The 131,405-nt window shown below is 45.3% G+C and overlaps 20 protein-coding genes, 1 long non-coding RNA gene and 3 other non-coding genes across 28 annotated transcripts; 13 read left to right on the top strand and 11 right to left on the bottom strand.

Annotated features, from left to right (window-relative positions):
• Window positions 1–1,889: 1,889 nt before the first annotated feature.
• On the top strand, window positions 1,890–8,427 carry LOC4336042 (ABC transporter B family member 19). The gene is made up of 10 exons (XM_015778043.3): window positions 1,890–2,380; window positions 2,497–2,551; window positions 2,639–2,814; window positions 2,906–3,106; window positions 3,535–3,794; window positions 3,893–4,209; window positions 4,295–4,518; window positions 4,698–5,523; window positions 5,598–5,839; window positions 7,013–8,427. The coding sequence occupies exons 1-10, from the start codon at window positions 2,111–2,113 to the stop codon at window positions 8,219–8,221; spliced, it is 3,780 nt and encodes a 1,259-aa protein (XP_015633529.1). The 5' UTR covers window positions 1,890–2,110; the 3' UTR covers window positions 8,222–8,427.
• Window positions 8,428–10,661: 2,234 nt separating this feature from the next.
• LOC4336041 (pectinesterase/pectinesterase inhibitor) lies at window positions 10,662–12,799 on the top strand. Its single transcript, XM_015779672.2, has one exon. It carries the CDS (start codon window positions 10,764–10,766, stop codon window positions 12,468–12,470), a length of 1,707 nt encoding a protein of 568 aa, XP_015635158.1. The 5' UTR covers window positions 10,662–10,763; the 3' UTR covers window positions 12,471–12,799.
• A 291-nt stretch (window positions 12,800–13,090) lies between these two features.
• Window positions 13,091–14,646, top strand: LOC4336040 (uncharacterized). Its single transcript, XM_015779816.3, has 3 exons — window positions 13,091–13,289; window positions 14,131–14,193; window positions 14,330–14,646. Exons 1-3 carry the CDS (start codon window positions 13,182–13,184, stop codon window positions 14,471–14,473), a joined length of 315 nt encoding a protein of 104 aa, XP_015635302.1. The 5' UTR covers window positions 13,091–13,181; the 3' UTR covers window positions 14,474–14,646.
• A 2,879-nt stretch (window positions 14,647–17,525) lies between these two features.
• Window positions 17,526–20,983, bottom strand: LOC4336039 (uncharacterized). Its single transcript, XM_015778757.3, has 5 exons — window positions 20,345–20,983; window positions 20,200–20,249; window positions 18,647–18,770; window positions 18,454–18,561; window positions 17,526–18,365 (listed from the first exon to the last, which is right to left on the bottom strand). The coding sequence occupies exons 1-5, from the start codon at window positions 20,754–20,756 to the stop codon at window positions 17,743–17,745; spliced, it is 1,317 nt and encodes a 438-aa protein (XP_015634243.1). The 5' UTR covers window positions 20,757–20,983; the 3' UTR covers window positions 17,526–17,742.
• A 3,541-nt stretch (window positions 20,984–24,524) lies between these two features.
• LOC4336037 (uncharacterized) lies at window positions 24,525–29,402 on the bottom strand. The gene is made up of 5 exons (XM_015781427.3): window positions 29,058–29,402; window positions 28,895–28,944; window positions 27,675–27,798; window positions 27,474–27,581; window positions 24,525–25,307 (listed from the first exon to the last, which is right to left on the bottom strand). Exons 1-5 carry the CDS (start codon window positions 29,251–29,253, stop codon window positions 24,643–24,645), a joined length of 1,143 nt encoding a protein of 380 aa, XP_015636913.2. The 5' UTR covers window positions 29,254–29,402; the 3' UTR covers window positions 24,525–24,642.
• On the top strand, window positions 25,577–26,661 carry LOC4336038 (uncharacterized). The gene is made up of 2 exons (XR_010740689.1): window positions 25,577–25,917; window positions 26,335–26,661. It is a non-coding gene; the product is annotated as an uncharacterized protein (transcript).
• Window positions 29,403–30,416: 1,014 nt separating the features above from the next.
• LOC4336036 (uncharacterized) lies at window positions 30,417–36,745 on the bottom strand. 2 transcript variants are annotated; one of them, XM_015780797.3, is made up of 2 exons: window positions 36,286–36,745; window positions 30,417–32,860 (listed from the first exon to the last, which is right to left on the bottom strand). In XM_015780797.3, exon 2 carries the CDS (start codon window positions 32,542–32,544, stop codon window positions 30,649–30,651), a length of 1,896 nt encoding a protein of 631 aa, XP_015636283.1. In that variant the 5' UTR covers window positions 32,545–32,860; window positions 36,286–36,745; the 3' UTR covers window positions 30,417–30,648. The 2 variants fall into 2 exon arrangements, with proteins under 2 accessions (XP_015636283.1, XP_066165527.1); XM_066309430.1 differs by lacking the exon at window positions 36,286–36,745 and adding an exon at window positions 34,936–35,135.
• A 4,595-nt stretch (window positions 36,746–41,340) lies between these two features.
• Window positions 41,341–42,573, bottom strand: LOC136355937 (uncharacterized). Of its 2 annotated transcripts, none has more exons than XR_010740527.1 (2): window positions 42,346–42,502; window positions 41,341–42,175 (listed from the first exon to the last, which is right to left on the bottom strand). It is a non-coding gene; the product is annotated as an uncharacterized lncRNA (long non-coding RNA). The 2 variants fall into 2 exon arrangements; XR_010740526.1 differs by having other exon boundaries at window positions 41,383–42,099; window positions 42,346–42,573.
• An 8,046-nt stretch (window positions 42,574–50,619) lies between these two features.
• LOC4336035 (LRR receptor kinase SERK2-like) lies at window positions 50,620–55,752 on the top strand. The gene is made up of 11 exons (XM_015781011.3): window positions 50,620–50,901; window positions 52,132–52,264; window positions 52,357–52,428; window positions 52,639–52,782; window positions 52,906–52,977; window positions 53,093–53,164; window positions 53,246–53,358; window positions 53,478–53,606; window positions 53,687–54,028; window positions 54,358–54,752; window positions 55,112–55,752. Exons 1-11 carry the CDS (start codon window positions 50,799–50,801, stop codon window positions 55,421–55,423), a joined length of 1,887 nt encoding a protein of 628 aa, XP_015636497.2. The 5' UTR covers window positions 50,620–50,798; the 3' UTR covers window positions 55,424–55,752.
• A 408-nt stretch (window positions 55,753–56,160) lies between these two features.
• LOC9271431 (protein EPIDERMAL PATTERNING FACTOR 2) lies at window positions 56,161–57,249 on the bottom strand. Of its 2 annotated transcripts, none has more exons than XM_026024828.2 (2): window positions 57,040–57,249; window positions 56,161–56,802 (listed from the first exon to the last, which is right to left on the bottom strand). In XM_026024828.2, exons 1-2 carry the CDS (start codon window positions 57,122–57,124, stop codon window positions 56,450–56,452), a joined length of 438 nt encoding a protein of 145 aa, XP_025880613.1. In that variant the 5' UTR covers window positions 57,125–57,249; the 3' UTR covers window positions 56,161–56,449. The 2 variants fall into 2 exon arrangements, with proteins under 2 accessions (XP_025880613.1, XP_025880614.1); XM_026024829.2 differs by having other exon boundaries at window positions 56,161–56,799.
• Window positions 57,250–58,638: 1,389 nt separating this feature from the next.
• TRNAW-CCA (transfer RNA tryptophan (anticodon CCA)) lies at window positions 58,639–58,710 on the top strand. The gene has a single exon. It is a non-coding gene; the product is annotated as a tRNA-Trp (tRNA).
• Window positions 58,711–62,250: 3,540 nt separating this feature from the next.
• Window positions 62,251–67,435, top strand: LOC4336033 (glutathione hydrolase 1). The gene is made up of 7 exons (XM_015778310.3): window positions 62,251–62,309; window positions 62,462–62,802; window positions 65,344–65,859; window positions 66,040–66,275; window positions 66,410–66,674; window positions 66,811–66,948; window positions 67,059–67,435. Exons 1-7 carry the CDS (start codon window positions 62,303–62,305, stop codon window positions 67,278–67,280), a joined length of 1,725 nt encoding a protein of 574 aa, XP_015633796.1. The 5' UTR covers window positions 62,251–62,302; the 3' UTR covers window positions 67,281–67,435.
• A 4,100-nt stretch (window positions 67,436–71,535) lies between these two features.
• LOC4336031 (WAT1-related protein At4g01440) lies at window positions 71,536–74,174 on the bottom strand. 2 transcript variants are annotated; one of them, XM_066309299.1, is made up of 6 exons: window positions 73,883–74,174; window positions 73,490–73,552; window positions 73,226–73,342; window positions 72,436–72,874; window positions 72,028–72,183; window positions 71,536–71,933 (listed from the first exon to the last, which is right to left on the bottom strand). In XM_066309299.1, exons 1-6 carry the CDS (start codon window positions 74,062–74,064, stop codon window positions 71,874–71,876), a joined length of 1,017 nt encoding a protein of 338 aa, XP_066165396.1. In that variant the 5' UTR covers window positions 74,065–74,174; the 3' UTR covers window positions 71,536–71,873. The 2 variants fall into 2 exon arrangements, with proteins under 2 accessions (XP_066165396.1, XP_015635233.1); XM_015779747.3 differs by having other exon boundaries at window positions 72,032–72,183.
• An 8,673-nt stretch (window positions 74,175–82,847) lies between these two features.
• LOC4336030 (short-chain dehydrogenase PC-15-like) lies at window positions 82,848–85,408 on the top strand. Its single transcript, XM_015781326.3, has 3 exons — window positions 82,848–83,299; window positions 84,347–84,506; window positions 84,846–85,408. Exons 1-3 carry the CDS (start codon window positions 82,909–82,911, stop codon window positions 85,180–85,182), a joined length of 888 nt encoding a protein of 295 aa, XP_015636812.2. The 5' UTR covers window positions 82,848–82,908; the 3' UTR covers window positions 85,183–85,408.
• Window positions 85,409–86,097: 689 nt separating this feature from the next.
• Window positions 86,098–87,346, top strand: LOC4336028 (chlorophyll a-b binding protein CP24, chloroplastic). The gene is made up of 2 exons (XM_015781325.3): window positions 86,098–86,368; window positions 86,479–87,346. The coding sequence occupies exons 1-2, from the start codon at window positions 86,160–86,162 to the stop codon at window positions 87,026–87,028; spliced, it is 759 nt and encodes a 252-aa protein (XP_015636811.1). The 5' UTR covers window positions 86,098–86,159; the 3' UTR covers window positions 87,029–87,346.
• Window positions 87,347–87,764: 418 nt separating this feature from the next.
• LOC107278750 (ETHYLENE INSENSITIVE 3-like 5 protein) lies at window positions 87,765–89,368 on the bottom strand. The gene has a single exon (XM_015779901.3). The coding sequence runs from the start codon at window positions 89,312–89,314 to the stop codon at window positions 87,905–87,907; it is 1,410 nt and encodes a 469-aa protein (XP_015635387.2). The 5' UTR covers window positions 89,315–89,368; the 3' UTR covers window positions 87,765–87,904.
• A 3,589-nt stretch (window positions 89,369–92,957) lies between these two features.
• On the bottom strand, window positions 92,958–93,928 carry LOC4336027 (PLAT domain-containing protein 3). The gene is made up of 2 exons (XM_015778136.3): window positions 93,800–93,928; window positions 92,958–93,708 (listed from the first exon to the last, which is right to left on the bottom strand). The coding sequence occupies exons 1-2, from the start codon at window positions 93,845–93,847 to the stop codon at window positions 93,175–93,177; spliced, it is 582 nt and encodes a 193-aa protein (XP_015633622.1). The 5' UTR covers window positions 93,848–93,928; the 3' UTR covers window positions 92,958–93,174.
• A 2,736-nt stretch (window positions 93,929–96,664) lies between these two features.
• Window positions 96,665–101,079, bottom strand: LOC107277705 (PLAT domain-containing protein 1). Its single transcript, XM_015779366.2, has 2 exons — window positions 100,934–101,079; window positions 96,665–100,847 (listed from the first exon to the last, which is right to left on the bottom strand). The coding sequence occupies exons 1-2, from the start codon at window positions 100,991–100,993 to the stop codon at window positions 100,335–100,337; spliced, it is 573 nt and encodes a 190-aa protein (XP_015634852.1). The 5' UTR covers window positions 100,994–101,079; the 3' UTR covers window positions 96,665–100,334.
• Window positions 101,080–101,370: 291 nt separating this feature from the next.
• On the bottom strand, window positions 101,371–102,247 carry LOC4336026 (PLAT domain-containing protein 3). The gene is made up of 2 exons (XM_015777959.3): window positions 102,128–102,247; window positions 101,371–102,046 (listed from the first exon to the last, which is right to left on the bottom strand). The coding sequence occupies exons 1-2, from the start codon at window positions 102,176–102,178 to the stop codon at window positions 101,543–101,545; spliced, it is 555 nt and encodes a 184-aa protein (XP_015633445.1). The 5' UTR covers window positions 102,179–102,247; the 3' UTR covers window positions 101,371–101,542.
• An 8,853-nt stretch (window positions 102,248–111,100) lies between these two features.
• LOC4336024 (endoplasmic reticulum-Golgi intermediate compartment protein 3) lies at window positions 111,101–116,542 on the top strand. Its single transcript, NM_001419384.1, has 13 exons — window positions 111,101–111,410; window positions 112,261–112,334; window positions 112,625–112,708; window positions 112,821–112,901; window positions 113,247–113,327; window positions 113,977–114,069; window positions 114,201–114,380; window positions 114,499–114,566; window positions 114,698–114,749; window positions 114,878–114,931; window positions 115,051–115,143; window positions 115,342–115,408; window positions 115,790–116,542. Exons 1-13 carry the CDS (start codon window positions 111,269–111,271, stop codon window positions 115,879–115,881), a joined length of 1,161 nt encoding a protein of 386 aa, NP_001406313.1. The 5' UTR covers window positions 111,101–111,268; the 3' UTR covers window positions 115,882–116,542.
• A 698-nt stretch (window positions 116,543–117,240) lies between these two features.
• Window positions 117,241–120,966, top strand: LOC4336023 (lipoyl synthase, mitochondrial-like). Its single transcript, NM_001419385.1, has 4 exons — window positions 117,241–117,793; window positions 118,539–118,750; window positions 118,865–119,244; window positions 120,115–120,966. Exons 1-4 carry the CDS (start codon window positions 117,351–117,353, stop codon window positions 120,226–120,228), a joined length of 1,149 nt encoding a protein of 382 aa, NP_001406314.1. The 5' UTR covers window positions 117,241–117,350; the 3' UTR covers window positions 120,229–120,966.
• An 850-nt stretch (window positions 120,967–121,816) lies between these two features.
• On the top strand, window positions 121,817–122,686 carry LOC4336022 (uncharacterized). Its single transcript, XM_015779065.2, has one exon. The coding sequence runs from the start codon at window positions 121,895–121,897 to the stop codon at window positions 122,570–122,572; it is 678 nt and encodes a 225-aa protein (XP_015634551.1). The 5' UTR covers window positions 121,817–121,894; the 3' UTR covers window positions 122,573–122,686.
• Window positions 122,687–124,485: 1,799 nt separating this feature from the next.
• LOC4336021 (uncharacterized) lies at window positions 124,486–127,986 on the top strand. The gene is made up of 5 exons (XM_015778457.3): window positions 124,486–124,710; window positions 124,848–124,921; window positions 126,015–126,144; window positions 126,531–126,842; window positions 127,458–127,986. Exons 1-5 carry the CDS (start codon window positions 124,582–124,584, stop codon window positions 127,728–127,730), a joined length of 918 nt encoding a protein of 305 aa, XP_015633943.1. The 5' UTR covers window positions 124,486–124,581; the 3' UTR covers window positions 127,731–127,986.
• A 304-nt stretch (window positions 127,987–128,290) lies between these two features.
• TRNAR-ACG (transfer RNA arginine (anticodon ACG)) lies at window positions 128,291–128,363 on the bottom strand. The gene has a single exon. It is a non-coding gene; the product is annotated as a tRNA-Arg (tRNA).
• Window positions 128,364–131,405: the final 3,042 nt, after the last annotated feature.

The following is a 131,405-nucleotide window of genomic DNA, read 5'->3' as shown; positions in this document are numbered from 1 at the left end:
CTGTGAGCAGTACATGTCGACGGGTTGACTAGAATTTTCTATCCACCTCGAGTTTACTGGGAGCATAAAAATATGGAGATGCAGTCGACTTATTGCTTCGATAAAAATATCGAGTAGTTTATGCATAATGCCTTGTTATCTTCAAACAAGCTTATCAATCATGTTATAATTTGAAATGTGAGTCTGTGAGTTGGAATATAAAGACCGAATATATGACGTTATACAGTTATACACCAATTTTTGTCGCCATGTTCCATTTTTTTTCCAAGCTCAAATGATGTCCAATAGCTCATTGATAAGGTTCGGAATTTTCTTCTTGATTGTTATATAGTACAAGGGCATCAGTAGGAGTATTTAGTATTTTGGCGGGAGAGCTAGCATATCAATTTAGAACAGCATTAACCGAAACTGTTTCTGTCTCAGGCCGATGCACATGAATAAAAATCCTTTGCCGCACTCTCGAAGCTGTTGCCCACGCCTGCGGGTCCCACCTTCTCTGCGCTCCCAAGGCGTGGTCCCCAGTTCCTGCCAAGGGGTAGCGGGTAACTTTTCGGTGGGTGCGGTCTCAGACTGGGGCTCTTGTGTTTTTTACCTCCAGTAAATAACATTTCTATTTTTTTTTGAGAAAATTGCATCCTGGGCCACTTTTATTGACCATTGTTACATGTTGGACTAGAGGTAGAACATTCTTTTCAGTTTGAACCAGAAATCTTTGCAAAAATTTTCATATTGAACTAGTCTTGTTCTTCCTCTAGATCTCCCCCTCTTCTCTTCTCTTCCCTCTTTTGGTTCAAGCTCACCACACTTTCTCAGGTTCCATCTACGTGCTTGACCTACGTCAGCGCCTGAGCTTGAGTGTGTGGTAGTCTCCGTCTTAAGCTCAACACGGCACACGGCAGAGCTCCAGCTTAAGCTCAAGCACATAGCCAATGAATCACGGTGGCACGGTGGGAAATTCTAACACCATATATTATCACTCCACACTTATACTCCACCAACTAGTCAATAGGTCACATTCTAGCCCAAGTTTATCCATGGCAGCACTAGCTTAATTGGAGCTAGGGCACTTAATCAAGGTTGCATATTAAATCTTGAGCACGAATGAATGTGGCAGGGGCAGCGAAGGCTGACTGGCTGAGTAGAGCTCGAGCATGACTGTACTGGTGAAGCTTGAGCTCTATCTCTACTAAAACCAACTAGCCAGGTATGTGAATCTCAAACTGAAGGTAGAGAGAGTGAGAAAGCAGAGCTGGAAGAAGAACACTAGGTCCTAAGTGTAACATATTGTAAAAATTACTAGCCTAAAGTGAAAATAATAGCTTGTTCCTAGTCCAAGCTGCGAACATAGTAAAGAAAGCCAGTCCAATATGCAATTAACTATTTTTTTTTTCAACCCAAGTCCAGTAGTAGTATACTGCAATCGAAAGGGGAGAAAAGTAAAATCGATCGCAAAACCCGTGTCACGGTGTCATGTACATTCACGGAATACGCTGGCGTGTAGTCGTACACGTACCATTACCATACATGGCTGCTAGACCCTACACACGTACTGTACGTCCAGCGGTTGTACTGTACGTTGCGCTCGTCTCACTCGCGCGTAACGTATACGATCAGGAGTTCTGACATGCGAGCCCCACCGTCCAGTGGCAGCCACAAATACAAAAACCTTCGCAGCCCTCCCGTGCGGCGTACGGTCACCGAAAATCACCGCACTGAAAACTGCATCGGACCCCTGCTTAGCCGTGCGGCCCGTGCGGCGTCAATGGCGTGGCGCACGGCGTAGCCTAGGCTCACATCCGGTGACCTGATCCTCTCCGTCTCCAACTCCTATGCTTCCCTCTCCCCGAGAAATGCAGTTTGGTTAAGCACACCCAACCAAAATAATCCGCAGTTGCGCTGCTTGCGTTGCGCACACTGGAATAGCCGCTCTCTCAGTATAAGACGAGGAGGGAGCAGCCGGAGCGCGAGAGGGAGAGAAGCGGCGGCTTGGGAGAGGCTGCGTTTGGGTGAGCTGAGAGATCCAATGCCAAGGCCGTGAGGTGATCCTGTGGCTCGGGAGAGGGGGAGAGGAAGAGAGAGCGAGAGAGAGAGGTGAGCGTGCGTGGCGGCGATGGCGGATGAGTCAGGGAGCTGCGGCGGCGGCGGCGGTGGCGGAGGGGGATGCGAGGCGGTGAAGAAGAGGGTGGACCAGAGCGTGGCGTTCCATGAGCTGTTCGGGTTCGCGGACCCGCTCGACTGGCTGCTCATGGCGGCCGGGAGCGCCGGGGCGGTGGTGCACGGCGCCGCCATGCCGGTGTTCTTCCTCCTCTTCGGCGAGCTCATCAATGGCTTCGGCAAGAACCAGCACAGCCTCCGCCGGATGACCGACGAGGTGTCCAAGGCACGTATCCTGCGTCCCATGTCCCGCTGCTTGATAGCTCTCGTCTTTCCTCCTGTGCCATTCCGTGCTCTCGCCATTGACGCTTAATCCCGTGGCCTTTTGTTTGCTCGTTCCAGTACTCGCTCTACTTCGTCTACCTGGGCCTCGTGGTGTGCGCCTCGTCTTACCTTGGTGGGTTTCCCCTGCTGCTCGCGCGTTCTTGCCGGTGATGTCGTTAATGTGGCCGGCCTCACTCACCGCGTGTGTCCTTGTGTGCAGAGATCGCTTGCTGGATGTACACCGGGGAGCGCCAGGTGGGCGCGCTGCGGCGGCGATACCTGGAGGCCGTGCTGCGGCAGGACGTGGGGTTCTTCGACACCGACGCGCGCACCGGCGACGTCGTCTTCAGCGTCTCCACGGACACCCTCCTTGTCCAGGACGCCATCGGCGAGAAGGTGACCAGCTTCTTAAACTCGTCGCTCTCTTGGGCTCCGGCCACCTCCCGGGCGTGGCCAATGACCTGATTGGGACGGTTCGTCGGTGCAGGTCGGCAACTTCATCCACTACCTATCGACGTTCCTGGCGGGTCTCGTCGTCGGGTTCGTCTCCGCCTGGCGGCTCGCGCTGCTCAGCATCGCCGTCATCCCGGGCATCGCCTTCGCCGGCGGGCTGTACGCCTACACGCTCACCGGCCTCACGTCCAAGAGCCGGGACTCCTACGCCAACGCCGGAATCATAGCCGAGCAGGTAGCATCACTCTCATCCTACTGTTTCTGGATACCCATTTTCATTCAGGGAAACCAAGATGCCTCACAAGGCGTGGGGAAGAGGAGCAGTGGGCTCTAGCGGTCTAGCCCCGTAGCCCGTGCCGGTCAAAGTGTAGCACATGCTATCAAAATGATGCCATTTTGTATTCCTTTTAGCTTCTTATTAGATCCAATCAACCTTTTGGATAAGATGATTTCTTGTTTGATGTCGTTTTGCCCTTTTCTTGATGAGTGATTAACATGGTACCTCCTCAAGAACAGGAAAAATAGAGGTTTCTTGATAGATAGGTCTCGTTACCCATGTACTTTTTTCAATGTCAACCATAAATGTAGGATAAAATGATATCTTTCTCCTTTATTGTGCAAATATGCGAGTAATTTTGATGATCAAGTGTGACTGTTGAACAGGCGATTGCCCAAGTCAGGACAGTGTATTCCTATGTGGGGGAGTCCAAGGCCCTCAACTCGTACTCGGAGGCGATTCAGAACACATTGAAGCTGGGGTACAAAGCAGGGATGGCCAAGGGTCTTGGCATTGGCTGCACTTACGGTATCGCCTGCATGTCCTGGGCGCTGGTGTTCTGGTACGCAGGAGTGTTCATCCGGAATGGCCAGACCGATGGTGGAAAGGCATTCACCGCGATTTTCTCTGCAATTGTCGGCGGCCTGTGAGTACTGAACTTTCATTTTCTGTACAATTCTGTACCTTTAATGTTTCCGATAAAAATATATGATTGATATGTGTATGTGGATCTGATGATTTCAGGAGTTTGGGACAATCGTTCTCGAATCTAGGCGCTTTCAGTAAAGGAAAGATTGCCGGATACAAGCTGTTGGAGGTGATAAGGCAGAGGCCGACAATTGTTCAGGACCCAGCAGATGGAAGGTGCCTGGATGAAGTCCATGGCAACATAGAGTTTAAGGAAGTGGCCTTTAGTTATCCGTCCCGTCCGGATGTCATGATATTCCGTGACTTTTCCCTCTTCTTTCCTGCCGGTAAAACTGCAGCTGTTGTTGGAGGTAGTGGGTCTGGAAAGAGTACAGTTGTGGCTCTGATTGAAAGATTTTACGATCCTAATCAGGGTAAGCAGATGAAATCCACACGGCACACCTGATGTTGATTGTTATCCCAACCATTTGGTTAATTGCTGATTGCTATTTTTTGCAGGTCAAGTTTTGCTGGACAATGTGGACATCAAGACACTACAATTGAAGTGGCTGAGAGATCAGATTGGTTTGGTGAATCAAGAACCTGCACTCTTTGCTACCACCATTCTTGAAAATATTCTTTACGGCAAGCCTGATGCCACAATGGCTGAGGTTGAGGCTGCGGCTACATCTGCCAATGCCCATAGCTTCATTGCTCTTCTTCCTAATGGCTATAACACTCAGGTGGGTTCTTTGTCTGTTGGTATGCCAATGATATTTGTACTACTTAAAGACCGATATTTTGGTTAGCAGTACAATTTTCTTCTGGTTTGGCTAACTATTGCATTACTATATTGATCTTGCAACTTTGCATATACAAATTTGCTCCATCCAATGATTAATCCACTATATTTATAACACAGGTCGGGGAGAGAGGACTTCAACTCTCTGGCGGTCAGAAGCAACGTATTGCCATTGCTCGTGCAATGCTAAAGAACCCGAAGATCCTTCTCTTAGATGAGGCGACTAGTGCACTTGATGCTGGTTCGGAGAATATTGTTCAAGAAGCCCTTGACCGCCTGATGGTCGGTAGGACAACTGTCGTGGTCGCGCATAGGCTGTCAACTATACGGTGCGTTGACATGATTGCTGTGATCCAGCAAGGGCAGGTTGTTGAGACCGGTACCCATGACGAGCTCCTTGCGAAAGGAAGCTCAGGAGCTTATGCTGCTCTCATTAGATTCCAGGAGATGGCCAGAAACCGTGACTTCCGTGGCCCATCCACCCGCAAGTCCCGGTCATCCCGCTTGAGCAATTCGCTGTCCACTCGGTCATTGAGCCTTAGGTCGGGGAGCTTGAGGAACTTGAGCTACTCATACAGCACTGGTGCAGATGGCCGTATTGAAATGGTTTCCAATGCCGACAATGACCGGAAGTACCCAGCACCTAAGGGTTATTTTTTCAAACTCCTTAAGCTAAATGCACCCGAGTGGCCCTATACCATACTGGGAGCCATCGGGTCCATCCTATCTGGCTTCATCGGCCCTACATTTGCTATTGTGATGAGCAACATGATTGAAGTGTTCTATTTCCGGGACCCGAATGCAATGGAGAGGAAGACTAGGGAGTATGTGTTTATCTACATTGGAACTGGGTTATATGCGGTTGTCGCGTACCTCGTTCAACATTACTTCTTCAGCATCATGGGCGAAAATCTGACCACCAGGGTGCGGAGGATGATGCTTGCTGGTATGAATCGATAGGTTGCTCTTAAACTGTTCAAATTTCACCAGTTGCATTGTTTGATCAGAGACTATTTTCAGCTATCTTGAGGAATGATGTGGGGTGGTTTGATCAAGAGGAGAACAATTCAAGCCTCGTGGCGGCACGCCTTTCCACAGACGCAGCCGATGTGAAGTCGGCCATAGCGGAACGGATATCAGTCATCCTGCAGAACATGACCTCACTTCTCGTGTCCTTCGTTGTGGGCTTCATCATCGAATGGCGGGTGGCCGTCCTCATTCTTGTCACCTTCCCTCTCCTTGTCCTTGCCAACTTTGCCCAGGTAAAACAACTCTCAACTCACAATATTTTCGTTAACATGGAGGTGTCATTCTATTATGTGCCTTTTACGTTCTAACCTGGATTAGACAACGTGCTAGGAATCTTTGGTGGAATAGGAGAATTACCCTTTCACATTAAACCGAATAGTACTTTGCACGACGAACTCACTGAGCTCACTGCACCGTTGCGACGCCGTTTTCGGCGCAGACAACCGTTTGCTGCTCAATTACTCCCTCCGGAGATAGGATGCCAGATTAAATCCATCAGCATTGCTATGGTAGGATCCGTGGCCCATGCCACTGCCACTGCTTCTGCCGCCGCAGCTGCCATAAATTACTGTGCGCGGCATGTGCAACCCTGCCAAGATGCTCCTTGGCCTCCTCTCTGCAAAGGCAAAGCGGCCGTGCTAATCATAGAACTCGGCGTTAACAACGGCAAGTAAAGCTCCAGGACGTGCGCTATTTATCGCAACAGATGCTTGCTTCCTCCGTTCCTCTGATGCCTAATGGCTTTCGTGTTTCTGAGACTGGGAGGAAGCAAAGCAATAGCATGGCCAACTGCCCCAATCTGTCGTCTTTCTTTCCTGCTGCTCATTAGCTGCCCCCAGTGGTAGGGTTGTTTTTGGTTTCTTGCCGCTCGTCCCCCTGGTGGTCCCGTTGTTCGCGACACTGTCTGCATTGCACGGCCGCCTTGTGCACGGGAATCTGGGGCTTCGCAATCCGCAGTGCCGCACATGGCGATCTTGCAGTTGCAGGGCAGGCAGGCAGTGTCGTGTTGCCGTGGTCGCATGGCGTGGCGTACGTTCCGCGAGGACAGTGTCGCCCCAGAATGCCATGCCAAGCCATATATTTTTTGATCGTGTTCCAGCTGCATTGCAGAGCCCCTCATGATTCCTTGCGTGCAATGATGTCCCTCTGGCGATTCGTAAAGGATTGCGTGGTGCATGAACGAACCCCATTCTCTCTGTCACTTGGCCATGGGCTGCAAGCCTGCAAGGTCTTCCGAAAACTGTAACTGCCATCACTGGCGACTTTAACTCGTTGCAATAGGTCACGTGTATTTACGCTTTGCACTGTGAAATGATGGGTACGTGAGGTAGGAGTCTGTCTCTCTGTGCATGACGAACGAGACTGGCCGATACTGTGATGACTGATGACTGCTTGTGTGGTTGCAGCAACTGTCCATGAAGGGCTTCGCCGGCGACACGGCCAAGGCGCACGCCAAGACGAGCATGATCGCCGGGGAGGGCGTCAGCAACATCCGCACCGTGGCTGCGTTCAACGCGCAGGACAAGGTCCTGTCCCTCTTCTGCACCGAGCTGCGCGTCCCGCAGATGCACAGCCTCCGCCGGAGCCAGATCTCCGGCGCGCTCTTCGGCCTGTCGCAGCTGTCGCTGTACGCCTCCGAGGCGCTCATCCTCTGGTACGGCGCGCACCTCGTCCGACACCACGTGTCCACCTTCTCCAAGGTCATCAAGGTCTTCGTCGTGCTCGTCATCACGGCGAACACCGTCGCCGAGACCGTCAGCCTCGCTCCGGAGATCGTGCGTGGCGGCGAGTCCATCCGGTCCGTCTTTGCCATCCTCAACTACAGGACGCGCATTGACCCGGATGAACCGGAAACCGAGCCCGTCGAGTCCGTCCGTGGCGACATCGACTTCCGGCACGTCGACTTCGCCTACCCGTCGCGCCCTGACGTCATGGTCTTCAAGGATTTCAGCCTCAGGATCCGAGCTGGGCAGAGTCAGGCGCTCGTTGGAGCGAGCGGGTCAGGGAAGAGCACCGTCATCGCTCTCATCGAGCGTTTCTACGACCCTCTCGCCGGGAAGGTCATGATCGACGGCAAGGACATCCGGCGGCTGAACGTGAGGTCGCTGCGTCTCAAGATCGGCCTGGTGCAGCAGGAGCCCGTGCTGTTCGCCACCAGCATCTTTGAGAACATCGCCTACGGCAAGGACGGCGCGACGGAGGAGGAGGTGATCGAGGCCGCCAAGGTGGCCAACATGCACGGCTTCGTCAGCGCGCTCCCGGAGGGCTACAAGACCCCCGTCGGCGAGCGCGGGGTGCAGCTCTCGGGCGGGCAGAAGCAGCGGATCGCCATCGCGCGCGCCGTGCTCAAGGACCCCGCCGTGCTCCTCCTCGACGAGGCGACGAGCGCGCTGGACGCGGAGTCCGAGTGCGTGCTGCAGGAGGCGCTCGAGCGGATCATGAAGGGCCGGACCGCGGTGCTGGTGGCGCACCGGCTGTCGACCATCCGCGGCGTCGACTCGATCGCCGTGGTGCAGGACGGGCGCGTCGTCGAGCAGGGCAGCCACGGCGAGCTCGTGTCGCGGCCCGACGGCGCCTACTCGCGGCTGCTGCAGCTGCAGCTACACCACGGCTGATCGTATCAGTTCAGGGCCTAGGTTCCGGGTGTACAGAAGTGGGCGAGGCCAGTAATCGTCATGGTGCTGTGCGGGTGGTCAGATGATGTGCTTGGGTACAACTGTTTTCTTCTTCCTGTAACCGATCAGGATTATGCCGGATGTGTTTTGGCACTAATGGCGGCTCTGGCAATTTTAGATGTTCACAAGAATCCCGGTTTTTTTCCCATGTTTGATTTCCTCGCCACTACAAACTGACGAGAATTGGCAACAACGCTTTGCGTCGATCCGTCCACGGATCAGAGACGAACTACACTAGATGAAGCTAAAACATGAAATCAAGAAGGATAAGCTTCACCTCCAAATACGGGGCAGTTGAGGAGGAGCGGCACCGAGGCCTCGCGCCCTCGCCGATGATTGGGACCCTGTCAGATCTGCGGCCACCGGTCGCCGGCTCGCCGCCGCCATCTCTCTCTGATCTCCAATTGAGCAAGGCAAGTTCAAGGCTTCGAGAGGCTGTGGGCCCGCGGCCGAGGATGAGGACGTGAGGTGATACCTGGGCCTTCATAGATAGTACAGCCCATATGATGTGGCCTGCACCTGTAATTCCATGACTAGACAATCCTGGGCAAAATCTTTTAAAAAGGGAATAAGTCCACATTGACTCCCTTAAAAGTGACCCGAATCTAATACATGACCCTCAACCGCAAAACTGAATAGGACGACTCACCGAACTATTGAAACCAATGCAATTTAACTCCCTATGAAGGGTCGTTTTGACCAATATATACACACTTGACACCCGCCCAGAGACCACTCCTTCACAAGAACATTGGATTTTCACAAGGGTGTTGTACCAAGATCTTGGGACGTCAATTTATATTCCTATTTAGTTGATTTCCATCGTTGCATTGCCCTGGTATAAATGATGCATATTATATCCTAGTTGATTGTAGTGTATCATATATAAATACACAACGCACCCAGCATAACATAATTATTGGTGATTAGTACTCCCTCCATTCCAAAATATAAGGCACAACCACCTTAGACCCAAAGACCAAGAAATAATTATTATCACCTCTTTGTTTGAATAATCCCAACTAATACTATACATGCACCCAATAGAATTAAGCATCTTGATTTAAAAATTAATAATCTAGGTGAGAGAATTTGCTATTAATTGTCATGCATACATGCACGCTTTATATTATGAAACACCTTTAAAAAGTAGTTGCGCCCTATATTTTGAAACGGAGGGAGTAAATGCATTGTATATTTATAAGTAATAATTTTACATATTATTTATTAATGGCATTTAACTTCCTTAAATTGGCCTTATTGTTTTGATGTTTCCTTTATACTATTTTCCATTGTCTTCCCACCTTCCTGTTTACCAATAAATAATTCTTGTATGTTGATTTACTAAAAAAGCTATAGGAAGTTGTGAATTTTAAATTATGAATCATATATGCTATATGCTCAAAATGATTATCTAAAGAGACCGCACTTATTTACTATGAATATTCACATTTGACAACTCACATACTTTTTAAAGAAATCCATCCAAATGATTAAGTAGCTTAACAAAATAGAGGATTAGAAGGGGAACGATTTTCACTATTACGTGAGAAGAGAACGGAAGAGGAGAGAAGAGTTTGGATCTGAGAGAATTGAGGAAAAATGAACCTATCTTGCTTTGCCCATCTGAAAATTCAGGACTTGAGGACAACTACGGTGGGCACCAGCACTGGTGCGGCGACACGATGGAGGAAGGCGCGAGCTGCTGGTGGAGTTGGCGGTGGATTAGAGCAGCAGTGGTGGTAGATGACAACGATGGCATTGGTGGCGACGGCGGATTTGGGCAAGCGATAGCACCGGTGGTGGAAGTGGATGACGATGGCTGATGGATTTGGGCGAGAAATAGATAGCGATGGTGCTGATGGTGAATCTAACCGAGCGATGGAGATATCGTTAGCTGGGGATTAATTGACGTGCATGTTTAGGAGTAGTGACCTTCTCCTTTTTTACTGCCCTATGTTTGGATGGGATACTAAATGGTCACCTTTCTTGAGTATACAAAAGTTACCTCTTCATCTTCTCTAAGGTAACCTCTTTACTTTTTTAGAGAATTCAGGGGCCAGCTAATATACTTGATTTTCTTCCCTCGTAGAGCATTCACGGGATATAGTACACTGTATCTCCTTGGACACGTGGCAGTTTTTGGAGAGGGCTTTGCCTAATTTCTAGGACGCCACGCGACCCAACAGGATGCAAGATCTTAGTCCCTGAATTAGGTCTTTAAGATTTCCTTGTTAGAAAAGAGCCTGACAATGGTCAATTGCAAAACAAAGATAACAATGCATTGACCAGGCCAAAGACCAGAAATAGACACTGCTCTTCTGTACGTCAAATGATAACCACAGAACACGATAGACCACAACAACGGTCAAACCATCCACGCCCGTACGTGCGTAGCCAAACTGCATGCACGGCCATTCTCGAGTCGACCACCCTATAAATTGAGCGTCCCTGCGGTTCCACTCCAACCTTGCGGGCCAAGATGGCGCAGAAGTTTCTCCTCGGGGGCGTGGGCGCGATCCTCGTCGTCGCGGTCGTCGTCGGCGTGGTCGCCACCGTCACCCGCTCCGGCAACAAGGCCGGGGACAACTTCACCGTCCCGGGGGAGGCCAACCTCGCCACCTCCGGCAAGTCCGTCGAGTCCCTGTGCGCGCCCACGCTGTACAAGGAGTCGTGCGAGAAGACGCTCACCACGGCCACCAGTGGCACCGAGAACCCCAAGGAGGTGTTCTCTACCGTCGCCAAGTCGGCGCTCGAGTCGATCAAGTCGGCGGTGGAGAAGTCGAAGGCGATCGGCGAAGCCAAGACGAGCGACAGCATGACGGAGAGCGCGCGCGAGGACTGCAAGGCCCTCCTGGAGGACTCCGTGGACGACCTCAGGGGCATGGTCGAGATGGCCGGCGGCGACGTCAAGGTGCTGTTCAGCCGCTCCGACGACCTCGAGCACTGGCTCACCGGCGTCATGACATTCATGGACACCTGCGCCGACGGGTTCGCCGACGAGAAGCTCAAGGCCGACATGCACAGTGTGCTGCGCAACGCCAGCGAGCTCAGCAGCAACGCGCTCGCCATCACCAACACCCTCGGCGCCATCTTCAAGAAGCTCGACCTCGACATGTTCAAGGGTGAGAATCCCATTCACCGGAGCCTCATCGCGGAGCAGGAAACGGTGGGCGGCTTCCCGTCGTGGATGAAGGCGCCCGACAGGAAGCTGCTCGCCTCCGGCGACCGCAACCGGCCGCAGCCCAACGCGGTGGTGGCCCAGGACGGCAGCGGCCAGTTCAAGACCATCCAGGAGGCCGTGAACAGCATGCCCAAGGGCCACCAGGGCCGGTACGTCATCTACGTGAAGGCCGGCCTGTACGACGAGATCGTCATGGTCCCCAAGGACAAGGTGAACATCTTCATGTACGGCGACGGGCCCAAGCGCAGCCGCGTCACCGGCCGCAAGAGCTTCGCCGACGGCATCACCACCATGAAGACCGCCACCTTCTCCGTCGAGGCGGCCGGGTTCATCTGCAAGAACATGGGGTTCCACAACACCGCCGGCGCGGAGCGGCACCAGGCGGTGGCGCTGCGCATCAACGGCGACCTCGGGGCCTTCTACAACTGCCGGTTCGACGCGTTCCAGGACACCCTGTACGTGCACGCCCGGCGCCAGTTCTTCCGCAACTGCGTCATCTCCGGCACCATCGACTTCATCTTCGGCAACTCCGCCGCCGTCTTCCAGAACTGCCTCATCATCACCCGCCGCCCCATGGACAACCAGCAGAACTCGGTGACGGCGCACGGCCGCACCGACCCCAACATGAAGTCCGGCCTCGTCATCCAGAACTGCCGCCTCGTGCCCGACCAGAAGCTCTTCCCGGACAGGTTCAAGATCCCCTCCTACCTCGGCCGCCCATGGAAGGAGTACTCCCGCCTCGTCATCATGGAGAGCACCATCGCCGACTTCATCAAGCCGGAGGGCTACATGCCATGGAACGGCGAATTCGCGCTCAACACGCTCTACTACGCCGAGTTCAACAACCGCGGCCCCGGCGCCGGCACCAGCAAGCGCGTCAACTGGAAGGGGTTCCGCGTCATCGGCCAGAAGGAGGCCGAGCAGTTCACCGCCGGGCCGTTCGTCGACGGCGGGACCTGGCTCAAGTTCACCGGCACGCCGCACTTCCTCGGCTTCAAGGTCTAAAGACCCTAGCCCCCTACATGGCGTGAAGGGTGGGATCGATGCATGGACGTGTGCATGGGAGATTTGCACGAGAGGATCCGAGGTGACATTCATGCATGCGTACGTTCGTGTGTGTACCAAATATGTGTGATGGCTGAGACGTGCAGGACACCTGATCAGGGTGGGCGTGCTGCATGCGCTGGGGGGCAGGGCTAACATTTGTGCTTTTAACTCTTTCCGGTTTCTTTTTTCTCGAACAGATTTTCTTGGAGAATTTCTTCTGTATAAGTATATGTTGCAAAACGATTGTTGTACAATGGCTTGGTTGGAAAAGCGCTGTTCAAATGTCCCGTTTGTTGCTGGCAATCTTCACCCATCCGTTCATCAGAAACAGTCAAAACTCAAAACAAGCTTCCAAAGCAGGCTAGCTAGCAGTTAGCATTTACACCTCACCCAAGTGGCTAAGTATCATGTGCTCTGGCATTCAACTATCCTCTAATGCGTGACGACGCCCTGGATGCAAGAAAATTACAAACGGCTATGAACACCAGTAGAAATTTCGGCCAACTCACACGACAAGTGTCACACTTCCCAGGATGCATCATCTCCTTGCACCGTCTTGCATCCTCCTACAAAAGGAGGGGCCTCCACCTCAGTGTCCCTCACCGTGTGCTCAGTGTTCATCTTCTCCAAAACTTCAATCAGGTTGTCCCTCTGATCTCCTGAAGAAGAATGGATTCAATCCAGAGGCAGGACTCCTTTGATGACTTGATTAACCTCGCCGACGATGTGGTTGTGGAGGCGCCTACTCTCTCCAGCGAGGAGATGGACCGTGCAAGGGTATATCTATGCTCTGTTTTAGTATGTACTACCTGTAATTTGTAGTTTTTGTGCCGTGCTTCTAGGTTCAGATTTAGCATCTACATATGGTTTGTGTTTGTTCCACCATGTCGATTTCGCGCCTTTTTTCAAACAAGTTTTCGCGCCTTTTCTTTGTTTGAACCCTTTTTTTTTAAAAAAAAAATGAGGCACAATCATTTTGCGTTTTTGTGCTCGTTCAGTTTCTAGTGCGATAGCACATAGCGTATATTTTTTTTCTACTCAAGTTAGATTAGTTGAAGTAATGTTCTTTCACTTTGGAACGGATGATTTTTCCATACTGACGCTGGAATTGAACTGTTCATATGAGAATCCTATAATATTATTGTGTGATTCCTATGCTCGAAAGGGAAACTAATATGTATAATAGTAGTGTTCTTAACCATTATATAGTTCCAATCAATAGGTACTTCAATTTTACACAACATATATGGCAACATAGCAAATCTGAATAAAGGATACAGTAAGCAGATGCCACAAACAACTCAAAGTTACATGGGCCCCAAATTTTATCACAATCTAAATATGGTGTGGGATTTCCAAGTTGGTACTTTGTGATCAATAATAGAGGGATTTTGCCATCCTTGAAGAGATACCAAAAGATACTCCACTTAAGATTGAAAATAAGCTGGACCAAATTAACTGAAAAGAAGTGAATCATATACGAGGATACTTTCCACATTGAGCTTTAGGCCTTGTTCTCCTAGTAGTTTTTTCTTTACCGCGTTTTCAGCAGCAGTATTGATTGCTTGGTATCTTCTGAAGTGCACTTACCACAGTTTGACCCCCCCATCCACTGCAGAGGGAGGCTCTGGAGATACTGAGAAACAACTCCCCTGAAGAGGCTTTCAGGATTTTCACCCAGGTAATAAGCTGTAATCACTCCTACACATCCGTTACTTGCAGATTCCAGGGAGCACTGTCGGCACAGAAATTCTCTCGTAACATATCATAGCAGCACAGCTTCTGACTGCTACCTATCTGATGTTGCACTGTACCAGGGTTTAATAGGGCAGGTGGTTCAGAGCCCTGTGGTGGGCAATGCTACTACTCCTCCTACTACCAATCAGGCCGTGACCGTGAGCGTCCCTCCCAAGGCCGGCGACGGCGAGCCCAAGACCGCACCCCGTCCTCCGAACAACTGACCGAGATCGACTCGCGGCCGGTCGGGTCGAGAAGCCTACCTGCTCCTGCGGTGCGTGCGCCGTCCAGCTCCTCTACCCGCTCTGTGCCTGAGAATAATCGTGTCTAGTGTGCTGAACACCAGCCGTTTCCTTTAGAGAAGTTAAACCATGTTTGCTTGTTTTGGCCGCCCGTATTCCGGTCTCGTGTTCGTCGTGCCTCTCATCTGCCTCCTGCGTATGTGCGGTCACGGAGATAGGTGTACGTTGCGACATTGCTTCGTGCGTTGTGCGGAGAGTTCACGCGCGGTGCGGCGCGGCGGACGGACCACGTACGCGTGCAACGCCTGCGCCTAGGCGTCCGGACGTGAGCGGCGCAGCGGCGGTAGCGGAGGAAGGCCTCGGCGCCCGCTTGGCTCGTCGCGTGACGCGCGTTTTTCTTTTCTTTCTTCGGCTTCGGTTTTCCGTTCGCCGGTTGCCGATCAACCGCGCGCTGCCAAATTCGTGACGAGGCTGGGTCTGTTGCCGCCTTGTCCCTGTCTGAGTGACGGCCTCTTCATCGACAATTTTGGCCGATCGACCGAAGTCTGGGAGGTTGAGAAGGTAAGAGCAGTCATCACAATTGTTCTCACGTTTTTAAGTCCACATAAACTTTTGTACGGAATTTCTCCACTTCATTTACCGATCTCCTAGAATTTTCTCGGAATTCTAGCGTCGTTTTGATCGTGAAACGGATGGGATCAAGGAATAGTGCGGCATACCCCCGGAACGGTACTGCCGCTAGCGTGCCGCATCCCCTCATCCGTCGTGATTTGGGAAGAATTCGGGGTTACATGGGCCGGTTAATGGCCCAATAACGTACAGACATTGGGAGAGGAGCCGCGCGAGAAGGCTATTGCGCGGTCAGTCGCGCGCCCCCCTTTCCCCACGCGCGGACTGGACACGTGTCGCGCGCGGAGAGAGGGCGGCGGACGCGCCAGGCGGCAGAGCGAGTTTTCCGTTTTTTTTCGTGTTTTTCGTTTCTGTTCGGTTTGCTTTTTTTTTTTTTAGTTTTTACGGTACTGTTCAGTTTGGTTTTCCTTTTTTTTCGTTTTCTCTTCTGTTTTCTTTCGGTTTTTTTTAAAGATGTATGAATACAAAGTTTGTATTTGTATGTATATCAAGCTAGTTTATATTCGTATGTATGTAAAGTTTGTATACGCGTATACAAAGATTATATACGCGTATGCAAACTTTGTATACGTGTTGTAATTTCTTTTTTATATATTTTTTAATACATATATATATATAAAGTTTGTATACATCGTATACAAAGTTTATATATATCCTACATAAACTTTGTATATATTGTATATAAACTTTGTATATGTGTAATATTTTTTATGCATTAAAAATATATTCCAAAATATATACATACACGTATATACATATGTATATACATGTGTATATGTAATATATACATAAGTATAGTATTAGTAGGTACATATAAGAGACTAGAGGGGGGACGACTGAACCGCGCGCCCCGCGCGGTCAAAGTTATAGTTGGGCTTGGGCCGGTGGTATCAACGAGTCGATCCCCTCACCTCGATCGTGTCGCCCGCCGCTTGATCGATCGCGCGGTGCAAGAGCGTTTTTTATGCTCCTCTGTGACGACGACGGGCGCAGCGCGGTAGCGTCATGCACGCCTACGCAGCTAGTACGCTTTTGTCCTGGCCCTCCCTGCGCGCGTGCGTGGTCATGGAGTTAGATAGATGTAGTATATCACAGTATATGTCACTTTTTTTTTTCCATGTCACTATGGCGCAGCCCGCAATGTGGAGGTGTCCATACTCCATCGTCCTTGCTTGGCCGTTTGCCGGTGCCACCACCGCGCGCAGCCAAACTTTCTGATGTGAGGTATTGGTTGCCGCGTTGTCCTCTGTCTCTACACGGACACAATGTACAAGCAGAGTCGAGTCGACTGTGCGATTACACAGACAAACGGACTGCGTGTTCGATCTAGCCATCGTACTAACAAAAAGTTATAACTTGTGTTTTTTTGTTCCAAAAAAAAAGTTACATTTTCGTCATGATTTCTATCATAATTTTTTTTCGTAGTGCTTAGAATAGTTTCCCGATGTGGGATACTGCAGCACACCCTGAAACGGTAATGCCGTTGATGTGCTGAGGCTTTTGTTCGCAAAAGATTTCTCGTTTTTATTTTTCACATATACCAGGCCTAAAATTTAGGTTAATTGGATCCATACCATTATAAATGTGATAAATCAGAAAAATGTCACTACCTTTCATGAAATCGGGTAGATGCCATTGTAATTTTTTAAAATTACAACCATGCCACAACTTCACGATTTCCGTCCTCCCTGTCACATTTTTCGTCGTCTCCATCTTCATCTTCTTGTCGTCTTCGTCTCGACAGACAAACCAGCGCCGGAGGAGGAGGGCACGGCGGCGGATGGGGAAGGGGTGGGGCAGGACAGGAGGAGAGCTCCTCGGCGAGGATGGCGGAGAGCGAGACGTGCATTCCACCGCTCATCGGTGCGGGGGTGTTCTTGTCGTCTTCGTCTCAACGGACAAACTGGCGGCGAGCGACGAGAGGACAGGGAGAAGGCGAGGCGGCGCTGGCGAGCGGTGAAAGGATGGGGAGAAGGTGAGGCGGCCATGGCATCTTCTTCCGCCATCGTCGATGAGCTCTTCCACCAGATCTGCGCCCCTCCACGACCATGCTCGCCGGCGACGGCCACACCTGCTCCCGTGCCCCTCCACAACCTCCCTGCGACCATCCTCGCCGACAGCCGCCTCGTCCTCTCGCCGCTCGCCAACGCCTCCTCGTCCTCGCCGCTCGCCCTCTCCCCGTCCTCTCGTCTCCTCGCGCTTGTCGGCGCCGCCTCGCCTTCTCCCCGTGCCAACATGAGAGAGGAGGACGAAAATAGTGATGGGAGTGGCATGGTTCTAATTTTAAAAGTTTTCATTGACACCCAGCTAATAACGCGAATAGTAGTTTTATTTTTCTGATTTGTCACATTTGCAATGGCATGTATCCAATTAATCCTAAAAATTATGCACGTAATTCATTCACTCTCTACGAATACCACGAATGGATTTCTGATAATGTGACGTGTACATATCTGCTCATGAACATGATAGCTTGCCGCAAACATAATTGTTCATGGAGCGCATGCTTGAGAACGACCCCATTCTTCAATTATTTCAACAACACGCCAATAATTATTCGCACAATCTTGAAAAATGGTATACTACAACCACACGATCATCCTGACTGATCAGCTAGAGAGCTAGAAGGAGAACTTGAAGGCCATGTCGTGCCTGTACACCTGGCCGGGCCTGACCGTCATGGAGGGGAACTCCGGGTGGTTCACGGCGTCCACGTACCCCTGCGTCTCCAGGCAGAACCCGCCGTACTGCTGGTACACCTTGCCGCCCTTGCCCTTGATGTTGTTCAGCCAGTTGCCGGTGTACAGCTGCATGGCCGGCTGGTTCGCCCACAGCTCCAGCGCGCGGCCCGACGCGCCGTCCCGCGCCGCGGCCACCTTCCGCATGCCCTCGCCGTCGATCACGTAGTTGATGTCGTACCCGGCGATGCGCCCGCCCATCACCTGCCGGATGCGCGCGCCGATCGGGGTGGGGTGCCGGAAGTCGTAGGGCGTGCCGGCGACGGGCGCGACGACGCCCGACGACGGGAGGAGCTCCTCGTCCAGCGGGGTGTACCGCGACGCCGACAGCTGCAGCGTGTGCCCCAGCACGTCGCCGCGGCCCTGCCCGCCGAGGTTCCAGTACGTGTGCTGCAGGAAGTTCACCGGCGTCGCCTTGTTCAGCGCCGTCGCGTTCATGCGCAGCGCCAGCACGTACGGGCTCGACAGCTGGTACGTCACGTACGCGTCCAGGTCCCCGGGGAAACCTGATCGATAGCCATTCACAAATTAATTTACGACTCCAAATTTCATAAAAGAGAAACTCGATCTTTCATCTGGAATTTCGTTGCACACCTTGCTCTCCGTCGAAGCTGCGGTAGTACAAGGTGATGTACGGCGAGTCGCCGCCGCCGACGTACTCCTTCACCGTCCATATGACTTTGCTGAACCCTCTGTGTCCACCTGAATGTGAGTTCAGTGAATTTAATAATCTGTTGGCCAGGCTGATCTGAGGTCTGAAGGCATGCGTCCATGCACCAATGCATACCGTGAATCGCGTTCCTGCCGTCGTTGATGTACGTGTGATACACCTTCCCGTCGAGAACGAACCGCCCCCTGGCTATCCTCTGCCCGACCCGTCCGGTAACCGGCCCGAAGTAATTAGTGTCGTTCTGGTTGGCATGAGCAAGAAGATCATTACAGATAAAAACAACTTGAATTATTTTGCCATATTTTCGACAGTGATAACGCAAATGTTAATGTCTATTGATTCAGACCGTTCTTCGGTATGGTAAACAAAAGCTGCTTGTGTGTTTGAATGATATTCCAGATGATGAGAAGAAAATGGATAAGGGTAGAACGGAACAGTGATTTGGAGATGCGGACCATCGTTTTCTGGCAAGCTCAAGGTTTTTAGATAAGCATTCTGAAATTTTTGCTGGCTGGCTGAACCTCTGAAGATTAGCTATTTATTTTTTGCTTAGACTCGATTCTATTGAAGGGATGATACTCTGACCACGTCATAGTTGGACTAAGTGACAGTGTGAAACATATGGAAAATGACAATAATAAAAGGGATTTACATCAGCTTTGCATGTTGACAGATGACAAGGGAAGAGTACTGCCAAGGCGATCCCCCCGGTCAAACGATTGTTTTCAGAGGAAATTACGTCATATGGTATTTGTTGTTTTGCCTGTGCTGATGAGCATTGTTTATCTTCTAGTAGTAACTTGGTCACTTGCAGACAAAGAATCATAATTTATTGCATACTGTTTGATACGGAGTATGTTTGTCAGGGTTTGTTCCAATCGTATTTCATTTGTGATTTAAAATTTTCTAAAGAGTAAATTTCACAAAACTACATATACTATGATCAAACTATCACAAAACTATATATTTAACTCGGTGTATCACAAAACTACACATTCAACACCAAATTTATCACAAAACAACATATTTAAAATGAACTATTATAAAACTACATGTTAAGTAACTAAATTATTATAAAACTACAGTTTTAGAACTAATTTAGTCACAGAACAATAATATTTATAGCTCCAGCATAATAATGGTGCTAGGGATTTAAACTCTAAAAGCTGTAGTTTCGTGACAACTTCAATATTAAATATGTAGTTTTGTGATACTTAACCTTAAATCTATAGTTTTGTGATAAATATGGTGCTAAATCTGTAGTTTTGTGGTATAACGCCTTAAATCTATAGTTTTACGATAGTTTAATCAAAATATTTGTAGTTTTGTGAAAATTACTCTTTTCAAAATTCCACCATCTTTTTGTCAGTTATACATCCTTTTTACACCTTTCTCATCACTGTATCTGGAATAAGTTCCAAATGAGTGCAGGGCAAGCAATTTCTTGATCAGACAAGTACTTTTATCTTGTGTATAGTGTACAGGGGAAAAAAAAGGAAATTTAAAGAATATAAGATTCATTCATCCATTCATTAATAGCTGAGGCCTTAACTGTCGAGAACAAGTTTGGGTTTCAATGGACTATGAGAAGAAGGCAAAAGAAGAAGCTGAATGATATTGCCATTTCCTGCCCAAAACATTAAATTTTGGAAGGGGTTTGGTGTTCTTACCACGTACTCAGCAATGGTGTCTAGGCCAAGCACAACATCAGCCAAATTCCCTGCAGAAACACAAGCACTGCAAATTCAGACCAACACACGCAAGTACACAAACGCCATAAAGAAAAAAAGCTCAACAGAGGGGACATGACGGTACCTTTGGAATCAGGGAGGACGACCGACATCATGGTTGCTCCCCAGTTGGTGATCTTCACGGAGAAGTCCCCCTTCCTGAGCACGTACTCGCCGACCGTCTTCCTCGCACCGGCGCCGCCGGCGAGCGCGGAGGCCACCACCACCACCACAAAGCACAGGAACGCGAGAGACAACCGAGCTCCAGCCATTGTGAGCAAAGCGATTCGTCTTGGGCAACTCACAGGACGAGAGGAGAGGGATGCATGCAACTCATTCTCGATGGTCTCCTGATATAGATGTAGATATAGGCGGATACCGGCCGCGATCTCGGACGAGTTTGTTCGAGGCGGGACCGGACCAGCCTGGTTACGGACAGACACCTGCGCTGCGCGCGTGCTAGCGTGTGATCTTTTTGATTGATCTGATCCTTTCATCCGTTTGTGTCCTCAAGTCGCAGCGAAACGGAGCCAGGTACACGGTCCGCTTGCATTGGTCGCAGGTTGTGCATGCTCGATCGGCCGGAATCCGGTGGTCCGCCCGCGAGCGAGTGGGATGACAATTTGTCATTGGGGAAGTTGGCAAGTGTGCTAGTACGTGCGTGGCCACTCTTGAAACTGTGCACAGCTCTTCAAAAAGAAAGGAAAAAAAGAAACTGAAACGGGCCAATGATAAGATTTTGAACTTGTCAGTTGTCACCCACGTGCGCCGTAGGATGCCTGCCGCCGCCGCATCATGCAAAACTATCTCCCACAAGTCAGAACTCAGAACCATCCTTTGGACGTGTTCTTAATAAACGGTTTGAAGGACTTGCTACAAGCAGCTGAAATTTTGGAAAATGTCAATTGATTTTTGGACGGATAGGATGGCTTTAAGATTCGTGCCAAATCTCTCCAAATCTACCTTTCTCTCTTCTTTCTCGTGCCGCCGCCACCACATTCCTCTTCCCCTTTCTCATTGTCTCTCATTCTCTTGTTCCCTATGGCATGTCCACATGTGTATTGATTTACCTTATGTTTTTGTGATATGTTTCCACTTTGTACACATGTTGTGTTGATCGTTGTGTTAGGCTTCATGTTATTTTCATTTTTTCCTGCTATGAGGTGCTTGTGAGAGCGACTCACAACGACCTGGAAGTTCCGAGTGGCTGTCTTGGCTTGGTTGAGAAAGCTGCTAGGAAGTTTCGCCCTATTAAATTTAACCGTTGCGATCGGAGAATTTTAAGAAACACCTATTCGACCACTCCCGCCAAGTGACATCTATGGGCTTTCAACGCTCGCCTCAATAGATCTAACGCCCGTCAACATACTGTCCATGCAGTTTTGGTGACACCTCGTCGCCCGCCTTTGTGTTCCGTCCACAATCAGGTTCCCCTCCACCCCGGCCATCCCTCTAAAACCGCCCTTACCCCCCCCCACCCCCACCCCCGCATTGCCTCGAACTTTGAAAACCTAGTACGTCGGTTCTCTGCTGGAGTTCAAAGGTCACCACCATCGAGGCTCGCCATCACTGTTGCTGGTAAATCCATCTTTTACCTCCCATTCCTCTTCTCCCACCTCCCCCGGTCTAAAAGGTGGAAGACGATAGGCATGCCATTGCATCTTAATCCACAAAAAATCAACGATTGTCTGAAATTTGGGGAAATTTTAGTGCATAGATGAATAGCAAATGTGCAGTTTGAATAGTTAATAATTGAAGCCTTCCAGGATGCTAGTAAATTATAGCTCAATAACGTTCTTTTTTCTAAACAACATGGTAAAATAAAACCATGCAAAAGGTCGAAAGAAAGGAAAATAAGTGCATAATCAACCTCATTATTGATTCATCCGAACACAGGACGTAAGTCCACGACTTCTATAAATAGAAATACTACAAAACGGTATATTGTTCCAAACAAAATAGCTGACGTTATTATGATGTTAGCATGGTATAGTACTTATGAAATATCATGCCTGGTTGTTGACAGAAAACACGTGGCCTGGGAGATCTGCTTAACTCCAGTGCAGGTCAAAGCTCGCCTTCGGGTGTGTTAGCATGCCAGTTGATTTGATCATGTAATCAACAAGAAATAAAAGCAAAGAAATCGCGGTTAAATCTATAAATGATAGCCGATCGGCCAGATGCCGATGACATATCATTTATCTTTGAGCCGATGTCATCTGTGTATCGATCGGCAGTCGTGAATAAGTAAGAAAGAACTAAATCTACTCGATCGGCTGTAGATATTAACGATATATACTCCTTATATCGATATATATTTAAATCAAGTGATTGGGATAGATCGGTCGCCATGCCGAGACAGTATAAATCACTTAGATTGAAACATATATCAATAACAAGACTATATATCTTTATAGCATAGCCGATCAAATAGATCTAGCATGTATCGGCTAATACTCCGATACTTCCCTATATCAGGATATTAAAGCAGGTATAATATATCGAACAGAGGCCTAACATGCTTAGATATAGCAATATCTTGATATAAAGGGCAGATTTAACATATTAATGAAGCATATAGAACAAATATAGTTAAATTAGATACGATCGGCTGAAACTCCGATACTATTCTAATCGGCAACTAGAAGGTAGGCTAGAGATCGATATTCTAAGCACGACTTAATATATCAAACTCAACTGATACATCATTAAGTATGAAAAGAAGAACGACATCTAGACAATCAAGCCGCTAGAAGTTTCATAGAATGGTGGATATCTTATATAATCTAGATCAACGTCAAAATCTAACCTAATCAGTTGCCCTCTGCTAACAGATGTTAGCCGATAATAGGTTAGATGGTGATATTGCTAGAGATTATGTAAGATATATGATAACTCGACGAATTACATAAATAAGATTAGAGTATCATAAAGATGGAAGCACTAATCCTAAGAACACAATCCGTCATAACAAGTTTTACCTCTTGTTGAAGATCGAAACCGATGCAGCTCAACCCGAAAGCAAGAACTCGTCGAAACAAAACTAAAGCAAAAGGGTGGCGATGCGCCGAAATTGTATTGAACGTGTGTGTTGTAAATTACATAGGGCTCGGGGTCTATTTATACCCGAGAATTACAAGACATGCCCATACCGGACACGACTGTTATCTCTAACAAACTCTAAGATACCATAAGTCTTTGCGGCAAACTTTTGCCCTAAACATATCTCTAAGGAAATTACATAAAACATCCTAATTAATAGATACAATTGCCTTCTCAGGACTCTATCCATGCGTGGCAACCATCTTGAAGCACATCTTCTCAACCCGATGTTGTACACCAAGTCGTATTGTTGGAATCGGCTGTATCGGCTTATCTAGCCCGACTCAGACCCAGCCGATACTAATCATAGCCGATCCAGACTCCAGCCGATTCTTGCTCTGTTTCCGAACTCGATCTCCGCCTCTGACTTTGCTTTGATCCAATCTTCTTTCCTGACACAGATGTTACCAAATTTGGTTGTTAACACTGGTATCTACGGTTCCAAATCTGGTACCTACGTGAGATCGAGCATTTGTTTGGATGGTTAGCGACGCCGGTGGGCACATTGCCCACGAGCGTTCGAACCCCAAGTTCGACGCTCGTGCTCACCCGGGTTTTTTCCCCCTCTTTTCCCGGGACTGACTTTGGTTGGTCCCGGTTAGGTATAATGGTACACACGCGCGTGCGCATTCAGTGGTTGCATATTTCCCGTGCACTGAGGCCTAGTGCCTTCAATCTCAATCCTAGTATGTGTTAGGGACGCGCACACGTGTGTATGCGTGTGTTGTGGTGTGTGTTCGTGTGTGTCCTGATTTGTACCCTCCCAAAAAAAAATCTGGTACCTACGTTACCATGCTAAAACATCGATGTCATTATGATATGTAAGTATCAAAGTCTGATATCTATAAGTATTGTGTCTGGTATAACGGTTCATATCTGATACCAATAATACCATATCTGTTATCTACGATACCATACTAACATTGTGTTGAAGTCAGCACACATAACCTATTACGTTGGAATGGTAAGTAGCTAGCCCTCTTCCGTAAAACTTTGGGTATGAGAGAAGTGGCTCTCGTATGGAAAAACTTTTATAAGTCCGCAACTAACCCACCACATTATGGTGCAAGCCGGAAGAATCCCGGGCTTTTCTCTTGCCGCAACTTCTCTATGAGACTGAACTGGCTAGTGAAAAATTCTCGTCTTTTCTTCCCCCATGCGTCTTATTGCAAATCAACGCATATCATATTATTGCACCGACCGACACCGACAATGTCACAACTTACAGCAGATGAAGCGATCGACCAATGACCACATATGATCCATGTATAGTCACCTAAACTAGAACGAGAACTTGTACACCATCTCGTGCTTGTACACCTGTCCGGGCCTCACGATCACCGACGGGAAGTTGGGGTGGTTCACGGCGTCGGGGAACCCCTGCGTCTCCAGGCACAGCGCGCCGTACTGCCCGTACGCCTTCCCGCCCTTCCCCTTCACGTCGGCCGTGAGGAAGTTGCCGGTGTAGAACTGCACCCCGGGCTGGTTCGCCCACAGCTCCAGCGACCGCCCGGACTTGCCGTCCCGGACGACGGCCACCCGCCGCAGCGCGTGCGCGTGCGCGTCGACGTCGTCACCGCCGTCCACGGCGTAGTTGGTGTCGAAGCCGTAGATGGTGGCGCCCGTCTTGCTGAGGCCGCCCGTCACCAGGTGGACGCGCGCGCCCACGGGCGTCGGCGCGCGGAGGTCGTAGGGCGTGCCGGTGACGGGCGCGACCTGGCCCGTCGGGATGAGCTCGGCGTCCACGGGGGTGTACCGCGACGCGAACAGCTGCACCGTGTTACCCAGGATGTCGCCGCTGCCCGTGCCACCGAGGTTCCAGTACGAGTGCTGCGCCAGGTTCACCGGCGTCGCCTTGCCCGCCGCCGTCGCGTTCATGTGCACGCTCAGCACGTACGGGCCGGACAGCTGGTACGTCACGTACACGTCTAGGGCGCCTGGGAATCCTGTTCGACAGAGGCATAATTTTGACCGTTAGGCCCTGTTTGGCACAGCTCCAGCTCCTAACTCCACCTTACCTAGAGCTGGAGTTATGCCAAACGGTTCGGATTCATCCAAAAGAGGAACGGAGCAGTGCAGATCGCTCCAAAAAATTACACTAGCGTGGTGGAGCGGGGAAAACACAACTCCACAGCTCCACTCCCAGCCTGATTACAGCGCTACCCATTACTTTTCGCAAAAATTATAAGCAGAATGCCACCGCCCCTACCCCTTCGTTCCCCACCGCACCGAGCCAGACTAGCGCACATCGCGTTTCTCCTCGAGGCCGCGAAGAGAGAAGGGGGAGGGAGGACTGAGGCAGCGGCGGCGGTAGCAGTGAAGGCACACGGCGCATGGTGGCGGTGGTGGCGGCTGCCTCCTCTCGCACAGCAAGGGCGCCGGGCGGAGGTCTGGGCGGCGCTGGGCGGAGGTCAGGGCAGCGCACGGCGGTTGGATTTGGCGCTGAGACCTCATGGCGGCGGCACTTGGCGGCGGGAGCGGCTCCCCACAGCGAGGAGGCGCACGGCAGGAGCTGGGCGACGCCGGTGGCATAGCAGATCTGGTGCAAGGAGCAAGGTAACCCTAAACCCTGGACTAGCTCCCTCAAACCCTAGACTCTCTCTCCCCCAAATTTCTCCCGATCTGTGTGTATTGCTTGATTTTAGTTTGTATACTTTAACCATATTCTCACTATACTTAGATTTCTAGAAAGAATTGGTCAGAAAAATTTATATGTATGTGGCAAAATATGTATTTGGTAGCATTACAGTTGTTTGTCATTTGTAGATAACATTGCAACTATATTTATTTTTTTTCGGGGGTAGGAAATGACTGTATAAGAATTCAATGGTATGATTCATATAGTGTATGAATGAGAGTTTTATTTTTTGGGTTTCTAAACCAGGCAGTAAGTATTTCAAAATTATGTGTTAAATTGGAAAACAAATGTGCCAAAATAGTTGTTCTAAATCATTTTACAATGACATTGTGCAGGACATACCAGGCTGCACCAAATTTATTAAGACTGGCTTGCAAAATGAAGAGCTACTTGAGAAGATGTTTGAAGATATCCGCAATACCGGTGCTAACCATTGGTCTTTGGGGCAAGGCACCATACCAACAGCCATGGATGCATTTCGTGATTACCTAGCCGGTCGTATTGCAGGTTGATGGACATATATCGTATTTTGTGTTGTTTTGCGGTCTTATGCTCTATCTTTCGATGATAATGGTACTAGTTATTATTACTAAATATATGTCATGCAACAACTTTAATTTTTACTTTATTTTGGAGTACCAATCATATAATGATTGATTGAATGTGTTCCCCCCTCCCTGGCAATGAATGGCAGTGGGTAGCTAGCTCGTTTCTTGTTGTCTTTTAAAAACAACCAAGACAAACAAGGGCCGGGCAGGGCAGTCAGTCCCAATCAATCGATGGTCAAAATGGAAAAGAAATTAATAATCACCGTGCTGAAATTATTAAGGAAATGAAAAAGAAATTAATAATCACCGTGCTGAACTTATTAAGGAAATGAAAAATAAATTAATATTCACCGTGCTGAACTTATTAAGGAAAAGTATCTATTATTAATCCTAAGTCAGCAATGAAAAAACACAAGGGTAGTATTGTCTATCTACCCTCTATCCTCTCTTTCAGGATTTTTGGAGCTGAGCAAGCAAGTTAGCCAAACACTTTCAGACCACCTACAGCTCCTAGTGGAGCTAGCTCCCACTGGAGTTGGAGTTTGGAGTTAGGAGTTGAGAGCTGTAGCTCTACCAAACAGGGCCTTAGTTTGACTCAGTAAATACTACGGAAATGGATTAAAGGGGTTTCAACAAAATTGCATTTCAGGTCTTTTGAAGTTATCTTGTTTGATCCAATCCAAATCCAAGGTCAAGTTCATTGAATTGTCATGTAAAAAAGTCAAAAGCATATTGCATGAAAGTGCAAAGATAGTTCCTCTATTTTAAAATATAGCGATATCTAAATAAGACACGATCTTATACTGCGAATTTGGATAATATGTTCGTGCTTGTAAAAATTATATTGTGTCTAATCCAATACTAAATTGTTGTATTTTGGAAAGGTGAAAGTAGATGATACTTCTGCTGATTTGCATTGACCATACCTTGTTCTCCGTCAAAGCTATGGTAGTACAGTGTGATGTATGGTGCGTCACCTCCACCAACATGCTCCTTCACTGTCCATGTAACATTGCTGAAACCCCTGTGACCACCTTCAGAAAAATGAGATAAAATTAGCTTACTGTTCGTAGAGATGAACCATGCACCATGGATTTCTTGCACCTCGGGAAATTTCTCAAGAATACCGTGAAGTGTGTTTTTGCCATCATTTGGATACAGATGATAAGCTTTTCCATCGAGCACGAACCGCGCCTTGGCAATTCTGTTGGCTACCCGTCCGACGAGCGCTCCAAAGTAAGTAGAAGAATTCTGAACAGCAGAATTCAGAAGGCAAACTGAAGTGAGGTAATTTAGCATTTACCCTTTAAGGTACTTGAATACAGTGAACTCAGAGCTGTCATTTTCTTTGATGGGTTACCCAGCTTGCAATTTTTTTTTTGAACGGAAAGCTTGCAAATGAACTACTATGTAAAAAAGATTAGTTAGAAACTTTTTTGCCCTTCTGAAAGTAGGTAGACTTTGTCAAAAACTCAATTGGTCTGCATAAGATTTTGCTCGTGCTTGTGCTGCTCTGTTCATGTGATTGGATTGTGATTTGGGATAGTATTATATGTAGAGAGAAGTGAAGGTTCAGAAAGAAGAACAGAACAAAGAAAAAAAAAGTATTTATATGGCTATTGCAAAAGTGCGGGACAAGTAATAACTAGGCAACACACCGGCATCACATGGTGAGGTTGTCAGCTGTCTCTCTCTTTCGTGAGACTGATATACTATTTCTTGGGTAACAAACTAACATGGCCACTGGCTTAAAGAAAACTGCATCCATCTAATCCTTTTGTCGATCATATGTTTCTTGCTATTTCTTTTCCTCTTCTCTATGCTTATGCAACTACGCCATAATATTGAATTTTCCTAGACGTGGCAACAGCATCTCTATTTGTGTCAATTGTTTTTTTTTATCTATCTTGGACCTCCATGTTTGAAAACTGACCCCAAACTGAAGGCGACAACAAAGGTCTCGTGAGAGTTTTTTAAAACGTTCAAATAATTGAGAGCATTTTTATGGGATAGTCAATGGCCAATTAAGTTGATCATCCCTGCTTCTCGGGTCCAGAAATGTAGCAGGTGATTAGGTGAAATTGAAACTGGGTGATGAGCAACAGAAAACTAATTTGAGTAAACTGGATGCAGACAGAAGTGCAAAAAAAAAAAACTCAAACACACAAACTATCGCTATGTAATGCTGTTCTACAATCCATATCAAACGACAATGAGGACAGGGAACTATCGCTATGTAATGAGGTTTCACAAGTTGTGTGTAGAAACAGGTAAGTAAACAGTGAAAATATGAGCATATGCACTGCCTTAAAAGAAGAACAGGGACAATGAGGTCAGCAAATCTTACAACATATTCAGCAATGGTGTCATATCCAAGAACAACATCGTCCAATTTCCCTGGCAGAAAACAAGTCTCCAAAGTTTCAGCTCGAAACCCCCATGAAACGAGCAGAGAAATCACGAGGCAAATGAAGCTCTGGTGTCCTTGACGGAGAGAGAGAGAGGCTCACCTCTGGAGTCAGGAAGCACGACGGACATGATGACCGCTCCCCAATTGGTGACCCTGATGGAGAAATCTCCCTTCCTGAGCTCATAGACGCCGACCGTCGTCGCCTTCCTCTCCGCCGCATCGGCACCGCCGGCGGAGGCGGCGGCCACTAGGCACACCGCCGCGAGAAGAAGCAGCAGCGGAGCTGGTCTAGCCATCGCCCAACACTGCTCTCTCTCTCTCTCTCTCTCTCTCTCTCTCTCTCTCTCTCTCTCTCTCTCTCTCTCTCTCTCTCTATCTATCTATCTATCTGCGAGTGAGGAAGACGGAGACAGAAGGGACGCGACAAGCTCTGCCCGGGATGGTTGCTGGCCTTGGCCGGATGGACGGATATGTAATGTAGTCAAAAGCGTAGTAGTAGTAGCAACTAGCAACTTGGGGATGCGATAAGATGGTGACAAAGTTGAAGTGTTCGTGTGTGCTCCCAAGGCGTCTCCGAGAAAATGTCGCGCGCGAGCCGAGCGCGCGGGGCCAGCGCGAGCGATTTGTCCTTGACTCCCGCGCAGCGTGCGCTAGTGTTTTTGCACAGCGATCCGGGGTCCAGCGATCGATTTTGTCCTGGCTCTCACTGCGATGCGATGCGATCCGTGCCCACGCGGCCGGCGTCTTCCGCGGCGAATGGATCGTGCACGATCGATGGTACATGGACGGCGACGGCGTGGTGCACGGCGAATATTCGCTCGCTTGCCCTGTGATCTTAGATGATGAGCTGAATGATTGATGAGTTTGATGACTCGCTCGCTGGTTCAGCATCTGGATGGCTTTTGTGTCGATGTGCCATGTAGTATCATGACCTCGTGTCTACTTTTGCCCACACGGCATGGTGCACGTGCAACTGGTACACACTTTGCCACCGTTTGATGGAATGGAATGGAAGGGAGAAAAAAGTGTAGCCGTATCGTCCTAGCTGCAAAGGGAACGCCTGGGCACCACCAAATGGGCATGGGGGCAATGGCCTTTTTGTTGGAGCAACGTGGCTGTGTAGAGAAATGCAGCGGAAGCACCGAGCACCGTAGTGAGGAGAAAGGTGCGGACCACAACTCCACAAAGGCAGGCCCAAACAAATGGCACGCGGCCCTGGCCCATCATCGACAATGCGACAGACAAAAAAATACAAGCAGGCACGCAGACCCTTCAAGACTTTTAACTCGCCGTTCATCATCCGGACCTGCTTGACAAGGTAGGAGAACTTGAATATCTTAAACTAACCCAAATTAATCTGTAAAAATCCCTACATGCAATGCCCGCTATTCTCTTCTTTTCGAGATTAACAAAGGTCTTAAAGAGTAAGGAACCACAAGCAAGTAATAACACAAACAGGTAAACCAATACACAAATTTTATTGCCAGTTCCTCCGACTGACTAAACTGACATGAGAAGGTGTTCAGGACAATTGCCACGGACATGAATGTACAAATGACTGGACTAAAGCAACCACGGACCATTTATCTAGACAAAGGAAAAAAAGCCAAAGAAGTTCAAATCGGCAAAATAAATTGCCTTGTTTATGTACACAACCAAACTAACAGAATTCGGCAGCCGGAGAAGCAAATTCAGAGCTTATCCATGTCGGCGTTCCTGAAGCTGCCACCGAGGAGTGACAAGAGGCCGCCACCGTGCACCCTTCCCTCCGGAACGGCACAGCCTCCCTCTCTGCCCCCATGCACGGTAGGTTCGGACGACGATGAGGGCATCATAGAGCGAGGCACCAGCACCTGGGGAGGTATCATCATCGCCTGGCTCCTCACCGTGCCGTCGCAGTCCGACGCGGTGCTGATGCCCGACGACGAGTACTCGTTCGTCATGCTGCTCGTGGCAGCGACGGTCACTATGCCGCTGAAAAGGCCTGGCGGGATCATGCCCGCGCCGTTGTTCGCCGCGTCGCGCTCTTGCTGCTTGGCCGCCAAGGTCCCATGCGCGGCGCACAGGCCGCTCCTGCCGCGGGCGAACTTCTCGCAGCCCGTTCCCCAAGTGCACCGCTTGCCGCCGCCGTGGGCTTTGCAGAAGTCCGTGCTCCCCTGGGCGCTCTTGCTGCAGTTGTCGACCTTGCACCTCTTGCCACCACCGTGCTTCACGCAACAGTCCGTGCGGCCACGGGCACTCTTGGTGCAGCCAGCCACCGAACAGCGCTTCCCTCCTCCGTGCGCCACGCAGTACTCAGTGCCACCATGGACGCTCTTTGGGCAGACGCCGCCACCTTCGAACATGCATCGCTTCCCGCCACCGTGTGCTTTGCACAGAGGCGTGCTCCCCTCAGCACCTTTGCTGCAGCCGTCAAAGATACACCGCTTGCCACCGCCATGCCCTTTGCAGTACAATGTGCTGCCTTGAGCCCCCTTACTGCAGTCCGGGAACTGGCACCGGCGGCCACCACCATGAGAAATGCAGAGCCCGGCCTTACCCTCAGCGCTCCGGATGCAACCTTGCACCGTGCATCTCTTACCACCACCGTGCTTGATGCACCGCCCAGACTTACCCCGTGCAGCTTTAGGACAGCCATCATGTTCACAACGACGACCTCCACCGTGAGCGATACAATAATCTGTCTTCCCTTCAGCACTCTTGGTGCAACCAAGCTCCTCGCACCGCCGACCACCGCCATGGGCCTTGCAATAGGCAGTGCTGCTCTCTGCACCTTTATGGCACCCAGGCTTATGGCATCTCTGCCCACCTCCATGGGCAATACACAGCCCTGATGCGCCTCTCGCACCTTTCGAGCATCCCTTGAACCTGCACTTCTTGGGATGCCGGGGATGATTCCTTTGTTCTGATGTGGTTGTTGCCGTGACAACGTCGGAGCTCACACCAAATGAAGTATCTGTCATGGCAGAAGGCTCAGGGCTCAGCTGAAGGTGATGTTGAACGTGCTGAGTGTTATCATTGTCGCTGTGCGTCAGGTCTAGTGAATCCTGGGTTTCTGCTTCGTGGGTCTCATTGACAGCAGAAGAACCGGAGCGTGGAGCAAAGAGTAGGGATGGCATGTAGCCACCGATGCTCCTTACAGAAGGAGATGCTGAGGCTTCATCAACAACAGTAAAAGAATGAACTGTTCCATCTGGTGCTTGCAAAGGTTGAATTGTTTGAGAAACATCCATTTGAAGGCCAAGCCTCAATGTCCCAGGATCGGTGATAGTCAAACCCTGTCCAGATAACGAAGGAGCTTCTTTAAGCTTGTCTACTCCAGTGGGCTGACACTCTGCAGAGTAAAAATTCGGCGTTGGACCCAACCCAAGGACTAACCTGCAACCATCATCTCTAGTTGTGATGCTATCAATGCACTGTATATTTTGATTACCATGGCCATAATTAGCCATTGCAGATCCCAGGCAGTCCATGTGGGGTGTGCTTTTGCCAAGGTTCACCATGTAGCTCTGAGCTGAGGGTTCCATTAACACAAACGGGTTATTCATTGGAGGTTGATTTGGGATATCCACAAAGCTGTTATCCATCACAGCTTGACAATATGACAACGGGGTGAGAGCAAATGACAACTGAATCACTGAATAGCTGAAGAACAGGGAACTGATGATCTTTCAAACACAGATCACAGAATAGACAAAATGGAAGAATATCAGCAGGAGTGTAGTACTGAAGCAACCACCACTGACAAAGCCTGAGGTGTCTGCACGGTCCATGCCTGTCTTGTTTTGGTTGAATTTATGATCCAATGCTACTTGACCTCCACAGCACTAAACAACATCTTTGATAGTTGACATCAAGCATAGGCAGGAGCCTCGAAATGCTTACTGGTTGGGAGGTCCTCAACTGACAAAAGCAAAACAAAATATTAACCAAAATTCAGATGTCAAATATATGTTTGGCGTGACCTTATTAAAACTATTATAATACCATAGACAGGTCACCAAGCCAGTAAAGCAAACCACAATTAGTGTTGTGCAAAGATTAAATAATCAGAAGTGAATACATTTTATTCCATCCATTCAAGTATACATGGCGTGCTTTATTCACACACATGTTCAACTATATAGGGTAACACAGTTTTCGAAGTGATTTTGCACATATTTGCCCATACAAACTCCTTTTAGCAGCACAGCATTGAACACTCCATTGGTTCCTAAGCAACTCTCATTAATCAAGTAGTTGATGGCAACTTAGTCATTTGTGCTGGATTCGGTCTACAAGTGAAAAGGAAAACACACCATATATACTAGAACTGAGAGAGTACAAGGAAACTGCAATTATGAAGTGGTTTCAAGCAAGCAAAAATAGTAGCCGAGATCAATGCAAAACAAACTCCAAACATGTTTGATTGGTAAAGCTACATGTTAAATTATTATTAAGATTATCCTTTTGGGGGCATAAATCATTTAATAATACCTTTAGGTAAAGAAGATTGAAGGGTCAAAGTGAGTAACTAACACGACAAAAGTCTTTCTCCAGAAAGGAGGCAAAAATGTGGAGTCTATTTAATTTGAGCAACAGCATGCACAAGCAACTCCCGTAGCAAGAATTTGCACAGTAGAAATCTCAAAATATTGACAGAACCTATCTGCCCTTTATTATACTCGTAATACCAGCCAACCAGGTGCTACCTTTGCCGCCTTGAGTGAAATAAATGGTTTAACCAAGGCCAAGCAGTGTCAATAACTCAAAATGAGGTGATCGATAAACCAGGAAATCAACCACATTGCAATGCGCAATCTACAAAGGGGAATAGTATGAAGTAATGAACCCTCATCAGTTTACCTAATGAGTACAATAACCAAGATCAGCAGTCATAAATACATGTTATTCTCCATGAAAAGGTAACCAAAAGATTGGATAGAAAACAAGTAACAAATGTCTCTGTTTTTTCTTTCTTAACCAAAAACGACTGTCATACATTTTTGGTCTTCTGCATACGACTGCAAGACCTGTGCCTCTTATTACATATCTAAATACCATAACAATTCAACTTTCCTAAAATCATCCACACATTCTATAACATTCCCAACAGTAAAAAATATTGGATTACACTGAACATATCATTCCTAATACAGGTGCATTTCTGACTGACTAGAAGGGTTCAGACTTAAGCAGTATCAATTTAAAAATAGATGCCTAACAAGTACTGCTCAACAAAGAGCATCCCGAATCTCCCTTTGGAATATTGTATCACGGATTGCTGAGAAGTGCACAAGATCACTACACGCAAAATTTCTAATATCCAAGAATTCCAGTCCAGAACAGTTAGTTCATTCTTGTCCTAATATTTTTTTTTTCTGAACTTCGCCTGATTCTCTCCTAGTCCTAGGTACGGAGTACTATTATTTAGGGTCTCGTGTACTAGCTAACCAGGAAGATAAGTCCATATACTGCAACAATCTATCTATGTACTTAACTAGTTAGATTGAGAGTAAATAGTAAAAGAAAAGAAGACAGGGAAGAGAAAACAGGAAGAAATGGAAGAGGACAGGATTATAGCGCTAATTATCTAAGAATACAGGGTTAAGACTTAAGAGACTCAGAGCCTCAGACCATCACAATTGCAGAACATCCCAAAACAACAAGAACTAAGTATCCCAAAATCAGGAACCTTCTACTCCATCCTGAACCTTCACAGAACCCCACAAAATCCTGCAATTCTCCTACGACAACAAACTAGAATACCATGGCACAGAACAGATCTGATTGTTTCCTGAAAAAAAAAAACTTCCACCAAACCGAACATGGCACACATGAAATTCCCCAATCGGGACACCACGAGGGGCGACCTAAAAGGGGGACTGGGACCAACAAACCCATCCCCGCAAAACCCCTGCAGCCATGACATGCGAAGAGAAAGGGAAGGCAAGGACGTAAACACATAATCGCGGTGAGATGGAGCAGGCTTGAGTCACCTTAGCGCGCGAGAGCGGAGGAGGAGAGGGAGGAGGGGTCTCGCTACGGAGCGGGGCGAGGAGGGCGGGGAGTCGATCGCTGCGGGCGGAGGCGGAGGCGGAGGCGGGGGCGGAGGAGGCGGTGTGTTTTGCTGCCTTTCTGGTGGCTTCCCTAGTGCGCGAGAAGGGGAGAAGTACTGGCCTCCGTGTGGAGTATGTATGGAATGCGGGTGTGCGGAGCGAGGGGGAAAAATCGGTAGGAGGGCTCGTCGCGTGTGCAGGTGGGGCGGGACAGGACGGGACGGGACGGCGGGGTGGGGTGGATGGATGACGGCGGGATTACCTGGCGAGCCTGGCTGGCTGGCAGGCTCCGCTCGGCGGCTGCGCGAGCCAGCCACGCGACCGACCGGCAGCGACCCAGCTGTTTCTTTGCCCTTCTTTTTCTTAATGTTTTTATGTGTTGCCTTGCGTTCTCTTTTTTCCTTTTTGGTTTTGGTTTGTTTTGTATCTGGCCGGATATCATGTGGTGACGAACTAACGATAGGCTTTAGCCTGTGGGTTGGATTCATCCACTCGCCATGATAAGGTGCGTCATCACTCATCATTTGCATATGGATTAGGATGCGTTTGAGAGTTGTTTTTCGCGTACACGCTTCCAAACTGTTAAACGGTGTTTAAAAAAAATTAATAGAAAAATTACTTTAAAAATCACATTAATCTATTTTCAAGTTTAAAATAATTAATACTTAATTAAATACATACTAATAGTTTACCTCTTTTTTTATCTTCTTAATATTTTTTATTTCTCTCTTTCTTAAACAGGAATGATTACATGGGATCTCATCATGGACTACCTTTTACGGAGGTTGAAATCATCCCACATCTTTGCCTCCTCCTCGTGAGTCCGTCACTGTCCTATCCTTATGCCATGCGCTCGCGTCCCGTGCCTTGAGCAGAGGCGCGGGCATCAGTTGGTAGGAAAGAATGGCAACAATGCTAGTAGGAGGTAGTGGCATCAACATCGGTATTAGCGAATGTGACACTAGAAGGCAACGACATAGGCAATGAAGTTGGCCACAGTAGTAGCAACAGGAAGCCGAGGAGAAAGGGAGAAGACGAAAGGAGGTGCTAGCAGCATGCGGCTCGTTGGTCCACCAAGTCGAGGCAATATGTGTCCCCTCTTGCACCTTAATACTAGATAATATATCGAATTTGTTACTCCATGGGTACTGTGGGTACCAACTGGTACCTCAGAGGTACCAAATCTGATACTTGTTGATACCTAGGATAGTACTATGTCCGATAACCGTAGGTATTAGCTATGATACCACAAGTACTACTCGAGAATGATGTGTCGCATGATGTACTTACCACAACACCGACGATGAGCATGACGGCTTCACTGCCACGTAGCCCGCTAATCAAAGCTCCAGATCCAGCCGCTTCGTTGCCCTCCCCCTCTATCACCATCGACAAAGCTTGGGAGGAGGTGCTTGTGCTGGCCTTCTTGACAACCTCCCTTTCCCCCTGGTTGTCCCCTTCCGCCATGGGAGTCAGATATTGTGGATGTCGCCATGCCTCAAGCATGAGACAGAGGAGAAGGCCATGGACCGTCGTAGTCCACTGCCCTCGTCACCGACGTATACTTGGGTCAGATCCGGCATCAAGGAGGCCTAGACCTCCAGATCCGGCGTTTGTCGATGGCCCAGAATGCCTCCATACCTAACCATAGATTGGTGGAGGAAGGAGAAGAGGGGGAGCACGGGAGGGGAACGATAGGAAGAGAGTGGAGGAGAAAAAAGAGGCCAAGGAAGATGAGAGGGCAACGCACCGTGGTGGTGGGCGTTAAGTATCCGCACCCGGATGGAACATCGTTCTATAGATTATCTAAAGTGAAGGGAGAACTTGCTTGTGATTTGGATTTGAGAAAATTCCTTGTATGCCCCTAGAAAGTTACCTAATCCCTTGTATGCCTCTGAAACTTACTTGATCCCTTTCATACCTTTGAAATTTTGATTTGATCCCTTACACGTCTCTACCGTTAGGTTTACTTCATTCCACTCGTTAATTTGGTTGAAAATGTCCATAATACCCTTCAAGTTGTAGGAGCTGGAAATTGAGCGCATGTTTGGCTGTCAACTTGATAAAAGACTGTAATATTCATGAGTGCACACTGTGTGTTTTAGAGACTAAATAATTAGTACATACAATTTTTAACATAAATTTGGAAGAAGAAATTTAATGTGTTTACCTTATAGCATTCAGCATAAATTAAACATAAAATTGGTGGAAGAAATTTAATAGTGTTTTATGAGACTAAATAATTATGACATACAATTTTTAACATGAATTTGGAAGAAGAAATTTAATGTGTTTATCTTTTGTTATAGCACTCAACAGAAATTTAACATAAATTTGGAAGAAGAAATTTAATAGATCTTTTTGGTGATACGAGAAATACCATAAGGAGCATACAAAATTATCAGGAGCATCAATTGACGGGAAGGAAAAAAAACATCTGAAGCATCCATACACCATCAGGGATACACAATTAACAATTTGATTAATTATGGTGCATCCATACACCATCAGCATTAAGCAACCACAGATCCATTGATTTATACATCATGAGCATGACGGCGCGAGAGGGTGGTGGGACGTCGAGAGCTCGTGTATCCAGGTGCCGAGGACGGAATTCGAGCACTGACGGGATGCCGAACCGCCGCTACGACGGGATGCGAAGCCACTGCCGCGCGCGGGATGCAGAGCCGATATTGAGCCACCATCGCCGACTGGATGCAGGAGCCGTTGCATGACGGGATGTGGAGCAACGACGATTTGGAGATTGGAGGTGATAACCTGTGGCATTTTTGTCTTTCTTAAAAAAAACTGATAAGCTAACACACGCCTTCACTCGTATATCTTACGGAAATCTAATGGTAAGGGTATGTAAATGATTAAATCAAAATTTTAGAGGCATACAGGGGATTGAGTAACTCTTCAGGACACAGAAGGAATTTTCTCTTTGAATCTACTGACACTTTGATTGGCTATAACAAAAGATAGAAGATACTTAATTTGTTAATTATGCCAGCATAGTCGGTTTTGTTTTTCAAAATATCAATCATTTCCTTATCTTCGACCTCAGTTTAGCTCATTGGTGCCATCCAAACAAGGAGGCAAATGCTAAACATAAAAGATGGTGTGCCGCGCGGCCGGCCGGCCGGGGAAGGGGGGGACGCTAGATTTGGCAACGATGAACATGGTTCAAGTGGGAAGACTCGCATAAAAGTTCAATTTTAGTCTTGATTGTAGCATAAACATGATAAAGGAAATCGAATTATGGATCGTTGGTTGTCATGCACGATCTAAAACATTGTAGCTTGGCCTAATCGAAAACTGTGTGTGTTCAATGGTAGTAAAAGGAATAGAACAGAGCAGAGTAAGGAAGTGTTTTACATTGATTTCGTTCATAAGTGGATCCAATGGCAAGCAACATCCAAAACCAAAATCGAACTGCTCATATTTTTTTATGACGTGGCCACTATAACTTTGCGAAAAAAAAAGTTTACTTCTTTCATACCCCCTTGTCCTCTTGCACCCCTATAATTTTTTTTCATCCGAAACTTATTTTTTAGAACTTTCCATCCGAAACTCTCCTGATTAATCCAACCTAAGGTTCCGTTCATTTCTCCAATAAGAATTAGATAAAGATAAAGATTTTCATCTCATATTTTTTAAACTGCTAAACGGTGTGTTTTTGTGCGAAAACTTTATATATAAAAGTTACTCTAAAATATCATATTAATCTATTTTTAAGTTAAAACTTAATCAATCATACATTAATACCATATAGTTATACGTAAAAAAAAACTTAATCTTTTATCTTGAGAACCTAAGTGCATGACTCAAATGATCTAAATACGACAAACAGGCTAGAGCAGATCTCAGATCTGCAGCGGCAGTTTGGAGCAGTGACCCCCCATTTCATTTGGCCATTTCCTCCCATCGCTTTCACCGAAAAGCAGGGGGCCCCACGTAGAGCGACGCATGGCCAAGCGATCCGGGAGAGCCGTTTACGTGCACAAGTTGCGCCCGTTTTGGGCCCCGGCCACGTTGGACCATTGCACGCTCGCAACATCCCTCGTGGAGCCCAGAACTTGTTTGGTAGCACAGTGCCTACAAATCCTGGAGCCGTGGGCCACCCACTGTTACTCCTCCTGATTGCTACCACAAGCCGAGCCACTGAAGCCAGCACTGTTCATACGCAGCCTCGGCTCGGCTCGGCTCATCGGCGCGATTCGCTCTCCACCGTCCGTCCCGCGAACCGCACCCGATTCGCCGTGTCCTCCACTTGTCGACATCCCACAGGCCGCCTCCCATTCTCTAGTGGCGTTCACGCGCCCGAGACGCCTCCCCTAGGAAAAAAAAGTAATATCTCCGTCCCAAAATATAAGATGATTGGACACGGTTATTTAAAAAAAATAGATAGAAGTAAGTGGTGGAAGATTGTGATTGGATGAATAGTGAGGGTAGGTGAGAAAAGTAGATGGTGGAGGGTTGTAATGGGAAGAGAATGTTGATGGAGAAATTGTTATATTTTAAGATAAATCCTAAGGGCTAACAGTTGTTATATTTTGGGACGGAGGGAGTAGCAGGGGACACACTCGCTTACATAAAAAAACAAAAGAAAAACACTCTTACCCACGACACGACAGCGCCCACGCTAACCGCCATGTGGGCCCCGCAACCTTTCCCTGCCCCACCCGTCATCCGCCCCACCAGCGGAATCTCGCCTGTACGCTCGGCTCTCGGGGCCCACGCCCCCCGCGCGTCCCGCCGGCCGGCCACGCGTCGCGCCTCCGATTCGCTCGTCCCCTCTGCCAGGTGGGCCCCGCCGTCCTCCGCCCGTTTTGGGCCTGGGCCCAGTACTAGCGTAACCTAGAGCCTTTGCCACCGCATCTGCTGTGCGCGACGACGCGAGGGCGGTGGCGTCTGGTGGCGGCGCGCGGCGGCCGCACTGTCGCGGTGGTGACGCCAGCCGACGCGAGGGCCGCGTGTTTCTCTTCTCTCGCTTGGCGGTGGGGACCAGCAGAGAGACGCGACGCTTTTTTTACTAAGAGCAAGTTTAATAGTATAGCCAACTATTAGCTCTAAATTATCTATAGCTAATGTAATAGCCAATTCATACAATAGTTGCTTATTATACTATTAATATCTGGTCCTACCTGTCATACACACATTACGTTTTAGAATCCGTGCTACAGCTGGCTACAAATCTGTAGCCCGCTGCTTTTTTTCTCTCTATTTAGCTCTTTAAAATATGTTTATAGCATGTTTATAGCTGACTTATAACTTACTATTGTACATGCTCTAAAGGCTAAAGGACGCTGCTGACGTCTCCTCCTCCGTTGGCTTGGCTCCGTGCGTGTACTGGCGATCGACCACGAGAACGACGACGACGAGTTTGGTGGGGGCTCGTCACGCCGAGACAATCAGATTTTCTTCACCGCCTGGTGATGTAATCGCCTTTTAATTAACTTGTGAGCGTGCACGTTTAAAATCCTGAAGGGACCATGTGGATTGCGTCACCGCTGACAACGAAAGGATTTACTAGTGGTAGAGGAGTACAGACAGGAGAAGCTTAGCTTTGATCGTTTGTATTTAAAAAGAGAGAGTAGCAAATGGCACCAAAACATCACCACTAGAAGCCAGATTTGTAAAAGGAAATACACAAATAGTTTTGTTTGGGCAAGAGAACCTTCGGGATCCACACGGTCGAGCCTCAGCTTCAGCTCCTGCGGCGTCCAGATCAGAAATGAGAAATAAATTAAGCACCGATCGAGCCAATAATCGTTTGGCCGATACCAATATTGTACAGCAAATTGGGCCAATAGCATTGGGTCAAACTGGTTTAACTACTGATCGAATCCCATAGATTGGTGCCTGCCTACCGTGGGCTATATAATCCTGTATGCAAATAATTGGTGCAACCTGCTATCTGGTCGCTGAAGTCGTCACTCGTCAGTTACTAGTCGTGTCACTTCAAAAATAAATCAGTTAGGGGTATTTAGATCTAGGGTGTAAAGTTTCAGCGCGTCACATCGGGTATCATGTAGGATGTCTTATGGGGTGTTCGGATACTAATAAAAAAAACTAATTACAGAATCCGTTAGTAAACCGCGGGACAAACATTAAACCTAATTAATCTATCATTAGCACATGTTCACTGTAGCACCACATTGTTAAATCATAGAGCAATTAGGCTTAAAAGATTTGTCTCACAAATTAGTCATAATCTGTGCAATTAGTTATTTTTTAACTTATAGTATTTAATACTTCACGCATGTGTTAAAACATTCGATATGATAGGATATAAAATTTTAAGGTGGAATCTAAACAGCGCCTCACTTTACCGTTTCAAGCAATGACAAATGGCACCATCGTTTACATGTCACAGATTCACCATTACTGTAACGAGGTTGCATCAATCCCTCGGTCCTTCACTAAGCTTGAATCCTTTATTTACATTTCTGAAAACAAATGAAAATCTCCGGGCCAATTTGTCTCCAAAAACGAGCCAGAATATATGAATATACTCCCTCTGTTTCGTTTTATTTGTCGCTATCAGTCCAAACCGAAAACATCCTTTTTATTATTTGACGCTCTAGTTCATCTCTACCTGCTATCCTACGCGAAATTCCATCCTTACCCCTCGCGCCCTCTCCATCCCGCAAGGCCACAACCCAGTCTCCAGTAGCGCTGGCGCGCAGCATGGCGACCTCGGTCTCGCGTGCTCGGCAGGCGTGGCGATGGCGAACATGAGGAGCAGCAGCAGGACGTCGTCGTCGTCGCCGGCGGCGGCGTTGCTGCGGTGGGGGGCGCTGACATCTGCGCCGCGGTGCATGGCGTGCGGCGGGACGAGGCGGGAGGAGTGCCGCCTGTGCACGCGGTAGTCCGACTCCCGGGGTGACCTCCGGGTGCCGGGCGTGCGCCAGCACGCGGCGGGCGCCCTGCCGGAGCTGCGGCAGGTCGGGCACCGGACGTCACGCCCCCGTCCACGCCTCCTCCGCGCCGCCACGGTGACCGGGTCGATCAGAAGCTGTCGCTGTCGCCTCCGCGCCGATGGATTAATCAAACCCCCAGGCTCTCGATCGCCGCCATCCGCCGACATCGAACTCCGAGCTGCGAATTTATTTTGTTGGCAGGTTCAGTGTCCATGGAAGACCAAACAGCTGGCCAATGAAGCTTGCTCAGTTGGCTAAGAAGTTGCAGCAGAGGATGGTGTCAGTCAGTGCTAGTGGACAGAAGGCGGTCACCGCCGATGATTGCTGCTCAGCGGCGGCGGTGGAGGCGGGCTCGCGAAGAGACGGGAGGGAGGTGAGAGAAGGTGTAGGAAGAGGGGAATGAGAAAAGGGAGTATGTGCATACGTGTGTGTGCTCACCGGCGGGGGGAAGCAGGATGCCGGCGCCGCTACCTGTGGGAAGGGGAAGCCGCAGCAAGGGAGGTGGGGAAGAGCGCCGCCGTCCCCGCCGTCGGCCCTGCCGTGGCGCTGGGGATTGGGATGGGGCGCCGCCGCCGCAACGTGTGGAAGAGGAACGAATCGGGGAAGAGGAAGGGCAAAAGGGTAAATTCGCGTGAACCTTAATTTCGCCGAAGTTGTCGGAAACGACAAATAAAAAGAAACGGAGGGAGTATAATGCAGTATGCCCTGCTGGAACTTTTTTCATACAGGGACCATAAAATTATGTAGCAGGACCACATTGCAAAGGAAGGTAGCTACAATGGGCCATATATGGGCTAAAGATGTATGGTTGAAATTTGGGCCGAGATAGACCCTCAACGTAGTGGACTTAAAACGGCCCAATTACCAATTACTCGTGTTGCTCCTGAAAGAATTGAGAGGAGTGCCTCTCGTACCTACATTCTGCTCTGCTGCTAATATTTTTTATTTTTGTGCTCTCTTTTAGATTACATGACACTGACACGACTGAATGGGCCCATATGCCCCAGCAGAAGGTAGGCTAAAGGTGATTCTGTGAAACATGAAACAAACTCCTACTAAAGCTTACGCAGATAAATGTGAACAGCACGAGCACTGAAGTCACGCCCATTGCTCAACCACCGTAGCGACGAAGGTGCTTTTCCTGATTTCTTTGTCATTGCTTATTTGCATTTGACAATGGCCGCAAGGTTTTTTCATGCTTAAAAAGCTTTTAAAAACCTTTCTTTGGCACAAGGGCTCGAGTCATATGTATAATCTACTTTACAAAGCTTAATTAGCCTAACATGATCACCCTCATTTTAACATGGAATTCGCTATTGACCGCCGAAATGACCGGGATAGTTACTTCTATAGATGACATCTTCTCTTCTCTTCGCTGCTTCTGCTTCTGAAGTCGGTGTAGCACCACAGGTCGGGGTAGAGGTAGCAGGCAGCTGCATCGAGTCATGGATCACCAGATTGATGCCGAAACCGTTGCCAGTGATCTCATCAGCGCGTCTCTCCGCCTCTCCAGGCGCAACCTGCTCTGTCGTACTCCCTGTCTCCTGTAATAAGCCATTTTTAGTTATTTTCATTTATCTCGGAATAAGTTTATTTTCAAATAATCATTGTATCGGAGTTCATGAAAGTATGGAGTGGTTGTATTGGGAGTAGCTAAATTAAAGAGTAATTGCATAATAATTTGATAAAATAGGGGTATTTTAATCTTTTTATTTTATATGGATATGTGTGGGATGTGTGAAAAATAAATTTATTTTGGGACGGAGGGAGTATAATGCAGCTGTGTTTCCTCTTCAACGCCTCTTCTAGATAAATTAAGGTCCCGTTTGGTAACTTGAAAGCCTGTTAATCTGTTATAACCATGGGCCAACTTCAAAGCCTGTTATAACTGAGAGGAATATATATTTCAAAGATAACCTAATCCGAAGATTGCTAGATATACCAAAGCTATGGCATCACGCCCTTTTCTTGCAGATTCTTGCAGCAGATAAGAAGAGAAAAAAAAGAAGGTACGCCGGCCAGAAAGCATCAACGGAGGAAAATTTGGTGGATGAGACGGAGTGACAAGTGAGCTGTGAGCAATACATGGAATCTCTCAGGGTTTTTTAAGTGACGGCTGAGTGTGGGGTTGTGGGGGTGGAGATGTGCTTACCACGTGAACAACCCTATATACTTTGACCCAAGGCTGGCAGGCATCTTTCTCGTTACTGTTTTTCATTGTGGGAGTAGAAGCACAACTTCCTTTTCACTGCCAACTCTAGATTGCACCCAAGTGGATTTATCGCAGATGCAAGCTGTTGCAAAAGCACAACTGCTTTACTTTTTTCCCCTTCTATAATTTGAGCAAATAATGCAGCTATCCATTTTCAGATATCCTTCTACATTAGTGTATGGCTGTATTTAGTTCTTTAGGTGTAAAAACTTTGAAGTATACGGACGCACATTTGAAGTATTAAACGTAGAATAATAACAAAACAAATTACAGATTCCGTCCGTAAACTGCGAGACAAATTTATTAAACCTAATTATTCCATTATTAGCAAATGTTTACTGTAGCATCATGTTGTCAAATCATGACGTAATTAGGCTCAAAAGATTCATCTCGCAATTTATGTGCAAACTGTGTAATTGGTTTTTTTCCACATTTAATGCCCCATGCATGTATCCAAATATTTGATGTGACGTTTTTGGCAAAAAAAAAAACTTTGGAATCTAAACACGGCATATGTCTGATAATGTCTAAAACGTACTAGGTACCATGCATGTCCTGTGTTCTAAAAGTGGAACATTTGGAAACAGTTAATATGTGGCAGTATATACAATTGATTCTTTTTACTCTCTCTAGGGCATGTACAATGGTGTTTAATAACGGTCTCTCTTCGTTGTCATGCAAGTAAATTTGGTGACGTGGAAGAAAGAGAGGAAGGAATGAGAAACATCGTTGCTACGTATGACAACGGCTCAGAGTCGACTCTTAGCATTTATTAACATAAAATTTGTTGCATGAAAGTGCAGAAAAGGAAAGAAGTATAATAAAAATTATTTAGTATATTAATGGTTTAGAAATCTCATTGTCTCTACTATTGTAGGAGGATAGTCTCTAGTGATATTAATTAGTATAGAGAGATCATATTAGACTCTATATTTGTACATGCCTTTATAGGCTGGCCTGCTAAATTTTATTAAGGTTGTGTTCTAAAGAAAGGTTGGCCTGGACTAATCATTCATTTATCGTAAGCATGCTTTGCAAACTATTAAACAATGTGTTTCATTTAAAATCTTTCTATATAAAAATTTCTTTTAAAAAAATCAAATAAACTATTTTTACGCTGATGGCTCGTCTCATTTTCTATGTCACCAACTAACTATCCCCAACAGACAGCAGCTGTATCGAACTCAGCCTAAGACACGAAGAATATAAAGTACAATGTGCAGTCCCTATAGTAAGTTGCTAATAGAACACTGTTGTCCCCTCTTTGTTAGGAGTACATGGTATTTTGGCTTATCCCTTAAAATGAAAAGTGATACAGTACTATTCTATATATTCATGGAATATTTGTAAGCAACAGAATCACCAAATGCTAAGCATTTCTATATAACCTTTATTAGGGGGTTATCACACCGAAGCTAGAGGATTGTACGTAGTGGTCTGTGAAGTCGTGTGTGTGATAACTGATACTACCTCCGTCCCATATAAATTGTATTTATAGGTTGTTTAGTATATACTAAGGTTTGAGAAGAAATACTATGATGCTCCTTATTAAATGATGTATAGGTAAGAGAGGAAGGGTAGTTGAGGGTAAAATAAAGAGAAATTTGAATGAGAAATGATTAATGAGACCATTAGTACTCTATTGTGATAATTATTTTAAGATAAATTTAAATTTTCGAAATACAATTATTATGGGACAAATGTAGTACGAGGTAAGATGTTTTCCACTGGGATAACAGGTGACTTATCAGTTGCTAATTTTAAAAAAGATTTTACTACAATACTCCTATCTTTTAAAAAGTTTTGCATTTCCTAACATAACGATTACCAGTACTCCCTAGAGATGATAGATTTATGGAATAGAGATTCTACAAAGATTAAATGGACAAAATTTAAAATTCAGACAAATACTACTACCTCTATACTAAAATATTACTACAACATAGGCCATGTTTAGTTCCTCCTCTTTTTTTTTTATGTATACGGACGCACATGCACATTTTAAGTATTAAGCGTAGACTAATAAGAAAACAAATTGCAGATTCCGCCTATAAACTGTGACACGAATTTATTAAGCCTAATTAATCCATCATTAGCAAATGTTTAATGTAGCACAACATTGTCAAATCATGGCGTAATTAGGCTCAAAAGATTCATATCGCAATTTACATGCAAACTGTGTAATTGGTTTTTTTCGGTCCACATTTAATGCTCAATGCATGTGTTCAAACATTTGATGTGATGGAATTTTTGAAAGTTTGAAGGGAACTAAACACAACCATAGAATAAAATTTTGACAATAAATCCGCAGATTGCAATGTTTTGAGTCTGGAAAAAATACTTTTCTCACTAACTAATACAGCAGATATTTCGGGTGAAGTGCCGCATGTCAGCTTAGGGTGTGTTTAGTTCATATAAAATTGGAAGTTTTGTTGAAATTAGAACGATGTGACGAAAAAATTGAAAGTTTGTGTGTGTAGAAAAAATTTGATGTGATAAAAAAGTTAAAAGTATAAAGAAAAAGTTTAGAAATAAACTCGGCCCTATTGTCATCCCATCCCTCTTTTTCTGCATCCCTCTCCATTTCTAGGCGTACTACTACATTTTTCTTTGTGGAAAAGACATGAAGCTTTTCGAATCCACAGCCACAGTGATGCTATCTCAAAGCTCACCGGGGGGCGGGGCCGCGGGGGCCATAGCCACGGGCTTGGTATAGTACATTTCTGATCCGAAACTCTGAACTCGAGGCGGTGTTTAGTTCTTCAAACTTCCAACTTTTTTATCACATTAAAACTTTCCTACACACATAAACTTTCAACTTTTTCATCACATCGTTCTAATTTCAACCAAACTTTCAATTTTAACGTGAACTAAACACAGTCTGAGTGAACCACATCAACAAGTACGGAACACTTAGACCGAGTTTAGATCTAAACTTTTTCTTAAAACTTTCAACTTTTTCATCACATCAAAACTTTCCTACACACATAGGCTGTGTTTAGATTTAAACTTTGGATCCAAACTTCTAACTTTTTCCATCACATCAACCTGTCATACACATACAACTTTTCAGTCATATCGTACCAATTTCAACCCAAACTTTCAATTTTGGAAGGAACTAAACACAGCCATAAATTTCCAACTTTTCCATCACATCGTTTTAATTTCAACCAAATGTTCAATTTTAGCGTGAACTAGACCCACCCTTACTACAGCTCTAATGGCGCTGGAGACATACGTCACGACTGATCCTAAAACAAACCATCACATCGACGTGCCATTTCGATGGCACCCAGCACCGTTGCCAATTTGTCATTTTCACGAGGTCCTCGACGACGCGTTGAATCTTCCACTGTCTTTGTTAGGGCTAGTAGTATCAGATCTTTTTATATTATCAAAAAAATCAAGTCTTTGTTTCGTTCTTGTACCAAATCTCTCAGCCTAAGAAATATAAGGTTCACTGAAAGTGACATAATGAGCAAATGCAAAGAAGGTAAATTTGTTCCGTAGTATTTCCGTCAGACTTGCGGCTGCCGACTTTTCTCTCTTAACAGAATAAAAATCCGCAAAGAGATACCTATGGGTAACACACAATTGATCCTCTTTTTTCATAGACAATTCACAGTCTACAGTTGAATTGTGCGTCCCCCCCCCTCTCTTACATGCATATGTATTATGAGCTGGCAGTTGAAAGTCAATGCATGGTTGTGATGATAAATTCTAGAAATCTTTTTAGATTAAACTACATGGATGTTAGATGCTTCCTAAACTTTGAAGTTCGTAAACTGTTTCATAGATAGCCCCCGTGGAAACTCTGTTTCAAAGTCTCCTTTGGAGCACAAAAAAAAATTGTACAGCTTTTATAGAGTATATTTTTTAACATACTCTTTTATTTAGAGTGTTGACAAAAACTTTCAAATTCTCTACGCTCACACGAGTCTCGATTAAGAATGAGTATTTCTTATTACAAGGAATGTAACTAGCTTTTCTAACTTCTAAATGATATTGGGCTATGTTCAGCAACACTGCTCTGCAGCTATAACCGGTTGTGCTATACAGTCAGTGTATATATTTTCTTTACCATGCACTATAGCGCTGTTGTGCAGCTGCAGTTTAGCTACACCGAACAAACCCGCGATTTCGAGAAAATTATATATAAAAAAATCATTATCAAACCATTTTAAATACACTTTTAACTTCATAAGATTTTGATCATTCGACTATTCAGCCAAGAAAAAACACATATCCTAAAATACTTCTCGGGAGCGTAATTAATAAACTCTAGGGCCTATTCACTTTAATGCCATTTTCAACCTTACCAAATTTTAGTAAAATTACTAAAAAAATAGCTACATTTAGTTTGTTGCTAAATTTTAGTAACTATATAAGAAATCCTATTAAAATTTTAGCAAATTACTAAAATTTTAGTATTTAGCATCAAAGTAAACAGGCGTATAGTCTTCTGAGTACAACGCATAAGCATTGAAGCAAAAGCAAGTACTACTATCACCACCATCCGATGGGTGGGTCTCAACTCTGTCTTAACCACAACGCCCAAAGAGGCGTAGACCGTGGACGTAGACCAGCACGGTCCACCGTTTTGACCGGAATCCGAGCTGGCACATCACGGGCCCCACCGCTCGTAGAAAAAACAGAAAAAAAAAACGGACGGGACGGGATCCTCTCTCTCATCGTTCGTCGTCCATCCATCCATCCATCCATCCATCCATCCCCTGCGCCCCGCCAGAGCAGCGCACAGGCATCTCAACCCCACCCCCAGCGCGTGCGTGACGACCCGCCACTGGCTCCCCGCCTCCGCCCCCCCCCCCCCAGTGGGCCCGTCCCCCTGACAAGGTGGGGCCCACGTGGCGCAGCAGGTGCGGCAGGGTACGGATGCCGCACCGGATCCCGTCATCACGAGGGGACTTTTTGACTGCGGGATTAGCTGGCCTCCTGACGCGTGGGCCCGGGGACAGTGAAGGCGAGGGTAAGGTACGTGGCTAGTACGTGAACCTGCCGTACTGCACCGCGAGTTTTTGGGATGGCCGTGCCGCTGTGCGTGTACCGGTTTTTGGGATACTTCTACAAACAGGGCACAAAAATGACTGGACTGGGGGGAAGTAAGTACAACCCGTACGAGGTGTGTGCGAGCGCATGACCACTGCTGTGAACTGGAGTGGCAACGTACTGGAGTACTATCACCGTAGGAACGACCATGGTATTGTGTATTAGATTTTTAATATTTAGCCATTCGTGAGATGGAACAAACAGAAATACTGAAGTAGTAGAGCATTTGATTGAAAATAGAGTTTGGCACATCGTGGTAACGCTGTTTTGCTCTCGTTTTAATTATCAGCTCTTGAAAACTTGTGAGCTAGAAAGTTTTTTTTTTAACTCAGGTAGATCTTTATATGTCAATTACTTGTTTAAAAAATATATACTTCAGTTAGTAAAGTAACATAGAAAATATTATGCGTTTTCATTGCTTGGGGTTGTTAGACAGTGGCCCCACCATATGAAAACATGTTAAATATGGCTTGTTTCAAGGTGAGCTGCATTTACTCACTCCATCCCCTAAGCATAAAATTAAGAGTTAATGCTCTATTAATAGCTAATAATTAAGATTGACTCTTAGGTACCATGGAACCATGAACCTAATTTGTATACCTATGTAAAATAAAAAAGCTTATATATAATACTACTATACATATACTAAAATAAAAAGATAGTATTATGCACACGAAACTTTTAACCCTAGCAAAATTATGGTAAATATCATTTAATTCACAATAATTTTTTAATAAAAAGCGCTTTACCAGAGAATCTTTTAAACTTACACCCATGATACATTACAAGTTTGGTTTTCTAAGAGAACAATATAAATTGTTGGTGAGAAATTTGAAAAAACAACAACAGAAACCCCTGGATTCTTTCCATGAATTACAGCATAGAAGAAAAGGCCTAATAATTCATGGACCGAAAAATAATACCAGCGACTCGGCGAGAAGTCGGTAAAAAAGACAAACAAAACGTGAAATTTGACAAGCGAGGGACAGTCCGAGTTCTGACGAAACGGCTGCATTCCTCGAGAGGCCGGAGAATAATTGGGACGGGCGTACGAGGACCGTGTCCACCAAAAAAAACCCCTCCGCATCACGCCCAAGCCAGCGGCTTCCCCATCCCTCCTCTCCTCCAGTCCTCCTGCTACACTTCGATCTCCCACTAACCCCATCACCTCGCCCAGCCCGAACCATTCCCACCCCTCCAAACAGACGATCTCCCGCTGACGCGTGGGCCCCACCTCTCCTCGCCCCCACCTGTCAGTAAAAGTTACGCGGGCGACGCGCGGTAACTCTCGCCGCCACCCCCCGAACAGGTCTCCTTTACCAATGGAACAATTTAGGTTGGAACACACACTGGGTCTCGGCCAAAATTTTAAAAGTCTCGAGCTGAATAAAAACACTGGTAAAAAAAAAAGGAGAGAGAGAGGAGAGACAGGTCGCTTCCTGCTTCCATTGGAGAAGAGGAGAGGAGAGGAGAGGAGACCGAGCCGGCGGCGGCGGCGACGAGGAGAGGGAGCTGATCGGGCGGTCCCCCCCTTTGCCGAGGGGACGCCGGCGGCCTCCGGGTTGGGTCCACTTGGCAGCGGTGAGCGGCGGCGGGGGATGGCGGAGGCGCGGCTGCTGCGGCGGCGGCGGCTGTGCTTGGCGGTGGCGGTCGTGTGGGTGGTGGCGGTGGCCGTGAGCCGGGTCGGCGCCAACACGGAGGGTTAGTGTGATTTTTCATCGAATTCAGCTCCGTTTTTCGGCGGATTACGCCCACCCCTATTTTTGGACTTGCTTTCGGATTCGATGAATCTATTGGTCATCGGGTGATTCCGTTTGGGTACTAGTACATGTTACCTGCTTCTCGGTACATATGGGCGTGGATGGATTGACTCATTTAAGGGGATGGAGCATACGCCCACCGACCTTCCTTTTGTAGACTCGATGGATTATCTAGGCTATAGCTCTTTGTTTTGCTGCCTCTCATGGTGTGTTGTGAATTTGCTCCCAGCAGGGAGATTTGTCCGAGGTAGGAAACGTTTCTTGAGTAAGTTTGGTAGGTGTGATTTGTATGTGCACAGAAATGGGATAGCTTTTTTTTTTAGATAATGGAATAAATCCTGACAGAAATGGGATTGCTAATATCTGGGATGAGTTTGGTGTGCTATTTTGGCCACTCTGAATGAAGAAAATGGAACTGGCTTCCTCATTAGGTTCGAGTATGGAAAGAATATTGCTTGTGAGTTGTGAATCTTCTCTTGTGAAAAGAGATTTTTTTTTTAAAAAAAATCTGAATTACTGACTAGTATAGCTAATTGGTTTCTTACGGTAGGAGTATGTGTTATAGATTGCTCTTCAATAGGTAAGGGCCATCGTTAGTATCAAGTTTAAGCTTTTCCCGAACAGGAAAAAGGGTCATCATCTTTTGTTATCACCTAACCAATTTCACCTCTTTAAAATGCCCCTCAACATGCTTTTCCTGATATATCCTTGGTAGTAACCATGTTCTAAGAAAATTTGGTGATTTTGGCGTTGTGATGTTTATGACACTAGATTGCAAAAGGTGCCTTAGCTATTGTAAGTTCTAGTTAGTGATTATGACTAAGATAAGTGTTCTTTCTAGTTGTTTCTTATGCAATTATTTCAGTCTTTTTAAGCAACTTTATGTGCTATCCTTTTCCACATTTAGGTCTTGTTAATCGCAAGTACCTCTGTAGCATAGATACTAACTAATGTTCAAACACTAATCTTGAGAAAGATTGGGAGTTATGCAGATAGTATTGTAAGAAATGAAAGTACTGTATCTTATACCTTCTTGTACTCAATATATGCTTGCATACTTTAGCCTGAAAAGGCGATTGAATTTGCCAAAATTTTGACGAGAAGCTACTGTCACTATTGTCTACTTCCTTAAATACTATGTTGCTGATGTTGAGGGTATGTTCGATGTCAGGTGATGCCCTATATAGTCTGCGCCAAAGTCTGAAAGATGCTAACAATGTGCTGCAGAGTTGGGATCCCACTCTGGTCAATCCATGCACATGGTTCCATGTAACTTGTAACCCTGACAACAGCGTGATCAGAGTGTAAGTTTTTGACAGAATTATCATTTTTAGGCTTGTCAAAAGTAAGAAATGTGATCATTTTGTGTGTTGACTGATCTATTTTCCTTTCGCAGTGATCTTGGAAATGCACAACTGTCAGGTGCATTGGTTCCCCAGCTTGGGCAGTTGAAAAATCTGCAATATCTGTAAGTTTACACTTCCAGTCTTTGGAGAATTATGTTTTTAGTTACACCATGCAGTAGCGTATCTATTCAAGTTGTCATAATATACTGCATTGAAGCTTGGTTTTCAAAACTCTTGGAATATGGCTTATCCTTGTGGTAAAGATGGTTGTGTTGCCACCTTCTTTCTTGCATTTTTATTGTGAAATTTAATTATGTTGTGACTAATTACAGGGAGCTTTACAGCAACAACATAAGTGGGACAATACCTAATGAACTGGGAAACTTAACTAACTTGGTCAGTTTGGATCTTTACCTGAACAACTTCACTGGTTTTATTCCGGAAACCTTGGGGCAACTCTACAAGCTGCGTTTCCTGTAAGTGTACTCCACTTTTTTTTTATTATGAATAGAATTATAAATTGTGTATATCATTGAAGGCCTTCCTGTTTGAATGATCATAACATAATTCTTTATTTGCATGTCTTCTTGTAAGGATAGTCGTCTTAACAACAACAGTCTTTCTGGTTCAATTCCAAAATCCTTGACCAATATCACTACTCTTCAAGTTCTGTAAGTTCCCTTTCTGCTAATTCATATTTGGTGTCTACCTGTAGAAATTATTGCTTACATGGTAATAGACTTTAAGATGGATACATATTAACAAAATGTCCAATAATTTATGCAGGGATCTCTCAAATAACAATCTCTCAGGAGAGGTTCCGTCTACTGGCTCCTTTTCACTCTTTACCCCTATAAGGTGCTTTTTCTAGATAGAATTTAGGTTCTTAGTGCTTACTACATCTTGTGAGGCTGACAAATGGTTATTTCATTGTCGCAGTTTTGCTAATAATAAAGATCTTTGTGGCCCGGGTACTACAAAACCCTGCCCTGGAGCTCCACCTTTTTCTCCACCACCTCCTTTCAATCCCCCAACACCTACTGTGTCACAAGGTGATTCTCTATAGTTTTAATTCTGTTACATTTGTGATACTGCTTGGGATATGCATATGCATAAATGATGCAGACAGGGGATTTGACATATTCGGGTGGAATTAATTCTATTCCATCAGGTGACTCCAAAACTGGAGCAATTGCTGGAGGTGTTGCTGCAGCTGCTGCATTGCTGTTTGCGGTTCCGGCAATTGGATTTGCATGGTGGCGGCGGCGTAAACCTGAAGAACACTTCTTTGATGTCCCTGGTTGGTATTATAGTTGCATACTGCAGTTCATGATACTTATGTTATCCATTTAAATAATCTATATTCTCCTTTAAATTCAGCTGAGGAGGATCCGGAAGTGCACCTTGGCCAACTTAAGAGATTCTCACTCCGGGAGCTTCAAGTTGCTACTGATAACTTTAGCAATAAGAATATTCTGGGAAGAGGTGGCTTTGGAAAGGTGTACAAAGGTAGACTGGCAGATGGCTCGTTGGTAGCAGTGAAAAGATTAAAAGAAGAACGTACCCCTGGTGGTGAGCTCCAGTTCCAAACAGAAGTTGAAATGATTAGCATGGCGGTGCATAGGAACCTGCTTCGGCTCCGTGGATTTTGCATGACGCCTACAGAACGGTTACTTGTCTATCCCTACATGGCTAATGGGAGTGTCGCATCACGATTGCGAGGTGCCTTAATCTTCCTTACTTTTTCTTAGAGTAAATCCATTAATAGTTTCTTACACGTTTGTTTGCATGCTTAAACATAAATGGCACAGCTATTATGGTTATTGAAATCACTTAAGCACTCTTTTTAATTTCATCTACTCACAGCATATACCTAGTTGTTTCAGTTGACATATCACATTGTTCATTTAAGGTTATGACTAAGACTGTAATAATGAATGGTTGAGTGCATGCCTTCTGCAGAGTCCGGAATAAATATATTCCTTCATCTAAAAATGCACGCCCATAAATTAATTATTTCAGTTTTTGAGTCGTGGTATATGATTTTGTAGAGCGGCAGCCAAATGATCCGCCGCTTGAATGGCAAACAAGAACTCGGATTGCGCTGGGATCTGCCAGAGGATTGTCCTACTTGCACGACCATTGTGATCCCAAGATCATTCATCGTGATGTCAAAGCTGCAAATATTCTGTTGGATGAAGATTTTGAGGCAGTCGTGGGTGACTTTGGACTGGCCAAACTTATGGATTACAAGGACACTCATGTAACCACAGCTGTTCGTGGGACGATCGGACACATTGCTCCTGAGTACCTCTCTACTGGGAAGTCCTCTGAGAAGACTGATGTTTTTGGCTATGGAATCATGCTTCTTGAGCTCATTACAGGACAAAGGGCATTTGATCTTGCTCGTCTTGCAAACGATGATGATGTGATGTTGCTCGATTGGGTAAGTACCACCACATCTTTATATATTGGGGCAACCATGGAAGTTTTGGTTTTGTTTTTCCTTGTGCATGCTAGTTGTCCTCCAGGACACATCTTTCTTAGCTGTGTCTCAGTTCTAGTCCAGGAATTAGAACAAATGGTTGAAATTATTGGACTGTTGGCAGTGATAAAGCGAGCTGGCAGTTCAGTCTCCATGTGTCATCAATTATGGAGATGCACGCCATGACAAATTGGCAGCTAGTTTTTCGCCATTTCTGATACCGAGACATGATCCATCTGCACGCATGACTTAGCAAAATTTTGTACTACTACATTTGGAAACTGACAGGCAAGTAACTAAACTGGTTTTTGTCTTTTCAGGTGAAAGGGCTCCTGAAAGAGAAGAAGGTGGAGATGCTGGTGGACCCGGACCTCCAGAGCGGCTTCGTGGAGCATGAGGTGGAGTCACTCATCCAGGTGGCTCTGCTCTGCACGCAGGGCTCCCCGATGGACCGGCCCAAGATGTCGGAGGTGGTGAGGATGCTGGAGGGCGATGGCCTCGCGGAGCGGTGGGAGGAGTGGCAGAAGGTGGAGGTGGTCCGGCAGGAGGCGGAGCTGGCCCCCCGCCACAACGACTGGATCGTCGACTCGACCTACAATCTCCGGGCAATGGAGCTGTCCGGCCCGAGGTAAAAGAAACGAAAGACAAAATCACAAAGCATCCAACCTTTGCTCGACGGCTTCCTCGCCCTTGTTTGTGTATATGACAGACAGATCGATAGCTGGCAAATCTGGAGGGAAAAATGGTTTACTTGTAACCCTCCCTGGTGCCTCGGTAATTTTCAAGTAGGCTCTGCACTTGGTTGTCGTTAGAAATGCATGGCCGGGCGGAATTGCAACACATTGTTGTGGCGGCTCTGCGTCTGTAATGGCTGAACAACTGATGCCTCTCTCTCTGCTGTATTGTACGTACAACTCTCTCTTTTGACGGTGCTAAACATCCTAGGCAATCTTTTTTGGTCTCCCGGGTCACACCGTGTCCGCCTGTACTTTGTTACTCTTCGTTGAAAAACTATACTGGTAGCAAACTCAACTCTTTATCTGAAAAAAACAAGGTCCATGGCATATGCAACGGCTGATACGGACGAGCTGGTGTATTGAGGTTGCAGGCTGGATCAATGATCATGCAGCCGTGCAGGTTGCCTGTGTGCGCTCTCTCATGGTGTCATGCATGCGAGTGCCAGAGTGCCAGACCATCACCAGAACCGCTACACATAAACAAATCCACTGCTGCCTGACACGGTGTTCAGCCAGCGTCCCGTTTTTTCGGCATTTTCTGCCTCCCGATTAGCCATACAAACCGTTAGTGTTCTGCATCAGAGAACGCCAGAACGGCCTAAATATTAGGCCATACCAACAAAGGAACAAAATGATCGACAAAAGTTCACGCCCAGGTTAATTACGTACTCTACCAAGGACAGCCAAAAGTGCAAAACTATAACTAGCCAAAACAAAAGTGCAAAAGAAAGGGACGAGAGCTAGTGCAGCAAGCGTGCTCGCGTAGATGCTGGCCGGCAGCCTACCTGCCCACACGCGTGCTAGGGCCTAGGAGTACAAAATACAACGCGGCATTAGAAAATCCTCTCTCTACCTATCCACCCATCAACGTGTCGGCGTCGCACGCACGGGCGCACGGCCGCGCGACGCGAACTCGGCTGGCTAGAGGGTGGGCACGCGGAAGAACCTGCCGCGGCACATGCAGCGGTACGCGACGGGGCACGACTCCGCGGCCTCGGCGCACCGGAGGCTCACCATCACGCGCCGGCACGGGGAGCACGGCCCGCACGCGTGCGTGCAGTCCGGCAGCCGCGATCCCGTCGCCGCCTCCGCCGCGTTGCCCATCTCCGTCGTCGTCTCTTCCTCCGGCTGTGCGCCCTGCTGCACCTGGAACGTCGCCGTCTGGCCGCCGGTGCCTCTGTCGTCGTAGGCGGTGGTGGTGCTCCCGTTCGCAGCAGCAGCAGATGGAGCCGTGCCGCCGTTGTGTAGGCCACCGGCTGAACCTTGCACACCTGCTGCATTACGTATACATAAAAACGTAGTACGTACATAATGAACGAAATGTGGGCACAAGTTAAATGCAGGTGATTCAGGCCGTGAAGGGACATGCCACATGATGCATCCGCCGTACGACGTGCCATCTTTACTAGTAGTGCACACTACACAGGAGTAGCACTAAAAGCTTACTACATGAACACGTGTATTCCTAGTCAGATTAGTACGTACTCCAGTGGGAAGCTCTGGTGAATTACCTGGTATCGTCCTGACGCCATCAGCAACGCACGAGCTCATCACGACCACTGCAAACGCTAGCGCCATGGCACTAAACCTCCTCATTGCCGCCGGTGAATCCGTCACTAAAGCACCAACGCGAAGTTGGAGCAGCTAGCTGATCAGCACAAGCACAAGATCGATCGACACGCCAAGCAGAGAGAGCAGTCAGCGACAGTGAGCACGCAAGCAAGGAGAGGCTCAGCGCGAGGCGAACGTATATATGGCCGGCTGCCGACCCGCGAGCGCTCGCCGCGTGCGTGCGAGAACGAGCGCGCGATCATAAATAAACCCCACTGCGGCGGCATGCACGCGCTGGCTCACAGGATCCTCGACGTTGGTGGATCCACCACACGCAGCCCGTGCGCGGCTGCGCGCGCGCGAGGCCCAAAGAGCGGACACGAAGAAGACGACGAGGGAAGGAGGTAGCGATGCGTGTGACGGGCAGCAATGGCGAAGCCCCGCTGCGGCGCCCGGTGCATTATTTATGCAGCGGCGCAGGGAGACGCTGTTGTTATAATTGCGGCACCTCGGAGAGGAGCACCGCACCGGCGAGAGATCAGCTACTACGCACTATACGTCAGAAGAGGCCGACGTGGGGGTTCCCGTGGAGATGCATTACTGTACCTGCCGCTGCTACTGTTTCTGAAGAACTGAAATTCTGATCGCGAGCTCAAAAAAGTTTTGCTGCCTCGTGCTTTCGACGATGTGCAAAACTGCAAGTCTGTAGCTCTAGTCAGACTGCCCCGTCACCGTTCTCATCAATGCGCGCCTGCAAATCCGTTGTTGCAGTTAAGAGATGTACTCCAATAAATGAAGCTCCAAGGTTTTTGCCCATGGATATCAGAATTGGATTGATTGTTCGTGCTTTGCTTCTTCAGTCAGAAGTATTAGCTTCTTCAGTTTAGAATATGGGATATGAACTGAAACTGAAACTTTCTTTGCTTCTAAAAGAACAGAGCCTAGGAGTATTAGCTTTCATGACCTGATCTGACCTCTTTGTGTGATCTTGTCATATGTTTTGGGCCTTTGGCTTTGGTACAATCTATAGGTAGACTGGAGTTTTGTACTCCATCCGGACTGCGTTTTGGAGAAGCAGAGGTACTATCGTCATCATCCTTTGCATGAGATTTGGGTCATGGATGCATGGAGGGTGAGTTTTTGAATGAAGAGGCAGGCATTTCTGGCATTGCCTCCTCTTCAATAATGGGGTTCACTGAAAGGCCGAGGGGAGGCTTGAATGCCTCTGCTATCTGGACAATTGTGCTGCTGAATCCTTATTATGCTGCTTTTTGCAGACCTGAAATCTGCACTTTCATGTAAAGGAGGACGGAAGAACAGTATACAGTTCTCTGAACTTTGTTGGCCCAAAGGTGCAAAATCAGGAAGATTTCACCCCCTCGGTGTGATAGCATGTAACGGTTCACCCAATGAAATATATGTAAGTATGTTTTTCCAGCGAAGAAAGTTTAATAGAGGAAGAGGACGAAATCATGCGGTTTTCCTAAACTTTCAGTTGATGAAGGATTCCTGTGTTCTGTTTTCATTGATTATAAAACTTTTGCGTAATATGTCAAGCCGGATCCGTGGCGCAATGGTAGCGCGTCTGACTCCAGATCAGAAGGTTGCGTGTTCGATTCACGTCGGTTTCAATACCCCGAACCAAGCCGGGATTATTTTTTTCACCTGTGTACATTTATATTTAGGCTACCCATAATTTGTTGATGCCTTTCCATGATAGCAGTTTGTTTGATCTTTTTTTTCCCTGTACAAACCCCAATCCAAATTTGAATTATGTTTTGCCCAGCACAATTTATTTAGTCTATCCACAATTTGTTGTTATCTTTTCATGACAACAATTTGTCGATCATGTTTTGCCGCTGTACAATTTATTTAATGTATCCACAGTCTGTTGTTGATTATTTTTTGCCCTGTACAATATATTTAGGTATCCACAGTTTTTGTTGATATCCGGATTATGTTTTGCCCTATACAATTTATTTAGGATATCCACAAATGTTGATGTCTTTTCATGATAACAACTTTTCATGACAACAATTTGTCAATCATGTTTTGCCGCTGTACAGTGTATTTAGTGTATCCACAATCTGGTGTTAATTATTTTTTGTCCCTGTACAATATATTCAGGGTGTTGACGTCTTTTTATGATAGCAGTTTGTTGATCATTTTATTTTGCCCATGTACAAACCCCTATCCAAATCCGGATTATGTTTTGCCCTGTACAATTTATTTAGGATATCCACAAATGTTGATGTCCTTTCATGATATATATAACTTTTCATGCATGACAACAATTTCTTGATTATTTTTTGCCGCTGTAAAATTTATTTAGTGTATCCACAATATGTTGTTTATTATTTTTTTGCTCCTATACAATCTACGTAAGGATTTGTTGAAGTCTTTTCGACTCATCATCCTCAATTTGTTGATGTGTATGATCGTGGTCAAAACAACCTTTCTTTTGTTGTTGCTTATAGGGTGTGTTTAGTTCACGCTAAAATTAGAAGTTTGGTTGAAATTGAAACGATGTGACGAAAAAGTTAGAAGTTTGTGTGTGCAGAAAAATTTTGATGTGATGAAAAAGTTGGAAGTTTGAAGAAAAAGTTTGTAACTAAACTTGGCCATAGTCATTTTTGTCTCTATCCTTGTTCATGAAAGATGACATAGATCTGATGTGATACGTCCAATCTCTTCCCATCAACTCTTCCCATTTTGGCTGAATTCAAACATATTTTACAAAATTCAGAACTTGTCCCAAATTTTGGAAATAATAGTCATTCATTTTTTTCCAAAAAAATAGTTGATTTTTTTTGTAAATTTTTTTGATTTCTACAATTTGGGACAGCTTTTAAAATTGTACAAAGTGTTTAAAATCAGCCACAAGTTTTTCAAATTTAAATTCGGTAAGGTTCTCCAAGGGTAAAAATCGTCTTTAATGTCATGAATGAATTTTGCCAACTAACTTTAAGCGTGAACCATGTGAGTTGTTGAGGGGAAAAAAAGGTAAGTTCGATTTGCTACTCTTAACCATCGTAAATATCTGATTTATTCCCCTAAACTATAATACCAGTGGCGGTGACCTCCTTCCCACAGGTTCTCCACCTCCAACTCGGTGTAGCCCATGCCATAGATTGTTGTTAGCTTGATGTCGCAACTCTCCTCTCTCTGCCGCCATATCGGCACAATAGTTCTTTACTCAGCAATACATCCTCTCTCTCGAAGGTGACGGACCAGGTGGACGATCCCAACGGCACTATTCCTTAGCGAGCTCAATGATAGGGGACCTATGTGTTCCTCTGCCGCTTGATTGAGAGAGAAATACATAAAGAAACAATAAATAAGGGAATTCCAGCGGAAGAAGAAATGGCACTTGTGTAATTTACTGACTGAATTGACACGTGTGTGTCACGTAGAATAAAAAACCACTCTCAACTAAGTTGAGGTAATTCCAGTGGCAGAGCTAGGCATTTTGTGAACCGCTACCAGACATATTAAACAGTTAAAAAAACAAAAAAAATTATTATAGAAGTGGACTGTTAGTATGCCTGGTCTCCTGCATTGATGCTTAAACGCTGCTTAATTCACATAACTAATTTTTCCGGCATAAAGTGCATGCACAAATAGACGATATCCACCGAACTTGCATGCACGCACCAGCAAGAATCAAGAACCCATCTTGCTCCACTGAAATACATTACTAGATGAGGTGATTAACTGACACTTTGCCAAAAAAGCAGCAAATCAACACACATAAATCACTCGAATCTCAATGGATCGCACGCTGAGCCTAGGCAACTGCCCACCTAGCCGGGCGGTGAATTCATCGCTGGGTAATTCATTCGGTGTAAGAGCTTAGAGGGTGTAAAATATTTGGTATTGGAGTTGAGAGAGGTAATTCATCCTTTTACGAAACTAGTGTTGATGTTTGCTAAGACTACTAGACTACGCTAGTTTTTTCTAAGGAAAATTAATGGTAAAATACATTGTGTTTGACTTTTTAAATCTTGGAGGTGTTACTTTAATCAATAATTTATGGCTAATTTTGCTACAGGACACTTAAATTTTGTGTAATTTGCTAGGATACATCGTAAAAATATTTCATGGCTGAAAGACATCAAGTCTAGTAATTTGCTGAAGGACAGTTTCAACTCAATTGAAGTGAGAAATTCTTCAAAAGGACAAGAATGCCCTAGAGAGTCAAAACCTTTTGAGCTGAGGCTGGAGTGAAGATGAAATACGATGTATGCTAGTGATGTACTTGGGATGATGACAAATTTAGAGTTGCATAATTTCTAAATTTTCACTCTAACGTCATGTTTAAAGCATGTGGTCTTATATACATTCTCGTCTTTCTTAAGAATTTATCTCTTTAATTGAGCCAAAAATGGCCTCTAGCAAAACACCAGTTTTTTAAGGTGTCTCTTAGACATGACACATTTTTCGATGTCTATCAGCAAATTGCACGAATTTTAGGTATTCTGTAGCAAAGTTTGCCATAATTTATACTCTCTTTATCTCAAAACAAGTCTACGTTCGTATATGAATCTGAATATAGCACATGTCCAGATTTATATATAAAAGTGAACTTATCTCATATATGTAGTATTAAAATAACTTTATAAAATACAATACGGTTAGATATTTGGTAAAATATTAGTACATTCTTAAGTACAATATTACATACGCCTGAGTATATACTCCCTCTGTCCAATTTTAAGTGTAACCATGAGTTTTCGTGTTCATCTTTAATCGTGTGTCTTATTTAAAAATTTTTTATAATTAGTATTTTTTGTTGTTACGAGAGGATAAAACATGAACAGTACTGTACTTGTGACTTATGTTTTTAAATGTTTTTTAAAAATTTTTAAATAAGACAGACGATTAAAATTGGACGCGAAAAAACATTGATGCACTAGAAAATAGGACGGATGGAGTAGTGCCGTAGAGATTTGCCGTTGCTTCTAATCTCTTTCGCAACGTGTTAGTGGTCGTACTTAAGGGGGGTGTGTGTGGTTTGCGAGTTGTATAGGTCTTCCATCTAATCGGAGAAAAAAGAAATGTGCCTTTTTTACTATACAACGTCCAATGGTCTGACACTCTTGACTGTGTGACAGTGTGTGCGGCTTCCAGCTCTCTTGGCAAATCCTTCCACCATTCCACGCGATTTTCTCGGCTCGGCAGTCGGCACCCGCCATCTCCCGCGCGGCAGCGCCCCGCCCGCCCATGAACGGTAGTATATGCTCCGTGTTCTCCTCTCCTTCCCTCACTCTCACTCTCGATCGCTAGCCCCCGCGCGCGCGCGCGCGCGGGAGCAACGGATACCAATTCGCCAAGCTTTTTGCTCTTCTTTTTGTTTCTCACTGTGACCACTGTTACCGCCAGCTCGACGCCTTCACAAATGGGCGGCCACCGCGCGGCTGGTGCTCCTCCTCTTAGCCGCTGCTGCGGCGGCGGCGGCGGCGGCGGCGGGGCGCAGGGAGGTGGTGACCTCGCCGCACGGCGCCGTGGCGGCGGACGACGGGCGGTGCTCGAGGATCGGGCGCGACGCGCTCCGCGACGGCGGTAACGCCGTGGACGCCGCCGTCGCCGCGTCGCTCTGCCTCGGCGTCGTCAGCCCGGCGTCCAGCGGGGTCGGCGGCGGCGCCTTCATGCTCGTCCGGCTCGCCGACGGCACCGCCCTCGCGTACGACTCCCGCGAGACCGCCCCCCTCGCCGCCTCCCAGGTCAGCGCGATTCCGATCCTCCCAATCACTCGCGTACGGTAGCGTACAATCCGGTGTAGTCAAAGCCGGCGACTTCACTTACGTTTACGCTATTCAATTACATATGGTTTTCTAGATAATGAGTTCAATCACATGATTCCCGACTGATTACGATGTTCTAACCACTCAACACGATATTTAAATGGTTCTAAACCTTCAGCAATGCTGACTGAACTGAAGAATTTTATGATATCTTATTACTTGGATATATATTTCTCTTTATCTGTCACAACTTATCAGTAAATTAATCAACTCGAGAGCAGTCATTTTCCAATCCTTGTTAAAAAGCACAAGACTTGGCCGAGGTCTCCAGGTCGTCTGATTGATCTGTAGAAAATGCATGGAGTAACAATTAGTCATGCCAAATGTTACTGCTTATGCTACCACTATCCGTACTAGTCCACTAAGCCAGTGGGTAGTTGGTTGATTCACATGGTACTTGTTGCTTCCTGATTTCCTTTTCTTTTCCTCTCTTTTATGAAAAACGAATGCTTCTGGACCTGTTCTATTCTATTCTATCACAACAAATTAAACAGAAAACACAGAAAAGGGCATGAGTTAATTGACTTAGATGCACCCCCCCCCCCCTGATAGCTAGCATAATTGGGGATTTATTAGTCATGTTGCTTCAGTGGCGGATGTGCCATGGAGTGACGGGAAGAACAATGAGCATAACGAGCCATGTGGCTGGAAACATATCCTTGTAGGTGAAGTCTGTACATGCCCTAGTGGTGCCATCTACTATGCCGGTCCTTGTCTTGGTTCGCCTCTCATCCTGTTGAATGTGTCTCACGCTATCGTCCACTAGCCGTCTGCCCCCTACATTTCGCACCATTCATGGCTGGTCCAGCCCGAATTCTGGGAAAGCCAAATGGAATCCGAGTTAGGGATAGCGCCTCATGCAGCGATACAATCACGTCAATATCAGTTCGTGTTGCTTTTGCGAGGGCATGTGCAGCATTGTAGAAGCGAGAAATCTGCCTGCCAGTCGTTGATCAGTGAGAGAAAATACACACCAAGCTGTTAACTGATCAAACACATGCCACGTATTGCCATGTATTTTTCAGAAAACATAATTAGAAAACGAAATTGCTAAATGGCATTTGACGGAAAATCAAGGGGAATTTCTTACAGATTTTGAACCACCTGATTTGCTTGAAGATTCGTGCACCCAAATCCTTCTCCAGCTCCGATGAATCCATCCCCAGTATCAGGGAAACTATTTTAACAGCTCGAGTGGATGTCCACCCGTTTATTGCATGTCATCTAAATGGTTATGAAAAAAATTAAAAAAATATGAATAAGATAGATCAATATGTAATGTATCAATCCACAAACATGCAAGTTAAAATTCAACTTCTACAGATTGTAATAAAAATAACAAACAAAACTCAAATTACTATATGTATATTTACAGTTAAATTTGTTGTTTTTGTTACAACTTGTAGAAGTTGAATTTTAACTTGCATGTTTGTGGAGTGATATATTACATATTGATCTATCTTGCCAATTTTTTTAAAAAATTTTCGTAGCCATTTAGTTGACATGCAATAAACGGGTGGACGTCCACTCGAGCTATTAGAATCCATCCCCCCAGTATCAGCGATGACCCGCGACAAGTTAGGGTTGGATCCTAGGTTGGGATGGGGGTGGGAAGGGGTATGGGGATGGGAGGCAGCGGCCTGCGGCTTGGCGGTTGGTGGTGGACATGTGAGGGTGGCGAGGCACCACCGGCGGCGGCACCGAAGCCGTGGGGATGGAGGAAGGCGATGGGCCAGCTTTGGTGACGGGGCAAAGCAAAGTGAATGCTTAGGAGAGTGGTAGGTGGTGGCAGATTCGGTGGCAGGGAGTCACGAGAGACAGGAAAGATGGCGGATGAGGACACACCTCATCACTACTGGCTTGAGGAGGAGATCGTTTGGGGAGGCCTCACCGAAGCCTTCTGGGCTTCCAGCTAGGTGGCGATGGCAACGAAGGGGGTGGGGTGGAGTTCTAGTCATGTGCGATGGTGGTGGATTGGGAAGAGGGAGGGTTAGGGTTGGGGAGAACGACACGAATCTTAAAGTAATTCAATGGCCTACAATTCGAAAGATTTAGGAGAGTGTTGGTCGCATGGTTTAAGTTAATCTAAATGGGTTTTAATGGTAAGCAGAAGAAAAAATGTTTTATATACTCGCCAAGCCTTGAACTAAGTGTGTCAATTTGAGTATTGAAGTACTACTTAGAAAACAAAGCAGAAAACAAAGCACCACCCTAACTTTTGTTAGGAAATATAAGAGATATCTAGGAGAACCTAATCGTTTAAAATAAAAAAAAATGTTGCTCTAATTTGATCCAAAGAAGACTGGAACCGAAGTGGCAGAAAATTAGGAGGGTATATCCACAAGCAATCAAGTATCCATAGTAAAAAGAATTGTCCTAATTAATTTTCTTTTACTGGTATTATCATGCTCCATTCTAAACAAACAGAGTTAACGCTAGAAATGTCAATTGTGCATTCAGGATATGTATGGTGGCAACGAAACGCTGAAAGCAAGGGGAGCTCTATCCATAGCAGTTCCAGGGGAAATTGCAGGTCTGTATGAGGCATGGAAGCGCCATGGCAAGCTTCCTTGGAAGAGGTTAGTGATGCCAGCAGCAAAGCTTGCCCGTGCATTCAGAGTGTCACCTTATCTGAGGAAGCAGATGGAGGCAACCAGAGATGGAATTCTCCAAAATAAGGGAATAAGTGGAGTGTACACCTCAAATGGAGATATCCTTAATGTTGGAGATGTATGCCGCAACATTAGGCTTGCAAGAACACTGGTGGCTGTCGCGGAGAAAGGGCCGGATGTGTTCTACAAAGGCGCAGTTGGTGATCAGCTGGCGAAGGATATTCAGGAAGTTGGAGGGATCATAACAATGGAAGATCTGAAGAAATACCAAGTTAAGATACGTCGGCCACTTTTAGAGAATGTATTGGGACTGACAGTATTAAGCATGCCTCCTCCTTCAGCTGGTGGTGCTGGGCTAATGCTTGTAAGTTTTCTTTGTACTAAATTTTGTTCACTGTTCTTTGGTAGCTTAAGTTTGTTGATTTCAGGTAGCAAATTTAATTAGTAGAATCAACTCTATCGGATAATAGAACCTTTAAAAAAATCTTAATCTTTTCTGCACTAGTATTATCATTTTATCTTGATACCCTTGCTCAACAAACAGGTTCTGAATATCCTTACTCAGTATGGCCTCCCTGCTGGTTTTTCTGGCTCACTTGGGATCCATCGTCTAATTGAGTCCTTGAAGCATTACTTTGCAATAAGGATGAACCTTGGCGACCCTGAGTTTGTAAATGTTAACGAAGTCGTCTCTGATATGATGTCCCCTAAATTTGCTGCTGACCTGAAGAAAACCATCTATGATAACATGACATTTGACCCTAAACACTATGGTGGCAGGTAAAGCTTCTCTTTTGTGCACAAATATGTCTTCCTTTTCAAGTAGAACTGTCAGCAAAGTCCTATTAAATTCCTGCATATACTAGTATACTACTATTACTGGTGAACTAATTTAGTAATCTGCATTATTACAGGTGGAACATCCTTCAGGACCATGGAACAAGCCACCTGTCCATCGTCGACAGCGAGAGGAACGCCGTTTCGATGACCACCACTGTCAACGCGTACTTTGGATCCCTGATCCTGTCTCCGAGCACAGGCATTTTGCTCAACAACGAGATGGACGACTTCTCCATGCCGGCGAACACGTCGGCCAACTCTCCGCCGCCTGCCCCCGCCAATTTCGTTAGGCCTCTGAAACGGCCTCTCTCCTCGATGACTCCGACGATAATACTCAAGGTGACCACCACCTCGCGCAATGGAAAATAACACGAACTCTCAACTCTGAAGAAAGTTCATTTGAAATGTCTGAAAAGTTCAGTCTTCTGAAGATGGTTTTTTTTGTTCTGATTGGTTTGTGCTTTATCTGTCGTAGGATGGCAATCTGAAGGCTGCGGTTGGAGCTAGTGGTGGGAGCATGATCCCTGCTGGAACCATGGAAGTGCTCCTCAACCATTTCGTCAAGAACATGGACCCGTTGTCCTCTGTCATGGCGCCAAGAGTGTATCACCAGGTGATCTGGGCTTAACGTCTGCCTTTTCTTCTCTTCGTAGAAATTCTTCTTTCTGATGAGCTTTGGTTTGATTCTTGCCATGGCTGTTTGCCCTCTCTGGCTGGCTGCAGCTGATCCCGAACGTGGTCCAGTACGAGAACTGGACGACGGTGACCGGCGACCACTTCGAGCTGGACGCCGCGACGAGAGCCGACCTGCGGAGGAAAGGCCACGTCTTGGAGCCGCTCGCCGGAGGGACCATCAGCCAGCTCGTCGTGGACGACGTCGAGCGCCACGGCGGTCTGACCGCCGTCAGCGACCCCAGGAAAGGCGGCTTCCCGGCCGGCTATTAGACCGGAGTGGCTGAGCTATAGCTGCCTAGCTTTGATGCAGCGATGATTGCTTGCTGCGCCATTCATGGACATATTTGTACACGTCGTTCTGTTCTATGATTCTATCGAATAAATAATACTCCCTCAGCTTATAAAATGTTTTAACTTTGATCAAACTTAAACTGCTTCAAATTTAACTACTCCATCCGTTTTACAATGTAAGTCATTCTATTATTTCCTATATTCATATTGATGCTAATGAATCTAGACATATATACCTATCTAGATTCATTAGTATCAATATGAATGTGAAAAATGCTAGAATGACTTACATTGTGAAACGGAAAAAATAGTTTATAGACAAATATAGAAATATTTATAAACTTGGTCAAACTTGAAGCAGTTTGATTTTGATTAAATTCAGAATATTTTATAACTTAAAACGGATGGAGTAATAACTGCAGTGAATTTTAAATTTTTGTTTGAAATTGTTAGCGATCATCCGTGCAAAATAAGCTACTCCAGTACTGTTTTGTGGACACGTTTGTCACGTGACACGTCACGGTGCGTTTGGGATATTGAGATGGCCCAGATATCCCATGACTACTAAGGCCTGGACTGGACGTGGCTAAGTGGTTGCTCCTAGTCCGTGGCCTGTGGGTTTACGGCCCACTTGAATCAGAATTGGCCTGCGCCGGATTTGGGGTTTGGCACGTACTGTTTTTTTTTCTTTTTTTTAGACACACTACAAACGCAACAAACGCAGACACTCAACTTAAAAAAAATAATAATAAGCAGTAAATACAAGTATTGGTGTTAAGTCTAAGACTTAAACCTAGGTGAACTGATTTCCCCATAAGAAACTTAATCACTTGAGTTATGTTAAATTTACAAACCTCATGCTCATAGCAGGAGGAAGGAAAAAAAATAGCGAATCGTAGGAGATACCACGCGTACATGCATGTGTGCGGCTGTCGTCTGTGAGACTGTGACCCGTGTTGATCATGGTCGGCGGCGGCGGCGGCGGCGTGCCGGCACTGGCAACGTCGAGAGCCACTGTGTCACTGGTCGCCGATCGATGGAAACGCATGGCTAGGACTCATGAGAAAATCAAGTTATCTCCTGTGTTATCTAAAAAAAAAAGAGAAATTCAAGTTTCAAATCCTGCGTAGAAGGAGCAAGGAGGAGGGCACGGACGAGACGAGAGTGAGTGACCGGAGAGCGCCGGCAGGCGATCGATCGGTGTGGAGCGTTACTTCCGAAGAGTGGCAGCTGCTATCACAATCCGTCGATGGTGGCTCAGTTAGGTACACAAGGAAGCACTGATTTGAACATTTCATATACGCATTGTTTCGATCCATGTCGACTCACACCCCACTAATTAATCTATTGCTAGTACAAGCTAGTACTTGACTTCAACAGCTACCAAACATGCCAGTTAATTTACTTGTGACGTATCGCTGGGAAGTTAATTTTTCATCAGTTCTCACGCCGGGTCAAGGCTCTCCCTATCGGTCTCAGCGTGCCTGTGTTGTGTACGTGTCATGGCAACGGGCAATGGAATTCATGCACCAACCCAAAATCGAGAGAGCAAGAGAGTTACACGCCGTTTACCTGCTAGCTAACCAAGACTCCGACTCTTCTATTAGTACCTACACATATGGCAGTGAGACTCTCTCTAGTAATTACAGTAAGACACACTTCTCAGAAAAGAAGTACAGAGCTTGCCCAGAGAGAAAGAGAGAGGTGAAGATGGAATCCATGGTAGCAGGAGACCTCGTACAGGCCTACGTGTTGAAGAAAGCCTGCAAGGAGAAGATGAGGGCCGAAACAAACGCCGGCGAGGCAGCGGCGGCGGCGATGACAGGAAAGAAGACGGCGGTGGGCGGTGGATCGTCCGAAAAGAAGACGGCGCCTGAGGTTAGCAAGGGAGAACGCCGGGGATTCTCTGGGCTGATGATGATGAAGAAGAAGGTGCACCCGAAGTAAGCTAGCAGATCGAACTAGCTAGCTATCTTCAAACCACCACTGATTGCAGATTTGCAGGGCTTGGTCATCACTCGTCAGTGGCACATAGTTGTTGCTAGGTTGTTTTTGCTCTAAATTAAGCCTGTAAAACTGTTCTCGTGTTTCCTTGTTTCGCTCTTAAGGAGTGCAAGTGTATAATTATGGCAATACATGAAGGCATGAACCAGCAAATTTCTTGGTTACTTTGCAAAATGTTGTGGAATGTTTTAGTAATTTTCTCGGAGAAGGAAAATGGGTTTTAAGGGGCTGTTCAAATTGATGTCATTTTTAATCATACCATTTTTTTTCTGACATAGTTGCTAAAAATATCTCTACGTTTAGTTTGTTGCCAAACTTTAGTAAATACATAGAAAATCTTTTGGTAAAATTTTGATAATATTACTAACTTACCAAAATTTTAGCAATATTTATTTTAGTTACAATTTGAATAGACCCTAAAAAATCTTCAACACGGAAGATCCTGACTTCTAAAGAAGGACATATCATTAGTTACAGTTCACAAGCTAACAAAAATTGCAGCGTACGTGCCGGCCATTCAGCAAGCTGCACAAAGCTTACGACAAGCCAAGGGACGGTAACAGCAGCTTACCTAAGTACCTCGTGTTACTTAAAGACACAAAACAAATATTCTAGTACCCTAAACTCCTAATCTCCTTTTCACCTGAGTTCTGGAGGATTTCACGAGCATCAAACTGCATTCTGTATCCGGCCGCTCTTCGTGCTGTGGTATACTGTCCTGTCTGTGTAAGCGGACAAATAGCACTTTGGGCCATAAGTTGGGCTAGCTGTGCCACGCTACTTTATGGGATTCTTTATATTGGGCCTAAGTCTCCTTGCTAAAGAAACTATCCAATTTGATTCCCTCAACTATAGGTTGAGTCTAATTCATATCCCTCACCTGCAAAATCAGGTATAACAACACCTCCAACTATTAAAACAAGTGCAAAATGATTACCTCGATAATATTGATGGTAGTTTTCATTGACGTGACACATTGACATAGTCTTCATCCTACGTGTCAATTTTACAAGAAAAAAAACCATGGGACCACATGTCAGTCACTAGGGAAAAAAATTGCGGTGCCACTTGTTAGCCATTCCTCCTCTCTTCTCTCTCGTCCCATGTAAATGGAGGGGTGATGGCGAGGAGTCATGCAGAAGTAGGCCTCTAAAGCAACGGCGGAGGACAGCAGGTTAACCTAGTCTCAGGATGAGGAGAAGAAGAGCACGATGTGGAGGAGGGAAGAGGAGCAGCATCGCTACGCTCAGTAAGGAGGTGGCCCGCACAAGGAGGAACAACGGTGGCCATCCTCGTCATTGTTGCCAACCTGCCATCATCGCTGCTGGCCTCTTCGTTCTCTTTCCTCGTCAGCCTGTAAGAGAGGAGGGTGTGAAGGTAGAGGAGAGAGGGGAAGAGAGGAAAGAGATGGGGTAGCGCTCACTTACCTAGCCACCGCTAGCCAGCACTGGCAGGAGGAGCGCAACGTGATGATGTTCGCAAGGAGGAGCACGTGCTAACGGCAGCTACTGTCCTCTTGCCTCGAGCCTGGGTGGCCGCCTCTGTGCTATTTTCTTGATTTCGTTGAAGATTTGGTACGAAACATGAATGCCCGATTCATTGATTTGTTGAAGTTTTGGCGTGGTTGCAGATGGCGGTCCTATCCGTGCTAGTGCACGTGAACATGACGATTGTGGGAGAGGAGTGGGTCAGGGTATGTCAGGGTGCTTACAAGCACTGCTTTTAGGTGGCTCCATAGACACGTGCACCTTGCACTACAAACCGACCCGCGTGCAGGCCAGCAATGATGCTCGAGCTCACTGATATTCCATCAGTGTGCTCATGAAAATAGATAGGAGGGTGTCCTTTGTGCGATGTCCCAACCGAATCAATTCAATGGTTAGGGTGGTGACAAGATCTGGGTGAACGACCGATCTACAACTCTCATTTAATCTCCAACATTATCTTTGTGGTTTTCGTCAGCCGCTATGTCAGCGAAATTCGACCGGTATAAATGTTATACGGAGGTACTGTTTTTTTATTTGAGGAAGACAAGAACTATATATATAACTTGCAAGCTATGGGGATAAATAACGGTTGTGTATATTTTTGTCAACTATAGATTAAGCTTATCTTTATCTTTAGGCTGGTAATCTAAGTAAATTTCTTGTTTTCAATTAAGCTATGATTTTATAATACAAATTAATTTAACATGAAATGTTTTTAATAACTAGTTATAGTTTCTTTAAAGTAAAGGACGAAATGATTTTCATTATCAAAAGCAATTCATCTTGACCAACTTCCCTCCTGATATGCATACTCGGGCATATACTATAGGAGGAAGGGAAAAAAAACAGGGCCGGATTTTTTTTACTCCTTTTTTCATGATGCATTTTTCTTTATCCACGATCATCAAGTGCGCGGTGTGCATGCTAATTAGCTACTACTACTAATTATTGTTTCAGTACGTAGTAGTACTAGACAGTTTGCATTTGTACATCATTAGTCGTTTCTTGATCATGGCCGCCGTATTGTTGCCGCAGCGCAGGCACAGCCTCCTTTGCTGGAGAAGACGACGACGAGGCCTCCTTATTCTTTCCCCACAGTACGAAATACAGCCCAATGATTACCAGAGCAGATCCTATCACACTGCATATATGTATATATGCACATGATTAATGCCAATCAATTTATACTAGTAATTAGACATGATCGATCGATGTGATGAGCGTAACTAACGTACGTACATTCCAAGATGGAGTTGCTCATGGAGAACGATGACGTTGATAGCAGCTGCGATGATCTGGATGAGGGGCGTGAACGCCGTCGTGAACACAGGCCCTCTCTGCTCCACGCACCATGACATCGCCAAGAACGCTATTCCTGATCCAACTATCCCCTGCATTTATATTCATATCATACTACAAAACGCTATAATGTTGAATACTATACAGTTTACGTTACTGACATTAGCATGATATCTAGGTATATCATGTGTATATTATGTCTGCTACCTGACGCCAGTAAATCAAGTATTCCGTTGGAAAGTAACGGGTATAGGCTTCCCCTACTCGTCCTCCATTCATATCGATCACAATTACTGTAGCAATTACTACTAACTAATTAAGGTGTATATATCAATTAAACGTACCACAAAGAGCACGGTGATGATCTGAAGCTTCGTTGTTAAGATCCATGGGGATAAGCTAATTCTGTCGACGGCCAACGCGACTGCAGCCATCTGAAGGAAGCTGAGCAGGAACATCAGGGCAGTGCCCGAGTAGAGCGCCGGGTACTTCTTGGCGATCCTCGACTGCAGGATGAACCACAGGGACCAGCAAGCTGAACCGCCCAGCAGCGCCACCGACCCGATCGCCCACCTGTGCGCGCCGCCGCCGCTGCCATGACCGACGACTGCCGCCGTTGCAGAAGAAGAAGATGATGACGATGATGATCGAGCAGCAGCAGGTCCTAGCTTGGTGAGCGATGGACCCTGGTAGAGAGCGAGGATCATCGCTCCGCTGAATCCTAACACTGTGCCTCCCACTTTTGCTATGCCAGCTCCTGTCTTCAGGTCCACTTTCTCCAGCCTGCACTAGTACTAGCTTAGCTTACATCTTTCCGAGGAAGTGATTTCATGCATGCCACCTAAATAGTTATAATTTTTTTAAAAAAATTGTCATCTATATTGCTAATTTTTTTTAAAAAAATTAATATCTATTTTGATGACATGCAAACAACGAAAGGATGTCTCCTTGAGGAATAAAAATCCACATCCCATCTTTCAAATATTTCTTCTTCTTTAGTACTACTCCTAAGTAGTTACTCCCTCCATTCCAAAATATCACTCTGTCCAAATTTATAGTATTAGGATATGTCTCATCCGGTTCTAGATTACTATATTCTAAAACGAGGGAGTAGTTAGGTTGTTAATTGCGTACCCATAAGGCAGTGCTACAATGAAAGTGAAGATGGGAGTCATGTTGATGAAGGCGCAAGCGAATGTTGCTGTGGTGTACTGCAGCCCCAAGAAGAAGAGCCATTGGGTAAGGGACGCTCTGCATGCACCATTTTATTATTATTAATTACTATGTAATTAATCAATTCATTTGTTAGAGAAAAGAATATATATCGATCTTTCAATTCATCAAGTTAAAATTGCTAGCTACTACTAGATATATTATACATATATGAAAATGACTTGCCCGAGCACTGCACTGAAGAAGAGACACACCAAGATTTCAGCCGTAAGCTTTGGTCTTGTCTTCCTGCATGCATATTTGGCACATACGTATCAACCAACTAGTAATTAATACACATATATATGGTACTATACAGCTGCTAGCTAGCAATATATAGTAGTACCAATACTAATCGATTAACGCATATATACGAAATTAAAACCTATCAATTAACTGATATGCATCGGACTAAACGAATAACTGCCATTTATACAAAACACTTATCCTGAGCACACTCAAGGGAACCATAGATAGGTAAGTGAAATCCAATTCATGAAATAATTTAATCCATGGACGGCACCATTGTGGTAAAGGTCGTAATTCAAGTGAATCAAAAAGAATTAAGTGTATATTTACCTCTCCCGGAAGTAGGCGATTGGGGCGAGGAAGAGAGTGGCGATGAGCTGACGGAGCGTGATGAGGACGGTGGAGCGCATCCCCTCGTTGAAGGCCATCTTGGTGAGGGTGTTCATCACCGCGAACACCACCACCACCCCAACCATTGTCAACGTTGGCTTCCAACTATTACAGCTACCCATTAATTCAGGATCTCTTGACCATAATCTTCTTTTTATCTGGCTAGAGCTTAGCTATACCTATCTGCAAATGTATATGTGTGCTTGCTAATGTTGCTTTCGCCTTGCTATATGGCATCAAGCATGCTGCTGGTGGCAACAATTTATATGCATGCCTGGCCTCCAAGTGACAATTTGACAATATTCCGTTCCTTGCTTTACTACATATATCAACATATATCGCGCGGTACGTACGTATTTCTGCATTGCTTTAATTATGTGCACTCAATTAGAAGGATGCCAATAAGATATTATAGTATTAATTAGCCTTACTTTCTTACACCACTCAAGTTGAACAACTTATCATCTTCATGCCCAAAAATATTTTTTTAAGAAAAAGATAGAGGAAGAATTTGTTCATCAGCTTTATATATGCATTTTCTCTTTAAAAAAAAAAGAAAAGAAGAATGAGAAGGTTGGATGCTTGGCTGGCATGGAAAATAGGACAAGGTACGCGTTTAGATTACATAACAAGGAGTAATATATGTATGTCAAAGACAGTAGTAATGATGATGAGATTTTCAGGTATTGTTTGGTGCCACATACTGTAGTATAGTTAGTATTATATATAAATCATATCTTCAGGTTAGTAGTAATGATGATGAGATCTTCAGGTCTGTTCTTTTCTCCTTCCTTATTAGATCGATCATATCTAGCTACCTAGTAGTGATTAATTAATTTGTCGTGCAGTTTTAATTTGATCACAGGGAGAGAGATGCTGGCTGCATATATATATATATATATTTATCAAAGCTGGCAACATGTATAACTTTATAGGGATTAAAAAACATTTTTATTCTGAAAGAAAATGAGATAGATGCTTTAATTTCTTTGGTGCGTCATCCGTTGTTGGTCAGCAAGGTGACTAGGAGGGAAGGGGGAAAAAGGTTAAAGCTGACTTATAGTATATGCCCCAACAAGGAAAAGAATGATCATTAAAAAAACAAACATTAAGATGGAACAAATATATATAGCAATTAAACTATATAAATCAGATACCATGCATAGCTGGGCCTTTCCTCTCAGCTAGAGCATCCGATGCTCCATTGAATACTAGTAGAACATTCAATGCACGTACGCATGAAGGAATTGATCCGATGTGTCATTTTTGCCGGATGGAACACATGGGCTGGCCGGGCGACCAATTTATGTTACTAACAATTAAGTTTTTCTAAGGATGGCACGTCATTGTATAAGGAGATACTAACACAATTATGTTACTTTAGTCTTCTTCAGGGCATCTTAATTAATTACTCTAAATATTATTTTCTTCCGCTGGAATTCTTCCGTTTGCAAGCGAAAGCAACCGTGTCACACGCTGTCACTTCGTACCGGCCATACTCATACTCATATAGTCATATTATAAGCATCACATATGCAGTAATGCTCTTTTTTTATAATGGAATAACATTTTGATATTTGTTTAATGAGTTACTACCCATTATTATAAAGTTTACGCATAAATAAATCCAACGCACACTGACGTGATATTAGTGAAGTAGTGCATTAATATGCTGATTTTTATGCCCCCCCCCCTACGTCATATAATATATGCTAACCGACCAGGCATCATATCAGAAACAGTAAAAATTCAACCTTTGTGTACGTGCGCTGAATATATTATTTCCTCTGCTTTTGCTTGCTCCTTTTATTTTCCAGGAACAATACTGTATGATGCTTCATTAATTAAGCGTATTAATATTCATTTTATTTTATGATACAAGAAAATATAATTGATTTTATTTATATGAAATGAAACTTTGCACGATCGATCCGTCAAAAGATATAGGAAAGGGAGAAAACATTGCACGATGGCCGTGTTTAGATTCAAAATTGTTTTTTCAAACTTCCAATTTTTCCGTCACATCAAATGCTTGGAGCATTAAATATGGACGAAAAAAACCAATTGCACAGTTTACATGTAAATCGCGAGACGAATCTTTTGAGCCTAATTATGCCATGATTTTGATAATATGATGCTACAGTAAATATTTGTTAATGACAGATTAATTAGGCTTAATAAATTGTCTCGCATTTTACAGGCGGAATCTATAATTTATTTTGTTATTAGTCTACGTTTAATACTTCAAATGTGTGTCCGTATACTTTACAATAAATTTAGCACACAAACTAAACATAGCCTATGTAAGATTTCGATCGAAGTGGAAGGTACTGAGATATGCTGGTAGCCGACACTGACAATTAATGGTTTGCAAAGCAAAGGCATTCGATCCTTGACGTTCTATGTCTCTCTTGATCGAGTTAATTCGATAAATTTCAAATCTTTTTTTTCCCTTTTGTATGCGGGCCTTGTAATCATCGTATGAATATTTTTCAATTGTTTGGAATCAAACGATGGATGGATGGAGAGTATATGTACTTCTAGCTAGCCCTTTATTTTAGTTTTCCCCTTAATTTCGCAAAAAAAAAAAAGGCAGAGAAGAGGAAGAAGAACAAGTATATATTCCATTTGTCTAAATATTTAACGTTACGAGGAACATATAATAAAACTTCCAGAACTTTGACATCAATAATTCTCAAATATTCAAGTTCTTTTTAAAAAGTGATATATGTATATTTGGCTTAATATTTTAAACATATTATATTTTATAAAGTTAATAATAAAAAGTAATAGTTGGAGCAATTGAATCTTATTTTAAATTATATATATTTATAATCAAATCATATCTTATACTAAACGTCAAATGTTAGTTAAATACTGCATGCAATTAATCCGTGCGTATATGCATAAGTTAGCTCATATATATATATATATATATATATATATATATATATATATATATATATATATATATATATATATATATATATATATATATATATATATATATATATATATATATATATATATATATATATATATATATATATATATATATATATATATATATATATATATATATATATATATATATATATATATATATAGTGAAAGAGCATGTAGTCTAGTGGTTGTAGTGATCTGAGTAACACCCTGTTTCATAAGTTCAAATCTTTGGCTAAGTTCCATGTTTAATAGGTTAAATTCCTACTCCCTCCATTTCATAATATAAGAGAGATAATTGGTGAATGTGATCACATCCTAGTGTAAGGGAGTAATTTAAAATGGCTGCATAATATATCCGGTTGGATATAAAGGCCGAAAAAAAAAACCCTTCCAAAAAAATAGTTATATATAGGAGGATACTGTATCACTGGAGTATGCACGTACGTATGCAGTGCACTGTTTGACTGACGTACTATAAGGTAGGAGGACTAACGAATATTGATCTTCATCGACCATTCTTCTTATCAGTATTCGTTCGTTCGTTCATTTATTTGTCATCGATGATATGATCCATCCATCATTCCATCTTCAACCGATTCAATTCTCATCTTCCCTTTCACAAAAGAAACCGACCGACAGACAGAGAATAACTAGTCCACGTCTCTGCATAGTGTATACTCCTGCTCCCGTGGATCTGATCTTCTTCCTCAATCGTCAATTCGTCAGCATACTGCTCGCTTACTATATATGACGAATCATTCTGCCCGGGGTTTGATAAAATAAATCTACATCCTATTATTAATTCAAGATCTACAGATTATTAAATTTTAGCATATTTTGTTTTAACAAAAAGTAGCACATTGTGTGTACATTAAAGGAAATTATATCATTTTCTAGATATTTTTTTAATTTCTACATAAATTTATTATAGCTTTTGATCCCACGGTGTCCTTTTTCCTTCCTAAATAGTAGGAAGTTGGTGGTGGGGTTGTAAGATCAAAAAAAAACCGAGCTTACCATAGGGAGGTGAAAAGTGATAACATTAGCAGAAGTCAAATAACCAAACTTCGATAGATAAAAAACTCACCCCAACCTTAAAAACCAAAAGATCAAACTTTGACACTCTAACCGGATCTGTACGGGTGGCTAATCGGGCTTAGAACTGGTTTGACTGAAGTACAATTACTAGTTCGATCGTCAGATTAAAAAGAACCTTACATCACTTGTGTAAAATCTTGTTTTCTCTAAAACCAGCCATTAGATCGAGCTCTAATCTTGACAGGAAACTAAGAGACAAATCTATCGAAGGGTCATGCAAAAGTAATAAACGGTTTAAGAGAAAACATCTCAAAAGCTAGACGTCTCAGAAATTTCATCAAATATGAATAAAACATAAATTTTAAGCAAATTCGAGTCAAGCAAATACCAATGAAACCTTTTAGATCTGATCTATAATATAATAGAAATGTTTCGGGTGGATTAACTTGAACAAAACCATAACAAAACTAAGAATCACAAATTAATGCCAAAAACGAAAAAAATAAAGATTACAAAACCAGAAAAGATCGTTGACGCCTTGTTGATTGAATATGATATTTCTTTTTCAAGTAGTATTCATAAGACGGTCATTGCACCTCTCACGAATTTCTCACATAACCCTAACACAAAGAGTAGTAAACTCTTTAATCTCTCAATTGTGGCTTACCCTCAATGCATAGCCTCCCTTATTCACATCTAATTACAAAATCAAACTAAACTCCAACTCTCTTGAACTTGGACTCCAATCCAAATTCAACTTATCCATACGCACACAATTCCCCTTGTCACCTCCATGTGCATTATTCTCTAGCCTTGGTATCCACATGATCTCCTTGATCTTCTAGAACTCAACTTCTACCAAGTCTAGTCTTGATCCATCATCGGCAATACTCTCGTGACCTCAAGCAACAGCTACACGTTAACAAACAAAGAAACCATATTTGAGCACAAGATCTTCCCCAATTTGACTCACATATATCTCACGTATAGAAACCATCTAAAAGTCATAAACATTTAGCAATCAACATATTCGATAGAATCAACCCAAAACTGATTCATCAGGAGTTTGCCGGTCTAAGTGCTCCCTCCCATGGCAGTCAGATCGCTGGCCCCATGGTGGTGAGACCACTCTTGCCATGAAACTTCGCCAAATTCAACATCACTTCACAAACATCAGCTCAATCACTTTTTTATCACTCTTAATAATTCTTTATCACCAGAATCAAATCAACACCTTAATTTAATAAGGGTGGTGATAAATTCACCACTCACCACCACCGCTACTCTCTTTTAAAAAGAGTTAGAATAGATTACTAATTCTCTGCAGTTGTGATAGTTCAATCCAGTTGACCAACTATAAGATGTTTTTGATTAATTGGGGAGTTTCTTTTCAGAGATCCCAACTAGTATACAAACAATATGAGAAGGGCTACAATGTTTTCCAAAAATAAAAAAAACACAAATCGCAACGCACAAGGGTCAATTACTCTTTTAGACGGTGCCCATATAGAAAGCCCACCGGGCTTGCTTTCAACCGTCATGTGGGCTAATGTTGGATTTAAGTATCAGGCTTTAATGTTTGATGTTAATCACATGGCAAATCGGTGATGCAAGTGTAGCTCAACTGGTTATGTTTTTCTTGTGGTGGAATCAACCCACCTGAGTTTTAGTCCTATACTTAACATCGATGCTCATATTTACATCTAATTATTCTTTCGATGGTAGGTGGCTGTCGGTGACACGGGACCAGGAGTACCATGACTAGAGGCTTGAGGCAGACATAATCGCCCACGTGGCCTGGCACCCTCGGGGGACGTCGGGCCCGAGGGTGACGTGTTCGCCCTCCTCTTAGTCTCCCCAAGGGGGTCGGGCCACTCCCGCCTCGGCCCCGAGGGCCGAAGCGCCCCGACCCCTCGTGGTTTCTCCTCCGCGTGTATGGGTTAGGTGAGCACAGCGGGGCTCACCTAACCGCATTTATTGCGGTTTGGTTGAACCTGTCATGCCGCATGTAACGCAGTGCAGTGCGCTCGTTTATCCGGTCTGTGACAGGTCACAGACCGGTCAGATCGCGGTCAGGTCGCGACAGGCGGTCTGACGCACGCCTCGCCCCATCCCGTCAGGACGAGGGCTTCTAGGCGCTCGTTCCCAGACGGAGCTAGCGTGTTACCTCTTAGAGATGGCACGTTAGTCCCGGTTAGATATATGCCAGGCTTCATTCTAACCATTACAGACAAGATGTTGTGTGAAGAAGGGCAAACATGCATATTGCTAAGCTGACGCGTGGTGGACAAGAATGACCGATTTGTGACCAGTCTGACACTGATCATGTCGTCAGCAGACAGCCACGTTTCCCACGTCGCACCTGCCTCCGGCGGAAGTGGAGGTAGGTATGTGCCGTCCCATCAGAAGATCATTCGGACAGCAATGATACAAATCTCCGTCCATTTATGAAGAGAGGGCAAGTCCAGTTTGGAAAGGGAGAGAGGGTGCATGTGGTATCCCCTTAAGATATAAAAGGAGGACCTTGCCCACTAAGAGAGAGGGACGGGACTCTGGTAGATTGAGAACGGAGAGCAACGGAGACTCTGGTTCATACTTTGTAGCTCCTTCATACACAGATCCACCAAAAACACAGGAGTAGGGTCTTACGCATTTCAGCGGCCCGAACCTGTATACATCGCCTGTGCCTCGTGTGCTCTTTCGACTCTCGCGAACATTGTACACACAGAGAGCTTAGGATTTCACCCTGAGCCCCCGGTCGAACCGGCAAAGGGGGGCCTGCGCGGTCTCCCGGTGAGGAGCCCCGCGCTCCGTCAGTGGCATACCTATTGACAACGAAGTGCCCGTGTGGTGATCGACACCTTCATTAATCTCAAGATATGTTGGTCTAATATTTTAGGGGTGTTAATAGGGATAGGGTGTGCGTGAGTTTTTTCGAGGTGTTCATATGGATATATAATGTGTATATGTGTTCCTATAGGGTGAGTGTGTGCGCATTGTGAGTACTTGTATTTGTACTGTGTTTAAAAAGAATCATATTTTAGAGGTGTTCGTAGGAATAGGATGTGGTGAATCTTTTAGAGGTATTCTTAGCCATATGGTGTACTTGTGTGCCCGTGGTGATGGGCACCTTTGTCGATCTAAAGATATATTGATTCAGTCTGTTGGTAAAATGGGAACTGTAATACCCATTTACCTGGTAAAAGCATTATTATCAAATAAATAGTATGCTCAGAATGTCCTTAAAAATAAAAAAGGAAACCCTAGGGTGGCGTAGCTAGGGGCCCACTCCGGAGGGCCCCAGGCCCACCTAAAATTTCATACATGGGGTTCACTCCGGCTGAGGAGGAATATTGAGTGTATGGCCCAAAACTCTGAGTATCAAAGCAGCTTGGGGCCTAGCTTGGGTCCCAAGCATACCCTAAAGTATATACCTTAAGAATGTAACCTAAGGTCTGCCCGGGGCCCGATCCCATTCCGGGCCCTAGGCTCACCCTAGTCCTCGCAGGTTCTACGGTTCCCGGCAAGAGGAGTGTAAAACATGCAAGACCTATATGCCTTAAGAGGATAAACTATGGTCTGCCTCGGGCCCGGCCAAGTCCTGGGCCTCAGGCTCACCTTAATCCTTACAAGTCACGCATTACTCAAGGAAGAGGGGTGACGGGGCTTGCCAAGCATAAAGGCGTAAACCAAGGTGTGCTTCGGGCCCCGAGCTCAACTTGGACCTTGTATAGCTTGCGTTCCTCTGCTTAGAGGGTTGTCCAAAGGTACAAGACGCACAATCTTAAGATATTCTTCCATCAACAACGCCTTCGAGAAGCTCCTCACGGAATAATTAACCTTCTTTAAGTGCGACAGGGCGCGATCTCAGAAACTTCCAGGAAGTTGGCCGTGCTCCACAGCCAACTATAAGGTAGCACGCCCCGCCATAAATGAAACAGGTTTATGGGGGGATTCCCGACCAGTCTGAGTTGAAAGGACGTAGACAAGACGCCAGAGCTAAGTCACTTTGGACGGTGGCGCCTGGGACACGCGTCGCACATGCCCCATGCCACTTCATTTAGCCAAATAGACAGATAAGTACTGTGGCCTTGTTTCGGGCAAGTCGGGCCTCGTCGAGCCCACCACGCACCACGTGGTGAGCACACTGGCGAAAGCTCAACTATTTCAGACGAAGCCCGGGAGCCCGGGGTAATATGAACTGTAAGACTTGAACGGTTTCTTGGGGCTGCGTTATGACACCGGCTGGCAATGACAAGACGGTTGATGAGACAAGACTAAGAGTAGATTTGTAATAATGTGAGCCCCTCTTTGGACTATAAAAGGAAGGGGACTAGATACAGATGAAGGGTTGGATTCTTCTAGGCCAAATCTATTGCTTTGTAGCCGAAGAAGGCCTCCTTCGTACTTAGTTGATCTAGAGAAAAAGAACGAACACCAACACAGAAGTAAGGTATTACATCTTCGAATGGCCTGAACCTATATAACCTCCTGCCTCCTCCTCGCGGGGTGGTCAGACCCCATGAATCCACCGCGATCGCAGATACCATGAACCGTACGCCGACTAACCCCCTGGCCAAATCTTCACTCAGGGAGAGAGGTCTCCACTCCCCGCTGTCTGAGGGACCACACCCTCCGACACATTCTTTTGAAGGTGTTCATGTAGATATTTAGTGTGCGTGCGTTCATATGAGATGAATGCGTATGCATGTTGTGGGCAATTATTATTTGTCCTGTGCTTAAAAAAAATCATATGGCAGATTGTGTTGCTAGTTCCGTTGAAAACGAGAGACAAAATCATGCTACCAATTTGATTTGTGATCTTCCGATCTGCTTCGCGAATGGCAAACTACTAGTACTCCACTTCAGTACAACCAATCGACGGTTCGGCCATAAATGCCACTGACTTCAGCTGTCCACCATCCAGCCTCCCAAGGTTCTGGATCACATCGTGCCACCGTGCCGGCTCGGCTCACGCGTGGATGGGGAAGACGGCGACCGAAGGGGACAAGGAGGCGGGGCGGGGCGGCGGCGGCGGCGGCGGCGCCCGCCGCCCCGTGGTGCTGGTGACGGGCTGCTCGGAGGGCGGGATCGGGCACGCGATGGCGCGGGCGTTCGCGGCGGCCGGGTGCGCCGTCGTGGCCACGGCGCGGTCGCGCGCCTCCATGCGCGGGCTGGAGGGGGACCCGCGGTACCTGCTGCTGGAGCTCGACGTGCGCTCCGACGAGAGCGCGCGCGCTGCCGTGGCCGACGCCGTCCGGGAGCTCGGCCGCGTCGACGTGCTCGTCAACAACGCCGGGGTCCACCTCGTCGCGCCGCTCGCCGAGGTGCCCATGGAAGAGTTCCAGCAGGTGTTCGACACCAATGTCTATGGTAGGGGTGGAAATTTTTGCTCCCTTTTTTTTCTTCTTTGTTTTAATTGCTGTCTCTCGTGCTTGCTGGTATTTGGTGATTGCGATGTTCTCGAAGAAGACGGGATTTTAGATCCTGCGATCAGGTGGTCCATTAAGTATGATTAGTAGGCAATTAAAATGTTTGTTCTTGTATCTATCGATTGGTTGAGTAGTACAACGGCAGAAAAGTTGCAAATTTAGGATTACTTTGTCAAGACATTTTATCCTGTTAGTGCCAGTACTAATTTAGGAAAAGTATGTAAAATCTTCTGTAGTCACTTGCAGCACTGGATTACTTATAAGTTTGCAACTAGGAACCCTATGTTAGCAAGGAGATGCGTTAATATTTAGTAGATCACACTGAGCTGGTTCTAGTTGTGCACCACAATGAAAATCCAACCAAAAGAATAGCTTGGTGGCATGATATGTTTAGTAACATGGGGTTTCATTGGCGAAATTGCAGTACCAATAGTTGAAAGATGTATTATACACTTGCACACTCTAACACTAGTCAGATCAGTGCTCCCAGGGCACGCTTCCTGTCAGTTGCACAAATTGACAGTCAAAGTGCAGTGACGATGCTGCGATGATGTTGATTGGGAAGCAACTGGAATGTGGAATTGACTCATTCTCTCATTGGATCTGACAAATTATTTTGTCCCATTAAGTGTATGATTCACAATAGCTCTTAAACCAATGTAAAGGTATTTGAAAGGAGCATAGCCTGTTAACCTACAATTAGGCTTTCCACGCTGTTTCATACGCTGATAAATAGTCTTCAACCGGACGTAAATATATGTAATTCCAATGTAAAAATGTATGCTGGTTGAACTGCTGAGTTATTGTTTCATAATGCTAGAATGATGATGGAGGCGCAGGGGGGAATAGTTATCAATTAGGCTTTCCACATTGTTTCATAATGCTTGAATGGTTCATGGCTTCATGCTTGTGCAACAGCTTGTTTGAGATTACTTACATTGGGCCTGCACTTATGAAAATGTCTAAATGACTGTCTTTTCATCTACAGGAGCAATGAGGCTGATTCATGCTGTTATTCCCCAAATGATAGAAAGGGAACAAGGTACAATAGTGAATGTTGGAAGTATAACAGCTTTGGCTCCTGGACCATGGGCTGGTGTATATTCAGCATCAAAAGCCGCTCTTCATGCATTGAGCGATACGCTAAGGTCTGTACATTCAAGGAGCACTCTATACTATGCTGGTATTATTATGCCACATTGTTTTTCTCTCCGTATTACTGCTGGTTTATCACTACTCTGAGAACTTGCTAAATTGTTTGATCGTGCAACAAAATGCTTTTCAACAGAAGCTATAATAAGAAATAAAAATGAATAACGATACAATAGTGTGAGACTATTCGAAATTCCCATTTGTTTGTTTTCCATGTCATCTTCTTGTATATTCAGTTCTTTTCGACTTGCACCGCATGATCTGTGGCTTTTGACGCTGAAATTATTTTTCACTTTTGACACTGTCAGTTGACACGACAGTTTTTATCACTGCAGACTGGAGCTAAAAAGTTTCGGAATTAATGTTATGATTGTTGCACCTGGAGGGACAAAGTCGAATCTGGGAAGTAACTCTACATCCAAGTATGTTCAAATACGTGACTGGAAGTACTACAAAAAATTCGAGGAATCCCTCAGAGCCAGGACTGATGCTTCCCAGGGTCCTGGTTCTACTCCAGCAGAAGACCTCGCAAAAAGGGTTGTTGCTTTGGTTCTTAAGAAGAATCCTCCAGCCTGGTTTGCTTACGGCCAGTTCAGTGCTATTCTAAGCTTGTTGTACTATGCACCACTATGGTTTAGAGATTACTTCTATAAGATTGTCATGAAATGCTAGAACTTCTGATGTCAGTAAGTTCAAAGGACAAAGAGGTTGCCACTCAGATAACCCGCAATACATACTTGCATACAGTTTTACAGGGACCATTCATTCAAGCGAAAAGGCCCCTCCCAGTGTATGCCATCTTTTTTCACCTGTAATAATAGCGGTGCTAGTTTGTTCATGTAGTGCCAAAGGATGGCAATCTGAAATATGTGGCCTGAAGAAACTGGTTTCCTTGCAACCTCCACTGTTGACATGGCCTGCATCTTCCTGTCTCAGGAAATCAAATTTCGACGCGCAAACGGGTCGAACACTTGTGATCTGATTGTTTGAAGTTTGCATTCTACTATGTCTGGCAGCATCTGCTGTAGTTGGGGGGCGTCAAGTGCACACGGTGAAACTGACCAGTTGCGCATCATTGTTCAGATCAGAGCCAAGCTCTGCAAATATCTGACGATACTGCAACAGTTCATTTGGAGAGTGATAATGCTTCTCAGTTTTAAGTGGGAAATGAATTGTTTTGGCAAAATATTACCATGAAATTCTTATTCTTACATTCCAATTGGCCTTAACCTTAACGGCCATTTCCGGCAAATGTATTTTTTTACAACAGTTTTGCGGTAATTTCACGTAAAGAAATCGAGTCCAACATGAAAGAAGAACGCAACTGAACTGGAATACTTGTCAAATCGCTCAGGATTTTACTGCGGGGCGGTCTCACACCAGCGACCCGTCCCCACAAATCACAAGCAGCGTCGTGGGCAGGATATAGTCCACGTGGCGTCCACCTGCGCGGCAAAATCCGATGGCGCGCGCTCCCCATTGGCCGGCGACATATCCACCCTAGCTCCCCGGGGATTTCCCCATCCTGTGGCCGCGGCGCTCCGCGGCGCCACGATTAAATATCAACTCGCCCGCCGTGACCGTCCTGCTCGCTCCCGATCACACCGTCCGCCACCGGAAGAGAGAGCCCCCCTACGACGACGACGACCATGGCGCTCGCCTCCACCTCCGCCACCGCGTCCGCGGCCGTGCTCAAGACGCCCTTCCTCGGGGCGAAGCGCGCGCTCGCCAATGCCGTCGGCGTCGCGGGCGCCAAGCCCGCGCCGCGCCGCGCGCTCGTCGTGTCGGCCAAGAAGTCGTGGATCCCGGCCTTCAAGAGCGACGCCGAGTTCATCAACCCGCCGTGGCTCGATGGCTCGTAAGTTCTTCTTCTCTTTTTTCCTCTTCCTCTTCTTCCTCCTCCTCGCGCCGCCGCATTGTGTTTGGCTGGCTGACAACCCGAGCGCGTCTCGTGTATGGAACGGGCAGGCTCCCCGGTGACTTCGGCTTCGACCCGCTGGGGCTGGGCAAGGACCCGGCGTTCCTCAAGTGGTACAGGGAGGCGGAGCTGATCCACGGGCGGTGGGCGATGGCGGCGGTGCTGGGGATCTTCGTCGGGCAGGCGTGGAGCGGCGTGCCGTGGTTCGAGGCCGGCGCGCAGCCGGAGGCCATCGCGCCCTTCTCCTTCGGCTCCCTCCTCGGGACGCAGCTGCTGCTCATGGGCTGGGTAGAGTCCAAGCGGTGGGTCGACTTCTTCAACCCGGACTCGCAGGCGGTGGAGTGGGCCACGCCGTGGTCGCGCACCGCCGAGAACTTCTCCAACGCCACCGGCGAGCAGGGCTACCCCGGCGGCAAGTTCTTCGACCCGCTCGGCCTCGGCGGCGAGACCAGGGACGGCGTCTACATCCCGGACACCGACAAGCTCGACCGGCTCAAGCTCGCCGAGATCAAGCACGCCCGCCTCGCCATGCTCGCCATGCTCATCTTCTACTTCGAGGCCGGCCAGGGCAAGACGCCGCTCGGCGCCCTCGGCCTATGAGCAATCAACCCCGCTCTCGCTCGCCATGGATCTGACACACAGAGTTGGGTTTCGCTTGCATGCGCGCTTCGTGTTTGATCGCTAGCTGTTGCATCGATCGGGCGCGTGCATGGGCTCGGATCGAACGATTGGAGGTCGGAGGAGCAGTAGCAAAATGTATCTTGTTGTGTTCGTGGCCGCTTTTGGGTTGGGTGGTGTGCGTGAACCAAATGGGGGAATTAATCAAGGAGTTATTTTTTTTTATTTTTCTTCCCAGTGTATGTACCATATGTAATATATATAATTAAGGCTGCAGGATGAGCAAGGATATTTCATTGATCTCATGGTGTTCGTGCCATTCCTTTGTCATGTGCACTCTGTTTGGCCGCTTGCCTGCATGGCGAAATTGCATCAGCTAAAGGCCGCATTGCTACGAAATATCTCATCCGCTCTTCGAGGTTCGAAATGACCATAGTATTTTGTTTCTTCCATTGCGCCGAAGGAAGAAACGTGCTATAGTAGCTCTGGCAAAGATAAGTAGGAGCATATGGTAAGAACTGAAGAATACTCTCTCTGCAAACTGAAGAACTCCAGAGTACCTGCCACTCTTTCTTCAATGGCTGCATTTGCCTTGAAGCAGATACAACATCGATACTGCATTTGGTCGTAACATGAGCTGATTTCAAGTACAGGAGCAGATCACATTCCCAATCTCAACCATTGCAATACCTGCCGGTACCAAACTCCACTCTGCAAATTAGTGCAAACTAGATACCTCTGCTCTGCTTGGAGCTGTCATTTTTTTCAATCCAAAATGGAAGAGAACGAAATTAACTAATTAAACAGGCATAAATAATTAACAAAACTCCACGCCTATCTATATCAGATTATCCGGCACTAATCCGAGCTCGACCCCCAGTGACAGATGGGACTGTCCGGGAAGTCGCTCATGTCCACCACTTGCGCGACACCGAGGAGACCCTCCAGCATGTCGTCGTCGTCGACATGCACGGTCTCCGGAGCGACGCTCCCATCCCCGCCGGCTCCGGCCGCCACGTCCTTCCCCTGCTCGCCGCCGCCGCCGTCGGTGTCGGTCCCCTGCAGGCAGCTGTAGTAGAGCTTCATCAGCTCGTCGATGGAGCTGCGGTCCGCCTCCGGGACGACGTCGATGTCCGCCGGCAGAGAGAGCTGCATCTCCTCGCCGCCGCCGCCGCCGCCGCCGCCGACCTCGCGCTTGCGCTTGTCGGCGTGCGACTCGCGCGGCGTCGGCCCCTCGTTGGGTTCGTCGTCGTCGTCGTCGAGCGGCGTGATGTGGAGGGAGCGCAGCGCGTGGCGGCTGAGCGCCTCCTCCTGGGTGATGACGCGGGACCAGGTATCGGCGTCCCTGGCGCTCATCTTGTGCTGAAGCCGCTTGGACTGCCACACGAGCTTGCGAATCTGGTCGAACCGCGGGCTCAGGTGCTTGATGACGGCGCTAGCTCTGAGCAGGGAGATCTTCCACGCCTTCTTGAGGTCGTGCGGCTTCCGGTACGGCGGCGGGCCCTGGCTGGCCTGCGCCTCGCCCTGCAGGCCCCACCACGCCTCGCCGCCGGTCGGCCACCACGGCGGCGGCAGGCCGCGGTCGAGCGGGAAGCTCCGCTGCGGTGGCTCGCAGTGCTGGATCAGCGCCGACAGCAGCGACCCCAGCGTGCTGTCCTGGATGTCGAGGAGCCCGTGCAGGAACGACGCCGCCGCCGCGGGGCTCCGCGGGCTCCCCCGGCCGCCTCGGCCCGACAGCGCCGTCGGCCCCGCCCGGTCGAATGCGACGTCGTCCTTCCACCACCCGCGGAGGCTGTCGGAGGAGCCGGACACCGGCACGCCGGACTCGTCCACGATGCCGTACACGAACCCGCGCGCGTTGCAGGCCTCCATCATCTTGAGCATGTGGCGGAGCACGCCGTCCTGCGCCCGGAGCATCGCCTTCCGCCGGTACCGCGCCTCGGGCGGCTCCTCCTCCGCCGCCTCCTCCTCCCCCCTGACGACCCGGTGGTCCTGCGCCGCCAGGGCGCCTTCGTGGCCCGACCGGCCCTCGAGCTTCATGAGCAGCATCTGGTCCTTCCACATCCGCTTCTTCAGGTCGGCGATCTCGATGGACTCGGACCCGGACTCGGAGTCACTAAAGAACTCCTCCTGCTCCGGCGCCGCCTCGGCAGCAGCAGCGGCGTCAGCAGCCTTGGCTTTGCCTTTGTCGTCCATGGCGGCGGTTGGCCGTGGCAGCGGCTCGAGAGCAGGAGGTTTCTGTTTCTGTGGATAGGCGAGGCTTTCCATGAGGAGAGCTTGCTGTGTGAAGCGGAACTCGTGGAAAAGGTGGCACGGAAGGGTGGCGGGAAAGGTTGCGGCGTGCTTACTTATGTACGTGCAGACGTTCCGGGCGGATCGAAGGATGTGGAAGAAGCTAGGCTTGGTAGGTGGATTTGCTGTGGCACGCAGCGCCTTGGAGCCCGAAGGGACTTGTAGGGAGTAGGGACGGGAGCACTGACCAGCGAGGCACTCACTGAGTGCGGAGTAGGGTGGTGGTGGACCGGTGGTGTACGGTAGCACCCGTCCGCACCGCACATGCTTGTAGGAGAAGAATACACACGCGGCTAAGACTAAGAAGCCTAATTTTTTATGCTTTTGTGCTTTCTTGTGCCACAGCGCGGACGCGATAATTTTTCTGCTCTCTAGGAGAAGGTTGAGGGTAATGACGAGCCCTGCACTTATCTTTCAATTATTGTTCTTGTAGTATTTGTTTATGATGTTACTGGGCCTGTTCAGCAGGCCGGCTACAACGGCTGCAGCTGCAGCTACACATATTGAGTGTGGCACTGTTCACATTAGCTATGGGCTGCGGCGCAGCAGCAGCCCCGGCTACCAAACAGGCCCACTAGTGATCTTTTTCATGCAATTATCACTCTTGCTGTTGTTTCGAAAAGAACTATATTCATTCGGTTAGGGCTAACGCCGGGGGCTACTGTCAATAATATGGTCCAGGGGTATCATGTTTGGAGGGAAGAGGCCACCCCGAAACCCACATGGCACTTCCCCGAGGGGGATCGGGCCCGATGTGGAGTGACGGCTGCCCCCTCTTCGCCTGAGGGTATTAAAACTTGAGGGAGGAGGCTGCTCCTAGCACCCACGTGGCACTCCCCCGAAGAGGGTCGGGCCCGGGGTAGGGCGGCGGCTGCCCCCTCCATGATTGGGGGTTGGACTGCCCCAACCCCCACCGCATGATGCCACGTATGCGGAGTTAGGTGGGCGCCCCCAACGGCCACCTAACCGCATTTAAAGCGGCCAGAGTGCGTGCTGTGCACGTGACCGGTTGAATGATTGATGGAACCGGAGTAGTGCGCCTGTGCACTACTCACATGTCAGGCGGCGTGCGATCTAACCTGCCCCGTCACATCGTGAAGCCTCTCATCCCGACCGGAGTCGGTTCATCCACTCTAGTAAGCAAGGCTCCCGTTTTCCGGTGCAAACGGGAACCCAGAAGTCTTCACCCATTAAATGCCGAATGACACGAGCGTCCCTCGTGTTAGGCGGTTCAATTTGATGGGCCCATGTTGCGACACTTGTGCGCATGGCTTCCAAGACAAGGCACAACACACACATTTAATGTAGAGAACATTTTTCCTCTTTGGTAGGTAGCACTCTCAACACCCGTGGTAACCCTTTGAAGTATAAAGGGAGGTCCATGTATAGCGAGGGAGGGGGATCGAAAGGTGAAAAGGCTTAGCCCTAGCTTGTATACCAGAGATTCAGAGACTTTGTAAGCTCAGAAAAATCATCATACACATGAGTAGAGTATTATACTCCTTAGCGACCCGAACCTGGATAACTCCCTAGCGTCTCATCTTCACCGAGGGCCCGACCCTCTCGTTTTCTCCCAATCCTTCCAGTTCCTCAACTTTCACCCGCTGTCCCCGACCAAACTAACAAAAGAGGGGCCTCACGGTTCCCTGCTCGAGGAGTTCACCCTCCGACACATACGTACATATATCAATATGGCGTAAAATTCTTTTATTTTAGATAGAAAGTAACTTTATATATATATAGTTTATATGTGTGTATAAAAAATATTTGCATATAAATTATATATATACCTATATACAATTTTATATATGTGTAAATTTATACGCATATGCATACTTTTGATGTATATAAAAGTTTATATATACGTGTACTACATATACATATACCAGCGGTTTTATCGAATACGGGATGCTACTGCAGACATAAAAGGGCCGGATCGCGGAAGGGAGTTCGCGTGTTTCTGAGTTCTGACGTAGCACGATCGCACAGGACCACGATGCGGGGGGAGGTGTGGGCGGCTCGTGGACTCGAGCGTTTTACCTGGATGCATGTACGCCATTTGTGACGGCGCCACACTGCCATGCTGTATCATCCTGTGCTGCTGACGTCCGCACCGCGTACGCAATTACTCGCTCCGTCCAAAAAAGAAGCGATCCCTGATCCGGATCCCCAATGTAAGTTTAGTACTAATGTGAAAAGACGAAAATGCCCTTCTGACAAGATCCAGGAGTAGTATGCCAGAAGCATCTGATGCAGAGTAAAAAATGCCAAACGCTTCACGTGCACAAAGCAAATACTAAAAAAAAAAAATCTCTCCAGTTGAGAAAATACTAGTACTAGTAGAGCATGAACATCGCAAGAACCATGATTTGCCTCCACCACTGCAAGAATCAAGAACGTATCACCGTCGCCTCCACCACCGCCGACGCCGCGTCTCCCAGTCGCCTCCGCCGACGACGACGACGTGTCTCCTGGACGCCTCCGCCGCCACCGACGCCGCGTCTCCTCGACGCCTCCGCCGCCGCCGCCGCCGACGCCGCGTCTCCTCGTCGCCTCCGCCGCCGACGACGACGCGTCTTCCCGTCGCCTCCGCCGCCGCCAACGAAGCCGCGTCTCCCCGTTGCCTTCGCCGAGCGGGAGGTAGGTGCAGAGGGGGTCGAAAGCTTGGTGAGGTCTCGCATCTTACCGCCGCCGCATTGATGCAGTCAATTTGGGAACGGGAGAGAAACGCGAGAGAAAGAGAGGGACGCGAGACTGGTAGAGACGGGCAGGCGATAAGATTTTTGCGGTGTGAATGTGAACGAGAGAAGAAGTCGCTGTCCACCAGGGCCCACAAATGATACGATAGATTTGAAGTTTTCTTGATTTCTGTGGAGGAATCCTCCCTTCCAGAAATCGTCTCTTTTAGGACGGAGGGAGTACGTACTACTACCACCGCCACATGAGTATGTGTATGTCCTCCCATTTCTTGTGAATGCTTACATAGTTACACGGCCAGCCAGTCTACTAGCGACGTTGCATTTGACTCGTTTGAGACGAAGATCCCGATCTATGGCACTGAATTCCACAGACGCGGACAAGTTTTAGCATGTTTCTGATGATCATCTCCGTGCTGTAGTGAAGATTCTCGTTCAGCCATCAACTCCGGCCCGGCACGCCGTTACCCCCGCAGACTTTTCAACAGAACCATGCTTGGGCCTATCTAGGACTTCTGGGCCGTATCGTCGAATCCACGGGCCACGGCCCAATCTAGGCAGAAAAGAGGCCGTCGGCAGGTCCCATTTGTCCACTTGTTCTGGAATCTTGGAAGCAGGTTTCAGAATTGCCCCTTTCCTAACTTCAGAAGCAATCAAACAAAATCTGTTCTGAGTTCTGACTTCTGAAGAAACAACATCAAACTCCAGACTCCAGAGCACCCATGGTTCACATATATACTGTATACTCCAGTACAAGTATACACAACGACAGGCCTGTCGGACACTGATGTGTAAACAGCCGTGAGGTCTCGATGCCGCATGTACATTTCATATAGAGATTATGCCGACACAAAAACGATACATGGAAATCAATAAGCCAGTCATGGTGACATTGAAGGTGTGAATGGAGTGATGCTGACATGTTACCAACTGGAGTGAGCACCGGATCGTCCGACCGATCCAACGCTGGTTTCATCTTATTACCCTCTTAAAATCGTATAATTATTTTAGCATCCTCCCCTCAATGTAAAAAAAAGGATCAATCACTGCAATGCACGACAGCACGAGCAGTCGAGCAGTAGACCACATACGCGTAAGGTACATAATTACACGGGAATCCAAAGAGAATCTACGATTTATTTACAGCACGGTGACCCTCGGCTCGTCGGCGTCGGCGGCGGCGGCGTCCTTGGCCTTGTTGCAGTTGTCGACGACGGCGTAGAGGCGGTAGGGCGATGCGTCGGTGGCGAGCCACTGCTCGACGGTGAAGAGCTGCTGCGCGCAGCCGAGGTGGGGACCCGTGACGGTGGCCTCGAGGTAGTTGCAGTACCAGCCGTGGTGCGGGCCGGTGCCGTCGGAGGTGAGGTTCATCCGGCACGGCGCCTGGCGCATGCAGGGGCCGCGGCCGCTGAAGATGTCGAGGTTGCCGCGCTCGTAGTAGTCGTGGCCGTCGCCCATGAGGCCGCCCCACCGCTCCAGGTCGCGGATCCGCACCCCGGAGCCGTCGGCGCCCAGCAGCGTCACGCCGATCACCGAGTCCGTCCCGCCCTTCCAGATCGTCCCCGTCCGCACGTATATCGTGTACACGCACTTGTTCTCCGGGTCCGACGACGCCTCCGCCACCGTGATCCCCTCAGCCGCCGCCGCCGCGTCGTCGTCCGTGGCCGCCAACGCCTGTACAACATGCATGACATACGGCGCCCTATGACGATGAGAAGGGGGGTTTCGCGTACCTCTATGTTGTTAGGGAGCGGACGGGACTTACCGCGACGACGGCGAAGGAGACGATGAGAAGGCAGGAGAGCTTCGCCATGGCCGAGCTTGCTCGCTCCAACCTCCCAAGTCTCGAAGGCCCTTTCCCGCCGCGGTCAATGGGAAAGTGGTGGTGGAGATCGGGAGGAGGATTTTGCGAACGAGGTAGGAGTAGTACCATAAGGCCATAAGGGGAACCGGGTGGGGCCCACCTGACAGTGACACTAGCTAGGAGGAGCATCCAGGTGGCATATCCTTCTGGATACATACAGAGAAAAAAAATTTCTTATCCAACCAAACGGTGCAAGGAAATCAATTCTGCCGCGTTCACGTGTAACACGCACTCGAGCCAAAATTTACTGTACCTTTTCTTTTTTTTTTTTGACAAACAACCGACGGAAATAGGCCACGACCTCCACCGATCGGCCCTGAATCTTGGGAAGCAGAGATAAGATTTCATCTCTAGGAAAACAGGAGCACGACCTCCACCGATCGGCCCTGATCCTGTTGATTACAATGAGTTTCAATGCTCTATACTTCTTCCGTCTCATAAAAAAACTAATCTAGTATTAGATATGATATATTCTAGTACTATGAATATACATGTACATTTGTACAGATTTATAATATTAGAATGTATCATATTCAATTATATATTTGTTTTTTAATAGAACGGAGGGATCATATAATTATCATTTGGCGAGGGCGAAGCCGGTCTACTACTACATGTTAATTTGGGGTAGTTGGCGAAGACAGTGACACTAAGCAGGTGTCAGACGAGAAATAGTTGGCCAAATAGTAGTACATAAGCTGATAAGCAGTCAAGAATTCAAGAAGAAAAGTTTCTTCTATCTAAAATAAAAGAATTTTGCTGATTTATTTATTGCTATATCCAATTTATGGAATTGATACACCGTTTAATTGATATCATTTAGCAAAATGAAACATAGCATATGCATCCATCTTTCGGCTCGAGAATTTCACGGGACGGAGATATGGTATATAGTGGCAGGACAAGGCCTCCCAAGCGTGTTCAATTGTTGATATTTTTCAGAACGACATCACCGTGTGTGTCATGCGTTGTGCTACTGGCTCCACCTATGTTCCTTTTGCATCTTTGTTTAGGCCTCGTTTAGTTAAAAAAAAAAGCCTTTCCTTCATCGCATCGAATGTTCGGACACATACATGAAGTACTAAATGTGAAAAAATATATATATTACACAGTTTGCGTGTAAATTGCGAGACGAATCTTTTAAGTCTAATTACGCCATAATTTGATAATATGGTGCTACAATAAACATTTGCTAATGACAGATTAATTAGGCTTAATAAATTCGTCTCGCAGTTTCCTGGCCGAATCTGTAATTTATTTTAATTTATTTTATTATTAGAGTACTTTTAATACTTTAAATATGTATCCGTATATTCGATGTGATAACTAAACCTAAAATTTTTTTCCAAATAAACGAGGTCTTAGTCTGCCGATTGGCAAATGAAGTTAGCTACTCCACACTACATGATTGAGTAAATACGAAATGTGGAACAGTCAGGCATTCAAGCTCAACCGGCTTGGATATACAGTAACAGCAACATATTCTTAAGTTTGTTTTAACAGTATTGACTTTTCCCTTGATCCCATCTGCTTATGAAAAGAGCATTTATTCATGCCACAAATGGTACAATGCCACGTTGTCATCTTCTCCTGTAAGAGCATCCCCAGCAGCTCATCCATATTTAATCCTCTAAATACCCATATGGATAGTCATCAAAAAAAGATTCCTCATTCATATCCATTCCCACTCCAACAAATCATCCATATTACGTCATTCATATCCCACCCTCCTATATTTTAATAATATCTTCCAACTAACCTTACTTTTACTTTTGTATTTTTAAGGGACATATTTTGAACTACTAAATTTTAACAGTGTTATTTATCACGATAATATTTCGAAATGAGTATATTTTAACGGATACATTTTTAATGGATAGTTTTTTAATTGATATATTTGAATTGAGTGAAGCATTTTTTTTGGATATATTCGTAGCAACATCCAAAAAAAAATGAACACAACAAAAATAAACATCTGTATATTTCCCTTTCTCTACTCAGGCTGCACAGTAGTGAACATACTACTAGAATTTTTTTAAAAAATAATACGATTTTAATAGAAAATCGCAAAAATATAGGTCGGTTCGACGAAATCGTAAATTTAGCACCCTGTCGAACAACCGTGTCTCGATAGAGGTACTTATCGAACTATGGCAGTTCGACATGTACCTGTCGAACTGCCATAGTTCGATAGGGTAGTTGGTCCAAGGGAAAAAATAAAAAAAGGACAGTAACAGTGCCTGGCAGGACATATCGAACAAGCAAACTTCGATAGGGTGGCATGTCGAACTTGGTCTCAGCTACAGTGTGCTACAGTGTTTTTCCTCTTTTTAAAAATTATTTTATCATCTGTCGAACTGCCGGCACCCTGTCGAACTGCGGTTGTTCGATAGGTACCCTGTCGAACCACGGATATTCGATAGAGTGCCAAACTTGCGATTTCGTCTAACCGACCTATATTTTTGAGATTTTCCTTTAAAATCGTATTATTTCCAAAAAAAATCCCATACTACTACTACTCTTTCTGCAGAGGCAGCAGGCGAGGGGCAGCAGCGGGCGTGCGGTGGAGGGGCAGCGGCGGCCGGGCGGACGGGCGAGGGGTGGCGGCGGGCGTGTGGCCGGGAGGGCGAAGGGCAGCGGGCGTGCGGCGGAGGGCGGCGGCGGCCGGGCGGGCGGAGGGCGGCGGTGGGTGTGTGGCCGAGGGTCGGCGCGCGGCCAGGCCGACGGGCGAGGGGCGGCGGCGGACGACCGGACGAGGGCGCAGATGGGCGGGGAGGAGGCAGACGGGGGGAGGAGAAGCTCGAGGGCGCTGCTGCGGGTGTCCGACGGCGGGAGCGCCGCAGTGGATCAGGCGACGGCAGGAGGACAACCTGGGCGCGGGTGGCTGACGGCGGGAGCTCGTGCTATGGCGAAACCTCCAGATCTGGTACGCCTATTCCTCCCCACCTTCACTGCTCTATGGCTCCACCAGCCGGTGTACCACGGCGTCGCCTGCTCGTTCCGGAAGAGGGCGGGAGCTCGCGACGGATGTGGTGGTTGGGATATGGCGTGAGGAGAGAGAAACGCCAAATCTGACGTTTCTCTCTCCAATATGGAGCACGATGACTAGATGGAAGATCTGCTGGAGCATCAATTTTCTCTCAGATACTCTATTTTTAGGATGGAGTAGCTGCTGGTCATGCTCTAAGGCCATTCGTAATACGCTGATGTGCCATTCAGCCCGGAGAGCCCAGCTCGGAGATTCTACTCCACGACTGTGTTTTTCATTGCTCCATGAGGAACGCGGAACCAATTATTGCTACAGGTACCTCGCCAGGATTTGCATGTTTGGACCCACCACTTTCATGCCCCGCGCCACAGGGAAGGGAGAGGGAGAACGGGAAGAAAGCATCCGACCGAAGGAGGCCGCATCGACTGCCACCGAAGAGCTCAACAGGGACGGTAGCCTCCCGCTCCGTGCCGCCGCCAGGGAGCTTGTCGACCCTCCCTCCAGTTTGCACCGCCAATCTCCATCTTCATCGCTCGATCCGCCCATGGCCCACCAATGGCGGCGAGATGCAGGGATTGGTAGGCAAAATCAGAGAAGAGAAGGGAGAGCCGCAGCCCTCGACGGAGCTCGCCTCGACAGCGGCGCTTCATCCCTTGTCAGCATGAGCCACCGACGGATCCACCGGATTGGAGACCGAGGGGGGGGGGGGCGTGGGGCGAAGCTCGCGGCGGCGTAGGCCTGAGCCGCTGTGGGGACCTCGCCAGCCTCAATCCGTGCTCGCCGCTGAGGCCCTCCTCGATCCACGCCGCCAGAAGCTCGAGGTGGGAAATGCCGCCGTCGCTAAGCTCGATATCCAGCCGTTTCCTTGTCCTGTCGTTCGAGCTTGACGGGAAAGGCGACGACGGGACCGGAGAAGAGAGAGGCTGGTGCGGCGAGAGGAGAGGAGCGACGAAGAGGGAGAGGAAGACATGAGGGAGGAGAGGGAGGCGACGGAGAGCGAGAGGAGCTTGAGGTCGAGGCCGCGCCACCGAGGTCGATCCGGAGCCGGCGGGGGAGGCGACGGAGAGGGAGAGGACCTCCCGAGATTAGCAGCTCGGTGCCACCACCGTTCCGCCGCCACGCCACCGTCGTCCACGGCTTCCGCCCCTCGCGGACCTCGCACGTCGCCCGCTGCCGTGCCACCGACTCCGCTGAACTCGCCGACCTCACCCGTCCCTCGCTCCCACTCCGCTGACCCCGCCGCTGCTTCGGGGGAGGAGAGAGGGGTGGATCTGGCGAGCACCGACGCCTTCCTTCGCCTGCTGACTCAGTCTGCTAGTGGGGAATGGATTAGAGGAGAGAGAGAGAGGGGGGGAGTTAAGAAGTAAAAAAGATAGTACTAGTGCACCCATCTATTATCTATCTATCTATCTTCTATCTTCTATCTATCTATCTATTATATACTAAAAGTCCATTAAACATCCTACAAACGCTCTCAAGCCGCTATATGGCGCTCCTACAATTGCTCCTAGGCCGCCACGTGGCACAATCTAATCTCACCGTCGATTTTCATTTAAATTGATGGACCCGTTATTTTATACCGTTAGATTAGATCTATGCTGTTAATTTTCATTTAAATTGGTGGATCCATTATTTTTTAACCAATAAACCAGATCTATATATAATACCTTTATGCTATATGTAATGTTTGCCTGAAGGAAGAAAACATCACGATAAAGATGAAAACTTCCTCATGTTTAACATACAGGCGCTACTACCGTATGTATGAGTTCATACGTACGATACAAATACTTCCATACGTGCAAACGTACATGATCTTTCCTAATCTTGCTGGAAAAAAAATACACATGAACTTAAAAAAGATAGAAGAAACACACATCCATAAAAATTAACGGTCTTTAAAATATGATTTTTGATAAAATATATTAATTCATAAATATAAATATATTTAGTTAAATAAAGCTCTATAATAAATATCCAATCAATGTTCTTTAAACCATCTTCTAAATCTATCTATTATATATTAAAAGTATATTAAACTTTCTACAAATGCTTTTGCACTGCTACGTGACTCTCAAATAAATTAGAGAAATCCTAAAAATCTATTATATACTAAAAATCTATGAAACTTACTGCAAACGCTCCTACATATTTTCACGTGGCGCTCTAATTTAGAGTAATCCTAGAAATTTAGAGTAAAAAAGGAAAATCATCCAACCTTCAATTTTCACTTAAATTAGTGGACCCATCATTTTAAACATTAGATTAGAGCTCTTAAAATTCCTATTGCTAATCTCTATAAAAAAAATAACGTGCTTATGTCGTACGATCATCTCCCTACCGGAAAAAAAACAAAATTTAAATACCTACACCATATATGATGAAAAAAAGATAAAGCCAAAAAATAAAAGAAAACATAAACACGTACATTGTAGAATCGGAAAGAAATACTAAAAAGGAAAAATCATCGATGCCTGCACAGATTTATTGTGAACAGCCTTTAATATACGATTTTAAGATTTTCATCCCCAATCTAATATTATAGTCCCAGTGTAGATAGAAATTCCTTTATGGTCTAATTCTGAGCGGTAGTAAATACCAGGACTTAGTAATATTTGATTGATCACAATTTGGTATATTCCATTTATTATAAAGGTTGCTAAGGAATTCATTATAGGAATGCTTCCATTGGAAATGGTTTGCTTTTGCACATCGAAACAAAAAATTAAACGTGTGGATACGTATAATTCGGAAGAATAGATGAGTGATTCATACTCAGCATCCCTTTCTTTTATCGAAGGTTCTAGCAATTGATATCGGGATTTTAATAGGTGAGTGATTCATATTCAGCATCCCTTTCCTTTATCGAAGGTTCTAGCAATTGATATAGGGATTTTTATTTAGATCTAAGAGACATTCTTATCACATAAATAGTATATTAAAATCTACCATCTATTTTACAGTAAATATATTTATTTTTTTATTATAGGATAATCTAAATTCCCTTACAGTATATATATAGTGATGTATGATTCCTTATAGTATTTTTTTTAATAACAAATAAGATGCCCGTGTATTTGTGCGGAATTCCTTTCCGATTTATATTCAGGAAATGTTCTTCAATTTATATTCTATCGTTATAGTGTTTGAAAAACAAACTACAATACATACCCGCGCGGCGCGGGCTACCTTCCTAGTTATAAATAACTTGCACTGTAGAGCATGTATGGTTCTTGTCTAGTTGGTATATGAGGTCCGATAAAAACCTAGGACGCGCTGCTAATGCCCTAAGAAACCAAACTTTACATGTTGCCAATATTGGCTTATTGCTGCATCAACGCTCAAATCTCGCACTGCTCGCCATACACCGACGACCAGCTCGGACCACCTCAAGAAAAATGACAGGTGCAACAGCATCACAATTCAAGAACACCCTCAGGCGCATGCTCAGCGCTCCTCCTCGCCGCCGGGGCGGCTCTTGGCGCAGACGCTCCGCTCGGCGTAGAGCTGGTAAGGCGGCGCGTCGGTGGCGAGCCACTGCTCGACGTCGAACGCCGCCTTGGCGCACCCGGCGTGGGGGCCCGTGGCGGTGACCTCCACGGACTTGCAGTACCACCCGTGGTGCGCGCCGGCGCCGTCGGAGGTCAGGTTCATCCGGCACGGCGGGGACGGCAGGCACGGCGCGCGCCCGCTGAACACGTCGACGTTGCCGCGCTCGTAGTAGTCGTGCCCGGCGCCCATGAGCCCGCCCCACCGCTCCAGGTCCCCGACGGCGAAGCCGCTGCCGTCCGCCGCCGCGAGCTCCACGCCGATCGCCGCGTCCGTGCCGGCCTTCCAGATCCACCCGGTCTCCACGTACAGCGTGTACACGCACTCGTTCTTGTCGTTGTCCCCGCCGGCGACCAGCTGGCCACGGCGCGGCAGCGCCGCCACGCCGTCCGGTGATTTCGATCCGGCGGCCTGCGTACGTGCGCGTATGCAAAAACCTGGCCAGATCAACTCACAGGTCACAGCAGCGAGACGACCAGAAAAGAAAATGCACGTACCAAGACCACCATGGAAACGAGCGAGGCGAAGGCGAAGCACAAGAACTTGTCAGCAGCCATTGTCAAAGGCTTGAAGAACTCCCTCTATTTGGAATTTTTGGATTGGATGCGCGCTGCTGTGAGCTAAGCTGAAGAGGTTGATATATAGGCAGTGCCAGATCTAACAGTGACTTGTTAGATTTTCTTATAGAGAGAACAGTTCGTGCAGGTGTATGCCACTCTATATTGAATGCATCTTCCAACATTTTTTATGCTTGGATTAGGTGACAACAAGTTGAACGAGACAATTAGCGATGTGAGATGCGAAAGATTATTCCAGAACAGATCACAAGCAGGCCTGTGACAATCATGTGACGCACAAGGAGAGAGTATGGGAAGTAAAGTCAAACAAACGAGTACATGATGAGCATTTTTAGACGGATTTAGGACTTGACGAGTGGTCTAAAAACCTGATAAATCAGGTACGTTTATTCAAGAAAAACATAAAACATTTTTTTGCCACCTACTACATTATTAGTGCGCACATTACCAGCAGCCCTGGCTTATTATCACAACTCAACACTTTGACAGAACAAGCACATAAACTAGAGGACGTGCTCAGTGCTCAGCTCAGCTCTCCTCCTCGGCGGCGGCGGTGGCCGTGCTGATCTTGCCGCAGACGCTCCGCTCGGCGTAGAGCTGGTACGGCGGCGCGTCGGTGGCGAGCCACTGCTGGACGTCGAACGCCGCCCTGTTGCACCTGGCGTGGGGACCGGCGACGGTGACCTCGACGGACTTGCAGAACCACCCGTGGTGCTCGCCGGCGCCGTTGGAGACGAGCTTCATGCGGCAGACGGGGGCTCCCAGGCATGGCCCGCGGCCGCTGAAGATGTCGACGTTGCTCCGCTCGAAGTAGTCGTGGCCGGCCGCCATGAGGCCGCCCCACGCCTGCAGGTTCCTGATGAGGATGCCGTTGCCGGCCGCCGTGTAGAGCTCCACGCCGATCGCCGCGTCGGTGCCGGCCTTCCAGATCGAGCCCGTCTCCACGTAGAGCGTGTACACGCACTGGTTCGACCCCGTCGAGCCCGGGAGCAGCAGCGCGCCCGTGTCCTCCTCCGACGTTGCTCCGGCGGCCTGCGCATTCAAGGTTATATATGGTGAAGCTGATCACGAGATGGACTCATAAGCGAGACTCAGAAAATGTAGAACACGTACCAAAGCCGCCATGGAAATGAGTGCCGCAAAGCAGAGGAGCTTATGCGCCATTGTTGAAGGCTTGAAGAAGCAGACTGTCTCGACCTTTATCTGCACTTTTTGAGATGTTATGTGCACCGACGATGATCTACTTCAGCTGGCTAATGAGGCTTCTTATAGACGGAGACAAAACGGATAGGGGAATTGGAAATGCTACCGTAAGATTAAACTAGCATGGTGGCCCGCGCAGATTGCGCGGCTAGCATCATTATATTTTCTCTCATATAATAGCATATATGTTTTCTCATTATATTATTCAAATATATTAAAATGAAAACATAATTTTAAATTTTGCAATAACTTTACAAAACTACTAATGTGTAATATTCATATTATATTTTATATACGTGTTAGTTATTAATTATTTTTAATATCAAATTTTAGTTATTTGTAAATTATATATATTCCTATATGTACTCTAGACTTGTCTTTTAATTTTTTTTAATTCCGAATTTTCTGTAAATTGTATTTCTATATAGACTCTATGCTCTTCTTCTAATATTATTTATTTTTATTTCTAAATTTTCATATTATATTTTATATACGTGTTAGTTATTAATTATTTTTAATGTCAAATTTTAGTTATTTGTAAATTATATATACTCCTATATGTACTCTAGACTTGTCTTTTAATACTTCTTTTTTTTAATTCTGAATTTTCTGTAAATTGTATTTCTATATAGACTGTTTGCTCTTCTTTCAATATTATTTATTTTTATTTTTGAATTGTTATTATTACTAATTGCATTTATATGTGGACTCTAAACTTATCTTTCAATATTCTTTAATTTTAATTTCGAATTTCAGTTACTTCTAAATTGTATTTCTATATTTGTATTCCTATATTGACCTTAAACTCTTCTTCCCATGTTATTCTTAATTTCGAATTTCGAATTTTAGTTATTTGTAAATTGTATTTTTATACATACTCTAAACTCTACTTTTAATTTTATTATATTTATTCCAAATTTTAGTTAGTTTTGAATTCCTATATGGACTCTATACTCTACTTCTAATATTCCTTATTTTTTAATTCTAAATTTCTACTTTTTTCTTAATTGTATTTCTATATGGATTCTATACTCTACTTCTAATATTCCTTATTTTAAATTGGGTGAATAGCTAATATGCTCCCTGAAGTTTCACTTCGGGCTCAGTTTAGTCCTTGATGTTTTAAATCGTCCAAACAAGTCCTCCAAATTAATCATTTGAGTTAATATAGTGCTTGGACCCAAAAAAGTGCCACAAATTAATTATTTGGGTTAATATAATCCTTGGACCCACAAAAAGTGCCACGTGAGCATGTCAAGTCATCCTCGCATGCAGCGGTATGAATGAAATGAACATTCTACCCTTATATACCATATAAAAAAGAAAACAAATATTTCACACATGTATGGACATTTTAGAATTGTCACTTACGATTGCTGCAGCCTAATCGTATAAATTCCTTTGTCGGCCACCCTCCGCAACAATGTTGGGCCTAGGTTAGCTTTTTTTTTGTGTCTTTTATTTCTTTTCTATATAGTATATAGGGGTAGAATAGTCATTTCATTCATATCGCTGCATGCGAGGATGACTTGGCATACTCATGTACCATTTTTTTGGTATAAGGACTATATTAACCCAAATAATTAATTTGGAGGACATGTATAGACGATTTGAAACCTGACTAAACTGAGCCTGAAGCGAAACTTCAGGGACCATATTAGCTATTCACCCTTTTTAATTCCAAATTTCTATTATTTCCTAATTGTATTTCTATATGGACTCTATACTCTACTTCTAATATTCCTTATTTTTAATTCCGAATTTCAGTTATTTCCAAATTATATTTCTATATGGACTCTATACTCTACTTCTATTATTCCTTATTTTTAATTCCGAATTTAAGTTATTTCCTAATTGTATTTCTATATGGACTCTAGTCTCCTCTTCTAATATTCCTTATTTTTTAATTCTAAATTTCAGTTATTTCCTAATTGTATTTCTATATGGACTCTAGTCTCCTCTTCTAATATTCCTTATTTTTAATTCCGAATTTCAGTTATTTCCTAATTGTATTTCTATATGGACTCTAGTCTCCTCTTCTAATATTCCTTATTTTTTAATTCTAAATTTCAGCTATTTCCTAATTGTATTTCTATATGGACTCTAGTCTCCTCTTCTAATATTCCTTATTTTTAATTCAGAATTTCAGCTATTTATAAATTGTATTTCTATATGGACTCTGCTTTTTCTTTTTCTCCGATTAATGTGAGAATTTCTAGGCCATGAGAGCGAACGTGGAGGCTCATTTTTCTATTCCTTTAATAATATAATAGATGATTAGTGTACTGTTTTTTTAGATGAATGTGTCGTTTTTTATGCTTTGATTAGACAACAAGTTGAATTCAAGAATGAGGGGATACAGGATTCTTCAACGGATCAATCGATGAATCGATCATGTGATGCACAAGGATGATGTATCACGTAGGGGGATTTAAGTCAAACAACGAGCTTACTGTATATTCAACTGCTCTGCTCTAGCTGGCCTGCCAGTAGAGCACAATAGTGCTCAGATATGATCACCATCTATGCATCTTCTGTTTTGGAGGAGTTGAATTTCATTCTATACTCGGCAATGATTTTTTTAAAATTTAATTATTACTCTTTTTCTGTGAATCATGTGTTAGAAAGCTGCATTAATGGCCCAGCTCGGTGTTTTGTGATTCACATTTCAGAACTTTAGGACAGCTTCAAAGTTTACCAACATTATCTAGTAGTATAGAGTAGGACCCAAGACATGTCATTCATATTTGCGAATGGATATAGGCTATGTTTAGTTCCTGAAAAAAGTTAGAAGATGAGGGAAAGTTGGAAGATTGGAAAAAAAGTTAGAAGTTTATGTGTGTAGGAAAGTTTTGGATGTGATGTGATGTGATGGAAAGTTAAAAGTTGGTGATGAACTAAACACGGCCATAAACGTCAAATCTGAAATAAGTGGCGAACACAACTTTAAAATATAGATGGGATGACATTTAGCAAGGAGCTAGCCCTAGTTCGATGATGGCACATCACATATAAAATCATAGTCACCGGCTCATGGACCCGGCACGGTGACACACCGCACAAACATCAAGCAAGTTAACAATGAAAATTAACCGGCGAACAAACTCGGAGTTAGGTAGGTGAGGTACTAAGCTAGTCATGAATATGAGACAGTGATGAAGACCTTATGTCAGAAATTAAGGATGAAAATGGTCAAACCAAAAATTATTAATTTAGAAACAATTTACAAAATTTTCCATTTGTAAAAAGGTCCTTTTTACTCTCCTGTTCCGTACTATTTCATCAAATCACTTAACCTCTAAAATATTTTATTTCTTATTGTATCCCTAAACTAATAAAGATGGTTTGCTTTACTAATTAATTGCAATTTTGTTTTTTGTTTCTCTTTATACAACTCGTAAAAAATGTTAAGCCATAAACGACACCATAACCAAAGTTCTAAAATATTTTCAAAATTAGTGCTTCCAACCTATATAAACAATGATAAAAAAATGTTAACAAGTAGATTATAATGGATCTACCAATCCTATTAAATTTCAATGCAAATATGCCTTATATAGAGATAAAAAAATGAGAAATATTGTTAGGGTGCGAGTGAACCATCTTCAATAGTTCGGGTTGTAAAATAAGCTAAAAAATTATTTAGAATGACCAGTGCTCCACCAACATAGTTCGAGGCAGTAAAATAGAACTTTTTAAATATATTTACCAATTTAACTATTTAGTATAGACTAGGTACTAAATAAATAAAAAAATTCAAATTTTATGTATGGCAAAAATGGGGAACAGTCAAAATAGTACCAATTATAAAAAATAATACTTATTCGACCGTGAATTTCCATAAATATTTTTATCCCTGTTCAAAGTACTTGATTTATCTAATGGTTTGAAAGTGGGCTGACGGCTAATGTGCTAGAAATGGGCTCTAAGGGTGTGAGGCGGTACAGACCGTAGCTGGACCGACTGACCCACCCCGCTTAATGGGTGTGTCCACCCCTATCCGAAATACAATAATACTTTGCTTATCTATTGGAATGGGAAATCCTCTTAAAATTTGCCTAATTCTGAATAGCTGGGCCAATTTACGCTTGCCTCGAATATGAAACCTAAAGGCATTTGGAAAACAATAAAATGTGCCTATATATACTTGCAGTGGCTTAGCTGCTCCTTGGACTAGATCGGTATAACTACTTGAATATGAATCAGTGAGGGGGCGATGTATCCTAGCTAGCTAGAACGAATCACTTACAATTGGTGGCCATGTGATGCACAATAAGAGGACCAAACAGGTAACACAAGTGGGATACAAATGCTTATATATAACCTTACATCACCTATGTTATCTGAATTAGATCTAGTCTTTCTTTTTGTTCTTCTTATTCTTATGTGAATCATGTGATAGAAAGATGATGAATTATTAATTGCACCCAACATAAGTGTGAACATATCCTATGCAAGCACACAAGCTTTCTCGTGTACATACCGTGCACACCAACTAAAAAATATCATCAAAAATTCTAAAAAAAATTGTACATGTAGTTTTAGTAGTATCACATCTATGTATGAAGTCTCATATCCAAATTTATTATATATAGCGAGAAAAAAAGATATTATTTTTGATAAATTGATATTCTCAAAACTTTCAACAATTTATCTTTATGTTACGGTAAAATATAATGAATTTAAGGTTAAGACTTTATGTAACACTATTGGAAATACTTGTACATTTTTTTTAGATTTTTTGATAAAACTTATTAGTTAGTGTGCACGATGTGTGCAAAAAATTCTTGTGTGCACATGATTTATATGTTTCGAACACAAATAGTCCAATATATTAATTATATCTGTGAAGTTTATGCTACTTCACAAGATATTGGCATGCACGCTTGCATGTGAATGGATCTAATCCAACTATATTTTTATCCGAGTTTATGCCGAGTAGAGTGCATGATGAAGAGGAGAGAACATTGATGCAAAACCGCGCTTGTTTGAGGCATGGCACGAGGACCTTCGACTGAGGCTGCCGAAACCTGATAGGCTTAGGCGAAGCGCCAGCTGAAGACCAAGGTTTTCGCCTTAGGTGAACCCAATGGGCGAACCCATCGGGCGAAGCAGGAGGGATTCGCCATCAACCTAGATGCCATTTGCTACTTGAGGGCCAATTATAAAGCCCATTAAGGAGCCCATGACCAAATAGACACTAGTTACTCTCATAAGTATTATCATAATGGCATAAAATTTGACAATTTGACCCTTTGCAAAAACTAATTTCACAAATGAACAATGGCCATAACTTATTTCAAAATGACCCACAAATGAACAATGGCCATAACTTATTTCAAAATGACCCTTTTGTTCAGCGCCACATCGTATGGCGCTGAACTTAGACACCTCAGCATCACGTCAACTGGCGCTGAATACTGTGCCACAGCGGATGGGAGGCTGAGTCGGCGTGCTAACGTGCATTCAGCACTGTGCTATTTGGCGCTGATATGTCTAAGTTCAAGGCCATATGATTTGGCGTTGAACAAAAGAGTCATTTTTAAAATAAGTTTTGGCCGCGGCTCATTTGCAAAATTAGATTTCGGAAAGGGTCAAATTATCAAATTAAATGATCATAATGTTATCCATGTAAATTCCCCTATACACATTAAGTCTAGGGTGCATGACCTTGTACTAAGGCTATAAATAGTCCCTAGAGACATGTAATAGGGGATCCCAAAAAATTCAATCAATTAATACATATTGCTTTACTTACTACTATGCAAACCACGTCTTTCGACGTGCGCAGTTATCAATCGACAAAAGTGCTGTTGGTACAGGAATCAATCATACCGTAATATCCCGGTTGTAAAAAGAATGAATATAACACAAAAGGCTCATCAATATATGTTTATTCCAGCAAAATCTACACAGTAAAGTTACATTTTCGCCACATACCAAAGTAATTAACCCGCACTGCTTATTTCCACAGCGAACGCTCAAGCAGTTAAGCCGAAACAGAGACCGAAGCGGAAGATCGATCACAACAATATAAATTGAGAAAATCCATGAAATGCTATCGACAGGCATTCCAATCCCAAAAATACCATCGACAAAAGCAACATCTTAAAAATGCCATCGTATAAGCATTTTTCTCCCAGAAATACCATCGTCGTCAATCTACCGTTGATTTCACACCGTTACAATTTAAGAATGACCAAATTGCCCTCAGTCCAAAATATACCCTAGCATTCACGGTAAAAAGGAAAAAGATAAAGATGAAATGGGGAAAATGTCTAGACCCGATCCAGGCGGCTCTATCGGCGGCGGCGGTCCATGGTGGCGGCGCGGCAGTCGTGGGGGCAGCGGCGTGGAGGTTGCTGGCTGTGGCGCAGGGTCCGAAGGCATTGGCGTGGGGGCTGTAGCGGCGAGGAGGCCGCATGTGGCGGCTCGACGGTCACTGGGGGCAGCGAGGAGGCCGCAGTCGCCGGTCCCTGACCGCCTTCATCGCCGTCTCTCAGGTGCTGCCGACGGTCACCTGAAGACCCGACGCCAGGACCCAGCGGTGACTCCTCCATCTCGGGTCCGACGGCACCCAGATCGTCGCACCCTCGCATCACCCAGGCTCCGCCCATCGCGCCATCCCCACGCCCATCGAGCAGTAGCGCCGCTGCCCATCACGCCCTTCCCCTTGGCCATCGATGACCTGTGATGCAGTCCTGTTTTTTGGGAATCTGCCTGTCCTCCTATTGCTGCAGACGAGAGGCCAGAAACAGGTCAATAGCTGCAGACGATGGTATTTTTAGGAAGTTGTTTTTGTCAATGGTATTTTTAGGATTAAGATGCTTGTCGATGGTATTTTATGGATTTTCTCGTATAAATTACATGACATATCACAAGACAGTATTGCGCAAGGATGCACAAATTTAAAACCGGAAAGAAATGAGACAGACGTATATATATCGCTGCATTATTTGAGCCGCAACACACAGCACCGTCGTCGAAGCCAGCGTCTGATCTGCTCTACTTGCAGACGCCTCCACTCGGCGCAGTGCTGCTCCGGTGGCTCGCCGGCGAGCCACTGCTCGACGGCGAACTCCACAGTGGAGCACGATAGATGTCGGTGAAGATCGAGCACGCCGGCGGTGTCGTGCGTTCGGCGTCTTCAGCAGCATCGTATACTGATTGGCCGTGCATAGACGGTCCCGGTGACCCGGTCCCGGTCTCTGCTGCATCATCGCCACGGTCCTCGGGTCCCGGTGTACAGTACACGCACCCGTACTTCTCCTCGCCGGCGGCCACCACCAAGTCCGGGACCGCCAGCGTCAATAACGAGACTAGCTCAAAACAAACTAATGTGTATATACGCGCGTTCATACGTACCAAGATCGCCGTAGCAACGAGGATGGCAAAGCAGAACAGCAGCTTCCTATTTGCAGCCATTGGGTATTGTTGAACCTTCAACGAGTAGCTAGGCTCGACTGACTCTAGCTAGTTTATTTTGCACTTCTGTTGAGGCTGTGTTTAGTTCCACGCTAAAATTGGAAGTTTTACTAAAATTGAAAGTTTGAAGAAAAAAGTTAGAAGTTTATGTGTGTAGGAAAATTTTGATGTGATGAAAAAGTTGAAAGTTTGAAAAAAAAGTTGGGAACTAAACTGAGCCGTACCGATTTGTGAGCTAGAGGAGGCTAACGAGGGTATTTATAAGGCGAGCTAGAGGACCAGAGCTAATATGTTGGCTTGTTAAATATTCTGAGGGATGGTGCGTAGCTGAAGCATAATCCCTTCGTCGTAAAATAAACTAACTCATGATAAAATGTAACATTATATATACTAGACACCGATCCACGTGACATAGCTATTACTTTCTTAATTATAAATATTAGAACTTTGATCATATATGAAATATGATGGGTATTTTCTGAATTATGTATGATGCTTTAGTAAGAAAGTCCGCCTCACTTTCAAGTTGCTAGCTACAACTTTATACTATTAACTCTGATTTTTAAAATTGTCAAATTTTATAAAACTAAAATTAAAAGAGTCAATGTTACTTCTAGTTCAAGTTCTATTTTACATGTGCTCCCAATATCATCTCGGTTTCAATGATTCTAACCCATGGCTAGATATATTAATTAAGTTAAGTGAAACCTCTTAAAGTATCATAATATTATTAGTAATTGATATAGAGGTAGACAGAAGGACGGCACTAAAAAAAGATGCGCGCAACACGGCAAGTGATTATAGAAAAGGGGATCGCTGATCAAGGATAAAATAGATAGAGGATATCAAGAATTAAGTTTTTAGAAAGAATAAAATATATAGAAAAGGGGATCGCTGATAAGGATAAAATATATAGAGGATATCAAGAATTAAGTTTTTATAAAGAATAAAATATATTAATTAGTGGTAATATATCTTGTGAGATGCATACAAATTGATAACTTATCTTATATAAATGGTTTTGATAGTTCACACAACTTGATTGGAGTATGATCAAGCTCAATTTACCGCATGGCCTTCTAATTATACCGATAAAATCACATCACTATCCCAAGACTGATATGGATGAAATATACGATCATGCCATATAATATACTGTTGTGCTGAGTTCAATAGAACTTCGCATCATCTTGTGTGAGTCGTTAAAAAATAATATGTTGTTGTGCTGAGTTTGAATGGATAAGATATGAGTTGTGCAAGATTGTACAGGAAGCTGAAAAATTATATGAAAGGAAGGGCATTGTCTAGTGTTTGATTTATATCTGATCGTCCGAAATGGGTTTATAGTGATCGCTTGCGTTTGTAGCCGTCTTACCTTTTTGGTCTGAAGTCTAAACCGCAGAGCACCGGCTCCAACGAGGCGCGCACATAAGGAAAGGAAAACCTGCAACAACTCCATGGTCTCCTCCCGTTTCGATCAAACAAAAGACCAGAAAATAAAAGAGAAAAAGGTAATAGTAAGCCTCCGTTCCCAAACTCCCCCAAAGGCCTCCAAGCTCGAGCTCGACCCCGAACCGGAAACATTCCTCGTCGGCGAGGAGCGGCGAGATCCCCCGGGCCCCGGCCATGGAGGGGCTCCTGTCCAAGCTCCGGAGCCTGGACGCCTACCCCAAGGTGAACGAGGACTTCTACAGCCGCACGCTCTCCGGCGGCATCATCACGCTCGCCTCCTCCGTCGTCATGCTCCTCCTCTTCGTCTCCGAGCTCCGTACGCCTCCTCGCTCTCCCCTCCCTCCCTCCCTCTCACTTCCGATCTAGTTCCGCTGCTCTCAACCCTAGCCTCCGGATGGGTGCCTTTGGAGATCCGATGGCCATGGATTTGAGTATTTGACCATGGGGGATATGCTGGACGAGGGTTTGCCTGATTGATTTAATTCGGTGCGCTAGTGAGGTGTGGGCCGTTGTTGCATTGTGGTTTTGCGTTTTACGGCGGGAATTCGCCCTCACCGTAGAGATCTCCTTGACTGTTTTCGAGGATCTGGTTGATGAGGCTGGAATCGAGCCACTATTTCGACTATACAGCGTTGAGTTTTGCTTCATCTGGTTGTTACTGGCTTACTGCTGGTATATTGCATTGAAGAATCATTTGTTGCTCAATTCTGTTACATGAATAATTGGACAGTTCGTGAGCTTCTATTTTTACTTTTGTTGTGCTGTGCTTGGTTAAGTATGCGTGCAGAACATTCTACCATTTTGGTATTAATGTGTTCTCACAACTCCTAGGGACTCCATAATGAATACGAAGATCAAACTTGCATGCATAATGTTCGGTTCCTTGTGTACAGAGAAACTTGAGATGCTGCAGAAATGAGTTAAACCGAACTTTTGATCATCATCAGAGTTCCTTAATATTTACTATGTATGACAAAATCAAATTAGTCCAAGACCATATCATTAAAATGAAAAAGAGGGGCTGTTTTTATAATATCATGTTTTATTTCTGAGTGTAAAAATATACTCACAATGTCTAAATTTGCTTCCATATCCTAGTGCTGTTGAACATTCTTTTTGTATTCATGATTCATCCTGTGCTCAGTAGCTAATGTTTCACCATACAGGATTATATCTTCATGCGGTCACAGAAACAACACTAAGGGTTGATACCTCAAGGGGAGAAACACTTCGCATAAATGTAATGACCAGCTTTAATTCTAAATCTTTGATTGCATCTGATTATATTCTAAACCTTTCTTTTTTATTTCTACCAAATATTGAGAAACTTTCCGTTCCTCATTTCTTTTAGATAATTTTCTCACCGTTGTTCCCTTTTTCCTTTCTTTTTTTGTTTTTCTTTTTTGCCAGTTAGCTCATCTGATTATATTCAGAAATTTCTCTCTTCTATGTTCGATTGTTACCTTCTTTACTGCATTCTGTTCAGGACACACGTTGACATATACCTTTGGTATGATTCTAAAAATGCAGTTTGATGTCACCTTTCCAGCCCTTCAGTGTTCTATAATAAGCCTTGATGCAATGGACATCAGTGGACAAGAGCACCTTGATGTGGTATGTATCTGTGTGTTGTTATTGTTGCTGTATGTGTTATGGTTGATCACTGGTTGTTGCAGACTTTTAGTGAGTAGTAGCTAACACAGCTTTGTGTAATGCTCTTATGTAGAAACATGATATATTCAAGCAGAGAATTGATGTCCATGGTAATGTTATTGCAACTAAGCAAGATGCAGTTGGTGGGATGAAGGTTAGTGCTTTTCACTGTCCTTAAGAACAATACGCTCATGATTTTTAGAATATAGTAAGGCGTTACTTCAAAGTCCCATTTATGAATTAATCAAAATCATAACTAGTATGAATGCATTTTGTCATGGAAATGCCTTAACAGTCCTAGATTCTTAACGTGAAGCTAACGAGGACTGGTTATTTAAAATTGTACCATATCTGAAATCTGAGCTATTAACAAGATAACATAACATATATCATTTTCCATAACTATGCAATTAAGTAAATTCTGGCTTGTAATGTCCAGATCTTGATGCATTTCGTTAACCCTAAAGATGCATGTTTCCTTGTTTCTTATTTTTTACAGGTGGAACAGCCCCTACAGCGGCATGGCGGCAGGCTTGAACACAATGAGACCTATTGTGGCTCTTGTTATGGTGCGGAAGAAGTATGCTCCTCTTGCTTTTAGATGATATTTCGTCCTGACTCGTATCTCTACTACTTTAAAAGCGAAGTTGTCCCCCTTAGCATCTGACTTCACCCACATCCCCCCCCCCCAAAAAAAATAAAATAAAATTAACAACAACAATAATAATAATCATAATAAAATGTGTTTCCACGTGAAAATTGACGCAGAAAAACCAGATAGAAAAAGAAAAAACCATTCATCCGTTTTCCTCTAAATCCTATTCAACTCAAGGGCATGCAACTAGCACTATACAAAAGTTTTACTGCCCTGTGGCCTTAGCGAAAAAGACACACCTGATAGTGATAGTAGGGGTTATCAGATATAATTTGCTTGGGTTAGACCATTTAATTTTTTTAGCTTTCTGTTTTCTTCTTTATTTGCTTACTGTACAATGGATTGCCCTCTGTTTTGCAACCTTGGCCATTACTCCTTTGTGTTTTTTATGGGATATTGTTCTTATATTTTAGCTCACTAGTGCCTTATATGCTGATCTCAATAATTCCAGGGTTCTTTTCTATTATCTGTTTCTTATTTACATGAATTAGATTGTTATATAGTGCTCCGTATATTTGGTACATCAGTCATTCTTCCAGGGGTTTCACTGAATATCTTCTTTCATTTAATTTAGTCTGATGAGCAGTGTTGTAACTCGTGTGAAGATGTTCGAGAAGCATACAGGAAAAAAGGTTGGGGTGTATCAAATCCAGATTTGATCGACCAGGTATAAAATCTTTTTTTTTATTATGTGCTATAACTATGTACCTGCATATGTAACATAAGTTGCATGCTGTATAACTCGTGTTCCTTCCACCTAGGGGCATTTTATTTTGCCTGATATGCATTGTTCTGTAGTGCAAAAGGGAAGGCTTCCTTCAGAGTATAAAGGATGAAGAAGGAGAAGGATGCAATATTTATGGTTTCCTGGAAGTTAACAAGGTTGCTGGAAATTTCCACTTTGCTCCAGGGAAAAGCTTCCAGAAGGCAAATGTTCATGTCCACGACTTGCTTCCATTCCAAAAGGACAGCTTCAATGTAATAATACTTGAGCATGATTTCTAACTGTGAATACTGGCAGGCAGGAAAATTATTGTTTCCATGTGAACATTCTTTCTTTAATATTCCAACTTTTACTTTATTCTTTATGTTCCAGGTCAGCCATAAAATAAATAAGTTAAGTTTTGGACAACGCTTTCCTGGTGTGGTTAATCCTCTTGACGGGTAGCTTGTTTTTCTCATGTTTTCATTTCATTGTGTCCTTTTCTATGTTTATTAGAATTAAGTGCATGCGCCTAAGAATAATAAAAGTGATACTAAACATTTCTAAGATCTCTCTGCTTGTAAAATATCAGGGCACAATGGATGCAACATTCATCATATGGAATGTACCAATACTTCATCAAGGTCTGTCCTATACTCTTTAACTATCTTAGGAAAAAGTATGGAATGCTAAATCATGTTGCTTATTTCATTGCACGTGATATTATAGCATGATATAGGAAATGTGATGATAATATTGTGTTTTTTTTCAGGTTGTTCCCACTGTCTACACAGACATAAATGAACACATTATTCTTTCGAATCAGGTAATGCCTTCCTTTTTTCCCTCATGTGCACAAGTATCGTCAAGTTCACCTATGCACATGTATGTATGGATGGATACGATTTTAAACATATCTTAAAATGCTGTTATTCCTTGCTGCAGTTTTCTGTGACGGAACATTTTAGAAGTAGTGAGAGCGGTCGGATACAGGCTGTTCCTGGAGTATTTTTCTTTTACGACCTTTCGCCAATTAAGGTATCGTTTTGAAGTATTTTCTCTGACGCTGCTATTAGACTGGCTTCCCAATTTGCATCATCTTCTGTGTTGTCTTTTATACCATATTTTCCTTATATGAATGGGAAATCAGTGTTCATGCCTTCAATGTTTAATAATACATCTTGCAGTGATATTACTGCAACAATCATATAAACCTCCCATCGATGCCTTTTGCAGGTCACATTCACGGAACAGCATGTGTCATTTTTGCACTTCTTAACTAATGTTTGCGCTATAGTTGGAGGTAATATTTCCCTTGTGGACATTGTCTTACACTTAATACTCAATTTTATTAAACTGTATATGTTTCATTTAAGCATTTGATATTTTAAGCATCGAATTTCTTTTTCTTCAAAACCTGAGATATCTACATTTGTGTCTAAGAACAAACAAAATGTAGCTGCTGAAGCAAGTGAACGATACCTGAAGTTAGACATATGTCTTGCCATTTAGTCTTTGTATATTTCTCTTTGTTTTGTCTAATTTAGTCTACTCCTGAACGATGTGCAAAATATGCAACTTTTTTTCTGTCAGCTCTAGGGGCCATACATTATTAGAAGCTATGAAATTAACCCAGGTCATCAACATCCTAGTAACCTAAGGTGCCTATCTTCTTGATGTGCAGGCGTCTTCACTGTTTCTGGAATCATAGATTCATTTGTATACCATGGCCAGAGAGCAATCAAGAAGAAGATGGAAATCGGAAAATTCAACTGAATATTGAATGTAGCCTTCCTGTTGGTACTACCCACAACTCATTCCATTTTCAGGACTTACTTTTGAAGAACTATTGTCACAGTAGGGGGCGAGGCCGCTCCAAGTTCAAAAAACGCCAGTGAACCAACCCACTAATATTTCTCATATGCTTTCTGCTCTGAAACTATTGATTCCCGTGCATAGTTTATAACCAACTGGTCATCAAAGTACAAGTGACTTGGCTGCTTGCTTCCAGCAGAAGCTACCTGTAAAGGAAATGGTTCATCTGGTTATACTGCCCTGGGGCAAACGGAGCATTTCAGAGATGCTCAATTTTGTACACCATACCAGGAAACATTTTGTGTAAGCTGCATTTTTTTTTCTTTTGTTGTAAATCGGTGACTCCGTGTTAATGAGCTCTTGCTTCTTTGTAGAACAGAAAATTTTCCTGACTCCGTGTTTTATACATCATATTCTTTTACTTACCTGTAGCTTTCACATGCTAGGTAAAAGAATGTGTAATTATTTCGAGGAAAAGTTTCTTTTCTCCCTTGCTCCCCGTTCTCTACAAAGTTTACTGTAATCGGTAGAAGTCAATGACCATTGTATTAGATATAAAGTAACCATGTGACGGTGTGGATGGTATCCCATAATGAATGCACCATGTCTTTTGCTCCGTCCGTCATAAAAAAAAGATAAGTATTTATGAATCTGGATGTCTAGAACTTCATGTTTATATATTTTTTATATTCAAGGATGGATGGGTGTGCTGTATATACTTGTTGTAATTAAGAAGGGGCCATTTTGAGTTTACTTACCGTGCAAATTGAATTTTGTTACTGTTTGGTACTTCTATTTCCTGTCCACTTTCTTTGTCTTGAATAAAATTATTTTTAACTATAATTTTTTTAAAAAATAAATTTATTTTTGAGTAATCATTGGATGAAAGTAAAAAAGAAATGCATTGGAAGTAGATAAAGAGAGATAATTATATTAAGGTTTGATTAAGTTAAGGTATTTAGTTTTTTTATTGGTACGTGTGAGATGAATGAAAAATTGAGTGTTTTAAGATGGACGAAGTATTTGTGAGAAGTGCACATGAACTTTCTCTGCAAGCGCTTCTATTCAATGAACATAAATAATTGTATTCATTTGCTCGTTCTTACCTTCACATAACCTTACCTGTTTCTTTAACAAAGCTACAGAGCTAGTACTAATGTTTAGTGGATGTCGATGAAATTTGTTCAGTCCATACGTACTTGATCTGTATTCAGTGAAGTGCCTAATAGTATTATAAACAAAATAAAATGTATTTTATTCAAAAAATAAAAAAGAAACAACAATAAGAAAAAATAAAGCGAGGAAGACCATAGCATCGTCGTCCGCACCAAACCAAGCAAACTCCATCTCATCGTCGCTCCGGTCCCCACCCTACTCCACCAACTCCCGCCGCCGCCGCCGCCGGCGGTCGTGCGCTCCGGGCCGCAGCCATGCACGGCCGCCGCCACCTCGCCGCCTCCCTGGCCCGCGCCCTGACCTACGCCCCCTCCCGCTCCATCTCCTCCACCCCGTCGCTCCTCCAAACCCTCGACCCGTCCACGCCCTCCCCCGCGGCCGCCCCGCCCACCGCGGGGCGGCTCGCGGAGCTCCGGCAGCGGCTGCAGGCGGACGCGCCGTCGCTGGGGGACTTCACGTACTCGGTGGAGGTGGGGACGCGGAAGAAGCCGCTGCCCAAGCCCAAGTGGATGAAGGAGACGATACCAGGCGGCGCCAAGTACGCGGGGATCAAGGCCAAGCTGCGGGAGCTGAAGCTGCACACCGTCTGCGAGGAGGCGCGCTGCCCCAACCTCGGCGAGTGCTGGTCCGGCGGCGAGACCGGCACCGCCACCGCCACCATCATGATCCTCGGGGACACCTGCACGCGCGGCTGCAGGTAAGAGATTAATCCTCTTCTTGTTGCTGCTTGCATTAGATGTAGCTGGGCTGCTGCTTAGATCCTTTTCGGATTGTACATGGAGACCTTACTATCATGTCTCCGTAATATTAGAGACTTTATCTGTAGAGATAGAATGAAGCTTTCTCATATGCTATCCATTTCGATGAAATTTCACAGATTGATGTCCTTGAAGGTATAACTTGAGCCATGTTAGTGCAAATGATGTGGTTATTGTATCTTCTAGTTTATTTTAGTTGCTTGTGCTAGATTATGTGGATGCTTGAGCTCTGCTTGTGATGTAAAATTAGGTCCTATCATTTGTGCATTAGGGATGTTAGCAAAAATTGTAGAAATAGGCAAAGAGGTAATTAACTTAGTGTAGAGAAATCATGAGGGATCTCCAGTTCTTCTGTATTTTCGAATAGGTTGTTTTCTTAAACATAAATCAACCTTGTTGGAAATATTTTGAGCATAAATTTCAAAAAATATCAGAATAGGTTGTCCTGTATGATGACAATTTCAGGGTACTGTCTCTTTATCTAGTACTATCCATGTGACCTTGTATGGAAAGAAGTGTTCTGTGTTATTATTGTTGTGATTTGTCCATGAATTCCAGTTGCTAGTTTAAGATTTGCTGATGTTGCACTCTACCTTCTCGTGAATTGGCACTAACCTTTTAGACAAGGTATTGCAAGTCTTCTGTTTTGATCGTTTAGTGAGTTGGCAAGTCATTGATTTGCAGGTTTTGTAATGTCAAGACCTCGCGAACTCCTCCGCCACCAGATCCTGATGAACCTTCTAATGTTGCTCAAGCTATTGCCTCGTGGGGCCTGGAGTATATTGTCATCACAAGTGTTGACCGCGATGATTTACCTGATCAAGGGAGTGGTCACTTTGCTGAAACAGTTCAAAAGCTAAAGGTGTTGAAGCCAGAAATGCTTATTGAAGCACTTGGTAAGTGACATATTTCTGGTATATTGCTTTGTTATTCGGTCAGTATATTATCAGTCCTCTGTCTGCTAATGTTGTGCTTCCCTATATTGTACCCTTATGCAAGTTATTTTGCAGTTCCTGATTTCCGTGGAGACCCAGCATGTGTAGAGAAGGTTGCTACTTCTGGGTTGCATGTTTTCGCCCACAACATTGAAACAGTTGAAGAGCTGCAAAGAAATGTGAGAGATCATCGTGCGAACTTCAAGCAATCAATAGATGTCCTGAAATTGGCAAAAGAGTATGCTCCAGCTGGTACCCTCACAAAGACATCAATCATGCTGGGTTGTGGAGAAACGCCTGATCAGGTTATCAGCACGACGGAAAAGGTTAGGGCTGCTGGTGTTGATGTAATGACATTTGGTCAGTACATGAGACCATCTAAACGTCATATGCCTGTTTCCGAGTATGTTACTCCCGAAGCCTTTGAGAGGTATCGATCCCTTGGTGTTGACATGGTACGTCCGTCTTCCTGGAAGTTTTTTGCATCATTCAAAGTAAAATCAAGTATTGGCTTTCATTAGTAGGATACATAGTGTACATGGCAAAGCTTAATTTACTATTAACATCAGATTTTATCACAATAAAGAAGCTTTCCTTGGCATCCTCATGTAGACTATTAGCTAGTCAATCTTTATTAGTTTTCAATGAGGGATATGATAAACAGAACAATACAACCAATCTAAATAGCTGTTTATTTGCTCTATCATTTGGTGGACCAAACTTGATTTTTTGAGAACGTAGGCACTTGCTTTGTCATACAATCTGCCTCCATGCTCAGTTATTCGTCTAACAATCTTAACTCCAGGGATTTGTAAATCTCGACTTTAAATTTGGGCTCCTTTGGAAGAAAGGATTTTTGAAGGAATTCTGGAGAAATTCAATCCTATGGAAAATTTTCATACGTGGTCGTTTGGATCAAAGGAATAGATAGCCAAAAATCCTATAAAATTTTAGATTGGCTCAAAACATAAGAATTTTTCCATGAGGTCCAACCTCTTGGGGAAAAAAATCTTCTCTCTCTCTCTCTCTCTTCTTATTCTTACATTTTTCCTGGGCTCCATTTAAACGGTCATTCCTATAGTATTCCTGCAATTTTTCAGTCCATAGGATTTGAGGTGCTTGAGCACTCCAATTTCCTGTATTTTTCCTATTCCTGTGTTTTAAGAATCTTGCTTTCCAAAGGAGCCTTGCATGCATTTCTTAATACTCCCATGTTGGCTCTCAGAATCTTTCCTACAGTTCAAGGTTTTTAAACAATACTACTGTACTTTGTATAACAGTAATTAGCTTGTTTGCTGATGAAATGCCATGGTCATGAATAACAGGGCTTCCGTTATGTGGCTTCGGGCCCAATGGTTCGATCTTCCTACAAAGCTGGTGAGTTCTACATAAAAGCCATGATTGAAGCTGACAGAGCAAAAGCTACGACTGCAATATAGTTGATCCTCTTTCCTTGACATTGTTACACTGCAAATAAAGTCGCAGGATTCTAAAAGTTCTTATTGGAAAAACATGTTCATTTTTGTCATAATTGCAATCGTGCTCCTTTCAACTTCTCACTGCCCCTTGTACCATTTCAACATCTCCAAGCTATGTTTGAAATTGTTGCTCTCTTTTGTTTTATAATGTAAAAATCACGAGTCCCTGTGGTCCAGTTGTCAATCATTCATTCATTGCTGTAAACTTCAACAGTAGCAGGAAGTCAAGTCAAACTACCCACTGAAAATGTAGGATATTGTCCCTCATGTTACTATGCTGTACTTTTGTATATATGATGGCACAATGTGAAGATGGTAAACTTGCCTGCTGTTCCATTGAAGATCAGATCTGATGTAGACCATTCCAAAAAGATGGAGCCCGCCCAATGCTCCAAGATCGACGAAACACTCTTTCTGCAAGTCAACAAAGGCCCTCCCCCAGGGGCTAATTGGAGGAATATGTTAGGGGTAAAGAGCACCACTACGAGAATTATTGACACTTCCATCGGTGTCTTGTCCCCAAAAGAAACTAAATGGCCGTGCAATAATAATGCTTGAACTCGCTGAATTATTATATTGCATTGTGGACATCCCGTTGAAGTTGAAGGCCAGGAGGATTTGCGTGTCCCACCATATTCACCAGCAGCCACGCTGCAGCAATGAGTTTCGAGTCAAACCGGCACTAGCACGAATCGCTAGCTCCTGTAGCCATATGGACGACTTCTTGAGCCAAACGGCACCCAGTGGGTTTGGTTCTTGTGTGCTGTTATCCTGTCAAACGTGCTTTGGTGGTTACAGACATGCATAAAGGAATCGCAGCAGCGATCGGGATCACTCGATCAACGGATTCAACTCTTCAAATGAGGTGAAGGTCTGGAGGATCGAGTTAGAACTTGGAATGAAATCACTGAGTAATCTCCGGACCAAACACCCTCTTAAACTAATACTTACTCCACCTTGTAGCAAAGCGCACATGATTACATGCGTAATATAATCGACTGTCCGATCTGTCCCGCAGGATCGCAATCTACTTATGTACTTATCCGAATCCGATTCGGACGGAGTCCCTCACCTTTGCTTAGTTTACTCGCGTTTCTAGATTTCCAAAGCGCCTAAAGAGGCCCACGGGGATATCAAATAAAATTCCGCAGTGCCGGTAGTTATCAGCGAGCTATCCCCTCATGGAGTACGTAGCTGCTGCGTTCGAGCCCACGATTCGGCCGTGTCAACCTCACGCAACATGCGCGCGCACCGGTAGATATCCTTATCTCGCGCTAAAAACACACGTACGCCGCGCCACTCTTCCGCCGGCTCTATGCCAGCGACCAGATCAACCCTTTGCAGCGCCCAAGGGTTCGCGACTCGCGAGCCCCGGTGGGATCGCGAGATTGTCTCGCGGAAATCCCACTAAAAAACCCCGAGGAGTCCACGCGCGCGCGCGCGCGCCCGTGCCAATCCCCTCCCCTCGCGAAAGCGAGAGCCATTTCCAACCGCGCCTCGCACTGTGACCCTGGCTATATATACACGCGGTAGCTGCGTTCTTGGAAGAGAAGAGAACAAATTAACCGAAGCTAGTGTAAGAGCAGAGAAGAGCTAGAGGTTTAGAGTTTGCGGTGTGTGCGTGTGCATGGCGAGCGTGTGGGCGACGGAGCAGCCGGGGGTGGAGCTCGAGGTGAAGGTCGTGAGGGTGGCCGGCGTCGAGGCGCGGCCGGAGGGGGGAGGCGGCGGCGGCGGCGGCCTCTTCGTGAGGTACTACGTCCCGGCTGGGGACGGGAAGCGGAGGATCCGCGTGGACACGCGCGAGGTCCCGTGCGGCGGCGGCGATGGCGAAGAGGACGGCGCGTTCTGGGGCGAGCTCGCCCGCTTCGAGCGCCGCGGTGGCGGCGCGCCGGCTTCGGTAGGCGGGGTCGTGTTCGAGCTCCGGTGGAGGCCGCGGCGGCGCTCGCCGGCGTTCCTCGGGATGCTCGGGAACGGGAGGCCGTCGTCGCGCGTGCTGGCGCGGGGCGAGCTCGCGTGCCAGGACAACGCCGCCGCCGCCGTGACGCCCGCGCCGGCGTCGTCGGGGAGTACCTGGCTGAGGCTCTCGCCGGCGTGCCGCGAGCTGAGCGGGTGCAAGGCGCCCAAGCTGCTGGTCGAGGTCAGGATGATCCACGCCGCCGACAACTACGGAGCCGTGAAGGCGACGAGGTCGCTCGGCGGCGTGAACCACCACTACTGCTGCAGCGACGGCGAGCGGTGCGCGCAGTGCGGGTGGATCGGGACCGAGGAGGACATGTTCCTGGCAGCAACGTTCACCCACGAATGAGTGGCGTGATCGTTGATTTCGTAGTTCATGGGAGAGGAGCTAGTTAATTAACCTAACTGTACTTTCGCTGATGAAATGATAAAAGAAGCTCTCGACTACGAGGCAATTTAGTCATGGGATTTTGATCGATTGTCCACATATGTTGCGACATACTCCGTATTTCGGCATCATAAATCAATGATTTTTGGTACATTGGATTAAAACAGGGGCGGATTCACCAAGTGAATTAGACTTGTCTCGGCCCCAAAAGTTTCTGCACTCCCATAGATTATCCTTCAGCTTATAAGCGCAACCAAAATTTTAATTTTAAAACTTAATTTTGAGGTTTTTCATTGTATAGCTTATTTTTCCTGCATTAGCTTTCAAACCGTTAAAAACACATATACAAATTGTTTTCGGTTGATGATAAGCTATTATAGCTTATAATCCGCATAAGCAAAACTATGTATTGGATTCGGCGAGGTCAAAACTGATAAATACGCTACGCTCAAAATTAGTGGATTATATATGCCGCATTCTTTTCTGATTGATTGAGATATATATTTTACATCGATTTTTGTTAGCATGTTTTTTTAAATCCCTTACTGCTATATTTCATACGAAAACATTCTATATATATATAGAAGTATTTTTAAAAATATCAGATACTAATGAAAACTTAATTAATCATATAATGGTTTTCTTGTTTCTTATGAGCTGACTTTATTTTTAATCTTCAGTGAAACACCCTCATAGTGGCGTCGTCTGTTCATTTCCGCCTCCCGACTCCCGAGTGGCAACGGCGGCTTGAAGTACTGTCAGTCTGTGCTGCCACGTACTCCTGACTCGCGCTTGTACGTTCGCGGCGGCCGTGTGCGCGACCGTGCGTGGCGGCCTACACGCAATCCACGGCGCCCTCGTTTTGGTTCCGCCGTCCGCTGACTTCCGAGGCGATACAGCCATACAGGCTTTGCATTGGCGCGTGATCTCAACCCATCGATCACGCCATGAGATCATGTTCACCGGCTTGAAAACGGGTACGCCGTACGGCGTACGCGTATGCGTACGGCCGAGCTCGATTGTTCCATAGGAGTAGATTTTTGCAGAGTAGTACAACCTTTGGACCTTTAATTCAGTCGAGATCTCGAGAGAAGAAAACGAAGAATACTAGTAGTAATATCTAGCGTCCGCATTGTACCTGGATTTGCAGTTCGAATATCCAAGTCGAGCAGTATACTCTATACTCCAAAGGAAAAAAAAAAGGCATAAGACGTGCACGCGTAGTAGCACGGCTGCAGCAAAAGCAAGCAACAAACAACGGCAACACGAGATCGTTTCTTTCCTTCAAAGTGTCTTGGCGCGCCACACGGGCCAAACACCGGGAGCGAGCAAGGAAAGGAGGGGGACCCCACGCATCAGACAGACGAGGGGCTCGCGTGATGAAGCGTCCGAGAGAAGGGTCCCACTCCCACTCCGACACAAGGCCCTGTCCTTCTGACAGCGGGCCATTGGGACCCTACTGTCAGTCGCACACGGCGTACCTGCGGGCTCGCCGCTCGATCGCGTGATCGTACGTGGACTTTTAAACCGCTTCGCGTGCTCCGGGCGCTCCGAGCCACGTGCCCACCGGCACCTCGGCCGCGCGGGATCCTCTACGCCCAAATCCAATAAAAATCCACTTCGCTCCACCCAGCACACGCGGGCTACACGGTTCCAACGCAGATATCCACGGATCTCGTGCTCCCGCTCGGTTCCCTTCCCTGTACCTGTCCAGGCAACCCGTACCCCCGCCCTGCGCCCACCGACAGGTGGACCCACGATCTTCCGGGCCCACATGTCGGTGACGTACAGGCTACTGTTTCGGTGACGCGGACGGGGACGGAGGGGGTGCGTTGCGCAGCTACTAGTAGCGGCCGTGCTCTCCAAACAGCGGCAGTGGTGGCGCTCGCATTTTTTTTTCAGCTCCGCGGAAGGAACGAAACCCAACCCAAGCGAGGCAAAAGCGGCGGCGGCGGAGGAGGAGAGGAGCAATGGAGAGGGCGGTGCCGGTGAGGAAGCCGCACACCTCGACGGCGGACCTGCTCACGTGGTCGGCGACGGGGCCCGACGCCGCCGCCGCCGCGGCCTCGCCGGTCGCCTCCTCCCGCCCCAGCCTCAAGGTAAGCTATGACTAAGCCGTGCTCGAATGCTGCTCTGCTTCCCCGTGCGTTCGAGTGCGACACGCGAGGCTGACTTTTTTGAGGGTGCGTGTGGGTTGTTTGTGCTGGTGTTGTGGTGTGATGTCTGGCGGCCACAGCCGGCCGGGGGGATCACGCCGGCGATGTTCGGCGCGCCGGTGAGCGAGAAGGAGGCGGAGGATCTGAGCAAGAGGTGAGATCTGGGGGGGGGGGGGGGGGTACCCATCCTGCCGCATTCATTGTTTCGTCCCTGATCTGATCGATCTATGATTTCGTTGTGCTGTGCTTCTCATTCGATTAATTAGCCTGATCTGGCATTTTGATCTACGAACGTGTGTTCTCTGTTTGGGCGTGTGGTTTAGTGCATCAACATTTCGAACTTAGGAAGGTTGGTTGGGGTTGTTGCTCTGGGTTTAGGAAGAAGTAGCAGCTGAAGAAAAAATTGCGCTCTCGACGCCTTTAATTTCAGGGTGGTTTGCTGGAGGGAGAATAGTCGCTTGCAGGTGGTTGGTTGGTTGGTTCATGTGACGATCAACCGTGTCCGTGTATGTGTGGTACAGTGCAAACATGAGATGTTTGCTAATGTCCAAATTTTTAGTGCTAGAATCCAAGTTTTAGCAGTACAGGCAATGATGCTTGAAAGTGATTTGGGCTGAGGCAAACGGCAAATGCCTGGTTCAAAATTTGGATATTTCTGTCGTGGGTGCCACAAAGAGACCAGAAATTATAGCTTAATAAGTCAAGTCATGTGGAGCCTGACTGTTTGTTCTGACCTGCAGTTGTGACCATGTCATTGCATACACTATGTTATTACTTCGCCTGTCATAGAATTTTGTGGAGTGTTGGCTGTTTATATTTGTATAATTTATGGAAAACAGTCCATGAAAATTTCTTGATGGACCACTTTCTGTGGTGGCCGAATTATGGTAGATGTTCTTTTTTATGCACCTAGATTTTTCTAGTTTATCTGCCTTTGAGTATTCCTGCTTCTCTGCTAGAAATTTATCTTCCTCTGCGGTTGAAGCTTTGGCTTGAAACTGTCTATCTTGCATGTAAAGCTCCTGTTGAATTTTTACAGCATTTTCTTATTGTAGTGCAGTTAATGGTACGTACTGCCTGTTTTAGTTTTGACTTCATTGGTTTTGTATACCAAGACATGAAGTTAGTTCGACGACCAACTCTTAAGTGTCTAGTTGTAACAAAATCAGTCAAATATCCTTTATTCATATGCTATACTTTTTGAAGATATGGTATATTGAACTTATAACTTTGTTGGCCTGTTATAGTGAACGAAAATTTTGCTCGGGCTCAAAGTTAAAAGAAATGACTGGAAGTGGGATATTCGCTGAGAATAGTGAAAATGATGATTCAGAGGCTTCAAATCCTGCAAACAAAACTTCTGTAAGGATGTATCAGGTATTTCTTCTTTCTTGTTCAGAAACATGCCAATCTTCCTCCCTTTTATTGAGAAATATGTGTTTCTCTTGTTCGTGTTGCTGTGGTGTGGTAATAAGCAGGATTCCATATAATGTGTGCTATGGATAGAGTAACAAGCAAAGACACTTCATACTTCAGTTAAGATTTAAGAAAAAAACTACTACTCTTCCATGCATGAAACTTGACAAAAAAAAAGACACATCTGGAGAAATATCTTATTTCGTTTTGGTTTATGTAATTTTATTTTTAGTTGCATCAATGTCCCGAGATATATCTTTCTCTTGGGTTGATTATTCAAAATCTCAAAACATTATATTCTTCCAGTAATATAATTACTGATGCCCTAACGTCTTTTTTCATAACAGCAAACTGTAACTGGAATAAGCCAAATCTCATTCAGTGCTGATGGAAGTGTTTCTCCAAAGAAGCCATCGTCATTACCTGAGGTGGCTAAGCAGCGAGAGCTTAGTGGTACACTGGAGACTGATGCTGAGGCTAAAATGAATAAGCAGCATTCTGAAGCCAAGAGCAAGGAGCTCAGTGGGAGTGATATTTTTGGTCCTCCTCCAGAGATCCCTGCAAGGCCATTGGCTGCTCGCAATATGGAGCTGCAAGGAAATCTAGATTTTGCACTTCCACAACCGAGAAGCGTCCACACATCAGTGAAAGTATCCAATGTAAGTGACATGAGTATGAATATCCTGTTTATGTTTCTATTCCACTATGTATCATTTTACTGTGTATTCTCCATTAGTGACAGGAAATCAACCAAGCACTTACTATAGGAAAAAAAATAGTAGTACGTCTTGATGTATATCTTCAATATAAACAAGCCATCATAACTGTTTCTGTTTCATATTGGCCAATGTGGAATTTCAGGCTTTTGTTATTGAGTACCGCACCACGGCACCAATCTTTTGTAGACTGAATAATTTACTGGTTAGATACGCCAAAAAGGAATTCATACCACCTTTCTTTAGGAAACCACAACTACAGAAGGGACCTTTTCTTTTGTTCCTCTTGGTGATACAGGATATCCATACACCTTACAGGGAATGGATGCTCAAATTAGGTTGCATTGATATAGGTGTAAGATGCATCAGCTACAGTTTTTTTTTTTAAGCATCAGCCAGAAATAGCAGCACAAAGGATGACATTTCTATTTGATAGATATACGGCTTGCATGACATATTGACATGTTGCATTGCCATATGTCATCAAAATGTATTTGGATTTACCTTGTTATATGAACATTTCACCCTTAAATTTGTATGAACTGAATGCCTTTGTAGCCTGCTGGAGGTCCAAGCAACATCACGTTCAGTGAGGAGCCTGTAGTCAAGACGTCAAAGAAAATCCATAACCAGAAGTTCCAAGAGTTGACAGGCAACAACATCTTCAAAGAGGACGCTACCCCTGCATCAGCTGAGAAATCTCTGAGCTCAGCAAAGCTGAAGGAGATGAGCGGCAGTGACATCTTTGCTGATGGAGCGGCAGCTCCCCGAGACTATCTCGGCGGTGTCCGCAAGCCCCCTGGTGGCGAGAGCAGCATTGCACTGATCTAATCGCCGCAGGCTGCCCTAATCTGGACTGGCTACTTTTACCCTCATCGCTGAAGTCCGTGGCATGTGCTCTTCCTGGACCCTGGTTCTTGATCATGGTTGAGAGCTGATATCTTGGCCCTGATATCATCTAGAGTCAGCAGAATCTGACTCAGCTTATGTGTTGTAAACTTGACTTAATCTCATCTGTCTTATGGTACTTATGTATTAATCTCCTTGGACTGAGACTGAAATAAGTTTTATTGGTTCATTTTTGTGAGCTCATGGTATCATCAGGAAATAATGTCTGTCTTGTATCAAATTAACTTATTTGTGAGTTATGCAAAAGATAACGAAGGTATCTACAATACCATTTCCTCTTAACCTGGTTTCCTTTGAAATTTGGGAGATACAACCTGGTTTCATTTGAAATTTGAGAGTTACATGGATGAAGGGAGAAAGAAGAAAATACTATTTCCTCTAACCTCGTTTCCTTTGAAATTTGGGAGATACAACCTGGTTTCCTTTGAAATTTGAGAGGTACATGGATGAAGGGAGAGAGAAAAAAAGAGACGAAAGTAAATCGACTCCACTGGGGATCGAACCCAGAATCTCTGGTTCCGTAGACCAGCGCCTTATCCATTGGGCCATGGAGTCCTTGTTGGATTTTTGGACATTACGGACTTGTTTACTAATAAATTTCAACCTTTCCGAAATTTCACATTACCTTTTAGTAGGATAAGTTAAATATGATGTCAATTCTTTAAATGTTACCATACATTTATCCAACCAAATAATGGTATGGTTTAATGGCATGAATCTGAATAACCCTGCCGTGCCCGTTCAAGCCTACCACCGCTTCCCACCGCTGGATCCGCCACCACCTCACCTCCCTACCACCGCCGTGCTTCCGCGGGATCCGCCGTGCCTGCTCGAGCCCAACACTGCACTCCTGCCGTCGCCAACCTGAGCTAGAGTGAGGAGAGAAGTGTGAGAGGAGGAGGGGAGAGAGAGAGAGAGAAGAGGCTCTGGAAAAAAAAAGAGAAGTGAGAGAGAGAAGGTGAGTAGATAAGGATGATACTTACAAATTATGAAAATGCTGAGACGGAGGAAATGAGGAAGGTTAGACTTGAAGGTGGGCCTTTAAGAAGCCCACGCATGTGGCCGCTTAAGAGGCCCACCTGTGAAATAGTCTTGTTTCTGCATGTGGGTGTGTTAAGAGGTCCTTCTATAAAAATAGGTTTTTGCATGTGGGTCTTTTAAGAAGCCGTATGTGAAAATGTAGGTTGATTTTTGTAGGCGCGACCAGTTACGGTCCGCCTACAACTTGTATAGAAAAATCGTTTGTAAGGTACGTACATGCTTGAAATTTGGAAGGAATACAATGTCTCCTCTCATCGTAGCACTCGGATCCACTTTGACTCTCTCGTGCGTCCGTTACCTCCTTGCATCATGGAAGGATTGTCCTCTCTCCATCCAAGCCACGGCCTTAGTAGACCGTCTAAACACCACGTTCTCTTTTTTTCTGATCCTTCTCGTTTTATTAAAAAAAACCGTTGTAATGCGCTGGTACTTTACTAGTACAAACAACACAAAAGGTGTCTTGACACTCTTATAAATAATCTGAGCGATCCTTGACTCTACACAGCAGCATCCTTTTTTTGTTCAGGTCCAGAAAAGCTGGTACGCTTCACGAAATTTTTATCCAGAACATCAGATGGTAAAGTTCCCTTGAGGCTGGAAAGATTAGAACAAAATAAATACAATAAATTCTCTCAATGGGTTTGCATGTTCAAACAGGTTTTAGCTCTGCATTACTTGTATAAGGCACCGTGGGCCACTCTGATCTTGCTTTCAGTTACATCAATAGGGGCCAAAAGCTGCAACGTAAGATCTCCCATTAATCTGCATAAAAAGGCCATCAGAATGGTGGGTTTCTTTTTTTTTGTTGCATTTTTGGAAAGTTGCCCTGGGGAAAGGATATATTTGTTCTAGCAAAAAAATCATGTAATTACCGTAAGTGTTCAGAAACAACATAAGTGCCACTGTCACTATTTGAGCTATCTGCCTCCTGTGTCAAGGTTTTTACAAGGTAAGTTTAGTATCCGTAATCTAAAAAGGAGTAGAGTGCTATGCCATTAAGCACAATTTAGAACTAACAAATTTTAAGCTCGAGGAATTGATTATCAAAACATACATGGATGTCCTTTGCCCTGGTCAACATATCGAATTTTTGGATCGAGAGATGATGCCGAATCAGAGAAGACCAATGGCATACTCCAATTGTACCTTCTCTTCAAAGATTCTACGTTTGTCTCTACAAAATATATAGGCATTATTTCGTGTGCTTATGATTGGTATCATGCTAAATGTGACCTATGAAATCTGTCCAATACTGACATAAAAAATGGTATTCTCAGAAATAGACTTATCGGTTACCTATATTCTGGAGCTGCTCCAATGCAGCAAGAAGATTGGTATCTAACAATTCAATCATTTCCCTGATATAATTCAACAATAGCAATAAGTGGCACACATGTCAAGATGCAGCATATTAGCATTAGACAGCAAATGTGTAACCACTGTACCAATAACAGCTACAAATTACCTGTTGGTGTGTTTATCCAGTACCTTGGTCAAGTGAGACTCTCAAAAAATAAGGGCACAACAAAACTGTTACACAACAACAAAAGAAAAAAAATGCAACACTCAAGTAGCAGATGCATGGTTGTTAAGGCTAGGTGACATGGCAAGGTCCACCCACACCTTAAGACTAAATTCATAAGACTAATTGCGTACTACTAGTGCCGAACCTCTTCTTTACATCAATTAAAATGCTTCCCATTATTAAGCTAGCAAAGAATTAATATAGTTTTGCATGGTAGTGGAAGGCGTATCAATAAGATCACCTGGAGCCTTGCCGAGGTGCTTGAAAAGGTCACATTGCAGGTAGATGCGATGGAAAAACAGAATTTTCTGGGAAAACGGTGAGACTTTCTCTAGCTTCTTGTTCTCGGTGTTGACAGAGAGCACCCAACCACTTGGATCAGTACCCTTCATCTTGGCCATTACATAAAGAATATTGTCATCGTACAAATCCATTGTAGGGTAAGTACAAATGAAGTTCGTAAATGTCAGCTGGTTGTCCTTGGAATCTCAGATCACAGGCATTTTATGAAACTAATGAGACTAAATAATTAGTGCAGAAAATTTTGACATAAATTTTGGAAATAAAAAAGGTAATAAATTAAAATTTTTATTTGAAATTTTAATAGGACAATGATTTTTTTTTGATCGGGAGCATTCATAAAAAAATTATTATGAAAATTGGTTGTCCTATCTTTGTATGAATGATCCTCTTTTTTTTTTTTACTTATTTTAAAAATAAATACACAATTTTTTATTTCATTATCTAAAAATATTTTTTGGGATAAATAATGCATCGCACAACAAACTCATAGCTATAATAGTTTCGTGTGAGAAGCTTTTACATTTTTAACAATGTAATTCATCCAAAGGGTAAAATGGTCATTTTTATAGAAATTAGACGGTCAACTAACAATCAACTGACGGGAGGGGTATGGAAGGGATCAAAATCAAATTTTAGGGGTATATAAGGAAGTAAGCAAAATTCAGGGGCATAGAAGGGATTAGTTAAAATTTCAAGGGTATACAAGGGATTTTCTATAAAATTAAATG

The sequence above is a fragment of the Oryza sativa genome, chromosome 4, assembly GCF_034140825.1.
Source record: "Oryza sativa Japonica Group chromosome 4, ASM3414082v1".
In the NCBI taxonomy this organism is placed as follows: Eukaryota; Viridiplantae; Streptophyta; class Magnoliopsida; order Poales; family Poaceae; genus Oryza; species Oryza sativa.
Note: the sequence above shows the minus strand (reverse complement) of the source record. Positions and strands in the feature narration are given on the sequence as shown.

Excerpts from the sequence above, each read along its gene's own strand:
- LOC4336042 (XM_015778043.3), top strand. The coding sequence starts at position 2,111 with ATGGCGGATGAGTCAGGGAGCTGCGGCGGCGGCGGCGGTGGCGGAGGG. Across the intron at positions 2,815-2,905 it reads AGGACGCCATCGGCGAGAAG|GTCGGCAACTTCATCCACTA; the intron begins GTGACCAGCTTC and ends TCGTCGGTGCAG. Across the intron at positions 4,519-4,697 it reads CTAATGGCTATAACACTCAG|GTCGGGGAGAGAGGACTTCA; the intron begins GTGGGTTCTTTG and ends TTTATAACACAG.
- LOC4336041 (XM_015779672.2), top strand. The coding sequence starts at position 10,764 with ATGGCGCAGAAGTTTCTCCTCGGGGGCGTGGGCGCGATCCTCGTCGTC.
- LOC4336040 (XM_015779816.3), top strand. The coding sequence starts at position 13,182 with ATGGATTCAATCCAGAGGCAGGACTCCTTTGATGACTTGATTAACCTC. Across the intron at positions 13,290-14,130 it reads AGGAGATGGACCGTGCAAGG|AGGGAGGCTCTGGAGATACT; the intron begins GTATATCTATGC and ends CATCCACTGCAG. Across the intron at positions 14,194-14,329 it reads CTTTCAGGATTTTCACCCAG|GGTTTAATAGGGCAGGTGGT; the intron begins GTAATAAGCTGT and ends GCACTGTACCAG.
- LOC4336039 (XM_015778757.3), bottom strand. The coding sequence starts at position 20,756 with ATGAAAGGATCAGATCAATCAAAAAGATCACACGCTAGCACGCGCGCA. Across the intron at positions 18,562-18,646 it reads CGGCAGGAACGCGATTCACG|GTGGACACAGAGGGTTCAGC; the intron begins GTATGCATTGGT and ends ACTCACATTCAG. Across the intron at positions 18,366-18,453 it reads CAGCTTCGACGGAGAGCAAG|GTTTCCCCGGGGACCTGGAC; the intron begins GTGTGCAACGAA and ends GCTATCGATCAG.
- LOC4336037 (XM_015781427.3), bottom strand. The coding sequence starts at position 29,253 with ATGGCTAGACCAGCTCCGCTGCTGCTTCTTCTCGCGGCGGTGTGCCTA. Across the intron at positions 27,582-27,674 it reads TGGCAAAAACACACTTCACG|GTGGTCACAGGGGTTTCAGC; the intron begins GTATTCTTGAGA and ends ATTTTTCTGAAG. Across the intron at positions 25,308-27,473 it reads TAGCTTTGACGGAGAACAAG|GATTCCCAGGCGCCCTAGAC; the intron begins GTATGGTCAATG and ends TCTGTCGAACAG.
- LOC4336036 (XM_015780797.3), bottom strand. The coding sequence starts at position 32,544 with ATGGATAACAGCTTTGTGGATATCCCAAATCAACCTCCAATGAATAAC.
- LOC4336035 (XM_015781011.3), top strand. The coding sequence starts at position 50,799 with ATGGCGGAGGCGCGGCTGCTGCGGCGGCGGCGGCTGTGCTTGGCGGTG. Across the intron at positions 52,265-52,356 it reads GACAACAGCGTGATCAGAGT|TGATCTTGGAAATGCACAAC; the intron begins GTAAGTTTTTGA and ends TTCCTTTCGCAG. Across the intron at positions 52,978-53,092 it reads ATCACTACTCTTCAAGTTCT|GGATCTCTCAAATAACAATC; the intron begins GTAAGTTCCCTT and ends TAATTTATGCAG.
- LOC9271431 (XM_026024828.2), bottom strand. The coding sequence starts at position 57,124 with ATGAGGAGGTTTAGTGCCATGGCGCTAGCGTTTGCAGTGGTCGTGATG. Across the intron at positions 56,803-57,039 it reads TGGCGTCAGGACGATACCAG|CAGGTGTGCAAGGTTCAGCC; the intron begins GTAATTCACCAG and ends TACGTAATGCAG.
- LOC4336033 (XM_015778310.3), top strand. Across the intron at positions 66,276-66,409 it reads CCTAAACACTATGGTGGCAG|GTGGAACATCCTTCAGGACC; the intron begins GTAAAGCTTCTC and ends GCATTATTACAG. Across the intron at positions 66,949-67,058 it reads CGCCAAGAGTGTATCACCAG|CTGATCCCGAACGTGGTCCA; the intron begins GTGATCTGGGCT and ends GGCTGGCTGCAG.
- LOC4336031 (XM_015779747.3), bottom strand. The coding sequence starts at position 74,064 with ATGGGTAGCTGTAATAGTTGGAAGCCAACGTTGACAATGGTTGGGGTG. Across the intron at positions 73,553-73,882 it reads ATCGCCTACTTCCGGGAGAG|GAAGACAAGACCAAAGCTTA; the intron begins GTAAATATACAC and ends ATATGCATGCAG. Across the intron at positions 72,184-72,435 it reads TCATCACCGTGCTCTTTGTG|GGGATAGTTGGATCAGGAAT; the intron begins GTACGTTTAATT and ends ATATAAATGCAG.
- LOC4336030 (XM_015781326.3), top strand. The coding sequence starts at position 82,909 with ATGGGGAAGACGGCGACCGAAGGGGACAAGGAGGCGGGGCGGGGCGGC. Across the intron at positions 83,300-84,346 it reads GTTCGACACCAATGTCTATG|GAGCAATGAGGCTGATTCAT; the intron begins GTAGGGGTGGAA and ends TTTCATCTACAG. Across the intron at positions 84,507-84,845 it reads GCATTGAGCGATACGCTAAG|ACTGGAGCTAAAAAGTTTCG; the intron begins GTCTGTACATTC and ends TTATCACTGCAG.
- LOC4336028 (XM_015781325.3), top strand. The coding sequence starts at position 86,160 with ATGGCGCTCGCCTCCACCTCCGCCACCGCGTCCGCGGCCGTGCTCAAG. Across the intron at positions 86,369-86,478 it reads CCGCCGTGGCTCGATGGCTC|GCTCCCCGGTGACTTCGGCT; the intron begins GTAAGTTCTTCT and ends TGGAACGGGCAG.
- LOC107278750 (XM_015779901.3), bottom strand. The coding sequence starts at position 89,314 with ATGGAAAGCCTCGCCTATCCACAGAAACAGAAACCTCCTGCTCTCGAG.
- LOC4336027 (XM_015778136.3), bottom strand. The coding sequence starts at position 93,847 with ATGGCGAAGCTCTCCTGCCTTCTCATCGTCTCCTTCGCCGTCGTCGCG. Across the intron at positions 93,709-93,799 it reads TCTCCTTCGCCGTCGTCGCG|GCGTTGGCGGCCACGGACGA; the intron begins GTAAGTCCCGTC and ends CATGTTGTACAG.
- LOC107277705 (XM_015779366.2), bottom strand. The coding sequence starts at position 100,993 with ATGGCTGCTGACAAGTTCTTGTGCTTCGCCTTCGCCTCGCTCGTTTCC. Across the intron at positions 100,848-100,933 it reads TCGTTTCCATGGTGGTCTTG|GCCGCCGGATCGAAATCACC; the intron begins GTACGTGCATTT and ends GCACGTACGCAG.
- LOC4336026 (XM_015777959.3), bottom strand. The coding sequence starts at position 102,178 with ATGGCGCATAAGCTCCTCTGCTTTGCGGCACTCATTTCCATGGCGGCT. Across the intron at positions 102,047-102,127 it reads TCATTTCCATGGCGGCTTTG|GCCGCCGGAGCAACGTCGGA; the intron begins GTACGTGTTCTA and ends TTGAATGCGCAG.
- LOC4336024 (NM_001419384.1), top strand. The coding sequence starts at position 111,269 with ATGGAGGGGCTCCTGTCCAAGCTCCGGAGCCTGGACGCCTACCCCAAG. Across the intron at positions 112,335-112,624 it reads GAGAAACACTTCGCATAAAT|TTTGATGTCACCTTTCCAGC; the intron begins GTAATGACCAGC and ends CTAAAAATGCAG. Across the intron at positions 112,709-112,820 it reads GACAAGAGCACCTTGATGTG|AAACATGATATATTCAAGCA; the intron begins GTATGTATCTGT and ends GCTCTTATGTAG.
- LOC4336023 (NM_001419385.1), top strand. The coding sequence starts at position 117,351 with ATGCACGGCCGCCGCCACCTCGCCGCCTCCCTGGCCCGCGCCCTGACC. Across the intron at positions 117,794-118,538 it reads ACCTGCACGCGCGGCTGCAG|GTTTTGTAATGTCAAGACCT; the intron begins GTAAGAGATTAA and ends ATTGATTTGCAG. Across the intron at positions 119,245-120,114 it reads GATCCCTTGGTGTTGACATG|GGCTTCCGTTATGTGGCTTC; the intron begins GTACGTCCGTCT and ends CATGAATAACAG.
- LOC4336022 (XM_015779065.2), top strand. The coding sequence starts at position 121,895 with ATGGCGAGCGTGTGGGCGACGGAGCAGCCGGGGGTGGAGCTCGAGGTG.
- LOC4336021 (XM_015778457.3), top strand. The coding sequence starts at position 124,582 with ATGGAGAGGGCGGTGCCGGTGAGGAAGCCGCACACCTCGACGGCGGAC. Across the intron at positions 124,711-124,847 it reads CCTCCCGCCCCAGCCTCAAG|CCGGCCGGGGGGATCACGCC; the intron begins GTAAGCTATGAC and ends TGGCGGCCACAG. Across the intron at positions 126,843-127,457 it reads CATCAGTGAAAGTATCCAAT|CCTGCTGGAGGTCCAAGCAA; the intron begins GTAAGTGACATG and ends ATGCCTTTGTAG.